This window comes from Dendropsophus ebraccatus, chromosome 10 (genome assembly GCF_027789765.1).
Source record: "Dendropsophus ebraccatus isolate aDenEbr1 chromosome 10, aDenEbr1.pat, whole genome shotgun sequence".
NCBI lineage: Eukaryota > Metazoa > Chordata > Amphibia > Anura > Hylidae > Dendropsophus > Dendropsophus ebraccatus.
The window spans coordinates 47,657,310-47,795,164 of NC_091463.1; the positions used below are offsets into that span (position 1 = coordinate 47,657,310).

A 137,855-nucleotide genomic window follows, 5' to 3' on the forward strand; every position below is an offset into this window, starting at 1 on the left:
GAAAACTGACATGTACCTGACTTACATTGTGTGAACATGGCCTTACAGTGACTCCGAAGTTTCCTAATAAAACTGTCAGCTGTTCCAAACTGCTGACACCGCTAGATGACTGTTAGGTCAGGAAGACACATGAAAGCTTCGATATTTCTGCCTGTGCTGTAGGCCAGGGGTATCAAACTCAAAATTAAACACACCACTTCCTGCAGGACATACAGCAGCTGATAAATACTGGAACAATGGAGATTTTTATTAGAAGTAAATGACAAATCTCTGGCATTTTCTGGCACCAGTTGATTTGAAAGGAAAAAAAATTGCTGACCTACTCCTTTAATAAGATTGAAGTCTTTGCTGAAAAATGATAGAGTTAACTTTTTAATGAAGCTAAATTTCTAAGGCTCACCAACTGAAGTCATAATAATTGCTGTAAACCAAGACTTTCAATGAGCTCTGTAACAAGGAAAGAGAAATGTGACTGCATCTTCTGTGACTTGGTTAAATAGTAATTTATAACTTTGCTTTTCTAACCACCTCCGCTGGACCTGCCATGGGTTAGGCAGAAAATGTACTCACTCTGAAATAAAGAAGAAAGTTTGCTGTTAATACAACAGAATTATATTTTAGCTTTTTAAAGATCTGTTACATCTTACAACACACTTACAAATACTGATCAGTTCACAGCTTCCTCTTTATATTAGTTATATCACTATAAATTTATCTTGTTCCTGCCTGTGTATTGTCTGACTGCTCATGAAAATGCGTTATGTGTTATGCTATTGAAGTTAATGGAAGCTGTGCCGCAGTAGCTCCATATAAAGACAGCACAATGAATAAAGCCAAATGCTTGTGGCCCTTCTATTGTGTAAATGACAGAGAAAAGGCTTTGGCAAACAAGTGATCTGTATAAATGTTGGGGTCAGCACCCTGCCAATCAACCATTGATATTCACAGCATAGGCCATCAATGTAGTGTAGTCTTTGCCTGTTTCTGTAAGGGTATGTTCACACTATGGAATCGGCAAGGAATTTCAAACGGGAATTTGAGACGCAGACTCCTCTTGAAATTATGCCTGTCCCATTGATTCAATGGGATCTCTCAAGTACAATCCACCATCCACCCAAAGAATTGACAATGCCTTGTCTATTCCATAGTGTCAACATACTCTATGGACAGCATCAGTACGTGAATTATGGCTCCATGGAGGTCTAAGGATGCTGTATTACAATAGGTACTATAGTGATTACAGCTTGGGTCCTTTCTTTATTCAGAATCTCAGAATTCAGGCATAAGAGGTTCAAAGAGTGTAATGTGCAATTTCCAGTCATTAAAGTGTCATTGTCTTTATAACTTTTTAAAATCTAAATCAACAGGGGATGTGATATAAAGCAGGTTTGCAATTTACATGTTTTTTTAAAGAAAGCTATACTTACTTGTATCCAGGTCCAGTCTCCTGAAGGCAGCTTTCTGGTGTTGTACTGGTTGAAAAAAAAGAGACAAAACACATGAAGTCTTACTAGTACAAAGTGTCACAGCTCAATGTGTCTGTCCTTCTCTGTGAGCGTGTAGATGACCTGGGAAACACAGGATATTGCAGTCATACAGTCATTGCAGTCTACTGTTATTTTAGATTTTGAAAGTTATGGGTACACTTTAACTGTCTGAATGTGACTTCGACTATTGTCTTACCATGGGTGGATAATCTAGTGAGGGTGGGTGAGAGGAATTTGGCATTGTCACTACCTTCCTGCCCACTAAAACACATTTGGGGCAACTGACACAAACATAAAATATAGTCTAATAGATGAAATGGCAGATGAATTTTTCACTGTATGAATTTCCACTGTATTCTCAGATTTCAATATAAACATGATTGCAGATGTTTTTTGCACTCAAAAATAACATGATTGGAATGACCAATTATAAAAAATGACACATGCACTATAGTAATATGGCCTATATTACAACATGGCCTCCCTGCACACATGGGGAGACATAGAATCAATGGAAGCACTCACCCTGCACAATCCCCTTGTACATTAAATTGCCTCTTAATGTCTAATCAGACCTAACGTTGGCCTATAGAGCAGTCTCTGAAGTAAGTATATGGTAATTGGAATGCATGTGGATATAATAAAAGAGCATTGGGTACATAGCAGAGAGAGATGATGGTTGAGCTGTAGCATTAGAGGTAAATCCAGGCATAGCAATGCAGATGCTTTTATTGGATGGCTGCTCCCCGGGGTGTCTGCTTAGAGGTCGCTGCCAGTGCTGCTGATTGCAGACGACAACTGGCACTGATAGTCTCCTGTATGTGCCTCTACCTTATCCATCATACATCTTCTATATGTCTGTACTGTACCGCGGTTCATCCTTATCATGGCACATGAAAATTATAGGAAAGGCTTCATTTTTCCAGCAGCTGTGTTTAGCTGAATAACAGATTTGGAAAGAGCAGACTTTAATTAATCTGTGTATTCTGCAGGGATTGTAGCACCATCTGATTTACTTCTCATGGCTGAAAAGTGTAATTGTAGTTTTTTTATGTGTTTTTTTTCTCCCCCTACCCTTTGCTGCTAGTTTATCCTCTTCAGAAATGCATTCACTTCCTCTTTCAGTAAAAGGGGAATTCAGACGCACAGCGTGCAATTTTAGAAGATAATACACAAGGTTTAAATAATGGTTGTTACATTTCAGGAAATGAATTGAGCTAAAAAAAAAAAAAAAACTAAAAAACTTGCTTCCATTACATTTTTTTTTTCATTCAGTCAGAGAACCTGAGCCCTGAAATGTAATGGTGTTTCAGTTATTAAAAAAAAAAAAAAAAAAAAAAAGAATAAAAATGTATATCCATTTTTATTCCCCAAAACTCAACTTTAGAAATGTGTCTGTGCCAGTTATCTGTAATACAGGTGATTGGAAGGCTAGAACTTCCCTATAGACCAAGGACACAGGCGCACAACCACATTATTGTACATTATTGTATACATGTATTCCGAGCTGCTGTATCTTCATATAGAGATTTCATAACTCAGTGTAATGCATATTTCATCGGATGTCATACACACGCTGCAGTCTCCCACAGAAGTCAATGATGCATGCAAAAAGGGATCCATAAAGTGGATGCAAATTTTACATTATAACATTTATATTGTGAATTATGAGCTGTATTTTCAATACGGGAGAAAATATTGACAAAAATGTGAATAAAACACAATGTTTAAAAAATAAAAGCGGCAGAAATACAGGGACAAATGTAGGCAAAACCGTTCATCTTTCATGCGTTATTGCACTCTTCAGTTTAGCTTTTATTTCAGAGTAGTTGTGTGCAGGAGGCGTTGGTCCCAGAAACTGAAAAAGGATTTAGACTGGTGGAAAAATTAGAATTTAGACTGGTGCCCAATCCCAGCTGGAAACTTTCATAGTGATTGGCTGAATGACCATTTCCTGTGTCCCAAAACAAAAGTAGGAAGTGCTGCTGGGCACCAGCAGAGTGGGATCAGGGAAAGTGAGTATAAATTTATTTTTATGCCACTCTAAACCCTTCCACAAACATTTCCTAGGGCCCAAAGACCCCTTTAAGTTGAACCAGGAGTAGATCCTAGACAAGCAAAGGCTATGTTCCTACACAGTATTTCCATTAGTCTTTTTTAAACCAAAATCAAGAGTGGATTGAAAACATAGAAACTGTGCATATCTTTCCATTATAATTTTGCCTATGAGTTCCAGTCCTAATTTTGGGGGGGGAAAAAGACTGACGTAAATACTGTTTGTGAACATAAACTAAAGGCCAATTGTTACATTATTTGTAACTCAATCCTGGTTTTCGCTCTAAAACGTACATGTGAAAACCTACATTTTGTCAGCAATGTCTGAAGATAGCCATCCACATATAAGAGAAGTCAGATGATTTCTTTGTATGCAAGTAAAGCATATAGACTCTCCATAAACTCCAAAGTGGAATTGGACATGACTTTTCTGTAGGGGATAAGCCAATGCCAGAGGGGCCTCATTCCTCTCTTTTCATTAAAATAACATGCATGATTAGCCAAGATGGTCATACATGTTCATGGTGGAGTCAGGAGAAATAGCAGTTGGCCAAAGAGTGTTTGGCTGAAAGCTATATTACAAGTGTATGGCCAACTTTACATGATCTTTTCCCCAACATTTGCACCATACTGTATCTCACTAGTTTTCCCTGTGCAACAGGCTTGTCCATAAATCTATAATCAATCTTCCATGTGATTGTAGAGGACCAGTTACTGGATATCTATAATTAGTCTTCCACCGTATCGTAAAGGACTTGTTATGTCTTCTAGACTTATAGACCTGTGATATGATTATAGATGACTATTAATACTTGCTAATAAAATACTTGTTTTATATAGCCTGATATATTATTTAAAGAATCAGCCCAGCGAAAACCTTTTCCCCCCCCCCCCTTATTCTGCACCCCTCCACGGACTGTCTATCAGATTCTGGCTGACTGAATATAATAAAATACCGGAGTGTCTCTTTAATCACCACCTTTAATTATGAACAGTGTATGTATAATTGAACAGTAAAAGATCATTAACCTTGGTTTATGTGCAAAATATTTCAAATATTTGAAAAGAAATGCAAATGTGGTATTTCCATTCAAGTACTCGACATGCAAGACAAGTGCATTAGTTGGAACAAAAACAACCAAGATAGGACGACACCAAAACAATGAATTTGGGTCCTGACCTCCATAGCACCATGTTCTCTCATTCTGACAAAATGCATATTTTTAACGATCGTATCTTCTTCTTTTTTTTTTTTTTTATCAAAGTGAAATACTCGTAGTCGTAACATGAAATACTATGCAGATCCGTCACTTTCCTGATCATGTACACAGCAACTGCAAATTAGCGCAGAGTCCAGCAGTAATTGTGCGGAGTAAAGCTTCTTGTTATCTGTAATTATTTGCTAAAACTTTCAATTGAAAACCAGGCATTGTGCCTGCTTCCAAATGCAAGGCGATATCAATCAATATAACCGAACTGTCACAATTAGACTGAAAAATAAAAGCCAATTAAATGGGTTTAACCCATACAGCATGTAAGAGGAGAAAGCCAGGGACACCAGTTTGCTCAAACGATCAGAACAATGCGCATCTGTTTCATGTTATTATTATTTTTTATATTTTTTTTAGAAAAGTTGGTAGTTGTTTTTTTTTTTTTTTTACATGGAGATAATTGAAAGAATTGTTTGATCCGTGCGTGATGTATGCTTCAGTATCATACTGCTGTTTATTATCAACACGGTGAATCAGTCGAGATGTGTGTCATACTAGAACATAAAGAGCAGACTTGTACATATGGTTGCTAGGTGTAATTGTAGGGTCAAAAATAATCTATTTTCTTGGCACGTAGCATTTTGTTATTTATATAATGTTCTATTCGGAGAATCGTGTTCTGTCTCTTTAAAGGCATACAGCATAAATAAGATAGGGGCACTAGTTACCGAATTTAGCAAATGAAGAAGAGCTGTTGGTGCATCCACTTAGGTTACAAAGGACTTAGGTTTTTGTGCCCCAGGACATCCATTGTTCCCAAGTATGCATATTCGGCCAGCACTCTTATTTATTCTCTATGGGGCATGCTAGCATTGCCGATTGCCGATTTCAGTCCCTTTGGATAGGGGATAACCTTTGACATTTTAAAGTGGAAGGCAATAATTTTAGTTTATGTGTCTGTAATGTGAATGGTCGCCTAATAAACAAAAAGAACATACTTATGAGAGTACCCTCAGATATCCTTTGCAGAATGTCAGACAAGACATTGCTGTTAGTATCATTGTGCAGAGCAGATGTGAGGATGTGTATTCCCGGACAGTCAGAAGAGGTGTATGGCCACCTTTGGGCAACTTTGACCTGTGTTGGTCCTACTATCCTTTTCTCCAGTTTTGCTCCTAGGTTTTCTCTTAGCCCTTTGTTCTGGCCTGACCTTCTTTTGTCTCCCCTTTCTGTTATGGTCTGCTAGTTTTATCATCTAACTACAGTACATTCTCATACTTTGATACATGCCATCACCTAATTTATTATAATACAGGAAATGTACCAGCTTTAAGCATCCACTCTCCATTCTGGATTACTTATCTAGGTGCAGCACTCCCCAATGAAAAAGTGGATGTGGGGTGGCTTACATTTGTTTCAGTTCCTACTTTAGGGAGACTTTGGTGAAAGCCAACAATCTGGTTTTACTCTGCACCCTAATCCTTTAATGACGCAGCCAAGGTCTGTTTTTTGCATTTTAATTTTTTCCTCCTGGCCTCCTACAAGCCATAACGCTTTATATTTCTATTCATAGAGCCATTTTAATTCCATCATTTTACTGTAATATGTCCCATGAATCATGGGAAAATTTTTTTTGCATTCTGTAACTTTCTGGAGGGGGTTGTGTAACTTCTATGCAGGATAAGACATGTTGTATTGTAATCATCTCCGCATGCAGCTATACCAGTTATGCAAATTTTTGTAACATATTAAAAAATTGTATGAAGAAAAGAATTTGAAATTTTCAATTTTTTTTATAATTTTAAAAATGTTGTACTGGATTTTGTCAAAAAGACGGCCATTTTTTGTTAATAACGGCCACATAGTGATGATTACTTGCTGTTGTCATTAACAATAGACAGCTGCAATGAAGGCAATTCCATCATTCCTTTACCTATAAACACCTATAAACCTTCAAGGATTAAAGAGTACATGCTGCAAAAGCGTACAGTAGAGCATTGCTTATCTTTCTACCCCGGTTTGGAAACCACCAAAAATCCATTTGTTTTAGGGGTCTTAGTTATATGTTGTGTGGTTGAGCTACCTAGCAAAGCAGTTACTCAGTGCTACAATTCCCAGAATGCATTGCTTTCCCTCAGCTGTTCATCATAGTCCTCCCACCCTGCCTACTGTGTATATGGTGATAGAGGCTGTTGTGGATTGTCAGAGATGTGTGCGGGAATAGAGATCAGAGACAAGATCCAGCCAAGCCACCTATGACATCAGGGTATGATGTATTGTCTGCAGAGAGGGAGGAGCCGAAGACAATACACATTTTGTAGTTCTTCTGTCTTCACATTCCAGTGGGTGGTGAAACAGCGAAAACCATGCTGCAGCCAGTACTATTATAAGTGATAACACTATATTAGCAAGATATATATCTTAGGGTGTTTAATTTAAATATAATTTTCTGATACTGGATTACCCCTTTAAGTACCATAGTAGGGAATTAACAAACTTTTCCTGATAAATAATGATATTTTATGTGAAGATCTGTCTTTCACTGTTATTATTAGAAGTAAAATACATGTTGAACATTAGCAGATGACTTACACAATGTAAGTGGGCCCAGGAGTCAGACTTCTTCCATATTTCTTTTGTCCTAAATATGGCTTGCCTGTAACTTTATATTATTCTGGTGCTGGAAGTAGTAAGCAGTGTTTGTTAGAACATGATTATTTATGAGGTTTTCTGCACCCTGCTTATCTTTCCCTGTCACTGTAGAAGGCGGCATAACACTTATTTTTGGCATAAAATATTGGCCCGACAACACATACAAAATCTGCACGAAAGAGCTTCTGTAAATTGTATTTGTTTTACGGGCTTTTGTACATTCATATGTAGGTCAAACTGTCTCACAATTGTGGCATGAGTAGAATGTCTTTCATGGGCACACTGCTAAGGCTATCAGTACCCTTCCAACTTGATATTTGTATGGTATTATACATGCTCTACAATGCTACCTCTTTAATCTTTTATGTCTATTAGGACAAAACAGTAAAATATAGGTACATTGTTTCTCCCTATACTGCGTCCATTAAGGTTTGGGAAAAATATTTTTAATGTAGGAAATGTTGCGATTGGACTTAAGTGGTTCACATGTATAAAGATATATGTAAAGTGGAATTTTCTGTCACGTACCGCTGTTTACTGCATTAATATATTTTGGGATATACTCTTACATAGCCTGATAATGAGTCCAAGTGTGGCAGTCATTACAAGCAGCAAGTATAAAGAGGCAGCTAAATATAACAATGTACAAGACAATATATTATATTCTTTTTCATATGTATTACGGCTTTTTTCGTAATAAATATTTAAAATGTTTGGTTCTGTTTTTCTGTAGATTTCTTCTGCTCATTATAAAAATCATAAAGGGAGTCTGTCAGCAGATTTATGCTGCCCGAATTACAGACAGCATCGGATCCCATATAACTGACAATTGAGTTTTACTCTGAATTGCTGCATCCTTGGCACAGGGGGAGTATCCAGGAGGTGGATCCCCCTGGCTTCCCATACCACCCAGCTCAGCTTGATTTACTGGTATCTCCCTATGCACAAATCTTAAGAAGAACATTGCCAGCGGGGACTGGCACCATTGTATGGGGATTGGCAGCAGGTGAGTATAGCTTTTTTTAATGTTATACTGCCACCCTGGGCACTTTTAAATGGAAAATATATCCTCCAGAAAATCCCTTTAAAGAGACTTGGTCAGTAGGTTTATGCTGCTCTAGCTAAGGGTAGCATAAACTAGTGACATAGAAGCTGTTGTTCTGTGCAGCTGATTCGAAGATATCCTCCTAAATAACATGGACTCTCCAGTCCAGTAGTCTTCTCCATTATGTGCATGAGCCCAATAGTCCTGAGTATTCTTAAACAGCAGAAAACTCCTCCCACCAGCTACTGATTGGCAGTTATCTATCCATGCTGTGTATAGTCAATCAGCAGCTGAAGGGCGGGGGGAGGGGTGTAGCAAGAATCCTATTCTCCCGCATATTTGGAGAACGTCTGAACAAAGTGTAAGTAATACACCGATCTGTTCAGCATTTCTGTCACTAGTATATGCTGCCCTCATTTAAGGCATCATGAACCTAGTGACAGATTCCTTTTAACCACACACCTAGATGTACAGCCTTTGGCCTGCTTGATTCTTTTAAGACTAGAGATGCGCAAATTTACAGTAATAATGAAACAAAGCGTTTTGTTATCTCTGAAATCCACTCATGAGCCTGCTTAAATTTAACTGACTGACGCTTTGTGCCGTTGCTCCTTAGGTGCTGGGAAAAGCTAAATCCAGTCCTGGGAAACTGGGAGAGGTTTTCCCAAGACTGGATCTAGCTTTTATCAGCAGCCGGGTGATTTCAGAGATAATATAGCAATAGGCTTTGTTATTACTGTAAATTTGCTGATCTCTATGCAAGGCAATAGGTACTATAATAAGGAGAGCATTGGCTAATTTTAATTATTTAACCGCATTGCTAGAAATGACATTTTTTTACAGTGGCCATGGTTAAAGCTTACCTCTTTAGGAGGCTGTGGTTTTCTCTGAATGACCTGTACTTCAAGCCTTTATTCTAGGCAGAACTTGTAATTGATTTCTTTCCTTTGTTTAACCAACATATAACTTTTTTTTTACTCTTTTCTGTAGAAAATGTCTGTAGTATATCTTCCTTTTTTATCATTCCCCATCTGTTCACAGCTAGGTCCCGGTGGGCACATTTACCCATAGGGGAAAAGGGTCTTGGTAAGCTGAATACCCCTGATATATCACTATATTACCCAGTGGAGTGTGTAGGCTTGGAAATCCAGGTGTCAGTGTGTGGGATGAAATGTAGTACTTTGTAGAAGGGGGTTACATAATAATGTAATATGGAAACGTTATTTTGTATGTAATACATTATGTGGGACAAGCTAATCTGATGCCCAAAGCAAATCTACCCCCTCCTGTCCCCTCAATGCCAGTTTTTCATGTGCATAGTGTGGCTTTATGGACTGGTCCGTTATCTAGGGCAAACCCATTGGTATAAAAGCTACTACCAGTCTACCAGTGTAACATTTTGTGTAAATCCAGCCCTAATGTGGTGTTACCTGGGGCTTCGGTATAAACACAGTTAAGTTTTGCCACTATTGGGAGTAACACAATGTCTTGTCAGGATAAATCATTACCATCTGACTGTTGTTTTCGTTGCCTATTTAGATAACAGAGGCTTTTGTCAATCTTGTGATTAGGCTTAGAGTGTGTTTTCTGCAGATAAATACTGTGAGATTTTGTGTGAGAAATGGATTTTAGACAACAGTTAGTAAAAAAAAATAGGTTCTTTAGAAGATAAAGTGTCATCACAGAAGACTGGTGCTTCTTACTGTCCAGCGTTTATGATTGTGGGAGAACTTTTGGAAAGAAGATTTTTCAGAACAAATAAGCTATAGTAAGGAACATTCCAGACTAAAAGTTAGTAGTGGAGCATGAAAGAAACTGGAGTATTATCCAGGCAATCTGCGATTTAATCAATAATTGTTATCTGATCAATACATTAAATGTTTATGCACATATAGTATACAGAAGACAACATGCAACCATTTCAGCAACTTCATGTGGGAAGAGATCACAAAATCTTCTTGTAACAACTGGAGTTACTGCTAGCGATGGCGTAAGTCGCACCTGGGAGAGGAGTCTAAGGGGCCGCTGGTCTTCACCAGTGGCTGTACTTACTATGGCAGGGCAGGAATCATGGGAGAGGTAGGACCACACACTTATGGGAAGCATGCCGCGGCTCCAACAAGGAAGAGCAGGACAGGTGCACATATTTATAGTGATGAGGTGTTTAGGTGCATTACCAATTAGGGATGTACTGTCCCTTTAAATCCAGAGTAGCCGGCGTGTGAACCCCCCTTAGGAGTCGGGGATGTGTGTGCTATCCGAGGAAGCAGGAGACTGGGGCCGGGACACATAAGGTCTCCGGTGGTCGTGGTGGGGGGGAAGAGATAGCGACGCCAGGCCCTTGCACGTAGGCACTGGTGTTCGCCATGGTTGACCGGCTTGGAGAGCACGCACGAGCGCTGCACTGGCCTGGAACATGGGATACAGCCGTAACAGTTCTCTCATCTAATGTTAATGGTTCTTGTAATGGGGTTTTCCCATCTTGAAATATATGGCATAGCCATTGGATACGCCATAAATGTCTGATTGATATCCCGTTTCCATATCCTGAGAGCTAGGGCCCCCAGCCCCTTGCGGCAGTCAGAGGTGAGAGGTGGTCAAGAGGCTGAAAACAGCCTGGTGTACTTTAACATCAAAGGGCGTAATATAGAATGCATAAAGCAGCCGGCTTGACTGATCTGGCTGCTACAAGCAGGCTGCAGTGGCTTGGGGACCCTGAATCTTGGATTATGTGCAGGTCTCAGCAGTGGGACCTGCATCTATCGGACATTTATGGTGTAAGCGATGGATAATGGCAAAAATGTTCAGATGGGAATACCTTAATTTCAGGCCTATATTTTATTAGGCGGTGGATGTTGTGCTTTCACTTCCACCCACCTAATCTCACAGTGGATTGGAATTGGTATAATGACAATGCTTTTAAAAGTTTATTTGGAAGTTCATTGTTCTTCAAACAACTTATGTTATTCCTCCTAAAGGCTTTGAATACATTGATAACTGGTTGTTACCAATTACAGGTGTCTGAAACTGTCCAGTCAGTGCTGGCAGTGCCGGTCTGGATATGGACAGGAGAACAATACCACCCAGTTGTCAATGTCTTTCAACTTTTTATAGAGTAATGACACAACACGGAGTTCTAATGAAAGATGCCTTAGAATTGTAAACTAAAACAGACATGTCCCTTGCAGAAGGCAGAACGCTGCCACCTTAGAACTTTTCCCCAGCTCAGCCAAAGTCAGAAAAATATATAATCGTACAGTGTCATCTGAACAGTCCCTGCTTTTTCCTCCCTGCGCTGATCTCCATCATTTGGTGACTTAGGTAACAAAAACAAGTCTGATTTAGTGTCCTGTTACATTCCGGACTGTAATGTAGTGAGTAGAGTAAAACCAGTAATGAATGACTAGCCACTTTATTACTATCCACCTCCATACATACTGGCAGTGGATACAAGCAGTTATCCAGGATCAGAAAACAGCTACTTTCCTGCAAAAACAGCAAGTTGTGTGTGGTATTACATTTCACCCCCATTCACTTTAAAGGAGATGAGTAGCAAAGCCACGCCCAAACTGAGTACAAGAGAGGTGCTGTTTCTGGGAGAAGGCAGCCATGTTTTTTTTTTTTTTTTTTTTTTAAGCCTGGATAATTAGATAACTCCTTTAACTCTTTCTATGTTCTAGACCACCAGGAATGCAAACATGAGCATTTTTGGGTCTTGGCATTTGTTTTATGCGCTTGCATTTTTTCTGGATTTTTTTCTGCACTTTCTTCTGCACTTCATTTTTCTCTGTCATCACATGACATAGTTGGTGGACCAAAAGGGTAAAAAAAAATGCCAGAAAAAAACGCCATCCACACGGCACTGGTGTTTTTGAAATCACTAGAACATTTCCCGTGAAGTCTATGGGACAAAAAAACACCACACCCTCACCATGCTGCATTTTAGGAAAAACTGCCAAAGAGCCTCAAAAATGCTAGAAAGGAGAAAAAAAATGCCAATCCAAACAAACGTGTGTAAGGCATATGTTAGACATTCATAGACTTCCAGGTAACATGTAGCTGCTGGAATTTAAAAAAAAAAAAAAAAAAAGGAAAGAAAATGCCATGGCATTTTTATTGGCGTTGTATACATTAATAATTACATATGGTTCTATGAAGGTACTCATGACATAAAGTGTAGTACAGCTGACATAATGACATCATATGTATGTAGTAACAATGACATACTAATGCAATCGTGATGACATACAGATACAACCAAATTTTGAACATCCACTATAGACTTAAATGGGGTTTTTGCATTCACAAAATGTAGAAAAGTATTGCACATTATATATTGCAAAAAGACAGATATTTCCTCCAGTATACCTGTGTGAAAAGCCACCTACATAAGTAGAACCTGTCGACTGCTGACCTAATAATTACTTAGCTTCCTGCTGTCCCCGTCATTATACTGCACTCTTGCCTCTTGTTTGTTGCACCACTTTCCTATTGAAGGCGCTGTTGATTTCCAGCTAATGAGTCAATATACTGACAAATAGGCACTTACAAATACCTCTCTGCATTGTTCTGACATTGTCCAAATAGCACCTTTTCATAGCGAGACCTTGCAATAATTCAATCAAATCACAATAGCTTGCTATTTTTTGTGTATAAAACATAATAAATGGATGGAGAGAGCATAAACATGTTTTAGATCCTCTTTAGTTATTAAAAAAGTACAACTAGGATGATAAAATAATATGATATGTTGCATCCTTGATAAGTCCAGCAACTCCTCTCCAGTCCTCCCCCTGTGTTTGTTTACTTCCTGTACTATACTGATGACGCCCCCAAGGCACCCTGCAGCCAATCACTAGTCAGCTCAAGCCCATAAGGCCGGTGATTGGCTGCAGCATGTTTAGCCGCATCATCACTGTAAACAAAGACAGTGGGGAGGACACCGGACTCATTTTTTTTTAGAATTTGGACAAACCCTTTATTATATCACAAAGAAATTGGTTAGAGTTTTATATTCATATTTATATTCATATTATTATATACTGTATTGATATATCATGCTGTGTATTGCAGCAAGGTCTCCATAGGTTGTTTATACCTTTTTTATCTTTTCAATCAATTAATGTAAATGGCAGAAACTTGGCATCACTGGGAGCCAGTTCCCTTTTCCTGGCCCATACAGCCTCTGAGATGTCACAGGTTCATGTGAAGCCTATAAGCCAAATTTAACATTTTGAACTGGCAGAGGCTTGTGTGCAGCTCATGATGCAGATGGCGGAGATGCTGCGCGCTGATGCAGAGAGACAGAACGGCTTGCATGAATTTGTGCTTTTATTTAGAACTCAGCAGGGGAGGTGGCGGGATCCATAGGGTTACATTGTTAAGTGTTTCCAGTGGAAGGCCACACATGTTGTGCTCTGATTTACATCCGCGCTTGCATTGCATTGTATTTTCAATGGGGAGAGGAGAATAAGCTGCAGCCAGACACCTCTGGGCAACATCTTATTTTCAGGGAGAACAAAAGGACTGTATGTTAATAATTCATCAGAGGGAGTCAAGAGGCTACAATCACGAAAAATAGTCCACAGGTCCTGCTAATATCACTGGGCTCAGCCAGGGTTTCTCTAATGTGTATGGGGACTTTAGCGTTCGCTGTTGTATTTCACATTTCTGTTGCCTTGCTAGGTTGAGATGTTTGCAGGCTTAGATAGAGGAAAAGATGGATTCCCTGATGGGCCCCTGAATAGTGCCAAGACATGTCCCTGCATTGGGCTGCAATTTGAGTTGTTCCAAAAAGAATTGGTTTTGCACAAATCAAAATAAATTTATGGTGTTTTTGCTGCATCCTTATGGACAAAAAAATGTAAGACAGGTAATATTTGCATATACCTTAAGGGTGGGCCCCTAGAGTCACTTCTACTAGTGGACCTGGGGCACTCCAGTCTGATACTAGACTGTATACCAATAATATTGAGATACTCTATTCTGAGCACAGATCATGATACTGAACTACAGTATACTCCAACCTCTTCCTTAGAGTAATGAGTATTGGGCCGTAGTATAGGGCTAACATCCACCTGAAACCCTCCATTCCTTTACGTCTCGGTCTTTGTGTTATGGCTGACACTCCCCTGGTCCCCATTCTCCAGCTGACACTGGCCCTCACGCACAGGGGTCCGGTGCCACTGGCTCCTCACATGACCGCACTCCTGCTCCCAGGCATCCTCTCCATCGGCTTGCGTGCCCCCTGGGGCGTGCCTGCAGCATCTCGGAGGTTTAAAGGAACAGTGCGTTTCTATTTGGTAGTTTGCACCAAGCACCTCCCTATAAATTCCAACCCTGCCGTGTCTCTAGTGTTGGATCCTTGGCATGCTTTCCTTAGTGTGTGTGGTTGCAGCTCCTGTTGTTCCTGCCCGTTGTTCCTGTCCATTGTTCATGCTGTTAGTAGTTCTGCTGTCTGCCTGTGTATCTCAAGCTGCACCTCGCCAGCCACCGTTAGCAAGCCAAGCCAGGGGTAGCGACCTGGGGGTCGCCTGTCGCAGCAAGTCCATCCTGCCTAGCAGCAGGCTTCTGGTGAAGACCAGTGGCCCCTTAGACTCCACTCCCTGGTAAGGCTATGTCATCGCTGACGGTGGTACGGCGGATCCACATCTCCAGTCGTGACTTTGCATAGGCTGTAATTATGCCCAAACACTCACTAGGGTTTAGAAGATATAGATGTAGCAAAGCTGGGTTAGCTAGTTAAGTTTTCACTAGTATAGGATAAATCTAAAGATTTTTTTCAACCAATTGGTTTTTGAATATGTTATCTGATGTCTATTTGAGCTTTACTACATCTGACAAAGCCAGCTCTACTACATGTGTATGATGTCCATGGTTGTAGAAGCAAAACAAGCCTGTGTTTCAATAACAACTCCCCTAGTGCTATTCCCCCGTGGGGGTAATAAGTAACACCTACATTTGGTGCATAGTGTGAGGCATGGGAACAGGTTCAGGTACAGGATTGGCAGCCAAGTATGGTACGTACTGTATAGTAAATGTTCATGTTTAGTGCACAGTTCATTATTAGGTGATAGGCATAAGATATCATCTTATTATCCAAGATCCCCAGTTTTTCTTTGCCCTTGTAACACACTGGGATGTGTGATGTGCTCCAGCGCTGGATCTACTTACAGGATTGAAAGGGTATATCTGCAGCGCACTGGAAAATTAACCTGTTAATGGCTCGGCAGCTCAGTGAGCGCGGCAGAGCCGGCTGCGTTGTTTTGCTTGTGTTTGGTCACATGTAGAATTACTGCAGTGCAGATCTACAGCATCAGGAGTGCTGATTATCACACAGGCGAGACCAAGACCCAGACGGTGCCTCTTAAAGCAATAAATCCTGACTTTTTCATTCAGTCATGGGCTTCCAGTTGTCTTTCCTCTGTTTATTTGTATGATACATAAATGATACATTGTATTCTGTTTCATTCTTTTATTTGCAGGTTTTAATAGTCTCAGCTGAATAATCCTATGTCATGTAACCAAAACTGATGTACCAATTTGGCTTCTGTAGAATAAATGTTTATAGATATATGGGGATATGATATTTCGGAGACCATAAGGACTTCTCTTGAAAGCTTGTCTTAGCCCTAACCTTTTTTAGATACAGCCATGCGGTTATATTCAGCGTAGGCTAGATATACACCACATTTAGAGGCAAATTATTGTGTTCATTTTCATCAACAAATCTTAAAATAGGTATATAGGTATATTTAGATGTCACCTGTTATAATAATTTTTTAAATAGCTTTTTTCCCTTAAAATGAAGAAAGGTATACTGTTTCAACTTTTTTGGGATTCCAGATATACGCTGCCAACTCTATAGAAAATGTGATGTGAATCGAGATGTACCCTGACATCTAAAATATGATGAAAAGCTATTTTAGGTAAAACCCCTTCAAAAGACAAGGGGGTACTGCCTCCGCCTGGAGAAGAAAAGGGTCAGTCTCCGGAGGCGACAAGCCTTCTTTACCATGAGAACAGTAAATCTGAGTCTCCTCAGGAGCTGGTCACAGCAAACACAGGCTTAGACAAGTTCTTAGTATGAAATAAGATTAATGCATTTGTAGAAATATAGAATCACCCCTATCCCTTTATCTATAAATCCACGTCTTGCAATGTAAATAAATTAAAGAAATCTACTTAGTGCCACAGATTACATATACATTACACCAATAACATGAACACTTCTGTGTACAAGGCAATTTTAGTCTAGTGATTGGACAACACTGGGGATAATCATCAGGTCTCGTGCAGTCTTCCTTCTCAGCTCTAACCTATGCAATTCCCTGTTCTTCCCAATGCATTGCAAGTTTGAGCGAACAGACAGAGCAGCAAGTGTTACTCATCTCGCCAGGTGCTGTATCCCATCAGCCTCACCTAGTAGCCCAATGCTTCCACCACTTCTGCTCAGACTCTAGTCCCCCTCCTTGGCCCTGCTCACTCTGTACATATCTTCTGTGATACATAACAATATAAAAAGGCCATTGGTTCCTACAGCACAGCTGCGTTTTCCCTGCCGCCTGTCAAACAATTGGCCCAGCAAGCCTCCTGCCTGCAAGTAGTAGTGCAGACTATCTTAGGAACCTCCAGTCATCTGAACAGTCTACGGTTACTTGAATCGGGACCTTCTGCCACTGCTGCTGCTTCAAGAATCTCTACATCTTACCCTTGTCAATGGGTCAGGGTCCTGTCAGTCATTGCACTTCTCTGGTCTATTATAGAGATGATCGAACAGGGCCGAGGTTCAGGTTCGTACCTAGGCTGTATCCCTGTTTTCCAGGCAGTACTCGGGCTGTCTCCACCTTCCCCACCTAACGGGAAGGCAGCTAGAGCAAATGACGATGGTTCGGGTTTGTACGAACCTGAACCCCTAAGCCCTGTTCGATCATCTTTAGTCTATTACCAAATTGGCGTTTGTAATACCAAAGAAATTTCCTTCCTGGACTTTCAGTATTTCAGTTCACTGTGCTTAACTTAACCTAACAGCGATAAAATAGAATTTTCAGGTACAATAACTGTAATGGGCAGGGGGTGGGGGTTAGAATCAATTTTATTGGAGGGCCCTTGGCACCCTGGTCCACCACTGCCAGTAGTCTTATCTTATTGGGGTTGTCTGATTAGGTAACTGTTAACCAGTCAGATAACTCACAGGGTCCTTCCTTTTTTTGGTTCTGACCCGGTTCACATATATGTTTCTACTCAGTTCAGTTTCTCCTCTAGGCTACCTTCACAATACCAGGGTTCAGAATTCACCAGCAAGAAGTGATTAGAGACATGAAGCCTCATCCCTTTAATTGTGAATGCTGCTGCTTGGAGGCCCTGTACCTCTCAGGGGTAGACAGTATGCCATGTCCAGATACTAAGGTGATGTCACCTTACATTAAGGAAACTTTGGAAAGTGCATTTATTTGTGAATTTCCTTTGCCTACGAGGCCAGATTCTTTTTATGAATAGGAAGAACAGTTCTCTCAGTCATTGTATTGGTTATCATAATCTAAATTAGATTGTCCTCAGAGTAAGTACTCACTCCTGCTGATCTCACAACTGTTTGATTGTGTAAGAGGGTTTCTACTCTACAATTTGATATGCATCAAAGAAGAAGGAGAAAACTGGATACTGCTATTAAAGGAGAAGTCCGGCCAAAATTTATTTTTTATATGTTATTACTTATGGAAAGTTATAAAATTTTCTAATGTACATTAATTATGGAAAATGCTCATATACTGCTATTTCCCTTAATTTAGTGTATCAGGAAGTGTTAGAATTCTCTCAAAAGCAGTGACGTCACGACGAATGGTGTAATTCCTATGGAGTGTTAAGCAAGGGGCGCTCTCTATACAGAAGTCAATGAGTACCATTGACTTCTATTTATAGTGCGCCCCTGCTGGACACTCCATTGGAATTACAATGGATGTGTGTATGTAATGTAATGTTATGTACTGTTCTTTGCGATTGAATACATATATGGAATACTTTGGGGAGCAAGTGTCCTTGCTCCCCAAAGTATCCCATAAATGTATTCAATAAATACATTTGCAGGGCACCGAGCAGAGAGGGAGAGAAGTGCCATCTACCTCCCCCTCCCTCCCTGCTCGGTGCTGAGCACATATACAAAGTACTACTCCCCCATTATCTGCAGATAATGAGGGAGTAGTACCTGTGCTATCTATCGCTGCCTGCGCCGCCGCTCACAGAAGTGCCGGTCTTCATGCCCCCTCTTCCTCCGCTCCCCCTCCTCCTCCCGGCTTCAAACACTATGGCGCCGCTGACTCCCCGCCGCCCGTGCCGCTGACTCCCCGCCGCCCACCCGTGCCGCTGACTCCCCGCCGCCCGTGCCTTTCCTCACACTATCCGGCCGGCCGCCGGCCGCCGCTCTCTGCTCCTGCATGCCGGCCGCGTCAGCCCTCACCCACCCCGGCCGGGAGCACGGCGCTCCCGGTGCTTTTCTGGTGTCCCAGGCCGGGGTGGGTGAGGGCTGACGCTGCCGGCATGCAGGAGCAGAGAGCGGCGGCTGGATAGTGTGAGGAGCGGCACAGGCGGCGGGGAGTCAGCGGCACGGGCGGCGGGGAGTCAGCGGCACGGGCGGCGGGGAGTCAGCGGCGCCATAGTGTTTGAAGCCGGGAGGAGGAGGGGGAGCGGAGGAGGAGGGGGCACAGTGGCGGTGGCGCGGGCGGCGATAGATGGCACAGGTACTACTCACCCATTATCTGCAGATAATGGGGGAGTAGTACTTTGTATATGTGCCCAGCACCCAGCTTGGAGGGGGGAGGTAGATTGCACTTCTCTCCCTCCCTGCTCCGTGCCCTGCAAATGTATTTATTGAATACATTTATGGGATACTTTGGGGAGCAAGGACACTTGCTCCCCAAAGTATTCCATAAATGTATTCAATCGCACATTGAATACATTACATTACATACACACATCCATTGTAATTCCAATGGAGTGTCCAGCAGGGGCGCACTATATATAGAAGTCAATGGTACACTTCCTGATACACTAAATTAAGGGAAATAGCAGTATGTGAGCATTTCCTATAATTAATGTACATTAGAAAATTGTATAACTTTCCACAAGTAATAACATATAAAAAAATAAATTTTGGCCGGACTTCTCCTTTAATACCTGGGATAGGCACTTGCAGTATTCACTGATGAAAGTGGATTTAGACGGTCTCCAAAACAATCGCTTAGTCTTTCAACAATTTTCTAACAGCATCTTCAATGATTGTCTCTATCTATCAATATGTTTAATTGGAGAACATCCAGATTTTCTATCCAGCATATCCTCTCCATCTCAGTGCTGTTGTGATTGCTCTGCGCGCCATAGTAGAAAAGCATCTCTGTGAGGAACAAGAGCGTCCCTCTCTGAGCGTAGCCCAGATCACTTCTGGGGGTGTTCTCACGGATCCGGATAAAACTCTGCAGCTCTGAACTAGATGCAATCTGTGGCCCTCAAGGCTTTTCAAAGATTTCTTGTTTTTTTATATTCCTACAGTCAGTTTATCAAAACTGCTGTTCTCTACTTCTGTGTTGTGTCTCACAGACCAAACCTGAAAGTGAGCGAATAACTGAGCTTGGCCAACCTCCTCTCCTCACGCTTTTCTCATCCCAAGGTCCCACTGTTTCTCTGCTCTAGTCCTCCTTTACTGAGATTGTGAAAGAACTTTTCCTGGTGAATGATGCCTCTTAGAAAATTCTCATTTGTTAATCATGGGTTACTGGGGATGAAGATTGTTTTGGAAGAGTGACATAATCTCTTGGAAGGCGCACGTTCTAAATGACCATCCACACCTAGTACAATAAGCATGTGGTACTACACTGTTTACATAACTCTCACTAAAGTCACAGTTTTTGGCCTCACTACCATCTACAACAGCCGCAATAGGGCAAGAGGGTACTGGGGGGCTCTTGTATTCGAATATGCCACAATTCTCCCAGATTGGAATACCCAATGTCACTCCTGACAGATCACTTAGAGGACCATCCTGTGTATCTCCAGACCTCTGCCGCAAAATGATGTCCTGAAACTATTTATCTCCACTGTCAAGCCATCCAAGTATACCAGGGAACTCCTCTCCATCTTCTATTGATGGCCAGACTGGAAGCAGAAAGTTAAAGGGGTACTCTAGAGGGAAAATATGATGTATATATATATATATATATATATGTATATATATATACAGTGGTGTCTTGGATTACGAGCATAATTCGTTCTGGGGCCGTGCTTGTAATACAAATCCACTCTTAAACCAAAGCTAATCTTCCCATAAGAAATTACTGAAATGTAGACAATTGGTTCCACACCCCCCAAAAAAAGATTTATTATTTTGAATAACATGTAGAACAGATGAAACAAACATTTGGAAACAGCTGAATATTTTATATTATAAGTTACTGTGGAGTTGGGAAACACAAGGGCTGACAGAGACTGCAGGGAGGAATGGGCAGGGCAGATGTGGGCACATACATGCAGCACTTTCTGTCTGGGGAGAGAAGGGTTACAGATATGAAGAGATTACCTCCAGTCCTGTCCCCTGATGCAAGCCCCAGCCTGAAGTGCATCTGCTATGATTTGAAAGGTGAGGGAGACTTTTTGGGTCAAAATACAGGGCTGTAGACCTCACTATGCAGACCATGCCCCTCCCCAAGGCAGGCTCCAGGTTTTTGCAGGCCCTTGGGCGACAGAGCCTCAGCGGGCTCCTCATCCATCTACTATGCACCCATCATCCTTACAGTAGAGGCGCTGACACTTGCCCGGGTAAGCTCTGTGCTGACGCAGGCCCTGCCCCTCCCCCAATCCCAAAGCAATGCTCTTAAGCAAAGTCACAATTTAAAAATAAAAACTGTGAGCTCTTAAACCAAAACAGTCTTAATCCAAGTTACTCTTAAACCAAGGTACCACTGTATGTATATGTGTGTGTGTGTGTGTATATATATATATATATATTTTATTTTATTTTTTTTTTCTTCACAAATGAACTGGTATCAGAAAGTTATACAGATCTGTAAAACGCTTCTGTAAAAAAATCTCAAATCTTTCAGTACTTATCAGGTGCTGACTGCCCTGTAAGAAGTGGTAAGTGGTGTATTATATCTAATCTGATACTGTGCTCTTTGCTGTCGTCTATGTCCCTGTCAGGAACTGTCCAAAGCAGGAGAGGTTCTTCCGTGAAGATTTGCTCTTGCTCTGGACATTTCCTGACATGGACAGAGGTGGCAGCAGAGAGAAATTTGTCACACCTGAAATAATACACCACTTCCTGCAGAATATATAAAAGCTGATAAGTACTGGAAGACTTAATTTTTTTTTTTTTTTTGTAGAAGTAATTTACAGACCTGCATAACTTTCTGACACCAGTTGATTTGAAAACATTTGTATTTTTCCAGATTACCCCTTTAAAGAGTATGTCTCCTCTTGTAGCATATATGTCCATTTAAAGCCATGCATATACTTTTAATCTTCTGTAGCTGACTGTCTATTCTAACCAACTCCTATGGATTTACAGTACCTCCTGCTCAGCGATTCATATCATATGGATAGTAGTGGTTCAAAATGTCACCTGGTTTAGGTCATCCTCAGGCCTTCAAAATGAGATCTTTTACCTTTATGATCTCCTCTTATGTCTTATATTGTCTCTGATCAGGAAGAACACTTTTTCTCCAAGTTTTGGAAGTTATTGTAAAAAGCCTTGAAGACTAGTAAAGACTTCCTCCAAAAACAGAACAAAACCCCCCAAAACAAATGGATTTTTGGTAGTTTTAAAAATGGAATAGACAGGTAAGTAATGCTTTATGCTTTTTTAACCTCTACCTGGAGTTCCCCTTTACACCATATACTCATGTCTAGATGGGAAAAAAAATTGGCATCTTTGTCTTTCCCACCACTTAGATAAGGATTTTATTTCCTATCCGGCCTTTGTTCAACAGCTTGTGTTTTAAGTATTTTTCACACAGATTAGAGACGTGGGGACACAATGGTCTTGATCTTGCTGGTCTCCGCATCTTAGGTGATAATACTCCTGAATACACTTGAAGGTGGCTGTTCATACAGAAGCGTGGTGTGTCCCCTGTTTGAAAATGTCACTTTGTCCCCACCAGTGCTTTAGATGCCCATATTTCTGTTATTCCTTGACTCTACTCTGAAAGCAGTGAGCAGGAAATCAATAATCTTCAGCCTGAGACGAATCAATTCCCTCTCAGATAAGCTTTACTGCAAAATGGATTTCCTTTTTATTGGTCTGAGAAAGAATGTCCCCTTCCAGCGGCAGCAGCATTTCTGTCCTGCACCAGCTGGTCAAGAAAGGGTTAATGAGGTATGAGTGTAAAAATAAAGGAAACTATCCCCGACAATAGTTATAGATAATAGGATGTCCCATGGATGAACTGTGTTCTGGGGGGTAAATTGGCCACCAGCATACATTTTTTCTGCAGTACCACCACAGGGGAAATGAAGCTTTACATGATACCCATTGAAATCAATAGGCTTTCCATGAACAGCACAGGCGTGCCAGGTGCTTTAGGGCAGGGTAGGCTCAAGGCTTATTAACTAAAATTGTTACAAGAAACGAGAATCCATCTTCCATTATTGCTATGATTTGTCTACTGTATTTCCCTTTAGAATATTAAAGTGAGTGTATGTTAATATATAGCAATTATGTATAAATGTAAAATTGTCCAATAAAAAATCCAGCTGTTTCCTTATGTCTCTGGGATAATCTGGTGACAACCAACATAGCTAACATCACAGCAGTTCCCTTATGGCATTTACATTTGACAGTCAAGAGTCTATGAATGTTGGACTATAGTCCTAAATATTTAACATATCTGTGGTTTCCCAGCTTGGATGAGGCCCATCAGTCCCCTGTCTTAGTATACACTTATATTCATATATTGTTATTAAAGAAGCAGTTCACAAAAAAAAAATGTTGACCCCCTCCCCCCGCTAGGCGCTGGGGCGTATACTCACCTGATTGGTATCCCGTGGCGCGGCTTCGTTCAGGTCTCGCGGCGCTGTTCAAATCTGGCGCGCGCTCTCTTCAGCCTCTGCTGTGACTCCTCTTCTGTCTCCTGTGATTGAACGCCAGAAGTCACACGCTTCAATGCATTCTCTATGGAAGCGCATGACTTCCGGGATTCAATCACAGGAGACAGAAGACAAGTCACAGCAGAGGCTGATGTGAGCGCGTGCCAGATTTGATTGGTGCTGCCGGACCGGAACGAAGCCACGCCATGGGACACCGATCAACTGCGGTGAGTATACACACCAGCGCCTAGCAAGGGGGAGGGCAATAATAATTTTTGTGAACTGCTTTTTTAAAAACCCTCTTAAAAGAAGACACCCCTTTGGCATAGGTAGGCATCCCCCTGAAAATAAGGCCCCCTCTACTGTAAACTAGGGAATCCCCCAAAAGTAAGGCAGCCCGTTGCCACCGGCCTTCACCCAGAACTCACATAATCCCCTTGTGAGCCTCCGAAGCCGCCGCCGCCGCAGGCATACTTGTCCATGGCCCCCACGTATAAACAAATAGACAACTGTGTGTTACCAGTCTTTCTCTGAATATATAGTTATAGGGCAGTTATACACTTAGCAGCATTGCCTCATCAGTGTCAGCATGTTTAGGTTACACCCAAGTGACAAAGGTAATCGTATAACCCAATGGTTACTAGTAAGTTTCCAGGAGGAATAACTGAGAGACAAAACAATGTAGAAAAATTGTTTTTCTCATGGGAACTCTACTGTAGGGGAGAAAAAACTTAAAATGCAGTATTTTTTTAAGGAAAGGATAAGGTTATAGAACAAAATCCTTCTCAGACTGAACAATCCATAACATAGACAGGTACACTGCACCCTCTACAACTACTGTATCCTGGAAAATCTGCAGATACGTACGGTAGTGCCATTGATTTTATCACAGCTCTGCAGTCTCTTGTGTAAGAGGCTATTTTTGTGCTAAGAAAACAAGCAAGACTCCTCCTCACCCCCCCCCCCTTCTCGTCCTCACATTTTTCCCAACCTGCACATCACTTATTGTGCTTTCAATTGCAAAACATGAACATCTTACAAATAAGCTGTTATTGTGTCATTAAAGGGAAAATCTAAGGAGAGCTAGCTTCAAATAATATTTATATATTATGAGATATGTCAAGGGTGCGGATAATGTCGACATTAATCAGATATTAGCAGCATTGACTTATACAGTGTAATGGAATCCTGGAGCAGACACAAAATTACTTTTGCCAGGAGAATTGCTACAGGGACGAGTGTTATTATTAAGGCTTCAGGCTAATTGAACCCTGTAAGTGGTTTACATTGCGCACAGTGTAAAATGATATACAAGTGTATATATATACCAGTCAGCCAAGAATGTTGACAATGGCTCCTGTAAAGGGATGGGACATATTAGATAGCAAATGAGGCGTCAGTTCTTAAGAAGGGCTTGTTATAGGCTGAAAATATGGGCAAACATTAGGAACTGATCAACTTTGTCAATCCCCAAATTATATTGGCTACATGAGAGCAGGTTTTGTGGGTTGTCCCTGGTATACAGTGGTTCATACCTACCCAAAGAAGGACAAATGGTGACGTAGAAAGCCAGGGCTCCTAGTCCAGTCCTATAGAATCCATACAGTAGCACAAATTTCTGAAAAACTTGAGAAAGTTGAGAGAAGAGGGTCGGAGAACCCGGCATTACCGCTTGTGTATGTGGTTCCTTGTTGACCCCTGCCGACAGCCGCTACATTGAGCATGTGAGCATCTAGACTGGTCCATGGAATAATAGAAGAAGGTGGCCTGCTCTGATGCTTCTCTTATATCATGTGGACTACTGTGTGCTTGTGCCTTGTGTACCTGGCACCTGGAAGCATCACAAAAAGACAACCCAGCAAAGAAGTATGATGTTGTGGGCAATTTTCTAATCTGCCGGCCTATGGCAGACTCTATAAGCAGAGTAAGGATCTAACAGATCAGTGTAATGCACACTGATCATATAAGCAGTCAAGTGATTGCTTATAATAGTATAATAATTAACCTTCATGAAATAGTCAGCCCAAGAATAAAAACATTATGGGAGTCAGTTATCAAGACTTACGCCAGTCTTAGATAAAGCCCTACCCCAGGTGCTTGCCTTTTAGTAAAGCTGGTCTGGCCTGCGCCCATAAGGGCTTGCACAAAAGCTACACCTGCTTGGGCATTAACCTTGATAAATTAGGTGTGCCCACCACCCATCGGTTGCATGACGGGTACGGCTGCATACACCACAGAGAATATAAGAATCTGTGCTGGCTCCAAAGTGTACACCTCTGGCGCCATGTTAGTTTTATACTAGATTTACAAACAGATGTAGGCTATTCTCCCTTAATGCCCTTTTTTGACTGTTTCACAGACACTTTTTTCTTTGTATGGACGCCATATTGAGACACATATTGAGTAATTTGCATAATATAGACATTATTTTGCTTCAAATTGTTGGTCAGTCAACAAGAAAACTGTGTAATGGCGATAAAAAAGACATTGTGGGGATATAGCTGGGCATCATTAAAGTCATCAATTTGCATGATTTAAGTTAAAAAAATGCACGTAAAAATGTTTGTCTTTACCGTGTGTGCTCAGATTTTTTCTACAGGTTTTAATATAGCTTATCATTGGATAAGAAAAAGTCTGTATTTTTCTTTATTTCACGGATGTATTTTTCTTTTACTGTTTGTGAACCTAGCCTTAGAAGGTGAGGGGGAAGGAAATGGGTAGGCTGTAAAAGGAAAAGAAATATCATTATTGTGCAAGCATTCGGGGTGGAATAGTAGAGTTTGTTAATAAATATGTCACACCACATTGATGCATTTGTGCGATTTTTGCCCTTGAGTGCACTTTAGATGAGCGACACTCAGACCTTTATGAATGAAGATGCGGTGAATTATTAATTGAACGTGCCGCCTCCGCTCATTTTATGCTCACACATCTTCTCCAAGGTTTTCCGTATGCCGGGGTTAGTTGGCTAAAACTGCCCATAGACATTAGCTTTTGTGTGCAGATCCCACCATTTTAGGAGCAGGTAAGATGACTACCTTTTATTTTCCCAGAGATGAGCAGTGCCAATGGTATCATGCAGCTGCTTATCCCTCCTCCCTCCATAGAAACATCCCCTAGTGTGGGAGAATAGCTAGTTGTTTGCGTAACCTCTATGACCAGAGATGATATTACTATGGTCAATCTTAATCCTTTTCCTGTATGGGATTAGAGACAGGCTTCTGATTGAGTAAAATTCTGGCGGAAAAAAATGACCAATAAATCCCCATTCTGTGCCTGGTATAATGTAGTTATTTTACAGGCAGGTCATATTCAGATGGTGTGCGTATGGAGAATGTTTTAGGGCAGAATGTGTAGATGTCTTGCGAGACTGAACATTTTCCAGCACGTGAGTATTACCTGCATCTATTATTACTGTACTGACTCAAAGGGAACTCCAGGTTTTGTGCTGACTGCATAACATCTGAAGATCTGGGGAGCCTGGGCATGAAGTGGATTTCTGCCTGACTATGCCGTTTGATTTTCCTCCTCCCTTCCCCCCAGCCATGAAGCTGTCCTGAATTCCCAATGTACGACGTTCATTAGAGCTCACTGTATGTTGGTTATTACAAATGAGGCTGCTTTTCAGGTTACCCAGGAGTAAATCCTATAATATTGCTGTGATTTTCAGAGGGGACTGTATTATGACACATTGAACTCTCCGTAATACAGATAGGCCAAATTCAAGGCCTCTTGCATTCTGCATGGTTGCATTGATCGAGTGTATTGCATTCATGCATTATGAATTTTTCTCATTTCCTCCTTTAACTGACTTAATACCAAAACGCATCAGGTCGATGTCGCAAAATACAACAGCATGTGCCCGGTCAACCAATAAACGTCTCAATTATACTTTTTGGTCATTTCCAGTATTGTAGCTTTTAAACAGGCTAAATACATATATATATATATATATATATATATATATATATATATATATATATAGTAGTATGTCATTGTAAACATGTTCAATGCCGACAATAATTTACTTTACATGTTTACACTTCTGACCTGCCAAATGCTAAATATAGAATGCTGACATACAGTATACATTGTATGGAACTGTATGGCGGTATTCCTCTAATTGTCGTAATTTTTGTGCAATCACTTCATTGCTCAAAAATTTACATCTTTTGTAAAAACTTTGGTTTGATTAGTTTATTAGTTTGATAAGCTAATGAGTACCTGTCATTAAAAGGCATCAGTACAGAGGCAGAGGCATCAGTACATACAGTATTTGGAAGTAATCTCATTTTTTTAAAAAAATAGTTTTCTATGTGTAATTCAAAATTATTACATTTAAACACTAGGTGTCACTTTTTTGGCTCCACTGCCTGTTGTTAATGAATGCTCGTCAATAATAACAGCACTTTTGATGGTTGACAGATAGTAAGGGTGGGAGACAGCAACAGACAGCAACACCATCATAGTAAGGGTTTTCAACAAGCTTCTGGCTGCCAATAACTGCCCAGTACTCTATGATCCTATCACAGGGGCTTCTTAGATGACAGTTGAAGCTACCATCTGCTGTTTAGCCCCCTAGATGCCACCGTCTCTATTGACTATGGCATCTAGGGAGTTATTGTCTGAGATCTCAGATCCCAGCTGCTGCCAGCAAGTGTCACCTGTACTACACCTTGAGCCTGCTTCATATTCTCTTACATACATGTACAGTGGGGAAAAAAGTCTTTAGTCAGTTACCAATAGTGCAAGTTCCACCACTTAAAAAGATAAGAGAGGCCTGTAATTGACACCATATGTAGACCTCAACTATGGGAGACAAAATGAGAAAACAAATCCCGAAAATCACATTGTCTGATTTTGTAAGAATTTATTTGCAAATTTTGGTGGAAAATAAGTATTTGGTCAGTAACAAAATTTTATCTCAATACTTTATATACTATATATCCTTTGTTGGCAATGACAGAGGTCAAACGTTTTCTGTAAGTTTTCACAAGGTTGGCACACACTGTTGTTGGTATGTTGGCCCATTCCTCCATGCAGATCTCCTCTAGAGCAGTGATGTTTTGGGGCTGTCGCTTGGCAACACGGACTTTCTCCCTCCAAAGGTTTTCTATAGGGTTGAGATCTGGAGACTGGCTAGGCCACTCCAGGACCTTGAAATGCTTCTTACGAAGCCACTCCTTCGTTGCCCTGGTGGTATGCTTTGGATCATTGTCATGTTGAAAGACCCAGCCACGTTTTATCTTCAATGCCCTTGCTGATGGAAGGAGGTTTGCACTCAAAATTTCACGATACATGGCCCCATTCATTCTTTCATGTACCCGGATCAGTCGTCCTGGCCCCTTTCCAGAGAAACAGCCTCAAAGCATGATGTTTACACCCCCATGCTTTACAGTAGGTATGGTGTTTGATGGATGCAACTCAGTATTCTTTTTTCTCCAAACACGACAAGTTGTGTTTCTACCAAACAGTTCCACTTTGGTTTCATCAGACCATAGGACATTGTCTCAATACTCTTCTGGATCATCCAAATGCTCTCTAGCAAACTTCAGACGGGCTCAGACATGTACTGGCTTAAGCAGTGGGACACATCTGGCACTGCAGGATCTGAGTCCCTGGCGGCATAGTGTGTTACTTATGGTAGGCTTTGTTACATTGGTCCCAGCTGTCTGCAGTTCATTCACAAGGTCCCCCCGCGTGGTTCTGGGATTTTTGCTCACCGTTCTTGTGATCATTTTGACCCCACGGGGTGAGATTTTGTGTGGAGCCCCAGATTGAGGGAGATTATCAGTGGTCTTGTATGTCTTCCATTTTCTAATTACTGCTCCCACAGTTGATTTCTTCACTCCAAGCTGGTTGCCTATTGCAGATTCAGTCTTCCCAGCCTGGTGCAGGGCTACAATTTTGTTTCTGGTGTCCTTTGACAGCTCTTTGGTCTTCACCATAGGGGAGTTTGGAGTCTGACTGTTTGAGGGTGTGCACAGGTGTCTTTTTAGGCTGGGTTCACACTACGTATATTTCAGTCAGTATTGTGGTCCTCATATTGCAACCAAAACCAGGAGTGGATTAAAAACACAGAAAGGATCTGTTCACACAATGTTGAAATTGAGTGGATGGCCGCCATTTAATGGCAAATATTTGCTGTTATTTTAAAACAACGGCTGTTATATTGAAATAATGGCCGTTATTTACCGTTATATGGCGGCCATCCACTCAATTTCAACATTGTGTGAACAGATCCTTTCTGTGTTTTTAATCCACTCCTGGTTTTGGTTGCAATATGAGGACCACAATACTGACTGAAATATACGTAGTGTGAACCCAGCCTCATACTGATAACAAGTTTAAACAGGTGCCATTACTACAGGTAATGAGTGGAGGAAAGAGGAGACTCTTAAAGAAGAAGTTACAGGTCTGTGAGAGCCAGAAATCTTGATTTTTTGTAGGTGACCAAATACTTATTTTCCACCATAATTTGCAAATTAATTCTTACAAAATCAGACAATGTGATTTTCAGGACTTGTTTTCTCATTTTGTCTCTCATATTTGAGGTCTACATATGATGTAAATTACAGACACTTCTCATCTTTTTAAGTGGGAGAACTTGCACTATTGGTGACTGACTAAATACTTTTTTTTCCCACTGTATGTCCTATCAGGAGGAGGTTAAGGGTGCGTTCACACCTACAGGATCCGCAGCAGATTCGCAGCAGATTTGATGGTGCAGATTTGATGCTGTGTTCAGTTAATTAAATGAAATCTGCTGCGGATCCGGTAAGTGTGAACGTACCCTAAAAGAGGAAATGTATATATTGTTTTTGGATGGTAAATGAGCCCTCAAAATCATTTCTTCTGGTGGACTCAAGAAACCCCAATCCAACTAAGCTTGCTATACTGGTAAATGTAGTTAGATGTCATGGCTATATGTGTGTTAGCCTTGTACTATCCTCATAGGTAGTTGTACTAAAAGCAGAGCTCCCTCATGTATGGCTGAATTAGACATTGATCCAGTAAGAGAAAACTAAAAGCATTCTGCAAAGTTTTGTCAGCGTTATGTCTTTCTCCTGTGCCAGAACCTTTTCTTGTTAGATTTCCTGGGAGGGAGGTGATAATTGTTCTACAGCTTATCAGCCTGGTCTCTCCTGGCAGGGTGGGGCACTTACCCGAGGTTTTGTTTTTGGACTGTATCCAATGATAGGGGCACAAGGACCCATTCCAAATTTAGGAGCAATTCCATCTTCTCAAGCTCTTCAGTCATTACCTGCTTTCAGAAATGATTCTGCGCTGAACAGTTTGAAGCCAACAAGGGCCAGAGACCCCAGATTTGCACTAATCATGATTAACTATTCTGAGCGGACAAAGTGGCTTCATTACCATGGAAACCAGATATCAGCAAAGTACTGGAGACAAAGTGCAGGTAATACCAACTTAACTCTTGTGCCACCTCCGCTGCAGTCTAAAGACTTTAACATTCTTTTATGTTCCTTTAAATTAATCATCAAAATAGAAAAAAAAATGTTGTAAGTTCTGTAAAACCTATCGATTCCTTTCTGCCCCCAGCACAAGCAGCTACGGTGGTAAAATCTCTGCCTTCTCTGAGCTGATCGGTGGGTTTTCTGCTGCTTTCTTCCTTTGTACATAAATAATTACACAGGGCACAGACCTTTATACGCTGTTAGCATACTGCAGTTGTGTATAGGCGCAGATTGTTCATCTGGGCCGATGTATGCCTGCATGTGGTTTGTAAAATAGTCCATGGTAAGGATAAGTGACTGTAGTACATGAACACCATTTTAAAACATATAATATATAACAGTTATGGGGAACCTTTGACCCTCCAGCTGTGGCAAAACTACAATTCCCATCATGACGGGAATTGTAGTTTTGCCACAGCTGGAGGGCCGAAGGTTTCCTATCCCTGATATATAAAGATGAGGGAATCAATTTGGCATCATTTCTGTCTGAATTTCCGAACCCAATAATTCTTACTTGTTGAAAAATGTACTTTTTGTAGTTGTATGTACAGCAGCTTCCGCTGCAATCCCTACAGGCCATAGGGCAGTCAGGCATCTTCCAAATCTGAAATGGATCTGACTTAAAACGAAACCTGGAAGATTTGGTCATCTCTAGTAATAAACACAATGCTGCATGTGGGATCAGGTTCGAGCACACCATCTGCCCTTGGGATCACATCCTTGCTATTTTGGTCAACTCACATCCCAGAAAAACAGACACAAAGCAATCATAAAGTCGGGCCGCATAAAAAAACTAGCCCTTACACAGGTCCTGCTTGGGTTCTTCTCTGGCAGGTAGTATAAAGGCCCTGTTACACACACACACAGGTTATCTGACATATTTTTGAGACCAAAGCCAGAAATGGATTTGAGAAGAGGAGAAATCTCAGTCTTTCCTTGATGACCAGTTCCCTGTTTATAGTCTGTTCCTGGCTTTGGCTTCAATGATCTGTCAGATATTTGTGTGTGTGTAAAATTCAAAGTCGGTGCTTAGTTAGTGTTAGTTTCAAATGGTCACAAGAAGTTGAGTATTGGCTACATTTTTATTTCTATCTGAAGCTGTGCTGGGTCACATACTATACTTTGTATATAGTGATATACTACAGTCCTTTACACTGTATACAGTAGTAGGTGACCTACCCACACTCTATATAATACTGTGTACAGGAAAGTCACATACCACTATACACAGTGAATAAGGGAGTCACACAGTACTGCTATATGTAGTGTAGCAATGTAGAAGGGTGGCATATATCACAATACAATTATAGTAATTTGTGATCCCCCCTCTATATTACACAGTGTACACGAGTGTCACATATAACTGTGTATACTGTATGTGGTAGTATTTGTCTCTGCTTAATACAGCATGCAAGGAGGGGGGGCATTATTGCTCTATGTAGTGTACAAGAGTGATAACGTGTCACAATATACAGTATATAGCTATATGTAACCCCCCACCACCACCTATCTACCCTTTCTTGTTGGTATTTACAGCCATTGTCTACACCTTTGTTAAAGTTACTGTACATGTGTAGATGTCTGTGTAATTTCCAAAAATAGGTAGCAACTAATCCTTATTGAATAATGGAAACTGAATCAAGCTTATTTTAGGATTTTACATTTCAGAACTTTTTTTAACACTTTGTATCAATTCAGTTTTTATTGCAATTCATTTCAACAGCATTCACAAAGAAAAAAACAGGACATCTGGGATTGTAACATTGCTGTGCTGTGGGCTTGGAACATGGGGGGGTATGGGAATGATTGGCAGCTCAGTCTCTGCTGTGTATTCTGCGTACAAGCTGTTGTGTTTCTTCATAATTGTTCTGAATTTTCCACAACTAATAGGCAGAATTGCAGCTAATTGGTCCATGAGCTGGGAAGGAGGTCAGCAGGAGTTACACTTCTCCCACTAGCTCTGCCAGAGACTGACCCCTGCTGACTTATATTGCTTTTTCACATGGTCTACTGGGAGTGATTTTTGTGTTTTTCTGTTTTTGCAAGCATCTCTTAACTAATAAAAAAAAAACAAGCAAGAAAAATCAAAGTTTTGTCTCGCTGCATGAAAACCTAGAATCGGAATAAAAGTACATTGATTTTATTAAACCTCTATAATCCAATGACTACATTACTGTGATAAACAGTTCTGTAGGGGGAAAGGCTAACTGCATAGTATTACAAAATAGGTTAAATGCAACAAATTGGTGGAAAAGAAAATACCATGTAAATGATGGATTGAGTATGCCACATTGAAGCTGTATTTTACAGCATAAATACATAGGAATATATAGTCAGTTGACATTGATCTTAGACTCATGATGACAGGATATGCCTTTTTTTCTTACAGTGGGCACAACTGTTCATTGCATTTGCGATCACTTAAAGCCCTTTTACATGGCAGATAATCGGCAAGGAACGTTGCTAGAAACTCACCTTTGGCTGATATTAAATTGGTTAAAAAGTGGCAGCGAGGAGCAGGAAAACACTGAACCCTTAGCTGATCGCATCTTTTGCGCTGCTTTAAAATCTATCACTATCGACCATGCATCTCCCTGTGTAAACAGGGAATGTGAGGCCGATAGCAATAAATTTAAATGGGCACATGAACAATGCAGAAATCGTCTGTGCGTCTCGGCCATATGATTACTGCAAACGAGTGACAATCTTGTAAATTGGCACTTACTTGCGTGCTTGTACATCCCTAAAAGGACCTTAAAGGTAATCTGTCAGCTCCCGGGCCCTACCTAAGGTGGTAACAGTGTGCTGTAGCTGGCAGTCCCCTAGTGAGCATGGTGACTTTTGGTAATTTTCCGTACAGTGGATTATGAACAATCTCAGGTCTCCTACTGTAATGAAGAGTCAAAGAGGAGTTGTTTGTACCACACTCTGGCACGCCTCACCACTCCTTCCTCCTCCCTCTTCTTCATGAATAATCAATGCTGCCCGGCCTCCTGCTCGCTCAGCTGTCAGACACTGTCTCTGATTGCAGATCAGCCCTCTGTAGGCAGTTTATGTCTGAAAAAAACACTGGGATATAGTTGAATCTCTAACCCGAAATGTGTAGGGGCTGTGGTCTAGGGGTAACTCACCTGTCTAGTGACCTGCTATTAGTTTGGCCTCTAAATCAAATCCCCTGATAGACATAAAATAGAGGTCTTTGTTTATTTCTCATTATTGTTTCATTGTTAAGGCTATGCTCACACACAGTTTTTGCTCAGTATTTTGCAACCAAAACCAGGAGTGGGTTGAAAACACAGAAAAGCTATGTTCAAACTGTTGAAATTGAGTGGATGGCAGCCACTTAATGGCAAATTTTATTGTTATTTTGAAAGTGTTTCTATAGCCTTTCTATGTTTGCAATCATGTTTGCTCCTGGTTTTGGTTGCAAAATACTGTGCAAAAATACTGTGTGAAAACATAGGCTTAAAAATGATCCAATAAGGAGAAAAAAAGACATCTATTTCATTTCCATCAGGGGATTTGAACCAGAGAATAAACTGCTGGCAGGTCTCTAAACAGGTAAGTTACCTCAAGACCACAGCTCCAACACATTTGGGCTGAGATATTTAACTATATTTGAGCGATTCTTTTAGACATATACTGCCCACAGAGAACTGATCTGCAATCAGAGACACTGGCTGACAGGTAAAGGGAGCAGGAGGCGGAGCAGCATTGATAATTTATGAAGAGGGAGGAGGAAGGAGTGGTGAGGTGTGCCACAGTGTGGCACAAACAACTCATCTTTGCCTCTTTAGTACAGTAGGAGAACTGAGAAGACTGCCATCTAGAGTACACTGTCAGCACCTTCGGTAGGGCCCAGGAGCTGACAGATTCTCTTTAACACTTGGGGTGTTAACATTACCCCTTGGTGTACACCACAAGGAAGGCACAGATTCCTGCCTTCTCCCTGGTGTACACCATCTGTAACCCCCACCCCCTCCACTCTCTTGGTGACCGGGCAGGGTTGAGCACGGCATGGTAGAGAGGAAATGTGGCCTCCCGCACCTAATTTATTAAGGTTTATGCCTGGAAACAGGCAAAAAGCTACACTTGCTCCAGTACAGGTGTACATTTTTGCGCAATGCCTGCGCTAGATGTCCGCCTTTTAGTAAATCCGTCCAAGAGAAAGGGACTGAAAGGAGCGGAAATATTCCAAAGTCAAGTTATTTTTCCCATTGGAAGCACATTGGGCACTTCATAACAGATTTAGTCAAGTTTGTCAAAGATAATAAGACAAATGTGATCACAGATGTTAACATAGATGTGAAGCCATATGGAGAACGCAGAAGCTGTACCTATAGGGGGCAGCAGTGGTATCAGTCACAGCCAGACCCTGTTTTCTCCACACCAACATTATAAATAACACATTGTAGATGATGGGGGATGTATCTAACTGATAGTGAGAGTGGATCCCTTGTTGGCTTGTTGTCTAGTCAATTTTGTCTCAGGGATCCACTTAAATTACAACTACACCAATTTCAGGAACTATCGATTCTGATCAAGTGTCAATATATCTGCTAGCTGTGGCTCCGATCAGTCAGCTTTACTCCTATCATGCAGGAGCAGAGGTTTTCTAGGTCAGGCCACTAAGGAATATTGTCTTGAGTTAAACGTCAGATCAATTGACATGTTGTTTGCGGTTGACTTCCATGGTAAGCTTGTCAGGTCACACTTACCATTTAGATATTCAGATAAAGCACATTCGGCTACATTTCCATCTGAAACACTATCAGGTTCTCCATTTAGCCAGTGTTGATTTTTAATGGTAAAGGCATGTTCACATGATGGTACAGCCTCAGAGCGGTGCTGGGGTCTCTTTTATATTTTTTACAGAATTTTACATAGTTACATAGTTAACTAGGTTAAAAAAAAGACTAAAGTTTATCAAGTTCAACCTATAACCTTACTGTGTTGATCCAGAGAAAGGCAGAGGCAGATCCCCCTCACAGGGAGAAAATTCCTTCCTGTCTCCAAAATGGATCACCATCCTATTACATTTGAGTATAGATCAGCCCCATTCAGTGGTTTATTCCACATCTTGGTTACTTCACTCTGGTTTTTCGCACCAGATCTGTCCGTAAACCATGACAATAACGGACATGTCACTTTTTTTATGTGTAGAATATGTTATGTCAAGATCCATTGTTTAAACACACCCTGTCAGTGCTTATAACCCAAATCATGATCCTCAGAGATTGCTACCACATATCTAATATCTAATGATAGGCATAGTGCTATTGAGCATTTAGACATTTAGCATCGAGAAATAAGGACTCCATATCCCGTGGGTCACAGGTAACACTGTATATATTATTTTATGCACCAGCTAAAGGGAAATGTAAATGTCACTGGACAGAAGTGATAATGTATATACCACTGAACACAATATAGGTGTATGTAGATATCATTCACATAATCTGCAATAAATGCATGATGGATATGGGTCCCACCTCTAAGACCCTCACTCATCTTGAAAAGAGGGCCTCCCTGCCCCTTGTGATCTGGTTGAGGTCAAAAAGATTATTGCAGAAAGTTTTACTCTGTTTCCATAACTCCCATAAAAGCTATTGGGAGTTGCAGAAACAGCATACTGCCATGAGCATCAGAGATGGGACCCACGTCCGTTAGACATTAATTGCATATCCTGTGGGTATTGCATGTTGGAGATAGGGATACCAAATTGAAAATAAATTGAAAAAAAAAACATATAACATATTAGTGAATTCTGTTCAGAACCTCATATATTGGGAAGCACTGAGAGCAGCTACAAAAAACTTTACTACCTCTGGAGGACCTGTCCTGCACTACATAGACAGCCCCTGATTTAAATAGGTCATGTGTAATTCTTTATCTCCCCTGTGGTGGAGCTGCAGGGAAACCCAGCACTCACTGCCAGCGGATTCTAGCCAATCACCGGGAGTCTCAGCAGGGAGACACTTTGGGATCAGATAAATGTCAAAGGACACTTCAAATAAGTAGAAAGAGTCAAAGTGGTCAACCATTAGATATTTAGGTTTGTATCTTGTATGGTACCTGAGCTTTTCCACTTAATACTGAAAAAAAAAAAAGTACTTTAAAGCCCCTACTACACTGGGCTACATAGAGGAGCAAACGAGCGCTGTTAACACTCATTTGCTCCTCGTTTCCCGCTATTACACACGGCGACAGCAAGCGGGTAAGTTCAGGGGCGGCCGCAGAGAGCTGCGGGGGGGGGGGGGGCTGCCCGGGTGATCGCTAAATCGTCTGGACAGCTTATAGAGGATATCGGCGGTCACAGTCGTTTGACTTTTAACATGTTTGAAAGTCATTCACACTTTTGGCCATGTTAATATTGTGGCCATTGTGTACAGAGCTGGGAAACAGAAAGTGACTGTGTTATATAAATTTCTAAAATTTCTAAGATGCTTTTTAAGTTTAGCTGTTTTTAGATTTTTTTTTTTTTTTTTACTAGAAAACAGCTTATAGGGCATGGAATATTTTACATCTGTTGCCGTTATTACATGCATATGTTACACTATTGTCAGTCACTCGCTGACATATGTTAGTTTCAGCATGAAGTTGTAAATGTGTTGATGACTCTTTTATTGGAGTGGGTGACTATATAATGTCAGTTGCTTCTAAAGGAATGGAATACAAATCTAATTTGCTATAAATCTCTTAAAGCAATGGGCAGTTTACACAAGCCTTCTTACTGCTGGAGCAATATAAAAGAATGCAAAGGGGATTATTATTGTTTGACTGTAAATAAGAAATCCAGCGAAATATTAAAATAAAGTTTAGTAGATAATAGAGAATATAAGGCTTAATCTATGCCGAGCCTGGAAAAGTTTTCATCAAAATGTAAATTCCTTTTTATTGGAGAAAAAAAAAGAAACAAATTCGTAAATTCTGTGACAAACAACCAGGCATCAACTTTTATTTCTAATCTGTACTAGCAAAAAAGTATCTTAGGTTAGAAATTGCGAAAAAGTGGGTAGTGTATATACAGTATGGCTAAGTTCACACTATGTAAAAATAACGCCCCTTATTTTGAAATAACGGATGTTATTTGCACAATGACAGATGATATTATGAAAGATTTTACATAGTGGGAACCTAGTCTAACTTAAATTGACATTCTGCATAGTTTGAATCTAGTCTGCAACATAAATTGACATTCTGCGGATTTACACACAGATTTTTTTATTCTCTGCACCACTTTACTGCTGCTGTAAAGAACTAATGGGTTTTCCACTTGCAAATCTAGGTGGAAAGTCTGCAATGTATCCACCTAATGTGAATGTGCTCCGAGGCAGTGGTGCATATATTGGCATTACTTTTGCATATTCAGCTACTATACAGTAAAGTTCATATTAGACAGCTATGGGTTTTATCCAAGAACATGGTAAGGATGGCAGTGATCATCGCCTTTATCCAGGACACTGTGCAAGATAAACAGGAAAAACAAACAGCTAAACACTGGCCCAGCAGAGCTTATTGCAGCTGAAGCCACATGTTCAGTGCTTGGCTTATCTCTCTCCAGTGCTGGTCACAGTTATTGCCAGGGGACCCTTGTTATGCATACTAATGGAGCCTTCAGATCTCTTTTGAACTGTCTGTCTGCATACTGTGTACAAAATGAATTTCATACACAGTATCTGAATCAGTGCCATCTGTGAAATGGGTATTTATGCTCTAAGCAGAGGATGGTTCTTGCATGTTTAAGGAAAAAGAGAATACAAAATATTGCATTCCTTCTGATGAGCCAGTTTGCCTGAAATGTGATTAGGAGACAGACAGTTCTGGAATCAAACTCCTCTGGGTTTGCCCTTTGTATGGGGACTGCTTTGCTCTATGGCGAGGACTCCCACACAACAACAGGGATAGCTTTTGCCTTACAGTATGCAATGCCATCCTATATAGCACATATTCCAGCCTCACTATATACAGTATGTCTAGCCTAGCTTTAGATGACCCAGAATTCCCAGCACCAGACGAAAATTGCTACAAAGAAAATGTAAAGATGCCAAATACAATGTCTAAAAGCAGTGGGGACATTCAAATCTATAACATTTTTTATCTTCCACACTTCTAGGACATTAATAATTGAATATTAATCTAATCATCCTAAAACACCATCTATTCCCTGAATAAGGGTCCTATTTCACGGGCCGAGCAGGGCCCGATTAACGATGTAAACGAGCGCCGATCTGCTAGATCGCCGCTCGTTTACTGGGCCTATTCCACGGCCTGATGATCGTTCAGCGAGGGCTGCAGGGACATCGTTACCGATGTCCTTGCAGTCCTTACAACATACATTACCTGTCAGGTCTTCTCCTCCGCTCTGTCTTCCTCCCTGGGTCCCGCGCGCTCTAGCTTCAGAATGGCCGGTCAGCTGATAGGCCACTCAGCCAATCACAGGCCGCGGCGGTCCCGGCCTGTGATTGGCTGAGCGTTCCGTCAGCTGAAAAGCCATTCTGAAGCTAGAGCGTGTGGGACCCGGGAAGGAAGACAGAGCGGAGGAGAAGCCCTGCAGGTAATGTATTGTGCTTCTCAAATCGTCGGTCACCAGCCGCGCAACGCTATTCCACCGCAGCGATGCGGGGTGGGGGAACGATGATTTTAGGTCTGGCCCTAAATGAACGATCATTCTCTCTATTCCACCGAGCGATAATTGGTCGAATGGGGCCGATTATCGTTCCTGTGGAATAGGGCCCTAAGGTTGTACCCAGGGCTGTGAAGTCGGTAAGCCGCAGCTCCGACTCAAACTCCGACTCCTGCTCCTTCATAAATGGCCGGTCAGATACCAGGGGAGTTATTTATCACACTGGCTCAGCAGCTTCTCCCTAATGTCCTACATGATCCTGGGGCGACTTCTAAATGAATAAAGGAATACTGTATATAAAGCAGTTTCTCCTGTGTGTGCAGTGGATGCAGCCAGTCTCCAGCCTCCATGTCCTGAACTACTCACAACTAGACTAGATGGAGCAGGTGGTCTTTTCCTGCTGAAAGTCTTCTATGTTTCTAACTAAATATTCACCATACTTAAAGAAACACTGCTAACAATGCCAGATACCTGTAATATAAAGGTCAGCTATAGTGATATACAGGTGGTCACACATAGTGATATAGAGAGGGGTCACACATAGTGATATAGAGAGGGGGTCACACATAGTGATATAGAGAGGGGTCACACATAGTGATATAGAGAGGGGCCACACATAGTGATATAGAGAGAGGTCACACATAGTGATATAGAGGTCACACAGTGATATAGAAGGTCACTGTGGGGGCAAGCAATAGCACATACACACACACAGCCTGCTGCAGCCATAGCATACACACATCCACACAGCCTGCTGCAGCCAAAGCACACACACACAGCTTGCTGCAGCCATAGTGCACACCACACACACACACACACTCGGTTTGCTGCGGACATAGCACACATACACACAGCCTGCTGCAGCCATAGCGCACACACACAGCCTGCTGCAGCCATAGTGCGCACACACACACACATACACAGCCTGCTGCAGCCATAGCATACACACAGCCTGCTGCAGCCATAGCACACACAACCTACTGCAGCCATAGCACACACACACACACAGCTGCAGTCATACCACACATACAGCCATAGCGCACGCACACACATACACACCTGCAGCCATAGAACACTAAAGAAAAACACACAATCTTCTCCCACAATCTTCTTCTCCTCCTCTATATTACACAGGATATCTTCATATTACACTGCTGCTCATATACAGTCATCCAGCAAGAGAAGAGCACAGATCTCCCCCCACACAATGGACTCTTCCAGCTCAGAAACAAACTGCCAAATAGTGACAACTTTTCCATGACCACTCTTATGTAATAGGGCCAGTGTCCTATTAGAATGTTACTCATATTATATATTCATGAGCAAAACTTGTAAAATTCATATCAAAATTCAATTCTACATTTTTAAAAGATTTTTTTAAAGCTGGAGTCGGAGTCGGTACATTATTTTCCATTTCCGACTCCGACTCCAGCCAAAACTAGCTCCGGCTCCGGCTCCAGTCAAAACAAGCTCCGACTCCACGACTCCGACTCCACAGTCCTGGCTGTACCCATTACTTGTCAGAAAATTATCCACTGAGTAGACAATGATCATAGAAGAAATGCTCGTGATATTTGATGCAAGTGTTCTTGTGCACAATTTTATTTTGGCATAACGTGTAATCACAGACATAAATTCCGACGTTTCGGTGGTGACACCATTTTCAGGGGTCTGCGTTGATTGATGCAGTGTGTGAATAGCAGGATAGGAAAGGTCTGCTGGCTGGTAACAGGAGGTCCGGGGGAGGCTTTGGCCTGAAAAGAATTGGGGGAGATGAGCGCCGGACAGTGAAACCATGGCGAGACCATGCGGTGACCAGGATCCAGCGGAGCTATGTCGCGCAGTGATGACCTCCGCTGGATCCTGGTCACCGCATGGTCTCGCCGTGGTTTCACTGTCCGGCGCTCATCTCCCCCAATTCTTCTGGGGCCACACAGCCTCCCCCGAACCTCCTGTTACCAGCCAGCAAACCTTTACTATCCTGCTATTCATACACTGCATCAATCAACACCGAAACGTCGGAATTTATGTCTGTGATTACACTTTATGCCAAAATAAAATTGTGCACAAGAGCACTTGCATCAAATATCACAAGCATTTCTTCAATGATCATTGTGTACTCAGTGGATAATTTTCTGACAAGAATTTCTCAACTTTCCACTTGGAATAAAGAAACTGAGTGTTACTCCTTACGCCCACACTTGTACCCAATACTTGTTTCATAGCTGGAGTGATGTATTACGATATGTACATCTAGTATACAGTAAAGCCACTTCTGCTTATCCTATCACCAGTATCCAGTTTTATTATTGAAAAAGTATATTGTTGCCTCCCTGTGCATCAAGAATGTGACTGAGTTTAATTTTCTATAACATGTAACCTTATATATAATGTCTATAGTTATATAACATGAAACAATGTGTGCATGCAACATACAGATCTGTTAAGGATGGAGTAGGAAATGTGTGCATAAAACATTGGGAGTATGTATGTTACCATGTGACACAAGTCTGAGTTCTGGTTGATGGCCCAGTTTCCTCTCCGCTTTCCAGCAGACGTCGATACTAACATGCAATAGACATAAAATGAGTTAACTGGAACTGATTTAGTTTAATTGATTCCCAATAAGTTTTTTTCCTCCCTGCAAATTGCTGTGGAAAATATGTGTATAGCCATGTTCCCTCATATACACTTGTATGCAGTGGTGCAGATAACTTTATGTCTGTACAGCCCTACACATCTATCTATATATATACTGGAGCATATATTTAAAATTTCTATAATGTGTATTTACATGATTGACATAATGTATAGATATTACTTTTTCGCTTTGTCTCTTTGGGTGGGACTGAATATATTCTAGATGTGTGCCTTATGGCTAAATCATGACATTTTCTAGATAAAAAAGCTGTCATCCCGCTGACAGCTCTGAACTGCACTATTTACCTATGATTACCTGCTGCTTATATAGCACCAACATATTCTGCAGTACTATGCGCAGACTGCGATCAGTCACATCAGTCCCCAATGCAGAATCTAATTTCCCTATGTCAATTTCCTAGGAAGACAATTTATTTATCAGTACATTTTTAAAGAGTAGTAGGAAACCAGAGGGAAACTCATACAAGCATAGGAGAATATACAAAAGGACAAAGATCTCCCGCCCCCCTAGTAAATAGAATCTTTTCAGTTGGCTACCTATGGCAAATTGTTAAAAACTTTATTTATGGTTTTTTTTTGCCAGTTCTGTTTGTTTCTGGGAAACCTGGTTAGGGTGTGTTCACACGTCCAGGATCCGCAGCAGATTTGATTATGCAGACTTGAAGCTGTGTTCAGTTATTTAGATCAAATCTGCTGCAGATGCGCTGGGGATCCGCACCATCAAATCTGCTGTGGATTTGCTGCGGATCGGCACCGTCAAATCCACTGCGATACAGTATGTGTGAAGCTATCCTTAGCTCCCAAAAGACTGCCTGCCTGAAACATTTACTGTTCTAAGATTGTGATCTGCTGTTAGAGCCGTATCTGTAGACACCCAGCTTTCCTAGGCACAGAACAACCAGGATCTTTACTACTGATTACAATGTTACATTTCATTGTAAATACACTGTAGACATAACAAAAACAGAGGCACTGATGCTAACAAACCTGTTACCTTGTTTCTTTATAGGTGTTAAAGAATGCAGGATGCCAATACGACGTGCCCAACAAGCAGCCTACAGATTCCTCTCGGAGGGCCAGAGATAAGACGGGAATGCACTCTTCAAGGTGAAAAATATCTGGCCAGACTGCTATTATAATGCTACTGCTGCTTTATTTGTGCAGTGCAGAGTATGTTTTAGTGCATATATATACTATTTTATTGCTTAAGTGTGAGAGTCAGGCCAATGAGTGGCGCTGTTTAAATTTTCCTGCTCTTAGACAAACTCTTTGGGTTTGGGTTCACATAAGTTGGTCCAATTCAATAGAGATGCATTTAAGAACTGCATTGCTCTTGTAGAATGGAAGGTTGAAAAAAAAATCTAGTTTAGAAAGCTAACATGATCCCAGTGCTACCCTGCCCCCCCTACAAAGAAATCGCATATATGCAGCCATTCTTTATGCTAGACACTGCTCATCATTGAAGTCAATAGGAAAGATCATCACCAAAAGCTCTTCATGTAGTATACACTGTGATTCACAAAAACCCAGCATGCTCTTAAATTACTGCAGCATTGCCTCATGAGGGAAGTCAATAGGATCTGAAAATGTATCAGTAATACAGATGTATCATTTCTTTTTCCTCTGTATTATGGATCATTATTTGAACTGCCAATGTGGGGGAAATATCGATGAATATATGGATGAAAAATACTTCTTTTTTCTGTTTTGGTATTTTATACTGTGTGTATTTTTTGCTTTAATCTTAAATGTTCAAATATTTGAATACATGAATATTTGCCTTCCTGGAACTCTTTTTCAGTATACATATTGTATGGAAATTGTAACTGTGTAGATTTATTGCTGACTATATATTAATACTGAGATATTCCCTGTATTATACACTAGCCCCATACTTACAATTATGCAGGATCTGTACAGATCCTCATCTAGTGTTCTGTAATAAGGGAAGTACACCTGGTACCATACAGGCATCTTAAAGGGGTTATCCAGCGCTACAAATACATGGCCACTTTTCCCCTTCTCTTGTCTCCAGATTGGGTGGGGTTTCAAACTCGGTTCCATTGAAGTAAATGGAGCTAAATTGCAAACCGCACCTGAACTGGAGACAAGAGAGGGGAAAAGTGGCCATGTTTTTGTAGTGCTGGATAACCCCTTTAAGGCGTAAGGTGACAGCCCTCCCTGATGTCAGCTGAGCTGTAAGAGTTGTCAACAAACCTGTTGACTTTTTCCAGTGAAAGCAGTAAATGCAGTTGTGGACTATACAGAATCCCTGCCAGGTACCCAATGCCAGGTACTTAAATGTATAAAGTTACTCATCTCTTTATGAATAATTCTATACACAAACTGTAAAGTGAAATCCAAATGTAGATTCTAACTTTGATCTTTAATTTAGAATTCTGTTCCGTTTAAGATCCTCTCCTGGGTTAGTTAGAATACAATCAATCAGTTATAAAAGATTGATGGCCGTGAGTGGTATCATCCATAACATGATCCGCTATTAATAAACTGGATGCATATTCTTACCTGATAAAATGATTGGAGTGTAAGTAATAGTAATAATTTACTGATTCTTAGAACTGTAAAATTTCTCTTTCACTTGACCTACTGTAAAGACGTAACCCCAGATCTCCACATCCAATGTCTGGAGAAATAGTCAGCTGAGCACTATTCACCAGAACATATTAGAACAGGATAATAAAATGATGAAGATGGTGATGGCCCTAGAAGCGTTTATGATGTCATTTATAAGTCTGGTTCAGAGGCAGCAGCTGACATTAGTCAATGGTCACTGTTTACTATGGCGGTGAAGCATGGTAAATTGTTTGAGTGTGCAGGGGCAGAATGGTGGGCTTGATAAAGCCTATCATTACAGTAGCTAATGCAGAAATAGATGGCTTGTCACTGCACACAAATGCTGTGTGTTTTCCCTTTAACCCGCTTCTTTCGTATGGTTACTCAGAAGGGAACATTTAGAAAATTCCGCCCCATTTCACCGTCATTAGGCCGATAGGCTATTATATGTAACAGATAATTTAGCATTACACATAAAACCATTTATTTCATTACCATTGGTCTTCCACTGGAATTAAGTGTTCAACTGAAAATGCTACTTAGCGCTTTATAGTGCGTCTGGGTCGGGGGTCATCGAAGGTCATGAAACAAGAAGATACAAACAAACAGTCTTAAACTGTGCATCCGCTACCTACAGGGGAGTCGGCCATGGGTTCCAGGCTGCTGCCGTGTATCATATTACATCTATGTTCCTGCACATGTAAGTGACATGTCACTATGTTTCAGCTCTCCAGTGCTATAGAGAGTACAGCAAAAGACATTATAGTCGTGAGCTTGTCTTGTACAAATGCACGGCTGCCGCCTGCTTACCTCCGTACACATATAATGTTCAGTCTTCAGTATTGATTTTCATCACTGGATGACTGGTGAGCGGCTGAGCTCGTCACATGCTAAAAGGTTTTCAAGGACAAACATGGTTTATTGTGTGGCCTTTGAGAGCACGCTTCCTGACTGCTGAGAACATGCCTTCTCTCCCAGGCAACCCTACAAAGAGATGAAGCCTGCTTACGCATTGAGATACCTTGTGCGGAAGTTGAGTTTCTATTATCAGACCATATCAACTGGAATGTTCTGAAATTTTAACCGAGGATGAAATATTTAACATTTCCTGTCAGGGACCCTCTAAGTTGGTATGAAGGAAGCTCCACCCTGGAGGTAAGCAGGTGCGCCAAACATGTGCTCCACACCTAGCGAGCTGTAAGCCTGTATAGTTGTCTGCTGATGACTCTTATTATACAAGAGTATAATGTTATACAAAAGATAGTAATATAGAATAAACATTGCTGACTACACTTTCTATGTAGTTGAAGAAATTCTAATGTATACCTTCCTAACGTATGATAAAAGGAATACTGCATATTTCTGACCAGATAGGTTACATAGTGATGTTTTGAGTTGCGTTAATGCTCCGCTAAATGCACACTGCAAGCCCTAGAAGCAGACGTTCCCCGCGTAAGTCACGCTTGTTTTACGTTTAAGCAACTCAGTGCTTTGCCACTACCTTCCATTCAGTGTTTTGTTGCATGCATGGGAGCGTAATAGCACAAAGCCACGGCTGTGAGCACCAGGACCAGCTGACGTACAGAATGAGGCATAATGAAGAGGTGAAAGGCTGCTGTTAGAACTGCTTATAGGGCCAAGCTCAAACAGATGCCTTTCCTTGAAAACAATGGAAGCACCAGCCCTACAGAGGCAGCCAACACACACTGCCAAAATGACTGCAGCCATACAGTGTGACTCTATTCCTTGCACATATGCAGGTGAATTTGTAGTAAATGGTTCAGATATGACAGGTCATGTTGTAGAGGTGGCTTACATATAGGAGAGTGCAGGTACTAGTTTAGGACTGAGAAACTATATATCAACCATGTGCCTAACCGCACTGTGTAGATGCAGTCCTGTACCAAGCCGCTTGAACTTGGAAATCACAGCATACAGGAAATAACCAGGACGCAATAGCTTCTTCACAAAAATTCTTTTCTTTGTTAATTTTTCTCATGCAATACAAGTTTTCACATTATATAATGTACAAACAAGACATCACCACAGTGCTCGGGAATCAGAAGGATCCAATGACTACGCCACAGCGCTGGTAAGCTCCATTCCTGTGGCGAAGTCATTGGATCCTTCTGATTCCCGAGCACTGTGGTGATGTCTTGTTTGTACATTATATAATGTGTAAACTTGTATTGCATAAGAAAAACTAACAAAGAAAAGAATTTTTGTGAAGAAGCTATTGTGTCCTGGTTGTATCCTGTATACTTAGTTAGGACTGGACATCTGTAAATGCACTGGTCTCATTTAATACTGTAATAGTTGGAATTGGCTGTTATACACAGATCATGGTTAATACCTTTCTTGCTCTTGGTAAATGGTGGCCACTCTTAAATTACAGGTTATAGAAGTCCCACAAAAAGTTATACAGATTTGTTCAAAGCAGCAAAGGTTTTCTATTGGGATTTGCTACTGTGTTAGACAGTTCCCTTCAGGGGCAGCAGAGAGCACCTTACCAGACTGGAAAGAAAACATCATTTTCTGCAGGGCATACAGCAGCTAATAAGTACTGGACAACTTGATATTGTATAACTTTCTAATACCAGTTGATTTGAATTTTTTTTTTCACCAGAGTACCCTTTTAATTTTGCATTACTGACTGTCATCCTTGTCCTCTTACCTCCATGCTGCCTGTTTTATATGATGATTGCACTGTTCATATAACTATATACCTAGAATTACTTTACAGCATGACAAGAGTCTTGTCTGCTAATGTCTGCTAATGTGCAATACTAGGGAAGCCTGGTTCTTATGATTATCTCTTAGATACTGCCTCTGCACAGGTCCACCTTAACATTGGAGAGGGCACCTTTACTATTCTCTGACAGAAAGACTGGTGCATCACCAGACAATAGGTTTCCACCTAATCATGCTGATGGTCTTACATTTCTGAAATAAAATTTATGAGTATTAATACTGGCACATAGCACTGCAGGGCTTAATTTAATGTACTGTAATAAAGTGTACTGTGCTATATATGTACGGTATAATCATTCTATGGTGTGATCAGAATAGGCCAGTTATAAGCTAGGGTTATCCGAAAAGGAAAATTAACCACCAAAAAAAAAAGGAACACAAAGTTAACCTTAGTTATCTTATTAAAGCATTTCTTCCATTTTTATTGCTTTTGATGCCCCTTCCCGTATCTCTTACCTTCATGTTATGCTGATGGTTCTAGGCTTGGGTCCCCAACCTCTTTCTATTTGCAGCATGGTCACACACATTGGAGAACCACAGGTATGTATGACTTAGTCCACCCTGAAGGACCATAGACACATTGAAATCATGTATATCCATAAATTTCAATGAGTAGCCTTCAACAATCCTTTGCTTTCACAAAATTAGAAAGGACAAAGCTGATAGCAGCCATTGGTGTGGAGTCTCAGTTTATCTCTGAGGGAACTGCAGTCTGAAATAGGGTTATCCAACCTGGGCATCCCCTTTAATAAGGGTGCCTCATCCTTCACATCATTCTTCCTACTTCAGAGACAGACTTCTTACAGTGATGGTGACCTGCTTAGCCAATCACTGACAGTGACTGATCAGGCCATCACCCCTGAGAAGAAGATCTCAGAAGTAGGAAGAAGAGTGATGAGTGGGGGACTGCAGAGGTCACATCAGGAGATGCAGGGGTAGGTGAGTATGCTTTATATAGTGGCCCAAGCAAATCATACCAAACCCAAACAAGCCATGTGATCTCAATGTAAGATAGATACTTCTACCCATATTAGGACATAATGCCAAACACATTTATGGCCTAGATTAGGAGTCAAAGATTTCTGGCTGATTAAAGAACGTTATAGCCATTAAAATTATATAACATGAAAATTATATAGCAGTCAGACTACTGCTCATTCTGTATTATTACATTTAGAAATGTGAATGACAAGTATGAGTTAAATAGCTTAGAGAAATAAGGGGATGATGAATTATGTCTTGAAAATGCTTCAGGTTTGTTGTTTTCAAACCTCTCATTACATTGCTTTCTATTGTGCACAAATGAGCTTTGTGTGCGCGTGAATGCACATATGACTTACTAGGGAGAATGGATATCACACCTCCTTGGAAGCAGGTCGCAACTTACTAACATCTCTGTGCCCCTATGGTAGGAATACAGTTTTACTTTCATCACCAAATTTAGTGACACATACTGGTGACCATTCCATTTATATGTTATTCATACAGACAAAGGCTGCCAGTAATTCTTCTCAGATATATTGTTATGTAACAAAGAGGGTGTTAAAGTAATCTTATAGGAATGTCAGCAGTCTAAGATTTCCCGACTAATTCCTTCTTCCATCCATTATCCACCCAAAACAGGCCTACAGATTGTACCCTTTCCCCATAAATTTCTTTTTTCTTTTTTTTTTTTTAATTCTCATTTCATTAAAGTTACACTACAGGATAGTTACAGTACTCCCCAGACATTGTGATGCATAAATAACAGATGAAACAGTGATCCTAGTGAGAGCATCAAGAGCAGGTAACCAATCATATAACCAAAAGAGGCAGGGGTAGTGTCAGGAATGTGACTTTGCGCTCCTCGGTCCGTGCTGGGCGACCGAGGAAGCGCTGAGCCTCTGGTTGTTTTTTGTTTGCAGTTCTGTCTGAATGCTGTCTTAGTTTCCCAGCCACACCCGCATTGCCTGTTACACTCTGGCAGTGCAGGGGTTACTCCTTATAGACCTGTCCAGCTGAGCTGGGTGCTGGGATCAGGGCTGATCCAATCAAGTGCTGGACCCAGTCCCTGATTCCAGATAAAAAAGCAGCAGGCTCTTCATTTCCCTGCTGGCTATTGAGTGTTACTCAGCTAAGCGCTTCAGCTCTCCTGGTTCTGTTACTTCTGTTGCCTGACCTATTGCTTGATCTTCCAACCTGCTTTGTCTGCTGCCTGCCCGGACCTCCTTGCCTGTCTCTGACTCTTCTTCTGCCTTACGTTTTTGTACCTCGCTGACCGCCGTTGCTGACCCGGACCGTAGACTTTGCATTATTCTGTTTGTTTCGTCTGTCTTGTTTTGCGTATCACCTGGTGTAAGACAGGGACTGACACCGTGGTTGTCCACGGCCGTTTAGGGCCGTTGAGGCAAGTAGGTAGTGTCAGAAGGTGGGTTCTAGTGGTTAGAGCTCACTGTCTCGTTCTGTTCCCTACCTACGTCCGGCGCAATTTGTGACAGGTAGGAAGAAGGAGGAGGGCTTTATTGATGATCTAAGGCATGGGTACTCAACAACTTTTAGTGAAGGTCCACTTATCGAGGTCATGTGAAACTCCGAGCTGAGCATCAGTAGTAAACATGTTTTGTTACTTTTCACAAATGTTGTTGAACTATTTACATACAGAAGTGATGCTTATTAGTGGGAAAACTGGCGTTTTTTCTCTCTCACTTGAAATTAGGTACAAAGGGGGTGACTGCCCCAGTAGTATATAGCCTTCCTGTGCGCTCTCCCCCAGTAGTATATAGCCCCCCTGTGCGCTCTCCCCCTGTAGTATATAGCTTCCCTGTGTGCTCTCCTCCTCCCATATAGCTTATAGCCACCCTGTGCACTCTCCCCCTTCCATATAGCCCCCCGTGCGCTCTCCCCCTCCCATATAGCATATAGCCCCCCGTGCGCTCTCCCCCTCCCATATAGACCCCCTGTGTGCTCTCCCCCTCCCATATAGCCCCCTGTGTCCTCTCTCCCTCCCATATAGCCCCCTGTGCGCTCTCCCCCTCCCATATAGCCCCCTGTGTCCTCTCTCCCTCCCATATAGCCACCTGTGCGCTCTCCCCCTCCCATATAGCCCCCTTTGTCCTCTCCCCCTCCCATATAGACCCCCTGTGCGCTCTCCTCCTCCCATATAGCCCCCCTGTGTGCTTTCCCCCTCCCATATAGCCCCCCTGTGTGCTCTCCCCCTCCCATATAGCCCCTTGTTCGCTCTCCCCCTCCCATATAACATAAAAAAACAAACACTTATACTCACCTGGGTCTGGCGTGTCCTATTCTCTTCCCCTCTTGTGGCCGCACTGCATCCCCTTTATCTCCCCTTGTCCTGTCGTTGGCGCTCCAGTGACGTCACTCGTGCCCCGAAACCAGAGGCAGAGAGCAGCCTTTTGTGACCACTGCGGCCACAATAGTGACTGACAGGGAGGGAGCCAATAATTCCCTCTCTCATAGTTACTGTCAATAACTCCCCCAATAACTCCCGAGCGCTCATAGATACTGTGCAGAGCGCAGCTCAGTATACAGGTATACTGAGCTGTAGCAGGGGTCCAGACAGCTGGCCTCCACGGTCTGGGTTCGGACCGCGGTCCGCCAGTTGAGATCCCCTGATCTAATGCATTGTTTCTCTACCTTTTCCAGCCGAGTACCCCCAAGGATGCAATCGGTTATAAACATCCACTAATTAGGGCTAAGATCACACTGCCGCCATAGGCACTGTATAAAGTCTATGATCGCAGTTTAATGGGTCAAAAATGCACATATAAACCAACTAATAGTACAAACTTCGACTAGACAGGTCTGGTGCATTCTTAAACTGTTCATGATTCTTCCTTTAAAGGACAACTCCCGCGGGACCCCCCCCCCCCCAAAAAAAAAAAAAACACAGACACACACAGACACCATACTCACCATCCCTCCGGTGACGATCGCCACTCCATTCGCCCGCCGTCCGCCTCACCGTCGCCGCCGTCCGCCGTCCAGCGATGTCTCTGATTTCCGGGTCCTGGGGATAGAAAAGGCTGCCAGTGCGCTTGCGCACTGGCAGCCTTTTCATTGGCTGGAGCGCATCACATGGCTTCCAGCAACCTCAGCCAATCAGGGCTGACAAAGCTGGAAGCCATGTGATGCGCTTCAGCCAATGAAAAGGCTGCTGGTGCGCATGTGCACCAGCAGCCTTTTCCGTCCCATTCACTCTCTATGAAGACGCCGAGGAGGAAGAAAACCCGGACCGCCGCCCGGCTCTGACGTCGTCGTCACCAGATGCCGCCCGGGAGAAGAGGACCGTGACGATCGTAATAGGTAATGTATATATTCTTTAACTTCCGGGCGGGGGGTCGGGGGTCCGAAAGTGGGGGAAGGGGGCCACACCGGGTATTTAACCACATTACAAAGTTATATAACTTTGTAATGTGTGTTAAATAAGCTAAAAAAAAATTTCGTGGGAGTTGTCCTTTAATGATCAGATTTCTGAACAGAGTATATGGACAGAGGTTGTCGTGAGCAGACAGTCCCTTTGTAGACTTTGTATATTTGTATCTGGCTCAGCATTGCATTTTTTTCTGTTCCCTTTGCTTCACTTGGATATTGTCATATTCCAAATTAAAAAAAAAAGTTTTTGCACTAGTCTGAGTCCTCTTGATTAGATTATTAGTGGATTATTGATTTAGATTTTTGCCAAAATGAAAAATATCATGAAAAGTCGAGAAGCTCTTCAGGGAATATGGGTTCTGCATGCCAGTCCGAAGCATAGTGGTGAAGTGCTGAAGTTTGATCACAAATGTTACTGGAGGTGTATGACCTGGAATCATATTCAATTTGTCCTGGATGTGCAGTGATTACCCAGTGAGAACAGAGTGCATAGAACAATGGAGGAGTGACAGGCTGACGGCTGGGAAGGGGCTGCTGTAGAATTTGTGTGTACTTTTCTCCCCTGGAATTATTTTAAAGCCACTCTCAGTAAACACGATCAAAATGCTCTTTGGGTGTGAGGATGTCATGTTTGTGCTGACACCGTCTTTATTACATCCTGGTTGTATGATGGAAATGAAGAGAGCCCTTTTGAAATACAAAGCAATGATATGCCTGTAAATATAAAAGATGCCTCCGCTTGATTGATTGATGCAGACCTTGGAGACACCAAGTTCCTTCTAGGCTGGAAAGTGCTTATTTATTCTTTCACAAGCCATTTGGATTTGTTTTTCTTTTTTTTCTTTTTTTTTTAATTGTTTGATTCACTCATATTTCTGTCACCCTCTCTGTGAGCGGACCAGCATCTACATGATGATGAAGTTAATATAACATATATGTTCACGGAGAAAGAGATGACCAAGGAATTACGCATTTTTTATTAGTATTTTTGTGATTCTAGCAGGTTTATATCTGTTAGCTTCCTGGCTGTACTTACTGGAATATAATAGTTTGAGACAGTATAGCAATAATCAAAATAGAGCACACTACTACAGATTAAAAAAAAAAGCTGATGCCAGAAAGATATGCACATATATATATATATATATATATATATATATATATATATATATAAACTGCTAGGGCTGGGTTGCAAAAAACGGATGTATTTGTGTGCATTAGTTTTGATCCAATTTTCTATTGACTTCCATTATTAAAAAAAAAAAAACGGATCAAAAGGCATCGTTTTTTTTTTTAACGTACAGAAAAATGTAGCTGACCTTATTTTTATGTACGTTAAAAGAACAGATGCAGTTTGATCTTTTTTTTATAATGGAAATCAATGGAAAAACTGACCAAAACGGATGCAAACAATTGTATTAATTTTTTCCATCCGTTTTTTCATCTGTTTTTTTTCAAAAATTTATGAAAAAATTGAATTGCAAAAATGCAGTGTGAACCCAGCCTTACTGAAAAAATTCAAGCTATCCAGAATTTATTAGCTGCTGCATGTCCTGCAGAAAGTCATGTTGTTCTTTTCAATTCAGTGCTCGCTGCTGCCATCTCTGTCTGTGTTTGGAAGAGCAGGAGAGGTTTGCTCTATGAGTTTGTTCCTGCTCTGGGCAGTTCCTAACACAGGAAGAGGTGGCAACAGGGAGCACTGTGTCAGATTGGCAAGAATGACACAACTTCCTCCGGGGCATACAGACAGCTGCTGATAAGTAATGGAAAGCTTAATTTTTAAATAGATGTAATTTATTAATCTGTATAACTTTCTAGAACCAGATGATTTGAGCCTAATTTTGTTTTCCTCCAGAGAACTCTAGAGGAAAGACAGTGTTTGTTTGCCCCCTCCTTTGCCTTGTAGCAAAGAACAGCTGTTTTTCCCCTATCTATCAACCCTGTCATTAGTTTGCTAATATTTTACCAGATGACCTGATGAAGTGTAAAGCATTGTACGAAACACATTGTCCTTTTCCAATAAATGTGTGAATACATCCTGTGTCCAGATCGTGGTACTTCGAATAAACCCCCATTTCCGATACAGAGGTCAGTGCCCACATCTAATCTTCATCCCAGAAAGAAGAAGAGGCAATTCCAATATCCAATAAACTGTTTATAATAGAACCAAGACAAACCCTGATACTTAGGAGACCAGATTATTGATTGATATAATGCATGCCCATCTGCACATCTTAGGATAGTGAGCATTACCCTTATTCATACACAAGCCCTTTATCATAGGGTACTCACACATAGTTCTAGATTTACTAGACACAATGCTGACACTTTCTGTATGGATATTTTAATTTCTTTATGTCAGATTTTTCTTGATTTTGACCTTCAAAAAAGCTCCGGAACTCTAAAAAAGTGTGTTCATTGTTCAGATGTCAGGACATATTTACCAAGGGTTTTTCTTACAGTATTTGGTGCATCTACATCTTTGCACTTAGCTGACCAACATTAGTGATGTGATTGGTGCAGATTGGGCCAAAATCACACAAAACAATTGCAAAGAAAAGCTAAGGATAATCAGACAAGTCTAGAGGGACGAGAAAGAAAAACCCTAGTTTGTTGACATTTTAGAGACCTGACAGTCTTAATAAATCTGGGCCATATCATGATTTTCTATCTTATATACTGTGTGCAATACTGTATATGAAGGAGGCACAGGTTCTTGTTAGACACTAGTAAGAGCGGATATAGGTAACTTATGGTGCATTTACACAGAGAGATTTATCTGACAGATTTTTGAAGCCAAAGCCAGGAACAGACTATAAACAGGGTGCAGGTCATACAGGAAAGACTGAGATTCCCTGTCTTTTGAAGTCCATTCCTGACTTTGGCTTCCAAAATTGGTCAGATAAATCTGCCTGTGTAAACGCACCATTACCCGTCTGTGGCTCCTCATCTGCAAGGGCCACATAATAGCAGCAGTGGCCACCTCTATGTATAAATGCCATTGGATAGCCAGCTACTCCTTACAAGTGGTATGTAAAAGCATTGGTTATTCTGTATGCGACCATTGGATTACCCAATGCTTATTTAGACATGGGGTTCTTTAATAGAATTTCTTAAAAAGTATAATACAAGTTAGAAGCACAAATGTGACCAGCTGATCCTGTGTCTGTTCAGTTTTTTTTATAAGGCGGAACAAAATACAGCAAGTAAGTATCATGTACTTTACATAAAAGAAAATATTAATTTTGACATTGTCACTACCCACAATTCCCCAATACTGCCATTGTCTATTATCCAGAACGCGGTTCAGGGAAGAAACAAAGTGCTGCACCTCACACCTATGGCTGATACTAGTGCCGCTTGGCTAAATAAAAAACACATCAGAATTTTGTGTATGAATTGATCAAGCCATACTGCCCCATGTACCTCGTGCCGGTATCTGATACACATGGGTCCCTACACTAAGTCCACACCGTGCCAGTCAGTGGCCACCAACCCCGCAGGCGCGCACAGCCAGGGAACGGGGGCCATGGGACGGCCCTGCGACCCCCATGCCACAGGACCAGACCCAAAAACACCACACCAGAACCCGGCCAGCACCACCGGCGGAGAAGGTCGCCCCCAAGCAGCACAAGTCTGGATAAGGTATTGCGCTCACCATAGCTGCAGCAAACAGAATGGGAAAAAACAGGAGGGATTAAAACCATGTGCACTCAGGTGTCTCCTGCTAATTGCTGTCATGTGGGTCTCACCAGGAGGAGTGCAATACACGGAGAAAAGAGAGAAACAAAATGCGGTTCAGGGAAGAAACAGAGTGCTGCACCTCACACCTATGGCTGATACTAGTGCCGCTTGGCTAAATAAAAAACACATCAGAATTTTGTGTATGAATTGATCAAGCCATACTGCCCCATGTACCTCGTGCCGGTATCTGATACACATGGGTCCCTACACTAAGTCCACACCGTGCCAGTCAGTGGCCACCAACCCCGCAGGCGCGCACAGCCAGGGAACGGGGGCCATGGGACGGCCCTGCGACCCCCATGCCACAGGACCAGACCCAAAAACACCACACCAGAACCCGGCCAGCACCGCCGGCGGAGAAGGTCGCCCCCAAGCAGCACAAGTCTGGATAAGGTATTGCGCTCACCATAGCTGCAGCAAACAGAATGGGAAAAAACAGGAGGGATTAAAACCATGTGCACTCAGGTGTCTCCTGCTAATTGCGGTCATGTGGGTCTCACCAGGAGGAGTGCAATACACGGAGAAAAGAGAGAAACAAAATGCGGTATCAGCCATAGGTGTGAGGTGCAGCACTCTGTTTCTTCCCTGAACCGTATTATCCAGAACAGCTTAGTAATTCTTCGTTTTCTGTCAGTGCTACACTGGAGCCCACAGGATATACTTCACATGGGGCATTTCTTTACAGTTTTTGGATTTTACAAGAAATATACATTAATAGGTTGAGATGTGACAAATTTAAATGGTGTCCTAAACATTTCACATTGATTTCCTATGACGTCAGCTAGATAGTTATGTATAATTTATAGCAGATAGCTAGAAATAAATCAACTGCAAAAAAGGACTGAAAAAAACAATATGTTAGCTGGATAGGGATCATGGGAGATGTAGTCCTGTAACAGCTGGAAGGCCAAAGGTGGTCAGTCTATAGTCAACTCGGCATGGTCCGCGGGGCTTGAATAGATCTCATTATGAAATGAATGGGCCATGAAACATGCATGGTAATGGGAAGCTCCACACTGCATGTTTGACCATCGACTGAAAACCTCAATGAGAAGCAGAATAATAGAAAACCTTAACAGCAGTCAGGACGGCTCAACAGTGACAAAGCAGCAGTCTTGCTCTGTGACAAGCCTTTCCAGCTCCGGAGGGCCCCTAGCCGGCTGACATCAGCTGTGCTGCCGAACACCACTTCACACTGGAAAAACAAGAGTTCTTGCAGTTCTTCCTCCGCCTGCTGATGGATTTCTGTGCAATACTAGATGCAGAAACACAGATACTTGAGGGCATACTTCAATCCAATCCTGATAGAGCTTGGGGTGAGTGCAATGGTAGCATTACTTTATATTCTCAACAGTCCCTAAGTGCAATCACGTCAGTCTTTCTTACAGTAAGCTGCAAAACCTTTGGCATGGTTTTTTGGATTCTCATGTTGTTGCCTCTTAGAGGTACACATTCATGCTGGGTTCACACTACGTATATTTCAGTCAGTATTGTGGTCCTCATATTGCAACCAAAACCTGGAGTGGATTAAAACACGGAAAGGATTTGTTCACACAATGTTGAAATTGAGTGGATGGCCGCCATTTAATGGCAAATATTTGTTGTTATTTTAAAACAACGGCTGTTGTATTGAAATAATGGCCGTTGTTTACTGTTATATGGCGGCCATCCACTCAATTTCACCATTGTGTGAACAGATCCTTTCTGGGTTTTTAATCCACTCCAGGTTTTGGTTGCAATATGAGGACCACAATACTGACTGAAATATACGTAGTGTGAACCCAGCTTCAGCATGTATCTACATAGAGTAGATGTGCCACGCTGGCTGGGCCTGGATATCCTTTGTGTTTGGCCTAAATCCTTCTGCTCCAGGGAAATCAAGAAGGTAATTCTGGAAGTGTCCACGAAGCCTTATAGCACTTATTTTATGATACGGTTTGTGTTTTATTTTCCATCTACAACAACCAGTTTTTTATCTTAGCCAATTCTCAGGAGTGAGGAACATTTAGAACTGATGTATGGATGGTTAAATGAAATATCTTATAAATACTACTCATATGTAATTCATGGCACTGTGACGCATGATATAGTAACGCTCAATGCACGACTGCTTTCTGATGGTTTTAATTGTAGGGTGTTTGTATATTTCACTTTTAGATGGGACTAAAATATAAGGGAGAAGCTACCTTTTTCTCCAAGGAATCCTATTACCTCCTTGTATTAGTTTGATGCTACATGTCTTTGAAGATCTGCACTCTTCCTATAATAAGAGTGGATAGGACTCGGACCTCCTGGCCTACTATGCACAATTTCTAATACTAAAAGCCCCAGGGACAGTTGTGACCGCTACCTGTGCAGGCCCTATAGCTACACCCCTGAGTAGGAATATACAAATAACATTTGTGCAGATATAGTAGTGAGTTGTTTAAATAGCAAATTCAAAATGTATTTCTTTTATCAGAATATCTTCCATTACAAGTGGTAGCCATTATATCATAATTCTGCAGGACACTCTGGTATCCAGCTGCCTGGTATTGCTCTGTAGTAGACTGTATTCTGTGTATATGGCGCAGATTACAGGTTGTCATGAAACATCTTCTTGTTTGTTAAAGGTTTGATATGAAAGCTGCTATAAAATATAGCCTCTCTTTACATAACATTTCCTGACTACATATAATAACGTTGTCCCTTTGGCATACTGTACATTGAGCTGGTTTATGTCTGTTTTTTTTTAACTGTACTGTAAAGCATAGCTTAAACCAAGCTTTGCAGCTAGGGGGGCCCGCTAATGCAGGGGTCTGCAGGCTGCAATACTCTCCTATTCTGGTGTATTAGTAATCACTGATACAACTAAATAGCTGGTTTCTTGCAGGAGACAGAGTGCCCTGTGCTCCCTCTCCTGCTCTCAGCACTTCTGTTCTGTGTAAGAGGAGCAGAGCAATTAGCTCCGCCCCTATACACAGCAGCCAGACCTGACCAGAGGAGACCAGAGCCCCAGAGAAAAGTAGGAACCTGGAGAGGTGAGGTTATCTTTAGAACTACAACCCCAATTATGTCCTGCTGACAGTTAATGATGGGAGTTGTAGTTTTGTAGCCTTTGGCTCTCCAGGTTGCAGATCTACAACCCTCATCATGTCCTGCTGACAGGTCATGATGGGAGTTGTAGTTTAGCAGCATGTGGCCATCCAGGTTGCAGAACTACAATCCCTTACATGTTGTTGTGACAGTTAATGATAAAAGTTGTAGGTTTGCAGCACATGGCTCTCCAGGTTGCAGAACTACAACCCCCATCATGCCCTGCTGACATTTCATGATGGGAGTCGTAGTTTTACAGTCTCTGTCTCTCCAGGTTGCAGCACTACAATTTCCACGATGTCCTATTGGCACCTCATGATGGGAATTGTAGTTTTGTTGTCTGTGTCTCTCCAGGCAAAACCTTATGCCCTTCTGAGTTCATAATGGGAGTCTTAGTTTTTCATCTGTAGAATCAAAGATTGGAAAACAGTTATTAGAGAATGACACATTACAGTACATTAAATATAGGGGGCAGTGGCACAGTACATGAGGGGGACAGTGACAGTTTATTAGAATTGTGACATATTAGGGGGCGTCACCTTAAACTCATTGGATACAATATTTTTTTTGGCAACTGCGCCTGATCTGGTTAGGGGGGGTTGCTAAATTTTTGCACCAGGGTCCATCAGCATTTAGCTACGCCCCTGCCTTTCCTATACACAGCAATACACTGTTGAAATTGATCTATACAGAACAGGAAATGTCAGCTTAGTGTTAGGCTTAGTGCCAGAATGAAAACTGCAGGATTTCAGGATTTCTTTTCTAATATGTAGATAGTAAAATGGAAAATCTGAAAAAAACATCAACAAAAATTCTTTTATAATAGGTTTAACATAAAAAAAAATTAAACAAAGGGTCATTTTATGATAAGACTTTGAATGTATATGAGGGTTTGGCTTTTCTGAGTTCATAATGCCAGAGACACCATTATACAAACCATTTTCCTGTGATGGTGAGGCTTTATTTGCATGTGCAGGGAGGGAGGCACACAATGGCATAATAGCATTACATGAAAATAAAAACAATTAATGGAATGATGGTAATCTGACTATAATTGAGAAGGCATGCTGGGCCCGGTTTGTTGGGGGCTGCGTTGATTACAATTGCAGGATCCTTGTTCCTTTGGATTGAATGACAGGAATGTGTTATTTTATCCTGAGCTGTAGCAATATACAGTGTATAGGTTACTTGGATTCGGAATCTATTTCTGTAATAATAATATGCAATAAAGATGTCAATGATAAACTCCAGGGAGCATCAGATATACAGAGGAGAACAAAGTCTATTACCTAGAATACTTGGGACATTAACCCCTATTTTCTGGAGCACTAATATTCCCCAGTCATTAACATGGTAATTATATAGGAGAGACCCCCTGCTGCAAATTATAAGAATATTAAATATATCCAAGGAGTTCTGTGGACATATTAAGGCACAACGCTTGCCATTTATTTTTAGGACTCCTTCGCAGTGTTCATTTCTGGTGTTTTACAGTGCATGAAAAAATGCAAATGTAGCTTACATGTTTATGGCTTTTAAGTGGCAATTTTTAATTAGTGTTTTTTTATACATGCGTTTTCCTTGTGTTTTTCATATTCCGTAGAGAGGCCACACCCAGGATGCTGAACCAAAAAGTCAGTGATTTGTTTGTTGTGCTCTCGTACATGTATTGATTGGCCAAGCGCTTATACTATAACACACACATCAGCTGCTGCACAACCTCTTTTTATGTCAGCCACTGCAAATATGTATTCATGAATTAACCACCATTGGCCAAAAATAGGTAATTATTATATAAATGAAATGATACTAGGGCGCAGGAGAGTCACATACTCCAACATCATGTATGATGTAGAGGAGCCAGGCTCTCATAAGCCCTGGTATAATTCCACTTACATTATCCTCACCTATCTTTGACCAGTGGTGCAGCTATCATGGTCTTTATACAGCTTTGTGTTGTTTGCCTGTTGTTTTCATGTTTCTTATTCCATGATTTTGTCCCCTAATAACTCTGTATCTTATGAGGGAACCATTGGGACCAATGTTTGTGTGTTGTTTTATCATTGTTGAGTATTGTTGAGTATAAGGTCTATGTTTGTAGTATTGCCTATTATACTTTAAAGGATAAATCATATTGCCCATTGTTGGATTCATAAAGCAGAGTGTACATTTCATATATATTGAGTTTGTACCCATTACACTTTCGCTTTACCGTTCAGATCTCTGTGTTTTCAGCTAAATGTTTTATTAACGTCTTAATGCCTATCAAAATAAATGTTATATTTTAAGTGTATGTTTATGAAGCTATGTATTATTTATATATATATATATATATATATATATATATATATATTTAATGATGACTAAGAACAGGTAGGTCACATTTTTATATAGATTCTTTTTTGTGTGTGTAGGGGGTTGTTGATTGGCACTTTATGTTATAGTGCAGCTTTTGGTGTAATGAAAGTAGATGCAGAGATGGTGGTGAAAGATGAAGGGCGATGCAGTAGGGCAAGTGGTTATATGGAGGCAAATACTGCTAGATGGTTAAGATTGAAAGGCAGTGTAAGAATTTGGGATATTTTACATGGAAAAGCTCCTCTTAATGCATGTGTGTATGAATATGATATTATATACAATGCTTTGTGGAGTCCACGTTGCGATTTTAGCCACATTGGAATACCTATAGACAAACATTAGCTAAAGAACTGGTTGTACTGTAGAAATTAATGAATGATATAAGCAAATGGTGTTGGAATGTTTATGCAGAGAGAGAAAGATATTGGGGGTGTCCTATGTAAAACATCAATTGCTAAACATTTCTAGAACTGGAATAACAAGGTGGAATCTTAATATGCCTGCAATGTGTAGCATGCCGGTCTGTGCTAACACTTACAAGGAACATGACTAGATGTTCATTGCTCTTCTAGAATGTGGTACAAATTGATGGAGCTTCATGAATAGAGAGCTGCAGGTAACACCTCCAGTCCTTTACCCCCTATAATCACAGTGCACATTGTCTTCTAATGATAAACAGCCATCATTAGCACAATGAGAACTGATTGTCAAGTTCTTCCTGGCTTATTAGTAGAGCACGCTGTAGTCTTAAAATGGAAAATGTGTATTTTTAAGAGTTTTCTTTATGTTTTGTTGCACTTAAGATTTAAAGCAATATTACATTCAACAAATAATGTTGCCATAGATAGTATTATACAATTTAAGACTTTATGCCATTGCCTTAGTTTTGTACAGAGCTACCGTAGAGCTCCTATCCTAGTGCTTGGGGCCTCTACTCAGGGCCATATCTGCCACTAGGCACCCGTGGTCCGGTGCCTAGGGTGGCGCCCTGCGGGGGGCGGCACCTCCTGCAGGACGCTTTTTTTTTTCTTAACCCCCTCTGCCGCCCGCCGCGGGGGGGGGGGGGGGAGTTGGTGATGGGTCGGCCAGGGAGGCAGCCGGGTGACAGGGACGGAGGCAGGCTTGGAAGTTCCCCCTAATGGAGCGCCAGGGTGAGCTTCCGGCACAGGCAGCCTCTGTATCACACACGCCGGAAGCTCAAAGCTGCGGGCCCGCACTGCCCGAACTCCTGCTCGGCAGCCACTGGGCCGCAACTGTGAGCTTCCAGCGTGTGTGATACAGAGGCTGCCTGTGCCGGAAGCTCACCCCGGCACTGCATTAGGGGGGAACTTCCAAGCCTGCCTCCGTCCCTGTCGCCCGGCTGATCCCCCTACCCCCCTGCCTGTCACCTCAGCTGCCCCTCACATCTTCTCCCTCCTGCCCCCCATATTCTCCCCCTGCCACCCTCCCATCTTCCTCCCTCCTGCCCTCCCAGCTGCCCCCCTCATCTTCTCCCTCCTGGCCCCCCATATTCTCCCTCTGCCACCCTCCCATCTTCCCCCCCCCCCTCCTGCCCCCCCAGCTGCCCCCTCATCTTCTCCCCCTGCCACCCCAGCTGCCCCCATTTTCTACCCCTGCCATCCCAGCTGCCCCCCCCCATCTTCTCCCCCTGCCCCCACCCCGCCCCGATTTTCTCCCCTGCCATCCCAGCTGCCCCCCAATCTTCTTGCCTAGGGCAGCATGAACTCTAAATACAGGCCTGCCTTTACTGTAACTCTCTAAGCCTTTGGCATGAAAGTATTATCATCTGGTTAGATGCTTGGATCTCCAGTCCATGTACTGTTGCGGAAAGCTTTTTTCAATTAATTTTGGAACCTGCACATTTACCTTCTTTTAGTAAAAAATACAGTGCAGGAAGACTGGCTGCAACTGGGGCAAAACTAAGGATGGACTGCCTGGAAAACATACTGTACATATAGTCATAAGCAGCCATGGGCTGTATCCATGTGTTCCAGGCAATCCTCAAGCTGTAACCACCTTTACCAGGAAGCAGGATTCAAATGCTGATCGTTAAGTTTCATGCAAACCCAAATTTCTAGCCAGAACCCTTAAGACTTCTGGAGTTGTGGACCTTGTTTTACATTGCCATAATTATTTCGGACCCTCCAGTTTTATTTAAAGTGCTTTAGGTAGACGCACTGTTTAAACAGTGACATAAACATATATGTGACATAAACATGTATATATTATTATTGTATATCCAAATGCCTGGAACTCCCCTCTGAGCCGGTCAGGGTAGAAGTCCAGTTAAAGAGTATGTTCACACAGTGCTGATATGTGCTCTTCCACAGCAGAAAATCTGCAGTCTTTCAACACCCTTGCTAGTACTCCCTAGTGGCAGATGTTAAAATAAAGGATTTGATCATGTTACACTGTAAATTTATGAAGGTATCCAGAGGATTTTGATCCCTTTTTTCCCATAAGAATATTTAAGAATTCTAGACCTAAATATTAGAAAATTGTCAATTTAAGGGATTTATCAAATTTCATCAGGAGTATTTTATTACCACCTTTAAGGGCACCAAGGTACATGGAAATCACCCTTTAAAAATCCTGCCCCACATGTAACAACATTAAAGGGGTTGTCCAGGCCTAGAAAAACATAGACGCTTTCTTCGAGAAACAGCACCTCTCCTTTCCTCATTTTGGGGGTGGTTTTGGAGCTCCGTTCCATTAAAGTGAATAGAGCTGGATTGTAATACCACACAACACACACAGGGGTGGTGCTGTTTTTGCAAGAAACTAGTTGTGTTTTTGTAATCCTGCACGACCAATTTAAGTCTAGGCCACAAAGTGTCATGCATCTCCCCAACCCATAACACCATTTAAGTTGAGTCGCTGTCACATGACACGCCAGCTTCCATACAATTATATGGGATGCTGTTGTTGCATAAAAGTTTTGGATACCACATAAAATTTCTGAGTATCTGATTAAGAATTTATTTGCTATTTTGTAGCTTTGTAGTTGTGATGGTGTAAATAATAAGTGATTGATGGCAGACACTTATGTGACAAGCCTCCTGCTAAACGAAAAGTAGCAGAAATGGGTTTCATTAAAAATTGTAACGCTTCAAGTCTGGAGTTAAAATAGCAGTTTCTGAATTTATGATAACATTATGTAGTTTCCTATTGTTGCTTTGGGAGAACATGTCACAGCTAACTGTGAAAGTAACTGCAACTCACTAGAAATGTTGCTTATAGGTGCCATAAAGCGACCCCATCTCTCACTGCCATGCCATGCCCTGCCTGGTGGATGGTACCCAGTGTGGATATGAAATATTGGTACATTATGTCTCGAATCTCCAGCAGTCACAGTACTGTTATGTTGTTTAGACCCATGTAGGTGTTTGTTATAGCACGTATCTTCAATTTTACTGTAACCCTTTGCAGCTATTAAGTTACAACCTATGGTGTCAGCTATTCACTAATAACTTACGTGACAAGTATTGCTGAACATGTTGTTAAAGGACTTTTGGTGTTGACCCATACTGTAAATCTCCCACGGTTGATGGATGAGTCGATTCATTGCTTTTATTGTCTGTACTAGGAAAGTTTTAGCACTTTGTGCGCTATATCCAAAGCTCTAAATAGCTTTAACACTGTACTGTCATAGTCAATGATACACCATGTGTGTCTAAGCAAAGAGATCTCCAGTGATGAAATGCATGGTAAAAACATGTTACATTCATGGTTTATTCATACTTATATTGCCGTAATGTGCCAAATAGACATAAAAAGTAAAAAGGAAGCAGAAAAAGGAGGATTAATAGGTTGATTATATATTTATAAATTGTCATACCATACTTTCCATATGGGATTTATTAGATATTCCAAGCATATGAGACAATAGCGATAGTTTCATTTGGTATTTCTGGTTTACCTCCTAGAAGTCATTACCTACAGCCTCTCCTTTCTTCATATATATATATATATATATATATATATATATATATATAGTCACTAAAGCAGTAGATTTCATCTAGCACCTCTGCAGATTAGGGAATCACACTTTGTAGCTTACGATGAAGCCCCCTTATTTGGGGTTGTCCACTATACTTCTGTTCCCCTTTGGAATTAACCACTAGGGAGTTGTTTGGTGTAATAAATAGAGATGAGGAACCTCAAGCATGCTCGGGTTATTGGTCGATTATTGGCCGTGCTTGACCGTTACCGACCATTCCGACTGGTGTAATAGGCCATAGGCCATATCCATGTTTTCCAGGACTCCCTGGTGGCTAGTAGGTCTTGTGGCGATTCCTTTTTAATAAGCCATAGAAATACAAAGAATACTTTTTGCTATGGCAAGTAACTGCAGACTTTATGTTGAATGGGTCGGTCAATCCCAGGTAACTCACATTGACCACATACACCCGCCTATCTTTGGCGGTAGGTAAGAAATAGGTAGGGGATGGTGCCAAAAAAGGTGATTTGAGTAAACATTGTCCCTGGATCCTTTTATTTATCCATACCTGTAGACCTGAGAGTTATGGGTAGAGGTAATTTTCGATCTTACCACTCTCCTTACAATACAGGCATCATTACAATGGAGCCAATATTTTCTATAGGGAACTAATTAATAAAGTGATGCGCCACTTGCAGAAACTTGTGTGTCAGTTTTAATGTCATTGTACAATCCGCTATAAAGCAGAGTGTCATCCCCCTATACTCCATTTATCTACTCTCCCCAGAGACAGATTTATATCCCTTCTCTAGCAGACTTATTTTTCCCCATGAGCTAAAGGATTTAGGGATCACATATAATGCGTCTAACACACATCCTTGTATTTATCTGCGGTGAAGTGAATTAGCTCCTCCAAGATTTATTGCCTGTGATGGCAGAGAACAGGACATGGCTGAAGACTGTATCTCCTCTCTGTATGTAATGAGCAGTTCATCTTGATGAAGTGACCGCTGACATTCAGCATTTCCCGTCTGTGGCTGAAATAGAAAAATCTGCAGCTCTGGCTTTAGTAACCCTTATTGCACAGTCTCCAATCGCCCAGTGCTAATGCCCTCACCCTCTACCCCTGCCCATTACTAAACCACCAGAATGGTATACACCCAGGAATCCACACAGCCCTAGTAATGAATACTGACAGTACCGTCATTTACTGGTGTCATCTGCCAGCCATGTCCTTTATTAGCAAGAAGCTGTTTTACTGGAGTTTTACTTAAGGGGAGTCTAGTCTAGCATGAGTCTGGGTCACACTAACCTGCTTCTAATCCTGAAGACCCTGATTACGATGATACTTTTAATTTTTAATCTGTTAATTTTTTTAAAGATGTTGCGATAAAATGGAAGATGCAATTTAGTGCATTGGCGTTGTCCCTTGTCCCTAAGGGCACTGCAATATGCAGCAATGTGCACTAAAAGCCTGCACTTACACAGTGACACTGCTAGCACATTGGACCTACCATGTTACAGTACATGCACAGCTATGTCATGCATTGACTTTATCTTTAAATTCATTAGTCAGTTCATCCTGTTCATCATGACCACTCCAGTCCCCCAGCACTGGTTGCAGCATTTATACAATTATAGCCTTCTGAATCTGATCCCAGTTTTGGAGAGAATAAAAATATAGTAGGTGGACACCATGTGACAGTACCCTTTCCATAGGGAGAACTGAGCCTTGTCCTTTATGATTACTAATACGTGTCAATATATATAAATGCACCACCATTGGAGTGACTGGATATATAAGAAATACCTTATATTCTATAAAATGAGACATTTTAGGGCTCTAATACAGTATATTCCGTAATTCAATATATCTCAGTACTTTAATGCATACAGAGCTTTAAGGCCACTTCTTCGGGAGGACAGTGGATAGAGTGATTATCGGATTGTTCCTGCTTGTCAATGGAGTGTTTCCAATAATAACAATAGACTTACCCAAATATAGCTTAAAGTGGCTTCACTCAAGGATTCACCTATGAAACACTGGTAAATCGTAACCGAGATGAAGGATTAACATTGGGGCAGGGGATGTAAGTCCACAATGTTGTTATAAATGTGATTATGATCAGGTATAGTAGATTTGTTGCAGAATCTGCAGCTATGAATTAAACATGTGAAAAACCTTTTGACACGTAGTGAAGACTTAGGCTATGTATTTTGCTGGCATGCTGCAGATTTTCCATATCACATCATGCCTATTATGTTGCAGATTTGCATAGCATTGTAATAGCATTAGGAGTTGCAGCTGATAGTACTGTGGTGCTGCTTCTAGTGGAAAGATAACAGTTAAATATATAATATGTAGTGATGATGAGAAAACACATTGCACTGCTTGTCTTTGTCCTTGGTGTCTTGATCAGGTTGTCTTGCAGCATTTTCCTGGACAATGTTTTTAATCTGTCTTCTCCCCTGTCACAAGTACCTTTAACCTCGGACAATATTGCCTGTTTTTTCTCTATACATTATCTAGTATACCTAAACATCTTGTTGATAGCAGCACCTGCACAGAGACATGGACCCCTATCACTGCATATATTACTGGGGTCAGTGGACACATTGAGGGTTTGACACTTTGTCAGCCCTTGACAGATGTCTAAGAAGGACATATGCATGTACCTTAACTCCCGAGGGGCGCGCAGGCTGTCTTCTAATACATGCGCTGACACAAAGGCTACAGCAGACAATTAGAGTGGCAGCTTATGTCTGTACGGATACAATTCTTATGGATGGACAGCACTGCGTAATGACCAGGAACATCTCGCTTTTTAGTGTAAGATTAAAGAAACATCTTGTTCTGTTTCGGAAGGAGATAACATTCATGATAAAATGAGGTATGGTGTGAAATAAGGAAACACAAGCCACATTACATTGTATGGAAATAGATGTTGGTTGTAAAGCGACACTTAGAAAACTATTCAGGATTTCATAGTTGATGGTTAATTTAATAAAAAAAAAAAAAAACAACTCCCAAATATCTGTGTATATTTAGCAGTCTCTGCAGGGCTCCATGTATCCTGATATATTATGTGTAAAAATCTTGTGGGCCGGCCATTTACAGGAAAAATTTTAATAACATTATTGGAAAAGCTATGTAGTCAGATCTCTAATAATTATACATTGATTTTTAGCTAATATTTACTGCACAATTCGTCTACATAGCAAATCATCTTCCACCATATCATACTATGCTTAGATATATAGCGGGTAGTAGGTAGATACACTTGTAAGTGGAGCAGATGTCATTATAGTAGCTACTTCATTGGTAGAGACACTAATGTGAGAGATTCTTCCTAATTCCCACACTACAGTTATATTGCCAAGATCAAATTTTTATTCATTATTACAAAGTTTCATTCACTGCTTACCATATGCATGCCACAGACCTGTGCTAACACTGGTGTCTACAGATGAACACAACTCAAGCATGCTGCAGTCAGATCGGTCAGCATTTGCCTATGGCTGTATTCATGTTTTCCCAGACTCCCATCCAGTTTCTTCAGTCACCAATATTCAAATATCGAATGATCGGACTCAAGCATGTTCCAGTTGCACTCATCTCTACGGGTGACCTCTTTGGGACACCCGCATGTTGTTATACTATTGGAAAAAGGATATGCATCGCAGCTCTGTGATATCACCCTTTGGAGGTTACAGTGTCTAACCCCTTAAAGAAGCCTTAGAACATGACTGAGAATTTCATAAGCTAAGCCTAAAATTACCTAGAATGAGAAGATGCCCATCTGTAGACAGAGTCAGGGTTGTTACCAGGGTTCCTTTCATTATGGGACCAAAGGGGTAATGTTTCTCCTTAAAGTGAACATCATACAGATATGTGGATAGGTTAATTATGCTCCCTTGCAGTATATATATATATATATATATATATATATATATCTATATCTGAATGCTGCTGAAGGTTGGTGTTATTATGTAAAAGCTGACAGATAAATACCTGGATTACCCTGAGTGTTTCTGTCTCTTTATTCCAGGACACCTTGGTAGACAAATGCACAGTGATAGTCACAGTGATCCTCTTAATAATAATTAAAACGTAAATATTATTAAAATAAAAGAAGAAGTAGAGAGAAGTGTGTCACCTAAGCCTGATTGAGAATGTAACAGCCCCAGCGTAATATTTAGTGATAAAAGCAGCAAGAAAAACGAGTGGTATGAGACTGACACATGTACTTTCTTAATGGAACACCTAGGGAATGTTTCATTAGGTCAGAGTTACCCTTTAATTCTTGGTTACCCAGTAGAGCTGATTTGCAGGCATTAGTGTAGGTTGCATGACACATGTATTCCTTAAGTGCTCCTCTTTTCTATATTCAGGTTAAGTACAGCTTTGTTTTCACTTTCATCCCTAACAAGCTGCTCTGGGACATGTCATATCTGTAGTCCAGTTACTTCCCTGCAATACAAAGTTTTCTGAGGGGTCATTTATGTGCAGAACATCTCATCTCTGTAGATAACAGACTAGCTGACGATAATGATTTTCACTGGCAATTCTCCATCAGCTTCTTCTACTAATAGTCGCACAGACACAACAGTTATAAAGGGTTTGATCTTCTCTTTGGTTTTTGGCCTGATAATGATACATGGATTTGATAATAAACTAAGAATGTGATATATGAAATGATTATATGTAACTATGTAATTACATAGTGTGTAAAATATTGTGTTTCCTCTAAAATAAGGCATCCTTCTAAAATAAGACACCCCAACTAGTCTACCAAGTAGCCCAAACTAAGGCGTTCCCCCGAAAACAAGGCACCCCCACCCCAAAAGTAAGGCTCCCCCCAAAGTAAGGCCGTCCACAGCCACTCACCCCCTCCCTCCCTGTGATTGTTCCATGCCACTCGCCTCCCTCCCCCTGACGCTCACATGCCTTCCCATGCTGCTCACATAAATCCCTCACTCCTGGTACCCCTCACATGCCTCCGTGATGCTTACCTCTCCCTCCCTGTGCCGCTCACTAATCTCCCTCCCCGTGCCACTCACCTCTCTTCCTTCCTGTGTCGCTCACCTCTCTTCCTCCCCATGTCCCTCACTAACTTCCCTCACAGTGTCACTCACAAATCTCCCTCACAATGCCCCTCACCTCTCTCCCTCCTGGTGCCGCTCACCAATCTCCCTCCCCGTGCCGCTGACCAATCTCCCTCCCCGCGCCGCTAACCAATCTTCCTCCCCTTGCTGCTCACCAATATCCCTCCCCGTGCTGCTCACCAATATCCCTCCCCCTGCAGCTCATCAATCTCCCTGTTCTTGTCTGGTGCCGCTCCCTAGAAGAAAGACATCCCCCGAAAATAAGACAGTGCCTCTTTGGGTACGAAAATTAATATAAGGCATTGTCTTATTTTCGGGGAAACATGGTAGTAATACAGCCTTAGAATAGTATGGAAGTAAATTTTAAGGAACAGTGCTCTGTCTATCAGGTATGTCGTTGACTGCGTGAAGAAAGCAACTGCTACCAGAAATAACTTAAAACCTCCTGGACCCCAGTGGAAAATATATAACAGTGTCTCACATATTACCTTACAATTTATAATACTTGTGGCTTGATATTTGGAAGAGTAGCCTGGACTTGTGTGCATCTAATGAGTAGAATATTTCAATGGTTGTAGGAATCCACTACAATATTCAGAAAGAGGTTTTTTTATGTTTAGTTCTTGTCTGTTCTTTCTACTTTGTGATTTTTTTTATTTCCATAATCAATGCAGTCATTTACTACATAAGGGAATGGATCTCAATCCAAAGCAGTAGCTGTCTACATTACCGCAAGTACAGTTAATTTTAAAAATATGGTGGGCTGTGGTAGAAAAAGAGGTCAATGACTTTTACTATACTTTTGCACAGTCTATCATTGGTCCATACTTATCTTTTTATGAAAAAGCAAAAACCTCAGCGTCCTCGATAAAATAAAAAAGAATTCTAAAGAATTGATCAGAAATTATTTCTGCAGGGTGACAGCTCAATTAGCCAGACAGATATTATAATAATAAGTGCCTGGTCCTTGTCTAACCTGAGACGTCTCATTGTATACCTCTAATTATTAAAGTACAGTTCTTGATTCTACAATTTGGAAATTTGTGAATTTTGACTGCTACTCAAGACGTGGAGTCCACATGCTTTACAGTATCTATAAAACAGACAATTGTGTAAGGTGTCACAACACTCTGTCTGGGCACTTGTGCTGATTGTGGCCTACTTGCTGGAGCCAGTGATATGCCTGAGCGTTTTACTGCATAATAACAGGAGTGGCAGGGAGCACACACACATATTATGACAGCTATTGATTATACTACGCGTCTCATTTATTTTTTGCCATTTTCTGTGCGTCAATTAAGCTGCCAACTTTGAGCTAACTTTAACCTTGTTGCCTGAGAAACTTGAGCGGATTCTGTGTTTCTTGAAAGTATTGCTTTTTTCAACTGAAAGATATGACAAGATGGAACAGAGAAGGGCCGACCTGCAGCTTAGCCCTCAAATTTACAGCTCTTTGCTATAAAAAAATAACACTCCTGGAATCTTCTCTTCCTAGTTGATATTCTTAGCACAAAATCAACTACTAATCTTTAGACGTATATCTAAAAGATAAGAAAAAATCTATTGGTAATGCTATAGCTTGTTTAATTCATTTTTTTCCAGTTTTTTTTTTGCATGATGTATCCTATTCACAGATTTTATTGTTATTTTTTCTATAATATTGCACATATAAAATAGATATTAAAGGGAATCGGGGCACAATTGTTAACCCTAATATGCTTGGAGGTTTCATAAAAAACTGGTTTCAAAAACCACCGAGAACAGGGTGATTAGTAATCAGGGTGGTCCTCGGTGACTGCTCCCCTCCCTGCCAGCCTTAAGTGACATGTCTCTACCTATGTGTGTATATAAAGGGACTTGTCAATTAAGCCAGACAGGGACAGGGCAAAGAGCAGCTGTGGAGCCCCCCTGTGACTAGTTCCCTATCATTTTTCTAAAGCATGTGCATGTTCTCTTAAAGGAGCCTGCTTTTCTTTTATGCTGCCATGGTTCAGGTTCCCTTTAAGTTCATAACAAAGGACAAAAAACATGAGCCCAATTAATGACTGACTATTACAGAAAGAGAGGTGATTCTGCCCAAGAGGGCTTACAGTCAAGAAAATTGGGAAGAAGGTAGTAGGTAAGGGTAGAATGTACTCATATAGTAGTGTAATGCTAATGTGTAACTTGGACATGTCAATAAAGCTTTTTTTAATTTGTGTAGTGGCAGCAGAATTATTGTATTTCAGAATGCTTTTGAAGGTTTTCCAGTGAGTGGGCGATTCCATTAGGTAGATAACCCCAGTTTATTTTTCCACTTCCCCTTTAATTTAGTAGAGAAGTAGAGTAGGTTTGCTATCCCCCTATTAGATAAATTTCCTCATCTAGGTAGATAATATTCCCCATTAGATAGATGCCTCAGTAGGTAGGTAACCTTACCAATTAGGTAGGTGCCTACAGTAGTTATATAATCCCCTGCCCATGATTTAGTAGATGCCCCCAGTTGATAGATTGTTCCCACCTTTATTAGGTAAACACCTTATTAGATGGTTACTCTCCCTCTCCCGAAGGTCAATTCCCCTAGTGGGTAAGGAACCCTCCCCCCCACCCCAATTAGGTAGATGCTCCAATAAAGTAGATTCCCCTGATGAGTAGCTAAACCCCATCAATTAGGTAGATGCCCCAGTAGGTAGAAAATTCTCCCATTAGGTACATAATCCCCCCCCCTCCCCCTGTATTAGGTAGAAGACCCCAGTTGATAGTTAATACCCCCTTAACTAGTTAGGTTCCCCCCAGTAGGTAGAGAATCTCCCCTCATTAAGTTGATGTCTCGATTAAATAGGTAATCCCCCCATTAGGTGAATGCATCCAGAAGGTAGATAGTCCTTTCATTAGGTAGATAACCTTTATTAGTTAGATACCAAAGTAGGTAGATAATTCCTTTATTAAGTAAATGCCCTAGTAGGCAAGTAATTTCTCCCATTAGGTAGAAACCCTCAATAAAACATTTTCCCCCCAATTTGGTAAATGTTTCCTGTAGGTAAGTAATGCCCTTCCCTATTATAAAGACGGCCCCAATAGGTATAGAGTAGATAGGTGTTTTCTCCCTGCCTTGATGCCCCTAGTAGGAAGGTAATTTCTCTAAATAGGTCCTCACTCAAATAGGAAATAATTCCACTCACTTCTGTCCTCTGCATCGCTGAGGCAGGACCCTCTTCCTTTTCTGACCCGTGCCCCTAAGAATTTTGCGACCGGGGCAACCAAACTCCATAGCTAATATGTACGGATTTCACAAAGCAACAGCTAGTGGGCTGCATTTTTTTAAGGTTAATGAAGAATATTTAAAAATAAAATCACTTAAAATCGCCAAAATGTTTCAATAAAAAAGTTGACAATTTAATAAATCTGTCCTTTTCTTACAGTGACACAGTGTCACCTTTTCTCAGAGTCTCAGAAATCTGCCTGGCATGCGCCACAGATCTGCCCAATTGCAATGAACTACTTAGACCTTTTTCATTATGGTCTATTTTGGGACAAAAAAAAACCCAGAATTGAGCTTTTGTTGGATGGTAAATGTGGTGTCTTAAACATTTACGCCAGCATGCCCCCTTTTCAGTCAGGAACTGAAAACTGTCTACCATATCATATAGAGGCATTCTTTCTAGCATAAATTGTCAAAAATATATGTCTTGCACGTCTTGTGTCGGAAGTTTCCTGCAGTGAATGCCTAGAATGTGTGGTAAGCTGATTGATAAATTACCCCCATTGACTTTGTAGAATTGTTAGCTACTGCTGTTTACTTTTTAATGGGGACTTTTGGGGACAAAGTTTAGGCACTTTACGCACCTAATAGAAATTACCAGTAAGCATGATTTAAGCCCGACATATTTTGCAGCATTAGCAGCTTCATCAGTGTGTAGCCCTTATGAGTAACCACCCTTAAATATTTATATATTTTTTTTTAACCATCGAAAGACAAATAATCATCACTACCTGCTACCTGCTCCATGCAACTAACACAGTCCATACCAAGAAGGATAAGCTTGGTCGGTTTGTAATCTAACCTAGGGATTGATATGCAACAAACAAGTCAAACATCCTCAAGCAGTGCAATAGATTCATCTGTTGGTATTCATATAATGATGTCTGGACTCCTAGTGGTTTTATTATTACTGTTCTGTGCTCCGACATGCACCATCCATGCCAGGCAGCTCCTCTGACTCCACCTTATCTGTATGACCTCTTACGCTATCACTGATATATGCCTCCCTTGTGTACATTGGTGAATTATTTAGCACACTCTGAATGTTTGCAGTCTATCCAAAGCAGACATATTAATGAATGGCTAAAAATTAGCACTGAGCGCTAGAAGCATAAATAATTCAGCACTGCCATTGACGTAATAGAGTGCAGTTTGTAATTTAGCCACGCTTGGTGTATTATTGTGATAGATGCTATGAAAAAGCATATTACCTCTCGCACTAAGGCATCTCATATAATCACTGTTATTACATGATGTATTGAAGGGCATGTATTAAGTAACCTGGTACATGTACATGCGAGTCCTTAATTAAAGCAACATACATATGTGCTTTTTAACCCATTGGCATTCTAAAGCTAGTGCAAGTGCAGCAATGCTTTGGAGGATTTCTATACCATCACCACTTCAGAAGATTTCTATTGAAATTTCTGAGGTATCTAAGCAGGGACTGACATAAGCAGTCAAAACACAAAGCACATTGATTAAGGCTGAATATAACAGGAGCTGATCTAACATTTCAGATTTAAAGGGGCTATTTCTGCCGTGCTGTATATTCATAAATTATACCCTATGGCTAATAGCCTGGAATTGTCTCAGTAATGAAAATAGATCTTATAGCTTGCCAAATTAAAGTCTCTTTAGTGCACCATAGACTGGAGGAGGGAATGTGGAAAAGATATTGGGTGCTGGATGAGAGTACAGGTTAGGTGGGGCAGGTTCGTTGACAAAAAAAAAATAGAGAAAAAATTGAAAAAAAAAATGTTCATGAGATGAATGTGAAAAGACTGAGCCAGAAGGCCTCCATAGATTGCATTTACAGAAGTAGCTTTGCTGGCTGATGATAATCACATTTTATGTAAAACATGTATATTCAGCTATTTAGCCTAAATTTTCCATTCCCTTTTTTCTATTCCCCCCACATAATTCACTAATGCACTGCTTCTCTCTTCGATCTGGACGTGGCCTATAGCACTGAAGATCCTGAGCTTGCCGCTTCATTAATTAGTTACCAGAAATACAGAACTGCCAAAACTACTATGGGCATGGAGTTAGAGCAGTTAGGGAGAGGGAGCAGGTGGATATAATAATGTTACAATGTGGATTTATATTTGCATATATTATGTGGAATGCAGCTAGAGATAACAAAGCAAGAGAAAGACTTGCAAGTAGGTATGGGGCAATACTCAGTGCCAAGGAGTAGCCATAAAGCGGGTTCATACAAACAGTTATATATCTGGGATTTATGTTACCACACTCTGTTTACTATATACTGTAGGCGTTATAAGGGTATTTCCTTTTGCGAGATAAGTGTCCAATGAATAAAAACTACATTTCCTTGCACTGTTTGTTATCATATGGCCTGCTGTCAGGTGTTCTAACTGAGCTACTGAGCACGTGTGTCCACTGACACTGGACCCAATAGGTTCAGTGCTAGAGCTTTTCATGAAAAGTTATGTTTTTACTGATCGAATGGAAACATTAATCAATAGGCAACCTCTTTAAAGTGTCACTGTTGAAACTTTTGGAATGAGCCGGAAAAGACCACTCTAAGAGCTATCCTCTTCCGGCTCTGTGTCACGTGATGACTTGGCCTCCTAATGTAAGTCTATGGAGCATGACTCTTTTACTGACACTCTCCCCACTTATTCTCTCAGACCAAGACCAATCAAAACTTTTGACAAGTTTTTTATGTTTTTTGGAAAGCGAGGTATGTAGGGCAACTGAGGTGGCATGGTAGTGGAAGCGATCCTGCTCATCAGCACTGGGATGGCATATATGGGCGACTGCTGGGATTTGCTGCCCGCAGCTTTGGGAGTTCACACTTGAATGCAGTTTATGGCTATGTTCACACAACGTATAACCACGGCCATGATTATTACGAAAATATACGTTACCTTGCTGTCTATGGGATCCCGGCCAGAGCGTATACACATAGTATCTGACCTGGATCCCTAGCGGTGCCGCAAACAACTGACATGTTAGTTTTCTGCGGCTGCTATTAAATGAATAGTGGCCGCAGAAAACCCTGTCAGTGCACATATGTTGTGTAAACATAGCCTATGGCTGTATTTCACCTGTGGGTATTTTGGACCGTTTATATGTGTTTAACCCGCAACTGTCCAGTGCCCGACGTATTATTGTAATTGTATATTTATTTGATCATATATGTAATTTAATATATGGAGTACCCCCCCCCCAGTGGTCACTGTTGCATTTCTTCTCCCCACATATTATTTATTGATTTTATATTGTGTGTCATTAATAATGGTTTGTATATTTTTTCTCTAATCATTTTGTCATTTGAGTATTTTTTCAATTTTTTTTTTTTTTGTCATTTTTTTCTTGATTTATTACATATGTCCAGCATTGTTTTGTTTTTTGTTTTGTATTTCATTGGTGCGTTGAGGACACTTAAGATTTTGGATTTTTTTTTATCTGTGGTCTATGTTTCATGTCAAAAGTTTTTCCAAATGACAGTGACGCTTTAAGTTATTCCACTTTAAGCTTTAGGTTTAGGTTTGTTTGTTGTGCATTGATCCTTGATTTTCTTTTGGCAGTGTACCTTGTGCTCCTTAGCATTTTTTGGCGTATGATGTGCACAAACCTTCATCAGATTTACTAAACAGTTAGCTCGGTGTATGTGTGAATATGACAGCTTGCGCCTGTTTTTTTTTCCTTCTTGACTTATGTGGGCGTGGTTATTCCTAAGAATTTTCTTAGCTTTGATTTATTGCGCATTTTGAAATATTCGCACATTTGTTCGCATCTGTACTCCAGTCCAAGGGTAGCGGAACTTTCCTAACTAAGGTCAATTCATGAATACCTGCAGTAAAATGCACAGCACCAGGGAAGCTATGGCAGGTGATTTATGAACCAACATGGGAATATTCATAAATACTTCACTAGGCTGCAAACATATAAGCCAGTGCATAGTGATAAAAATATTTGCAAAAAAAGGTGCAAATGATAAATGTCCCCCAAAATGTTTAATACTTAAAATCTTTTAATATAATAAAAGTATAAAGTGGAGAAGAATAGAACTAGTTGGCGAAATAGAAGTGACTAAACTCCTTTCTCATAGGTGATGTCACTAGGACAGAGTGGATGTCTTGGGAGGACTCAACAATCATGGTAGAATTAAAGACAGAAAGAAAAGACAAAAATATCTAAATAATAATGAAAATTATGCACAGAAGACATTGGGTGAAGAGTAAATTAGAGAAAAAGGCTTTTATGAACACTGAAGTGAAGAGGGTCACCGTGGCATATAAACTATGCATGGGTGACAAGAAGACAAAGATCTGTGGAGAAAAGGGTCAAACACTGCATAAAAGGAGAAACAATAGGATGATCAGCCTAAGAAAGCCGTGGGGACATTGTTAGATGGTTATGGAGAAAACTATGAAGCTGAGTTTGAGTGATAGACACTAAGACGGAGGGGATCACAGAGGGCATGACTGTGATGATATAGAAGATAGATGTACTTTAGGCTAACTGTGAACCAGGAAACCATGACTGGGACACAAGAGACCATGAAGATGTCAGATGGACAGAAGTATTCATAAGGATGGGCATTACGTGTCTGCTACTAAAAGAAATGTAGAAAATATTTCTCTAGCAAAGCTTTCCAAATCCACTGCCATATTGGCTTGACACAATGTGTAGTGTAGCCTCAGAGACTGTAGAAGAATATATAAGGCAACTCTACTTCTTTGTGGGTCCATGAGAAGGTTACAGGTTTCCATATATGAAATATTAGAGTTGGTAGGCTCAAGAGTTCAAGCTTACATCACAGAAAGTCATGGCATGCTATTATGAGGACATGACACCATTTTTTCATAGGTCTGGGTGTGACTACTGAACCCTTACTTATCCCGAGAATAAAGGGGCTTTAGCACTGTGGCTCTTTTACCAGCTGTTCAGAGAACTGCAATGCTTTCCTCAAATATATTAGACATCAGAATACCACTTTAAAACATGGGATCAGTAGCGGATTATAATAGGGGCGTTCCGGCGGCAGCCCGGGCCCTGAGCTCCTGGGGGGCCCATGACCACCCAAAAAGACTTATACTTTCAGTGGGGTACTGTCTCCTGGCTACACTTCCGCCATGATTTGCAAAAAATCACAGTTTTTTTATGGCAATTTTGCACAAATCAGGACATCATGACATTATCTATACTGTACTATGAACGCCAGGCTAGTGCTGCCATAGTTACAGTGAGGGGGGGGGGGGGGGGGGGCGAGGCTTGGTGAACAGCCCGGGGCCTATGGTAAAGTTAATCCACCCCTGCATGGGATATTTGAAGATTACACCATAGTGTTTGATTATACTTGAACAACAGCTATGTTTTCCATTAATGCCCTAATGAAAGGGAATACTTAATTGAAAAGCCATGCGCTTGTTCCATAGTGCATGCAGTCAATACAGTCCCTGTAAATGTAACCTCAAAAACCATTTATTAGTACTAGTCCGAATGAGAATGAGAGCAGCTGATTGTTTTGCTGCAGTGACCAATATCTAACCTTGTGCTTCCTGCCACTTACTTTTCTATCAATTGTAAAATAATATATAAGGGCCTAATGTACTTATCCTCATAAGGGCTTCTCAAAAGTTGTTTATCTAGTTTACAAAGGAGGGCATTGAGTCTAATACAATATGTCAAACTGCCCTGTGTATAGTTAGTGTTTTTTTAGCAGAATCGTTGATATGTCCTGGTTATTTGCAATATCTGTAGAATTTTCATCAGTGCTTTTATGTCCACTGTTTGTTGCCTCTGAAGTAAAAATTCCGAACTGTTTATAGTATATGGAAAAAAGAAACATTTGATCTAATTTGTTTTATAGTTGAAGAGGTATAGAAAATACTCTTTTATCTACTGTTCAGGTTCTGGCAGGAATCAGGCTCCATCAACCTCTGTAAATTAACTATATACTTTTGTCCCTTACTTCCCCTAGATGTAGGCAATAAGGGATACAGAATACTGAAGGCGTATTCTCTATGTCTTGACATCCATAGTATGCACTTCCATAGAAACCAATGATGATAAAATAAATTGGGGGATTGGGTGGCATGTACAAGGTTATTTGATACTCGAAACAAAGTATCAAATAACGGCCATAGTGGGAACATGGCCATTGACTGAAAATTCCCTATGTTTATCCGAATGTGGTTGTTTCTCCCACATGTACATTGTTTTTTAAAGGGAACCTGTCACCCCCCGTGCCGGGGTGACAGGCTCCCGACCCCCCGTTAGAGCCCCCTATACTCACCTAATCCCGCCGGGTCCCGCTTCTGGATGCGGTCGGGGGATGAAGATCTCAGCCGCTGCAGCCCGGCGCGCGCACTGAGAGATGAGTCCAACGCTCATAGAGAATGACGGAGCGCTGGACTCTCCTGTCATTCTCTATGGGTGTTGGACTCATCTCTCAGCGCGCGCGCCGGGCTGCAGCGGCTGAGATCTTCATCACCCGACCGCATCCAGAAGCGGGCGGGATTAGGTGAGTATAGGGGGCTCTAACGGGGGGTCGGGAGCCTGTCACCCCGTCACGGGGGGTGACAGGTTCCCTTTAAAGCCAGATGTGCATGAATGTGGATGAAGTCAGATGATACACATAAATGTCTACAACAAATTTGTTGTCTGTGAATTCACTCAAAGGTGACAGACATAGAAGTCAGTTGCAGGTCTGTGGCAGAAATTTGATTCATACCACTCATACCCCTTGCACAATTTTGTACAACCCAGCTGGGCCCTGCTTGTGTTATGGGGGGAAGGGAGATTCAAGGCACAGAGGGGTGTGGTATATCTTCAACGAAAAATGACATACTGGGGATACCAAATCTGTGTGCAGGTCAATTTCTGAACTGATTTTTTATTTTTTTTTGCAGACTGTGGAAGATATTTGTGATGAAAAATCTGTGATTTATCTGCCTTATGTAAACATATCCATAAGGGGGGGTTTGCCTGACAGTATTACCTAATAGTTAAAAACAAAACTATACTTACTCCTTGCAAGTTCATGTGGTCATTGATCAGTTGCTGTGTCACCGTGTTAGGGTACTATTACACAGGCCGACTACAGCCTGATCATTTTAGATCAGCACTCGTTTGCTGGACCTATTAGACGGCCCGATAATGGGGCAGTAAGGGTTGCATTGACATTGTTAGCGATGTCCATGTAGTCCTTGCCCAAATACCTGAGGTAAGGTATCAGCTGTTTGGGCAATTGTTTGGGCCTGACGATTTTAGGTCCAAACCTAAACCAACGATCAGCCGATGATCGTTGTTTCTATTACATGGACCGATAATCAGCTGAATCGGCCCTTAGTGTACAGGAATATCATTGGGTCACTTCTGGCATGGGGAGTTGTTGCTACTCCCTGCCACTTTTAAAGCCTTAAAAATCCCTTTAAGGCTAGATTGCCATCAGCTATTTTTACAGGCTCCTATAATTTTCTCCCATACAATTGTGCAGTATTCAGCTCATTAAAGAGGCATCTGATAAAGAGAATTTCATGGCAAAATGAACAGTTAAAATGCAGTTGCAGTGAAATAGCAGGCTTGACAAGTGTGAACAGACCCTAAATGAGATAATACCACCCAGATCAGCATTATGTTGTGTTATGCTGAGGTTTTGCTTTTCTTTCTTCTTACGGTTTATTGTGAAAGATGATTTGTTTAATAAAGAACAGAACATGCCTGTGCGGTCCCTGTCATCATCCAGTTACATAAGCGGCAATAACCCAGCATCCTATATTTTATATGGCCCATAGTTAAAAGAAGGCAGCATGTTTCTATAATCCAGAACAATAAATGCCGCCTCTCACTCCATAAATGTACCTTTTATTATATGTAACGTATTGTAACAGGCTAATGAATAAGAATAATCCATAATGTTACATTTATGGAGTGAGGAGTGTGGAGATCCAGCATTTATTGTGTCATTTCTTAGTTTGGCGGATACACAGACTTCTGAACTCAACAATCTCACTATTTCTTACTCAGTGAACAGTGATCTGCCCACTATTCTGTTTAATATACAGAATTCTCCTGTGTTCTTCATGATCGGCTTACACGATTAAAGTGAATGTAAAATACTAGACAGATTAAGACAGTGGAAAGTGTGGGAGGTTTTCTGCTTTACAGCATAGAACTATTACCTCCATGTGTATGCTGCTGATTCCTTCTTCTGTATATTAATTGGCTGACAATACACTAGTATATATATGTGTAGTATAAAGTAGAAGCTTGGTGAATAGCACCCTCTATAGGACCAGAGCAGGCAGCGGCTACCAGCTCTAGCAAACAATCCTTGACCCACCATAATATGCAGTAAGGTTTCTAGTTCCAGAATTGCAATAGGAATTATAAATTGTAGCCTTGGCATACCGCATGTATAAGGGCAGGCAGAGATGTTCAGGAAGCATAGAAAGAGTTAATTCCATGCTTGTCCTTAATAAATCAGAAATGAATCATTTCATCAGTCTCTCTTGTACTATAAATATCTATTTTTCCCTCTTTGCAAATCTCAATAAATCCTAATTTAACAGCACGGTTTGCTTCACTGTGTGACGAAGCTGCCTCTCAGCAGTGCTCTGGAATCCGTACATCTCGAATAGCTGAAGCAATAATCCAGCGTGCTTCTGATGGCCTGATCGTGTCATTTGTCATGACTGCTCAATCTGCCTGGGCTCATTACTCCTATAATGGCTGCCCACAGGCAGAATGTTGCCTTTCTGTGGGAGTAGGAGGTTGCAGTGACCTCTGTGGATTGAGGCCCTGGACCTTGCCACTGTGGCTCGTCCCTGAACAGCACACCACTGCTCTTCCTATATGATACAAGGGCTAATTTAGATTTTGGAGGTTGATGTTATTGGTCAGGGGAGTGGATTTTGTAAGGAGATAAAGTGGACCTATGCAGGTTTTCCTGATCTGCGTGCAGTAGCTCCTGCTACGGAAGATTGGGTAATCATGGATAGTCAAGTTCCATGGACAAGCCCTAATGAATCAGAATAGGACTCGTCCACAGGACTCACCCAGCGTGGATGTATCCATGGAGAAAGTACACAGCTTTTGGGAAAAAATGCATGACAAGGTAGCTTGAGGCTATGTTTAAACAATCTAAAAATATAGGACAAATAACAGCTAAATTTTGATAATGACAGGCATAAACAATGATCATGATCATTATTAACGGCCGTCATTGTCAAAAGACAGTCATTATTTGCCCTTATCTTTACATAGTGTAAACGTAGTCTTAAAGCGTCATATTTTTTTTAATTGCAGAAATCAGTAGTATAAGCGATTTTAAGAAACTCTGTAATAGGTTTCATCAGCCAAAAAAGCCTCCTTCTGTACTCAAGAAGCAATCTCCCAGCCTCCCCCCCCCTGACTTCTTATCTGTGCATTATCAGGCAAACACGTCTTCATTACAGAGAAGCCAGTGAAGACGGGCTCTGCTCTCTCCATTCTATCCTTATGGAGGGGGGAGGGGCTGAGGGAGATGAGGGAGCAGGAAGAGGTGATATGAAGGTCAGCTGTTTGTAGACTGTCTGGGCACCTAAACCGCAGGATTCTGGGGTCAGAAAGGTCAGTGCTTATCTATGAACTTACTGAGAGAAGATTGCAGGGTGTTGTGCTTTGAAAATCCTGCTTCATTTGATGTGAGGGGGGGAGGCTGGGAGATTGCTTTTTCAGTACAGAAGGAAACTCTTTTAGTACATAAAACCTATTACAGAGTTTCTTAAAATCGCTTGTACTGTTGATATTTAATGTTTTCAGAAAAATGACCCTGAAATGACAGTTACGCTTTAATCTTCTTAAAGCTTCTTGTAAAGGGTTAATCTGAGCCTCTTACACACACAGCCAGTCCGTAGCCGCCTCAGCACACTAAGGGTACTATTACACGGAACGATAATCGGACGAATTGGCCCAATTCAGCCGATTATCGCTCCGTGTAATAAATGCAACGATCAGCCGATGACAACAATCATCGGCTGATCGTTGATATAGGTTAGAACTTATTTTTGTCGGGCACCGACCGCGCACCGCTGCGTGTAATAGTGGTACACAGGCGGCGACTAACGATATACATTACCCATCCACGTTCCAGGGCTGCTCCTATGGTCCGCTTCTCCCGGGGTCCCGCGCGCGCTCTAGCTTCACAGTGGCCTGTCAGCTGATCCCGGCGGTCCCAGCCTGTGATTGGCTGAGCGGCCTATCAGCTGACAGGCTGCTGTGAAGCTAGAGAGCACGCGGGACCCGGGTGAAGCGGACGGCAGGAGCAGCCCTGGAACGTGGATGGATAATGTATGCCAGTTTAGCAAGGGCTGCAAGGACATCGGTAACGATGTCCTTGCAGCTCTTGTTAAACGATTATCGGGCTGTGTAATAGGCCCAGTAAACGAGCAACGATCTAGCAGATTGGCGCTCGTTTACAGGTATTATCGGGCCCTGCTCGGCCCGTGTAATACCACCCTAAGGAGACAGATCACACTGAAAAAAGAGCTTTCTGTTGTTGTTACTACTGCTCCATAATACAAAGTACTTCTCCACCTTAGGGTGTGTTCACACTACAGAAAACAGGCTGAAATTCTGAGTGAAATGCCTGCTATGAACTCCGCTCGGAATCCTGCCTGCCTCACTGTCTCAACGTTATGTATAGGACGCATCCGCTCTCCACAGCTCTTTGTCAATTCTTTGAGGGGAGAGCAGAGGCACCCTATATATAACATTGGGACAGTGAGGCAGGCAGGCGGGATTCTGAGCAGAGTCTGTGGTGGGGATTCCGCTCTAAACTTTTGCCTGTTTTACGCAGTGTAAACTCACCCATACATGGTTCACGTAATAACATCCAGCATGAAGCAAAGGAGCAGAACCGATCTCCACTTTTCAGGCTCCCCTCATACAATGGATTCCTCCAGTTTCAAAGCAGTAAGTCTGTCAGAGCTGTCATGATAGGGATCCTTCACTGCAGCCCACTCTAGCACTATATATGAGAGAAAGTCAAGTATGCTAATCCGATCATTCAGGTCTGTATTCAACTTCTCCAGCCACTGGTAATCAAATACCAAATGATCGGACTCTAGCATGCTCGATTTGCATTCATCTCTAGTAGTTTCTTTATTAAATGGCCAGTGCTTTATTACTAAATTACATGGAAATATTTTCCTAATTAAATATATTTGAGAAAGTTGTTATATTTGAGCCTCCCATTAATGTGTCAGGATTCTCAGAAGATGAGCAGGATGTAATAATTCCTCAATAACTTTGTGTTGTGCTGCTCCTTTGATATGGCCCCTGGAAATGTATGAATGAATTTATAACATGGTGAAAGGGTGTGCTTCCACGTTCAGATGGAGGACATGTAGTAAGGAAAGGCCAACACTTCTATGGTTTTTTTTATTCATTTTGTGCTTTGGATTCAAAAGCTATAACTAAAAAAACCTGTATGTGTGAACACATCTTTACCCTGTCAACACTATCAGCGGTAATTGGACAGTGCAGACTGTGCAGAAATACGTCTCACTGACAAGAGAATGGTTAACACAGAGTTTTCACTGCATTCATACTCTACCAGGAATGATAATAGGGCTATGACACAATGCAGAGTTCCAAGAAAAGTATTTCCTAAAACTAGAAATCTGGCAGTTCCTTTCCTCATTGTAGCTCACCCCGTAGCATTTGGGATAGGGACATCTTGTTGCAATGTTCCCGCAGTGTGAAAATAAGAGCAAATAAAGGCCATTGTTTCTTATGATCATCATAATTATTATTATTGTTAACGGCCGCTATTTATTCTTTATTTTAACTTTGTGCAAACATAACCTGTAGCTGCACATTCCTCTACTTTTTTTTGTTATTCTTAGCTAAGTAACAGATGGAAGCTATGTGCACACACATACACCCAGCATGCCAAAGACTGTTCTTCATGATTCCTTTGACATTTTAGTCATAAGGTTTGGGCTCATGTGTCTCTCCTCCTTGTTCCTGGTGGACGTCCATTAGTGTTTTATTTGTTGTTTAGGTTTTGTAAATCTCGTATTATTTGTACATAGTAAGTAAAATGAATGTGCAAAACCATAGATTCAGTACAGATCTAGTAAATATTAGGCTTATATCTTCTGGCATCAGTGTTAGGCCTGTCTCTCTACGTGAATTAGCAAATCATTGAAGCCACTGGTAAAAAACATTGCCATGTTCATAAAGCCAAGCATTCTAATGTCCTCATCGCCTCGCTAACCATTGTGCATAGTAACGTGCCCAGGATGATTAGAGCTGACAGACTCTTGCCTGGAATATTAAGTCTCAATCTCTGAGCTTTAACAGGTGCACTTGTCAGAAACCCAAATCTGGGCAATCTGCTTGTGCCTGACGTCCCAACTACTCTCAGCACTGCAATCAATCTTCTCATGCCCCTGCACATGCCTGAAACTATGCCTCATAGTAGTCCAACTGCCAGGCCTTTCCTACTCATATGGAAAATCAGACATTATTACGGCAAGGCTGACCTTTACTCTTCTGAAGTAAATTTCTGAGATCTGTCTGCAATGTTATTCATCTTTCTTGAGCCACGATTCCTTCTAAACAACCCACAATTCAGTGCAGCTTAAGGTTAGGGCAGCTGCACAGGTACCCAAGATTCAGATGGGGCCGAGAACTGCATTGATATGATGATTGGCACATTTTTCAGATTGGCTGATAATGGGTGCACCATTTACTAGGTAAGATCACCTAAAATAATTGTACAGCTATTTAAAAAAATCTGGTTGCTAGGGTCATCGAGTTCTGTGCACAAGCCCTGATTATCCTAAAAGGATTTATCTCTTATGTTGAAGGGGTATTCTCATCTCAACTAATATAGTTTTTCTTGTAGGCCTCATTAGGGTAAATATTTTTGCAAATACATTTATTTAGCAAATTATCTCCTGATATGCTGCTCTTTCCCTTCCATTGTCGACAGCTCATTGTCTAGGTTACCGACCACCACTCTAAAAGCAGTGGTCTTGCTAATGTATATGTTGCAGTGAATTGATAGAATCCAGGGATTTGATCAAATCCCAGGAAATGATGAAATGATCACGCCGTTCCATCATTTCCCTAAAGAAAGTCAGGAATTTGATCAAATCCCTGACCCCTTTCAGAGCAATGATGGAATGAGCTAGTCAGGAGTTGCCAGGCTCTGTGTTTGGCGGCGGAAGGGGAGCAGAGTGACACACCTCCCAGCAGGCATAAGGCGGCTGGGCGGACGGGACCTTTCAGCAGGCATATGGCGGCGGAGGCGGACGGAGGAGCAGAGCGGCACACCTATTGGCAGGCATATGGCGGCAGGATGGACGGTACCAGAGGCGGACGGGGGGAGCAGAAGTGCACACCTCCTGGCAGGCATATGGCGGCAGGGCGGACGGGACCGGAGGTGGACGTGGGGAGCAGAGCAGCACACCTCCCAGCAGGCATATGGAGGCGGGGCGGACGGGTAACAGAGCGGACAGGCTGGGGGAGCAGGAGGCATGTCGCATGGGAAATGAGCGGAACGGGGAGCATAAAGGTGGCGGAGGAGGCGGACGGGGAGCAGAGCGGACAGGCCGGGTGGAGCAGAGAGGGAATACAGTAAGCAAATTCTATGTTGCAGGGGAAATGATAGAATTCATTCCATCATTTCCCTGAAAGGGGTCAGGGATTTGATCAAATCCCTCACTTCCTTCAGGGAAATGATGGAAAGGCATGGTCATTTCATCATTTCCCGGGATTTGATCAAATCCCTGATTCTATCATTTCACTGCAAGATATATATTGGTAAAGTATACATTTTTATGTATATTTTACAGTAAATATAAACTATATCTTTATACATGTAGTTTATGGTTATATATTCACCAGACAGACCACTGCTTTTAGAACACAGTGGTGGCTGGTAACCTAGACAAGCCAAGACTAGCTATGGGAGAGAAAAGCAGCTTATCAGGAGATGGAGGCAAAATTAATGTATTTTAAAAAAATAGTTGATGTGCACAAAAAATTTAAAAGACAACTCCGGCGCTAGAAAAAAACACAAAAAAAACACTGAAAGACACAGATCTTATAAGGGACATAATCTTTAAGGGACAAGCATCTGATAGGAGTATAATTGCATGAACCCCCACTAGTCACAAGAACAGAGGTCCAAAAATGAGTGAGCAGAGCAGTGGTCAGGCTTGTGTGCTGGCACTCCATTTACTCTGCACACAAAGGACCCACATTCTCTTGAATGGAATCTCAGATATTCATCACCAATCCTGTGGATAGGTGATAAGTTTCAATCTTAGGATAACCGTCTATAAGGCTCTTTTCTTTTTTTCATCAATGGCTGCAATAATTTGTGTGACAAAATTACAGCCATTAACAATTTATTTAAAAGCCCCACTGAACAGCATATGCCATGACCACAGGGCATTTGCTTAATGTGGTCTTACATTGGTTAGAATTGTGGACCTCTACAGGTGGTGTTTATTCTTGGGAGCGATTTACAAATGCCTGAGATTCCCACTATCATCTGTTCAAATGATAATACGCATGTTCGTACACTATGGGACCACACAGATATCGTACTGTTCTGGAGGGAGATGCGTTCACTTTTGTGCAAAAAATGCAATTCAAGAACAACTGCAAAAGCTCTTGTGAAGATGCTGAAGGAAATGAGTACGAAAAGCCACTCAGCAAGGAAGAAGCCAATGTTCCAAAACCACCATAAAAATGGTGTTATCAACCACAATGTATGTAAACTTCTGAACCAGTGGGAATGTGAAGAAACAAAAGCTGAAATAAATCCTTGTCTCCCACAATTTGCATTCTTGTAATATTGTAGCGATCCTATGTGACCTAAGAGAGGAAATGTGTACTAGGATTAAATGTCAGGAATTGTGAAAAATCCAGTATTAATGAATGTGGATAAGATGTATGGAAACTTAAGTGTACAACTGTATGATATTATGGGTTGGATAAAACTGTCACCCTGCTAACGGTAATAGCATATTAAATTAAAAGACGGAAGGCACCCAAAGCCTATGACATCTTGTGTTGTATGCATAAATAATGCCTATGAACAGGTAGAGCTTCATTTATTAGATAAGCTCTGAATGAGTTACTTTCATTTGTGCAGGAAAGGGGAATTCTAGCCAGCAGTGAAACTGATAGTCAGTGCAACGTTTACAAGGAAATCTTTGAAGAAGGATTTCCAAAGCCAGCTGGCACTGCTCAGTTATTCTCAGCCAGCTCTGACCTGCAGCCCCACCTGCCGACTGGAACAGCAGGGCTCTCCTTAGCTGGGCCAGCTAATCATGATAGATTGCACTTGGCTCCAAGAATGTCAGCTCCAAGCCGCCTATCATGTGCCGCACGCAGGAAACAAGACCACATACTAATGGCAAATGGACCCGCTAAAGACAAAAGCTGTTTGGTATTTCTAGCTGTCATTGTGATATTTGAATACATCTAAAAAAGAAAGCTAGATTTTGGATTCTGTTATATTATTATAATGTATATAAAAGTTATGTACATTAAGTACTTGTGTATTGTCGGAAGCAAAAAAAAAAGAAAAAAAAAAGAAATTCTTTTCTGCCTACTTTTGCCATAGCGCCCCCACAAGAGAGAGGAATATTGGGGATAACTGCAGTCACACCTGAATTTTTAGATATTGTACAGATGTAAGACTTTTGGATATTCAAGAACATACAAAGGTTTTGTGTTTTTACATTGATCAAATTAAAAAACGATCTCTACAAAGTGATCAGCATTGCATCCTTGTATTCAAGGCATTGCAAAGCATTGCATCCTTGTATCATTGTAAGTCATTGAACTTTTGAATATATGACCACTCCAGGAAATAAGCATTGATGTCAGTAATTCCACTATAGTAGTCCTGCTACAAACCGCATCAGGTTTTCCTCCAGGATTGCCCTATGTTATTTTATATTCAGAAATATTTTCCTACGAATAACAGGGATCATCTTGTGGTTTTATCTCCTATCTATTTGTGTGGGGCTCTGCCTTACAGCGGAATCAGCTGACCACGGCCGCAGGAACTTCTTATTAATCTCTTAAAGATGCCAGACTGGGTTAGACCATGTAATAACCCAGTTTTGTTCCCAGACATTCCAACTGGTTGTTGGTTCATTCTAATGTCTGTATGTTGAAATAAAAGTGCTGTTGTTTATCCCTCTTTATCTTGATGCTCCTGGTTTATTACTCAGACCTGTATTTGTCCTAGCGTCCATCTGTTGTTGTTTTTTTATCAGGGTGCAAATTGTGGTATTTATTAGAGATATTTGTAGCTACAGTGTGGGCAGTCTGGTGTTAGGGTCAATGTTCAGGGATAAATCTAGGTAAAGATTCAGTGATCATTTTCTAAGTCTTTGGCCATTTATCATCCATCTACTTCAGTTCCTGACTGTCATATTTATCTTTCCTTAGTGCCATCATCCTTCCAATCATCATGTGGTTTCTATTATCTAATGGTGAGCTCCTGTTCTTATTTGTTACCTGTTGCATTGATATTTACAGAAAAGGCATACACAAGTGCATTTAAAGGGGAACTATCAGCAGGTTAGACAAGTCGCAAGAGGTACTGAGGATGAAGGTATGTTCCTGTAGTTCACACAGTGTATAATATTATTAAACACGGCTGTTATTTAATGAAATTGTAGATTGCTTTAATTACTATGGAATCCCGGTCGGAGTGTATACACTTCGGCTGGGATTCCTTGCGGCCGCACCGAAAACTGACATGTCAGTTTTGTGCGTCCGCTATTTATTGAATAGCAGCCATACAAAACTGACAGTGCAGACAATGGAGAGTGCGGCTCCAGTCACACTTTATGTTCTCGGCTATAGTGAATTGGAAAGTGGGCACACCCATATGCGCCTGCATCCCAGTTCAAAAGTAATGAAGTTCATCCATCCGGTACTGCAGTACCGGCCCGGATGAACTTCACTAACACCAGCTGTTCTGTGACACGGCTATGTCACAAAATGGCCGGTGTCATACATAGTGTGAACCCAGCGTTAATGTAATCCTGTGACCAGTAAGGCTGCCCCTCTCTCAGAGTTGAACCGCCGCTGGCTGGCCCACCCCTTCTAATGATTGTCAGTGGAGCGGGCCAGCATTGGCAAATTGGCGCTCTGGGGGTGGGGCATTGCTCCAAACAGCCTTAACGGACATAGGATTACATTAAAAACTGTACAGGACTGGTGTTGAGGACGAAAAAAAGAGACATGCCTTCATCCTCAATGCACCTATGCTCAGTAGGGGGCTATCGGCAGGTTATATTTGTGTAACCTGCTGATAGTTCCTTTTTAACAAGATTCCTAAACACAAGAACAAGGCGGTATGCTCTGAGGTTAGTTGAGGAAAAGATTAGAAGCAATGTCAGAATATATTACTGAAAAAGTAGTACTAGATGGACCAGGCTTTTTTTCCAGCAATCAGGAGGTTTTCCAGATCAGTGTAGTGGATGCCCCCTAAAAGTTTTGTTTTTTAAATCTGCAATAAAAATGCCATGTTTGACGCACGCCATTTTTTAAATAGAAATTGCTGCAGCCAGTTTTTAGCTAGCAGTAGTAGTGGTGAAATCTGAAATAATATACCCACAATATAAAAAGTAATTCAAAAACTTTACATTTTAACAACATAATTGTAAATGATTCATCAACATTAGCAATATCAGCAAAAATTCTTATAATTCTTTGTGTAAATTATATGTAATCATAACAGTCCTTGAAAGAGTATAGCAAAAGCAGCTATGTGTGAAGTAAAAAGACTTAATAAGAATATAGATAATAAGAATATGAGGAACATTATAACTTGTAAGGCCATGTTCCCACTACAGGATTTTAGCGCAAAATGATATTGATAATGACGGCTGCAAATAATGATTATGAACATTATATGCAGCCGTCATTATGAAAAGATGGCCATGTTTTGTCGTTAAATGGTGGTCCAAAATGAGAGTCTAACACTGATGTTATGGTCACAATGAAGGCTATTTTATGCTGCTAAATAATTCTCATTATCTCATTTCAACCTGTGATGCCCCCTGTGATCATACTAATCTAACCTACAGAGCAAGGGAAGAGTCAGGTCCATTACTTGTCCAGACATGTCAATTGTTTTAGCAGAGAGCAGAGGCGAGTGAGGCATTGCATTGACACACTGAGGCAGGCGGGATTCCGAGCGGAGTCTGCAGGGGGGCTCCATGCAGAATTCTGCCGCTTTTGCATAGTGTGAACATACCCTTACTAAGGCTACGTTCACATCAGCGTTTGACCATCCGGCACGATTCCGTCTACCTTTTCCGTTTTGGAGTAAGCAAAACGGAAACTGTCGGATCCGTTAAAATCCCCATAGACTCCCATGATATTTTAGTGTGCTCCGTTTGCCCTAATTGTACTCCGTTTGCATGCAATCCGTTCAAGATCCGTTTTTTTGAACGGAAGAAAAAATAGTGTTTGCAGTATTTTTTCTTTCCGCTTAAAAAAACGGATCATGAACGGAAAGTGCACTGCACTTCCTTTTTTTTTTTACATTGTAGTCAATGAGGACGGATCTAAAACGGAAGGTATTTCCGTTCACATCCGTTTTTTTGCACTGAGCATGCGCAAAAGCAGCAAGAAACCAAAGAAGAAAAATAAACGGATAGAAAAACGGATGCTGACTGATGCAAACGGATGCAAACTGATGTACAAAAGTCAGTTTTTTTAAGCCAAAATACAAACGGACCATTAAAAAAAGAGGAACATTTTGCAATCAGTTTGCTCATCCGTTTATGCTCATCCGTTTAATTAATATAGACGGATCCGGTAGAAACAAAGAAAACGCTAGTGTGGCTGAGCCCTAAGATGTTTTGTGCCCCTTATTAGTTTACTTTTGTACCTTTTCCAGAAAGACAACCAAATGAATGGTATTGTCGAGATGTTGCTGCACCAAAGCTTTATTAAGCAGTAATATTATGTCCATGTCCCATGAGTCTTTTTTTACATGACAATATCCTGCTGGCTTTAGAAGCAGCGGCTTGACATAGCAATCTATAGTCTATTATCTACAAGTACACCCAAGTCTTTCTCTACCAGTGGGACCCCAAACAGTCACTTTTATCACCTATCCTGAAATAGCTAATAACTGGGAAATTTATAAAAAAAAAGATGCCTAACAATGTTCAGTGTTTAGACTGGGTTTATACCATTGGTGTATTTTTCATATGTCTAGTGTCTAGCACTTTCCTACCCAGTTAAAATGCAGGTCTATCAGATACATTTTCTGTTATTTCAGTTTCTCCATCCACAAGTATAGGCCATGTTCCCACTACAGCAAAGTGCCATCATTTAGCGGGGAAAGGGAGTCATCATTATCAATAGACGTCTGCCTTTCCCCGCTAAATGATTCCAGGTTCTCATAGTGAGATTGTAGCCCCAATTTATAAAGACATGCGTTCCCCCATCAGCTGCACTATTTGATTAACTATGTTTGATGGATTCTGTGAAGGAGGCACCAAACAGTAAAGCCTCTAGCATAGGTGTGAACACAGCCTAGGGCCATGTTCACACAACGTATGTTTAGCATAAATCGTGGCCGTTGTTGCAATTTGCTTATTACTTATGCTAAACATACGGTGTATTTGAATAAATGGAATCCCAGCCAGAGCGTATACACATAGTATATGCTCTGGCCGGGATTCCAACAGAAATGAAGATCAATAGAAATGAAGATCATCAGGCGGGTACTGCAGTACCGGCCGGGATGATCTTCCTGAACACCGGCCGGGTCACAGAACGGCTGGTGTTTCACGATGTGTGAACATGGCCTAAGGTAGTATACAGCTCCTTCCTTTTGAGTCTCTGAAAACTTATCTAACAACCAGTTGCTGGTGTGTATAAAACTTATATAATGAGAACTCTCCATGAACTTAGTGTTGGTCTGGCTTTCTTCGGTGTGAAATCCTTTTGTGACTGGAGCTTGTTTTATGATGCACTGGATTGTACTCTGCATAATGTAATGTGTATATGTACAGCGAGTTGCAGAATATGATAAAAAGGCAAAAGTCTTCTAGTAGACCGGACAAGCACTGTATTCCTCCTGTCCTTGTTCTCATGGCAGACTCGCACATGCAGATGTTCTTCCCTCGTCTGTTGTCACACCATTGAAGCACTAGACTCTCAGCAAGGCTAAATGATATGCAATGGTATTGTCTGGAGTGCTCCATACTATATGACTATAAACAATACACTTCTACATATAACCTTGTCTTAAACTTATAATTACAGCCCATTCTCTGTAATAATTAAATCATTTCATTTTACAGCATTTTTTCAGACAAAACTCCTGCACTTAACTCTAGTGTATGGCTACATTACAGGAGCACAATCGGCCAACCATATAGACTATGTATTGACACTAAACAATGCATTCTGCTTCATGTGTGGTTTGAACATAGCCTATAGACACTCACACACTCATGACCACACTCTCAAGTCTCGTTTCCATGAAAGGGGTTTTCTGAGACTCACTTTTATTTCATTGAATGTCACTGAATGTTTCATATGCAAAGTAGCTTTCCTCCAAAAGAAAAGAAATTACTCTACTTTGCCACCTGCTGGATAAAGTTTTCCATCAAATCAACTTTCCACCTTTAAGGGGTCTTGACCCATGATTGGTCATTTTTTGCCATGACAGAAACTCTCCTAGTGGGAACAATTGTCCATCTGCAGACACCCTTCTCCCCCAGTCCTATGTTAAAAGACTCTCACTGACCAGCCAACACCCTGCTCTGTACTGATGAGGGGCAAGAAATCCAATTTTTTCCTCCTTGGAAAGTTTAACATATTCAATGTCTTCACAGGCCCCAGACCATGTCTGTCTCACATCTCTGCTTCCAGTTCCCAAAATGACTCCAATTTGGATTATTTTTACACAACCATTGCATCTCCCAGATCTACAGACCCAGTCCTACAAGTGGTTCCATGCTTGCCCATTCTCAGTGCTCAGTAATACAAGACTTTAATTGCTTGTGTGTCTCCTGTCAAACCTTCCATGATTACTCAGTCTAAGCTGACTCATTCAAGTTTCCTAGAGGCATGGCCCAGGGTCTACTGTGCCCCAGGACTGCAATGTCTATGTGGCGCTAAACCTGCCCTCCCCTTCACTGCCAGACAGACAGGGATCGGTCCACAGCCCCAAGCCTGCTTAAAGAGGTTGTCTAAGAATTTTTTCGTAATGGAAAAGGAAATAATATGTAATCTGTCCCTTTCCCTTAGTTCTTTTCTCTAACCTTTTTTTTTTTACCTCTGTGTCCCTGGCCTCCTCCTCTGTTGCTGCTTTTTAGATTTGTGTTTGTTTACATAAAGAACTTCCAGGTCACAGGGGTCAGCAGTGACATCACAGCTCTTCAAGCCTATAGCTCCACCTCCTCCTCTCTGAATCTAGCTCCGCCTACTCTACCCATAGGCAGGAAATGTCTGTCTTACTACTAGTGTCTAGTTTCTGCCAATTACTTATATTATCAAATAAACTAGTTTTCTAGAGTTCCGAATCTCTTATCTATTTTAGGACTATTTTAGCACAACCCCTAGCATGTTAGGAGTTGTAGTGCTTGAATACATATACACTACAGTTGCCACTCACAGGTGGGTGTGGCTTCAGCAGGGCGGGGCTTAAATGAGCCAGGATTGTGATGCAAGTTTATGTCAGCAATAAATAGAATGGTGACTTACATGAGGTGAAGCAGCATCTCTCCTCTCCATATAACTCTGCCCTAACACTGTACATCTTTACAGTACAATAATAACAATATAGTTCCATTATTTATATAGCTCCAACTTATTCTGCAGCACTGTACAAAGATTGTAGTCACTCATATTGGTCCCTGTCCCCATTGGGGCCCACAATGTTTTGGAGTGTGTTTAAAAATCCATGCAAACACTGGGGGGTCATAGATGCAGCTGTTATCCCAGAACTCCAACACTACAAAGCAACATAGCTAACCTTTGTGCCACACACAACATTAGCTAACCTCTGGGCCACCCACAGCATGGCTAAATGGCGGAATGCCATGTTCATTCTTTAGCGCTGAGAGATGCAGCACGCGAGCCTCCCATAAAGTGTCATTATGACATGGAGACTGGCGGCATTCCGCTGCGGACAATTCTGACGCTCTTGCTCTTTTTACATGGAGCCTAAATCAGTGTGGATGTATAACCCCACCCACCTGATGACTCATTGTTCCCTCACTGGCAGGAACAGGAAATAGAAGGGGAATCGCAGGAAGTAGAGAAAACACAGGCAAAGTGGTCATGTGACTGAGGCTGAAAACACAATGAGCACCTTAAATAAAAAATTAAAGTGCATATAGAACATACAACACCCAAAAAAGTCAATGCAATGCTACAATCCTGGACAACCCCTTAAGGTCCTACACATATTGCGGCCTCTTGCACAAAGAAACTGGTGCAGTTGCCCTTACTTGTCAGACTCATTGCACATGTCCCGCCAATGTCCTTACTTTTCAGACTGACCACGCTTGTGCCAATGTGCACATGTGCAGGACCTCAGGCTGCCTCGGCATTATAAGCCTATTCCTGCCTGTCTGTCAGTGAGTGGATAGGCATGATAAGAACGGCAGAGTAAAGCCACTAAGGCCACACTTCTATCACACTTAGGCTGGGTTCTTACTACGTATATTTCAGTCAGTATTGTGGTCCACATATTGCAACCAAAACCAGGAGTGGATTGAAAACACAGAAAGGCTCTGTTCACACAATGTTGAAATTGAGTGGATGGCCGCCATTTAATGGCAAATATTTGCTGTTATTTTAAAACAACGGCTGTTATATTGAAATAATGGCAGTTATTTACTGTTATATGGCGGCCATCCACTCAATTTCAACATTGTGTGAACAGATCCTTTCTGTGTTTTTAATTCACTCCTGGTTTTGGTTGCAATATGAGGACCACAATACTGACTGAAATATACGTAGTGTGAACCCAGCCTTAAACAGCCCAGACAAGAGAATTCCCCTATAAAGCCATGCAGACCACTTACAAAGGGGTATACTGTATTCTTTACTTACAATGTATGTAACAGGGCCTCTGATTTAAAAGCATTTTCTAGGTGAAGGATTTGCTTTTAAATGCTAACTGTATTTGTGAAAAATTCAGGAATATTCCTCACAATTCTTATCATTTATTTATGAAAGCTATATCTAGTGGTAAATATGCATGAAATACCAGAGCAAAAGCAGCTATATTTATAGGAAAAGGAGACACAATAAGAGGTATAGGAGAAACATCATAATAACATCTGTATACTGTAAGTTTTTACTAACATATATGTTCTAAAAATTGGGGACCAGCTCGGCAGCCATCTTATGCTGGTGAACTCCCATCTTATAGACAAGGTTGTTTTCTCCTTTAGTTGTGTATTGTAATATACATATATATAAAACCCACACTTGTATGAGGCTTAGCTCTGGTTGGCCAGGCATTGTCTGTGTCCATACTGTCACTAGAACATACCCCGTGTAGTCACTATAGTGCAGTCTATTTGAATTGTAGAATATTTGGGATGTAAAATGCCTCTTTTCCTGTGACAGCTTTGATGAATAGTGCATTATGAATTAAGATTTTCCTGTAACCTTGTCTTTTCTAGGGGCCAGCCATGCTGTCATAATATTATGCTATGTTATTGTGTCTGACAGCGACAAATAGGATCAAGTGACATTATATGACATTGTTTCTTACTTGGCTTCCATAATCTTATGCTGTAAATTGTTGCTGTAGTATGTAGATAAATCCAATGAGGGCATTAAAATGCGCTTTAATGTTATAGTGATGGTTCTTTATTGATGCAACCTTTCTGTTTTGTTGAAAATAAGCGTCATAAAGATTCTGCTGCATCCCTACAGGATCCTGATTACAAAGCCGAGCACGTTTACATTGATGATATTTCCTAGCCTAATGCAGGGAGAGGTGGGGGTGGAAAAGACCCGAAAACATCTTCCTCACTACAGATGATGAGGAATGACTGCCACATTCTTCAGATTTTCACCACCACAAGCACAGAGTACAGATACATATAGAACATACAGACTAAGGCTATGTTCACACTACGTAAGTTTCCGGCCGTAGCGCGTTCCGTGAATAAGCGGCCGGAGACTTGCGTAGTTTGCGTATAATGGAAAGTATACGATGTACGGCTGCACAGTTCACACTACGTACGAACTTACGCCCGGATTGTACGCGGCGGCGTAAAAAATGAACCAGACAATTGTTTGCGGACGAAAATACCGTAACTTACGCCCGTAGCGTTGCATGCGGTCCCGTACGTAGTGGTGATTTCTTCATTTTTGCAGCTTTTTGTGCCGATCCAAAAGGTTCTGTGGGGTGTCTAGGCCTAGGCGAAGATTTCCAAGTAAAAGACCGCTGTCAGATCGCTACGTAGGGCGCTCGGGAAGCGTAAGTAGACTTCGGGCGTAAATTCGCGGTCCGTACGTAGCCGGCCACAAGTAGCGTAAATCTCCGGCCGGAGTTTACCGCGTATATGTCCAGCCACGAAAATATGCGGCCAGACATATACGCAGTGTGAACATATACGTAGTGTGAACACAGCCTTAGGCTATTTCATTCAGTATATTTCAGTCAGTATTGCAACCAAAACCAGGAGTGGATTGAAAACACAGAAAGGCTCTGTTCACACAATGTTGAAATTGAGTGGATGGCCGCCATTTAATGGCAAATATTTGCTGTTATTTTAAAACAACGGCTGTTGTATTGAAATAATGGCAGTTACTTACTGTTATATGGCGGCCATCCACTCAATTTCAACATTTCGTGACAGAGCCTTTTTGTGTTTTTAATCCACTCCTGGTTTTGGTTGCAATATGAGGACCACAATACTGACTGAAATATACGTAGTATGAACCCAGCCTAAGGCTACCGTCCGGCCGCACGAAAGACCGACAAACTGACAAAAATGAATAGCGGCCACACAGACATGTCAGTTCACACAATGGAGAATGCAGCTCCAACCGCACTCTACATTGTGTGCAATGTTAATTGGCATGTGGGCGCAGGCGGATGCGCCCGCATCCGAATTCAACAGAAGTGAAGAACATCCGGCCGGTACTGTAGTACCAGCCGGGATGATCTTTCACCAACAGAAACGGCCGGTGACAGAACGGCCGCTGTTATACACTGTGGGTTCCCGGCCCTACGGTCCAAGGTTCATTTGCAACCAAGAACCTCATCTGCATCAACTTTATGTGTTCTCTATATGTTTGTGCAGGTTTTTACTATGCACTTCCACACCCCGAGAGGTTAGCTGGTTTCTTATTAACTTGGCCCTTAAAAGGCTGAGATAGGGAAATTAAATTGTGAGGACTATTGGTAAGGACCTATGTGACTGGTGACAGTATCAGGAAAGGGCACTGAAATATGTTGGCACAATGAACATAAAACATGAGAGTACCATGGACTTTATAAATCAACTGAATTGCAGATGTAATGTATAAACTAGAATTTTTCAGGTGTCTAATGGAAAAACAACCTAATGGAAAAAGTCAATGTATAGTCTAAAATTGACCTGTGGTAGACATCTCTGTATGTTTTTACCCCAAAGGATCTATTTCTTCCTGAAAATGTAATAATCCAGCACTTCTGTGTGTCCATTGTGGTTGCTTCCCATGAGTGATACTGACTAATACTTAATAAAGACATAAAAAGCAATAGCATTGGGATAGAACGTGCCATGTTACAAGGGTACTTGAGATCTTGGAGACTTCGGGTGAACAGATTTGTGAGTTTATACATGTGCAGAGTCTAGGGAATGTATAGACTTCAGTGTATATGTCCTTAGACATATAGCTGTGATCACTAGGGAATAAACTGTTATAAAGGAGAGAGTCTGCAGCAAATCTGATGTCTCTTTCCTATTAGCTGATCTACTTCTGACTGTAAACTTAGATATTTCAGTAATCTGTGTATGTAAGGGGATTTCACCTAGGATTGTGTATACAAAAATAACAGTATAAAACCAAATGTTTACATAGATGCACCTTTCTTTAATACTTTCATACTTTCCTTCCTACATTTAATTATACTTATGCATAAAAGACAACCAGATTTTGTGCTGTTAAGATTGTTAAGGGAATAAATTATATTTAGTAAATATATAATAAAATGGTTTTGCATTTAAAGGGGTATTCCTATATAAACATTTATGGCATATACATAGGGACCCACACCTGTCTCAAGATCAAGGGCCATGCTGTCCTCTCCAGCTCACTAGTGGTAGTTAAGGTAGTTGGAAGTTGAAACAGCCAAGTAGGCAGTTTTACACATTTTTTTGCATAAATCCCATTTACTTTACAGCATACCTGGCTGTTTTGGGATTGCCAACCAATTCCTCCTACTGCAAGCAGACTCGAGGGGGCTGAGTGGCCTTTTCAAGATGGACATTAGTCCCACAGGAAACATTTTTGCCATATCCTGTGTATGTGCCTCAAATATCATAATGGGAATACCTCTTTAAATGCTTAAGATTTTTAACAGTGTACGCAAATAAATAATTACGTAACACCATTTGCTGACTTCGTACATGGAACATTAATAATTGATAGCAAGTGTATTCAACTTAACAGAATATAGGAGGATTGAAGTGCTTGCCATCTTGATCTAGTTGTCTGAAAGTTAAACTTTGCCTGTACAGTTACAGTGGTGCCTCGGTACTCGAACTTAATTGATTCCGGAAGGCAGTTTGAGAACCGAGCAGTTTGAGTACCCAGCAGTGTTTTCCCATAGGAAATAATGTAAATGTGTTTAATTGGTTCCAGCAGCCACTAATAATTACCTACAGTACCCATATATTACATTGTATAGTGCCCAGTTTAATTTATACAGTACATTACAGAACAGCACTATATTATACAGTACACTATACACAAGAAACATTCAACAAAACTAGAAATTAAAGTACAGTAGTCACTAACTCCTCACTCATCCTTTACTGTATCGAGTCCCCCCAATCCCAGCACTGTAACAGATGGGAGATGGCGGTGCACTGACTGTACTACTACTGTACTGTATATGCACTCCAGCAGTATTATACAGTACTGTACTGTATGTGAAGCCTCACCAGTGCTAAACTCACCAGGTACAACCCACCATCCACGCTCGCAAAAATGTTGCGTAATAAGATTACTGAGTACTTCAAGACTGGGGGCCCGAAAAGTGTTTGAGAACCGAGCAAGAGTTTGAGAACCAAAGCAAACTTTCCTTGAAAATACAATTTGAGTTCCAAGCAGTTTGAGAAACGAGGTACCACTGGTACTTGTAGATTTTTGACCACTTCTTATATCAGGAAGCAAGGTTATGTGTATGTTATTTAGCCTACTGTGTATGTCCTGACAATGTTTTATTAAATGTTCTTGGTAACAAAATCACCCTGAATATCTTTAGGGGGTACAACTGACAACAATTTATTTTAAACTATGACAACATTATGGAGTTAGGACCTGATCGTAAAAAGTAGGTGGCTACATAGTTGTTTAAAAAAAAAAATGGATTAGAAATGTACATTGTCAACCATTACTTAAAGGTAAACCTTTTTTTTACAGGTTGGACGCGAGTGCAGAGATATGGAGTGAGCACCAGAACGATAAATTGATGGACGGCCAGGACGAGAGAGAGTCTGCCACCCAAGCAGCAACCACACTTCTGATTAATGGGATTAGAGGAAATGGTAAGATTAATTATAGATAATGTGTAAAGGATGGGTGGGAAATCACTTTTCTAAATAAAATGTACATAGCTTCTGTGGAAAGAACATTCACATCTATACTAGGTTAAACTTTATGAGAGCTTACATGTTCTATATTGAAAGGGTTCTTACTAGATTAAAACTCATCCACAGGAAAGGGATAATTTATCAGTGTGGGTCTCACTGCTGGGACTACATTCATTAAGACAAGGGGGGGGGGCATTGTGCAAATAATAGCACAGGCTTGGTTACCACTTTATCCTCTTAAAACAGCCAAGTCCCAGCAGTTGGGCCTGCAGTGATCAGAAACTTTTCCCTCCTGTGGGTGAGGGATAATTGTGAATCTTTACAACTGTGTAGATCATAAAGAGTATATGTAGTTGTGTGAAAAGTCTTTATTTGCAAATCAATCATGTTTTCATATAACAGGGCATAATAACTGTTTGTGGTCCTTTCCTCCACTAGTGCTTGAATCTAGACATGGTACACAGTTTGTTGCAATTCACAGTCTACTCTTTGTTGCAGTATTCTTCTGCAAAGATGCAGTTGAAATAGGTGGCATGTGTGTTCAGACAATTCCTACCTCGACAGAGGCTCCGCTGAAAAACAGGGCTAAGGTCAAGTTAGGTAACACCTGAACACATCAGCCACTTATACCTACCTTAATGGCGTCTCTGCAGAAGAACAGTGCTGCAAAGAGAAGACTATGAACTGAAAAAAATTGCTGCATGCAGTGATTATATGGCAAAAACTTTTTTGCACATAAATAGTTAGTACTGTTGGAAAAAGACCAACTTGGATAAATGGCGACACTACAACAAATTGTGTACCCCTGCTGTAAATTCATGGCTATATGAAAGTGTTAATATTTGGCAGCTACACTGTATTATTTCAATGCACAATATCATGCATGTTATTCAAAAGTAAATGTAAAGGCACTTAAATGGCCCCCACTTTTTCTCTGTAAAATAAATGCCATCTATAATGTTAGGGCAACATTTAATCTATAACGTTAATAAAACACTTATAATTAAGTTCTTATTCTGCTTCAAACAAAAGGTAAATGGGACTGGAGTTTAATTTGAAGAACATGCCCACACATAAGTAATGTCATTATGTGTGTTTGTATACTTATGTCAGATAATTATTGATCAGATCTATATTGGAATATAATTAGTTGACATACCTAGGGGTCCGTTCTCTGCAGTGTCGAGGCTATTAACAATCGTTACCATTCATTCACTTCAATGGCTCTTAACGATCGTTAATAGCTTTTGCATTTTAGTGACTGCATCCTACTGTGTATTGATGTTTATATACATTTATACATGGAACAGCTTGATGAACAAAACAGCTAAAACATTGTATCTTTCCTCCCTCTGCAGAGCCGCATGATCCTGCGGATGATGTGAAGTCCTTTGATGCTGCAGATGCTCCTGTCACATTTCCAGCCTTAAATCAAAAAGAAATCCATGCCTGTCACAGAGCATTGCCACCCATCATTTCCAAAGAGCCTTGCATGCTGGGTCCTCCTTCTCCACTACGTTTGTCTGATACAGCAGAACATGTCAGCAGTGACCCATCAGCTCAGGCCATATCCTTGACAACCTGTGTCACCAAAGACCTCAGTTCTTGGTCTTTGCCCAGCGATAGTGAGAAAACACCTTTTACCATTATGGAGCCTGGGACTATGTCAACCTTGACTGGAGACTGCCTGATGCAGCAGAGTCGGACTTGCTTGGGTTGTTTTATAGAAACGAAGGATGGAGTAGAACCAGAGCCTGGTGTCAGTTTGAAAATTGGAGATATAAGTAGAGACTTTGACGCGTGTCCAGTTTCTGACATGGGGATTCACTGCATGAGTACAGCCGACAGTCTAAAGTATGGTGATCAACTGTTGTCTGACCAGCTCTTAAGCTTCCCTGTCCATAAATCACAAGAGTCTGACAAAAGGGACCAAGACAAATCTGACAGTGATTCAGAGGACCCCACTCAAAAGAACTATTATGATGGTTTACTACTGGACAAGTGCAATGGAGACGAGGCACTGCTGGCTAACCCTAACCAGGAATGGGGCTACTTTGAGTCATTTATTAGCGAAAGCAAAATTGAACTACTTGACTTGTGCTCGAAAAATGAGCTATCTGTTAATTTGTTTTCAGAAGAAGATGTGGATAATTACATGTTTGACGATGATGATTCTACACTTGGCAGCGATGTGTGCTCCTTGAAAATCAGGTATGAATCATTTCAGGACAATGTGAGGGAGAAGACAAATGCCCTACAAGAAGATGCTCAATTTAATTTCTTCCCAAGTGTCTTCACTAACTGCCCCAAGAGAGAAAGTAAAGGGTCAAAAAAGAGATTAGTTGACCCTTCACAATTCAAACTGGAAGAAGGTGGGATATGGGAAGAAGATGATGAAGAAGAGGATGACGAGGAAGAGGTTGATGGTGTAAAATCTGGCTTAAATAAGACCTGTGGAAGTATGGACGTGGTGCAGTATATAAGCACCAAAAGAAGTCATTTTCTGGATTCTGTTAACTCAGCCGAAGACTCGGGCGAGTACAGTGATGATAGCTCATGCAGTGAATCTTCATATGATGTGTTAGGAGACATTAAAGACTGTACAAGATACCTATCACGTGAACACTCTCATTCCCTGATACAACCAAATTATGGTCTGAGAGTGAAAAGGAAAGTCAGGTACAGCGACGACTACTTGTACGACATGGATTCACTTGAGAATGAAAAGGTGGTTGAGAAAAAGGAAGGAGCACCAGATGGACCCAAAGAAGAAGATGATGACGACTGGTGCCCTAAGAAACGTCGGAAAGTTTGCAGGAAGGAGCCACCTGTAATCATCAAGTACATCATCATCAATAGGTTCAAAGGTGAGAAGCACATGCTGATCAAGCTGGGAAAGCTTGACGCAAATGAGACAACAGTCACTTTGAGTGATGATCAGCTGGGAAAATACCAAAAGCTTGCTCCGCTTAAAGATTATTGGGAAGAAAAAAGGAGGAACAATTCAGCCATCAATGCGCAGAGATGTCTTAATGGAAGCGAGAATGCCCCACCTCCAAGGAAGAGAAAAGGTCAGCTAGCAAACCGACACAGGTTACAGAGGATACAAACTATAGAACAACCAGTGAGCAGGGAGATGCTTTCTTCTTATGACCACAGACAGGGATGCAGTAGCAAAGATGAGGCTAGCCTTAATGAATTGCATTCTATAACTCTGGAAACCCCAGGATGCGTGAATGGATTACACTTGAGTGACATAGCAGAGGTCGCCCCAGTAAAATGTAGATCTTTAGAAAGGGAATTGAAATGTGCCGACAGGAAAGTAATAAGGAGGATAAAGTTTAAAAGTGAAGCCAGGTTAAAATGTAAACAGCTCAAGCTGCAGCAAGCGAGTGAAATTAGTACAGCAGATCCAATAGAAAACTTCCCCGCCATTGAGAACCAGGATTCAGCAGTGCTGTTGAAAGAAGAAACCATTCACAGTGCATCAGACAGTGCCCATCCATCTCAGTGCCATGCTGACAACGAAGCTAAAAATTCTCCATTTCTGCAAGCCACCTGCTCTCCTGACAAGCCATTACCATCTGCTCACATCACTACCAATGTACCAGTTATCCCTGGAGGGTATCTACAGACTTTGTTAGATGCGTCAGATTCATCTAGTGGCACTGGTATAACATACTTTGCCCCTCATCCCTTGGGGCAGCACTCAGTTAACATCATGCAGACAGATAAACAGTTCAGTTCCCTTCAACTTGCACAGAGTTGTGTGCTTTCCCCCCCTTCAGAGTCTGAGCTGCAGCAGTCACCCCATCACTTAGATATGGAGCAGAGCTTCCCAGACATGTGGCATGGCAAGCCCCCTAGCAGTCAGGCTGAGTTCATATCCAACCTTAGGGAAGTGTCCATCATATCAGGAGATTTTGGCGGTTCTGCTGCTGTATCAGATACAGACATGACAGCCTCTGGATATAGTCAAGTTCAACCGAACAGCAGCAAACAGCTGTACCACAAAACATATTTGCAAGAAGGCCAGATTCAGCAGGATGACTCTTATCAGTCCTGTCATTATAACAGTGGAGATGGGCACTTTGTTTTGCAGAGAGGCACACTCAGTACAGACAATGGAAGGCTTATTAGTTTTGACTCAGTGGGCTCATTGTCAGTTAGTTCTAGTAATTACAGCTCTTTAAGCATGAAATCTTGTGAAAAGGATGGAGAAGATGAAATAAGTGATGATTTCTTAGCTCACTGCAGCCCCAAACTTATAATCCAACAAAGCATTGATGAAATCACCCCGCTGAAGGAATCGACTGACCTTCTGGACATCTCCAACTTTACCCCTGACAAATTCCGCCACTCATCCCTGTCAGAGATGTCACCACCAGACACCCCCAACCTCTCCCCTCAAATTACAGCCACAGATGCAAAGTCAGTAGGAAATATAAAGGCCTTTCAAAATGGTTCACAGGGAGGGCTTAATGGACCAGAGAAGCCTAACTGGAACTGTACTGTTCTTCCTCCCCAGGAGCAGACCAATAGTGGCTTTGCACTCAATAACCATCAGTTTCAGTTTCATATGTTTAATGATGAAGATTCTGTCAGCGTTCTGGAGAAAGGCCCATGTTTGCCCCCATTTGATGAATCTGCCGTTCCTGTCCATGCCAATGGCAAAGCCTCAAAGTCAAAAAAGAAACTGTCTAAAAACACAGGTGCCAACCAAAGTTCTTCTCCAAAAAGTAGCAAGAAGAAAACCCCTAAAGCCTGCAAGGGGGCAGATAAAACACAAACAAAGACTCCTCGACAAACAGCCCCCAAAAACCCCAAGAAAGGAAAAAATGCCAACAGTGATAAAACCCAAAGTGCAGGCAATCGATCAGGTCTATTGAATAATGCAAACCCTACAAAGCAGACTTTATCTGACTGCATGCAGCTTTACGAGCCTGGCTCATCCAAGACAGGGAAGCACATAGCTGGGGTCAATGAATGGACGCTTGACAAAGGTAACAAGACTCCTTGGACTGAACCTAATGTAGGGAATGGAAACAGTCTCCTTGATGATGATCAGAGGGAATTTGAGGAACCTTCTAACATTCTTTCCAATATTGCATCTGGAATGGCTGATGTTCAGAGGTTTATGATGGCATCAATGGAGCCTTTTTACAACCCAGTGGGGCCCAGCGACATCCCTGATATACTACTGTCTCCAGAATCAAACAGCCTAAAATTGAAAACATTGAAAATCTTGGCTGGGACACCACAAGAATTCAAGAAAAAGGTAAATGGCAGCTCAGTGGGGGGCTCCAAGAAGTCAACCAACAAGGGCTCAGGTAAGAACAATGCTAAGTTTGGAGTGTTTGATCCAAGCTGTACACTAGGTTATGGAGCCAACCTTCATGCAGCCTTCTTTGATAAGAACTTTGGAAACCTCAGTATTTTAACCAATAATGTACCAACACACAAAAAATTGTATCGTCATAAATCCACATCTAAGTCTCTGCGAGATGAAAACTGTAAAGGGAAAAGAATAGACCAAGCACACAAGGACCCCATGGTCACAGCTGCATTTGAAAAACTGAGGTAATGTTGCACCAAAAGCTCTAAAGCGCATTTTGTTTTCTTTTCTTCGCATTTGCTAAGCCTGCTGGTCCTTGTTTAGTTCTCTTTTAAAACCAATCTTAAAAAGCCTAAAGCTGCATGATAGTCATTGCCTTGCAAATAAAAGAAGAGGCTGCGCATGACAAATGCTAACAAGCTACCTAAAAATCACTGGTCCCTGACTTGGCTGGGTTTTACAATGACTGAAGGCTAACAAGAACTTCTATTCTCTGCTCTTTGGCTTCTTTATTTACATTTTGTGCTTCTTTGTTTCTAACGCAAAGATTTACTCTTTTTTGTTGTTTTTTTTTTTTTCCAAAAACCTTGTAAAAATAAACAAAAAGGTACAAAAAGGAAAATTATGCATTGAAACGCCACAATGTGGAGTCTATAGGATTTGAAACACATATGTTGGTTAGGTTCATGTGGTCCCATGATGTGTTCTTCAGCTCCCCCTGCTGCACACTTACAAGATCTGCATAGGAGATTCCAAATACGTGAAACTCTTTATCGTCCCACCTACTGCAATGAGCTGACGCCAAGCATTTTCCTCTGCAGGAATTGGGTAATGCATTCAAAGCAGAAAAAAACTAAAACATTTTGAATTAAAAAAAAAATAGACTTTCCTTTTTTTTCTAGAAAAAAAAAAATACATTGATGTTTGTTTTGTTTCTTTGGAAAAATATATGCCTTGTGGTTTGTTGATCTGTTAAGTGCTGAAATCCAGGGTTTACATTGTGACGACTTGTTTGAAGGGCAGCTTAATCTGGTATTCTCTGTGAAAGACTGTTTAAAGTCATACTGTTGTACAGTAGTTAATGCACTATTACAACCCACAAAAGAAATGAAAATTGTGCCAAACTCTGATCTGTGACTGTACATATTTTTATTAAATATATATATATATATATATAATATATATATACATATAGACACAAATATATATTACTGCATTTCATTGGTGGGTATTCTCAGTCTGGATCTGAGCCTTTTGCTTTACTGCAAACATTCCAGTTACATATATGAAGTCACCTGACAATGAAAGCACCTGAGAAACCTAAAGTGACCATTATGCGGAGATATACTGGTTCATGAAACTGAACATAGTGAATATAGTGCCATATTCTCTTACCTCATATCATAGTCTGATTGCTAGGTACGTGGTATATTGACGAACTATCAGTTTGATTACATCTAGGAACCCACAGAAGACCAAAGGTGACAAAGAATCTTAATCCCTTGTCTTCATCTCATTCTTAAACCTTTTCAGCACTAAAGTGCGGAGCAATATGCTGCAGGGCCCCATTATATGAAAGAATGGGGACATAGCTAAGTCTTAAGTACTGCACAGATTTTGATTCCTAATGCCAGTATTTTCTATAAAGCAATGCTTCCTAAAAGCAACTACTGTAAAGCCTTTCCTTTAGAATAGACTGAAAGGTTTCCTGTACTCCGACAGGTTTGTCTTTCTAGACTGAGCCAATGACTGACGTACTTCTATACAAGCAGCACGCCCTTGACGTCTTCTCCCCAGAGAAATCAGCAGCCTTTCTTTTTGAACAATCATAGAGCGAGACTATGAGCAGAAAAGGAACTACTTGTTAATAAGAAACCATTGGATCATTTTTACTTTGCCTAATGTTAATTTATTATTCACTTTTATGTCATTGCATGTTTGGCCATGCCATTATATGAAGGGAATTTACTCCACAATATGATAGATATGAAATTGTGATGTTGGTTATACAGCTGCATGTCTTGTAAAAACAATTGTGGATCTATGTATCCAAGCTTGTGGTTTACACAAGATATGCACATTGTACATATCACTATTACAAATATGGCAAATTCTAGCACAAAAGCCATAAAAACCTGGAAACGATGCTCACACCCTATAAGATGACACAGATATTCAGGTCTTTCTGTTATGGAGGAGCTTTCTTACTACATATATCCTCGGATTTCCTACCAGCTATTTACATGCCATGGCTCCTGTCTACTACCAGTCATAGAAATCAATAGCAATGAATATATATTCTACAAAGACATACATCTTCTTGGACAGATTTCTGGTTTACTTTTAAAGGGATCCCTATGTAGTTTTGCACCTTTAAAGCAGCTGACAGTTCCGTATAGGACAGAAAGAGGAGTTAACAATAATCTAAACCTCCGGTCATACAATCTTTTAGCCCCCTGAGTACTGCTGTCATAAATGCCCAGGAAGTGGACTTTATATTCTGCACTGATCACTTCCCTGGCCCCTCCTTTCAGTTCTGATTGACAGCTCTAGCTTCCATTTAGGAAGCCAGTAGAGCGGTCACTCAGAGGTAAAAGGAGAGGCCAGGGCCAGAACTAGACCCAGATCTCTGGGCACTTAGCATGAAATGTAAAGGGGTTGTCCAGCAGAAAAACTATTATTAGACTCTCTACTAGATAAGCTATCAATATTTAATCAATGGGATGACGACACTTGGCTCCTATTCACCAATTCACTAACTGGCTCCTATTCACTTCAATAGAAGCTGTGGGCTGTAGTAATGTGGCACCACTGCTATACTGAGTACTGAGCCAACTGCTTCCAGGTTTTCTGGACCCCTCAGAGCATTTATTAAAAGCATATCCTGTGGAAAGGCTAGCAATGTTTTTATCTTGGTCAACCCCTTCAACAATTGCAATGGCAGTGTCCGAGAGCAATAAAAGGCCTTTTGTTCACGCAGAAGGTTAGTGATATTTTAACATATTTCCCCATGTTCTATATTTAAGTGTCAGCAGTTAGGAGGCATTAATTTGCTGAAAGAATCTCTTAAAGAGGGTCCTTTGGTTCTTTTTTATTCACTTAAAGAAGCCTTAGTGTTCTAATATACAAATGTGAACAAACTGCTATGTATGTGCCAACTCATTAGCTATTTTTTACAGGTTTCCCATGAATTGACATGTTTGCCTTGTACCTTCTTTGCTTATCTTTTTTAATGGGACGTTATATAGATTCTGACCTCCATTCACATTTATGAACTCATTCTAATGTATACTGTTTACCTGGAATGTGCAGATTGATGTGGGTCCAGACAGGAAGTGCTGTCATGGAAGTTCTTCTCATGGGGAATTCTATAACTTCAAATGCTGAACGCAATTATGGGAGTTTTTTCCCCATTTTCTGAACCATATCAAAGGTATTCTTGTGCAGAACTCCCAGATGGTTTCCTTTACAGTAACCAGTATTATCAACCATTTGTGTGGCAGCAATTTAATGGAATTGGGCGAGAAGGAGATGTTGACAATTTGCTGGTCTGTGCTGGTACACCTTGTACAAACATTAATCGGGCAAGACATAAATAGCCATTCTGTTATTATTTTTTCGTATGAAAGATCATGTCCATGTTGAATAGTGAAGCATTATCCACAGGTTAAAAAAATAATTGTTCATCACCTCACAGCACCTTGTGTAATAGGGGATGTGTGGCCAATGAATGATGAAAGCAAAGGGTAACACAAATGATTCAGTGATTGTTTGTCTGGTCCTGCCTGCTCAATAACCATGTAATAGGCATTGTTAAAGGGATTCTCCAAAGGATTACAAAAGTTTTCAGATCAACTGGTATAAGAGAGTTATATTGATTCTTAAATTAACTCTATTAAAAAAAGCCATGCTTTCCATGCTTTTTAACTGCTGCTGGATGCCCCCGACTAAGTCTTTTACTTCTTTCAAACCAGACACAGTGTTTCAAACCAGCTCTGCCATGTTATAAACTGTTCCAAGCAGAAGCGAAAACCACAGAGCAAACCACTTCTTTTCCGGACAGTTCCTGACACAGACAGAGGAGGCAGCAGAGAGCATTATGTAAGATTAGAAAGAAGTGCAGAACGGAGTATACAGATGCCGAAAAGTTAATTTAATAGAAGTAACACATTTACACATCTGTATAAGTTTCTTGATTTGAAAACTTTTTTTCCCCCAGAAAACTCCTTTTTAAGCTGAATCTAGAGATTTGGGCAACTGGTCACAACCATTCGATGACTCTTTAATTCTCATGGATTTATAGGGTTCAAAGTTTCACCAGGTATTAATGCATTTTATTATATATCTAATTATTAGATGGATTTGAGTCCCCCATTTAGACAGAAGACAGGTATATGGCATACAGTCATCCCTCAACTTTTATCCCTCAATATTTTCAACATACAATGTTCCTTTCTGGACCATCGTAACTTAAGACCAGACTCAACATACAATGTTACAGACAGTCAGGATCTGCAGCACATCTGAATAACTAGATGATCAACCAATGAAAGTGGCCATTTTACTGGTAAAACCCCAGTATTAGTGAAATGAATGCACTGGTTGGCTGTCTAGTAGTGATTCTCCAGATTATAGTGTGATACTACATGTCCTGTGCTGCTCTTTACCTGGGACAGTTTTCCATAGAATTTTGGTCTCAACATACAACGATTTCAACATACAATGGTCGTCCTGGAACCAATTAATATTGTATATTGAGGGACCACTGTATACATATATGCACATTACCTTGTTTGTCTTAATTTTAAATTCTCTGAATCATGTATAGAGTATGTTCACTGAGCCATGGGCAGCACTGGGGGGGGATCAATGGGGGCTTTAACACCTAACCGTGCTTAAAGGGATTATCCAGTGCTACAAAAACATAACCACTTTTGTCCTACTCTTGTCTCCAGTTCAGGTGTGGTTTGCAATTATGCTCCATTTACTGCAATGAAACCCCACCCAATCTGGAGACAAGAGTGGTGCAAAAGTGGCCATGTTTTTGTAGCACTGGATTACCCTTTTAAAAGAAGTGATGTGTCATTTTTTTAGCATGTTTCCCATTGAAGTCAATAGCAGCAAGGCTTTGGGCAGTTGTAAGGGGCAGTAATATAGAATTTTATGGGGTTCTATAGGATAATTCCCTGTGTGCATGACATTTCCATGATAAGACAGTCATATCCCTAATAGGTTATCACACTGTTTGGAGCCATGTAAGAAATGATGCCTTCATTTAGATTATTAATGCCTATTGACTTCAAATACTATTCCAGTTAGTTATATCTGTTAAGTATACATTTTTGGGAAGTTGCCAAAGTGAGGACTCGGTGGAGAAACTCTAAAAGTGTATAAAAGGCTTGCATGTTAGAAAAACACATTTATCCTCCTCACTATGAAGATATACATATACTATTATCTTTCAATGCAATATATACATACCAGGGCATTTGTGCAATGTGGAAAGGATGTCCTTCTATGTAGATCTTCTGTACACAGCAATGGTTTACATGTATGTTATTTGTATTGTCGGCTCCTAATACAAGATGTTTATGCCGCTATACCTACATATCTTTAGATGATGTTTGCACCAGTGAAAGCTCATATTATATATAATTGCACAGTGCCAATGTTCAGCATCTAGTAGTCCCAGCTAGATGGGTAAGACAAAATGGTTTTATATTCTATCATCAATATAGGAACAAAGACGTGAAATCATGTTGCACCTGAAGACCAAACCATATGTGTCTACATATCATTGAAAATGCACTCTTACCTCCATGTCTGACATGATCCAAAGATGGCTGGCCAACCAGCATCCGCCTTTACTCTTTTTCCATTATTCTCTATGAACCCTAATGCTAGTGCCATGTGCAGGAATAAAGTGGGAACCTTCCAAGTGAACCACAGTATCTTCAGAATATGGCATTTCTTTTCCTTCTTTTTATATTTAGGCTATAAACTTTTTAAAAATATTCTATGTAGAAAAAATGATCTTGAAAACTATTTTCTCATGGACACTTTTATCCGCCTTTCTCAGCAAACTTTCTTTTTTCCATAGGCATTCTGTATTCAGACTATTTGGGCTCATCCTGGACCATAAATTGATGGCCTATATGTGTTGGTATAATTTCAAAAGACTATTGACGTGTCACAGAGATGCGTCAAAAGTTTTGATCAGTAGTAGTATTTAGACCCCACCAATCGCTAGAACGAGCTGAGATCTGCAGTAGACAGGCTCCATAGAATTACTATAGAATCTGTTTTCTGAAGTGGCATGGGAACCAGAGACCAGGTTGCTGAGGAGAGAAGCGCTCAATTTAGTATTCTCCCTGCTTGTTTTAGCAATCCGTGGGGGTCTGACCTAAATGTTTGTTGAAATAATAGAACACAGAACTTCTGCTGATCAGCTGCTGCAGGGGCTGTGTCCTCTTCATTGGTTAATGGCACACCTTTGTAGTTTTAGTAGCGGCTATACCAGATATTCCAGCTCTGCGCTACAGCATTATTCCATCAAGGCTGGGGCTACACAGAAACTTTTCATAGTGCTACTGGTTTTAATTATTGAGTGAAAACTGCAGTCCACAAGATTGTACAGACATCGATGTGTTGCTTTATACCATGTGTACCGCCAGCTTGACTGTCTAATCCTTGGCAGGGTGCACAGTACGTTTCAGAAGCAGCTAAGGTTATGTCCACAATGCAGAGACACACATGTAATATGGCACTGGGATAAACTATTTCTTTATTACCGTTCCATGTTGGTACCACCAACACATTTCAGTCATGGTCCATGATTAGGAGTACCTACTACTAGCAGTAGTGAGACTATCCTTACCTTTATTGTAGTTTTCTGAGGCTACGAGGCTACAATCATCTCTTAAAATATGTAATTTATTGTAAAGTGTCATGGAGGTGTGGCCAGGGCTCATCAGCATACTTTAGTGCCCTGGCCACACCTCTATGACACTTCAGAGCAGCAATAAAAAGGAATTTGTAACATTGAGACTGTCTACAGTCTCAGACAACTACAATAAAGTTAGGGATAGTCTCAATGCTTACATGTAGCCATGTAAGTAGTTAGGGACCTTTTTCGGGAGTAAAATTAATTTGTAGCACTACAAAAAGTCACAGTGTAGCCCTGGGCATTGAACTAACACAGCTGCTACTTAAAGTACAGAGCTTTGCCTGTAAGGCCGCTATTATGGTATGTTCACACTGAGTAAAATAGGCGTCTGCCTCAGTGTGTTATATCATCTTAATGGGAGAGCGTGCGCTCCTCTGCTGCCACTGTCCGTTTAAAGAAGTGACATGTCACTTACCTTGTGCAGAGAGCGGCGGCAGCGGAGGAGCACGCACCCTCTCATTCACTCACAGCGGGAATCCCACCATGGAATTCTGCCGTATTTGCTCAGTGGGAACATACCCTTATACAGTGCTGGCTTGGTGCAGCTTTTGCAGCCAAAATCAGGTGTACAGCATAAAGAAAAGATGTGACTTCTACACTTTTAGACAAAAAAAGATAAAGGGGTGCCTTCTGGTGTAGTGTATAAACAACCAACAAGAAGTTCTAGAGTGCAGTGAACATATGTACGCACACCTGGAAAGGTTGTACTAGTGATAGGCACAACAGTATCTCAAACTCATCTCACACCTCTGCCAGCTTCCAGTCACTCACGGACAGGCCGAGAGTAGAGGAATGCAGATGCACTACAGTACCCAGCAAGAGCCTGTGGGCTCACTAGAGGTTATCCCTGTCCCAGACGGCTCCTGCTGGGTACTGTAGTGCATCTGCATTCCACCCTTTTTAAGGTAAAACAGTTAGGTTGCATTACAATTTCCAATACTGCTGTGAAATTTGTTGATTTCTTAATATTGGAGACTGACGTAATGCAGTTACAAACAGTGATGCAGGGTGCTTTCACGCTGAATCCACTAGTGTGGAGTGGATTCAAAAAAGAATAGAAGTGACATTTGTTCTTTGTGTTAGCTCATTTGTAATGATCCACACCTGGTTTTGGCCTTAAAACTGCATCACAAACCCTGATCAAACCCTGAACGTGTTCAAGAGAGAGGACTCTAAACTGCTGACTGCAAGGCTGCCACAAGACAGACTGTAGATCTGATATTAACCTAATATTATTCCTAAGGATAGCACATCAATTTTAAATGGAAACTGTCAGCTGGAAAAGACATCCCAAACTGCTTACATGGCTACATAGCACTCTACGTAGTGACCATACCTTTATTGTAGTTGTCCAACGCAGCAATCACCTTAAACAATGCTTTTTATTACTGCTCTGAAGTGTCATAGAGGCGTGACTAGTACAATGAATTGTTCTGGCCACACATCTATGACACTTCAAAACAGTAATAAAAATTATTTTTTAGGTAATTGCAGCCTCAAACAATAGCAATGAAGGTATGGTCAGTCTCACTGTTAGAGATAAGCGAATTTACAGTACAAACAAAGCAAATCGCTTAGTTAGCTATGCAATCTGCTTATCAGCCTGCTGCTATTTAAGTCCATTCGGGTGCCTGGAAAAGCTGAATCCAGTCTTCGGAAACTTCTCCCAGGACTGATTCCAGCCACCCAGGGCAGAGCGTCACAGACTTCAAAGGCAACCAGCTCATAAGAAGATTGCCGAGCTAACTTTGCTTTGTCTGTACTGTAATTTTGGGATGTTATAGATAACCCCTTTATCCTCCATGCTGCAATGATCAGCACATTGTTTTCAGGTGTGCAATAAAGGTACAAGATTAGAAATCTAGAGTGTTATTGGTAAGCATGCAGTAGAGTAGCACTATAGGGCCTCTGCTGTACGTTACCATGGTGTTTGCACAGAATAACGGTAGTGTTTCCACTGTTTTCTATAGAGATTGCACTAGTGACACCTACAGGGCAAAAAGTGGTACTACAGTAGTATAAGGCTGATGAAACTAAGTACACATTTGCATTACATTTTATTTAATATAGACACAAATGAAAAATGAACACATACACCTTTAGATTTTAAAAACATATGTGTATACCTTATTAATTTTTGCCTGGTTTTCAACACTCCTCATATGAAACTACCATGATTTTCATGTGTTTTTTTTTTTTTTAAACAGACATGTTTTTTTAAACAACCATCTTTTTAACATTTAGGCAATTTTTAACAAATAACACACATTAACATGTCGGCTACAGCATGTCAACTTTATATCCCCCCCTATATCTCATTCATTCATGGACGCCAAAATAATGATCATAACAATTATTCGCAGACGTCTTTTACAAATAATGGTTAAATTTTTTAGTTGTTCACACAAAATTTCTTTTTTTTCACCGTCCTTTACTATTAAAGGAGAAGTTGAGCCAGACCCATTTTTTTTAGCAATTGCAGCCGTTGAAACATGCAAAACCACGGACGTTATTTTATACTCAAAGCAACGGACGTTGTTTTTAGTTTCAAACAGCCAGTAAAAAACGTCATGTGAACATACCCCCAAAGAGAATTTGTCACAAGGTAGCTTAGGCCCTGATCTTAGTGCTGATCTCAGTTTCTTGCAGCACCACTAGTGTAGGCTGAAAGCTGTCAGTCAAGATGGAATCAGGGTGTCTGTTACTAGTTTAAACTGCCCTATAAACTGAAATAGTTCACATTAAGGCCATGTTCACACAAAGTATCTTTTGCATAAATGATGGCCGTTGTTGCAATTTGCAACAACGGGCGTGATTTATGCAGAAGATATGTTGTATGTGCATGAATGGAATGCCGGAGTGTATACACATAGCATACGCTCCGGACATGATTCCAACCGGCCACACAAAAAACTGACATGTCAGTTTTTTGCGGCCGCTATTCATTGAATAGTGGCCGCACAGACATGTCAGTTCCCACACAAATGTGCCCGCATCCCAAATCAACAGAAATGAAGATCATCTGGCCGGTACTGCAGTATCGGCCAGAATGATCTTCTCTGAGACCGGTCGTTCTGTGATCCGTCTGGGTCACAGAACGGCCAGTCAGATACGCCGTGTGAACATGGCCTTACTATGCAAGATGCAGTCCTCCTCTCCCAATTCCAGCAGGATTAACAGGCGCAACTACTCCCAACAGATGAAGTATAAAAAACATACTCATAATAGTGAACCATGTCGCACTTACTGCAGGAGATTAGCTGCTCATTGTCACTGTTATGTCATATGGATTTTAGACAACATAAGAAATGTGTTTATTGGTAGTAAACTGCAGGCAGTATTTGATGCACAGTTTCCAGCTTACCACTTTTATGGGTGCCCTAATGTGACTTGTACTAACACTAATAGATTGCAATGTAGGATTTTTGCACAAGTTCATGTAGAGCATCTTGCACAGTTAAAGGTGTGTTTAAAAAATTTTCATTTATTTTTATTTTTTTGCCAATACACCCATGCTGGCTGCAGCCATATCCCGCCTCTGCCATTGATTGGCTGAGCAGCAACATCTTATACTGACCCTAGCACCAGCAAGTAAAGTGCAGTGGAGACCGGGCACCTTTTGTCAGCCATTCTGGGCATATTAGTACATACAACACGTTTTGCTGAACCACTCCTTTAAAATCAAACATTTTGCATTATAACAAGAAAAGCAATTCAAATCAAAGTTTGTGAATATGAGGTATAGGCATTAGCCTACAGGCATAGCCATGGTAGTCTATGGGGCTCTACTGTGTCTCTCAATGCCTCTGATAATATGAATGAATACAGCTTATTCCACTGGATGCCATATCATGGAGATAATTCTCCCATTGAAGCAGTGTTTCTAGAATATATTTTCACTGTATATAGGAATCATGTGGTGGAACGTAGAATCCCTATGGCTCTGAAATATGCTATGTGCCACTGTGAGACTTCAAGAACACAGCTTTGTCTTGTGTGAGAGGCATTAACATTAGTTATACAATTGTGTGAATTAAACAGTTTCACCTAAAGAGGTTATCCCACCAAAAATATTCTGCATTTCAGTGTAAGAAAATAAATATTTTATCTACAGCATTTGATTCAAAATGACGTTTCTATGATGAGATAGCTTACATTCATGTCAGTACCAGTGCCCCCTGCTGTCCCATATTCTGCTGATTTCCGGATCTAACCGTATAACTGTGTACATTTATATATCAAATACTTTATGCACTTTCATAAGCCTGTATATGTAAAGAGACAGAATACAGTACTAGATAGGAATTCATAGAAATATAGCTCTTTCATAGAGAGAATGGATCTGTGTGTAGTACCAGGAAGGATATAAAGCATTGCTATGAAGAGAAGGATGAATTAGTGGGACAATGGACAAGAAAAATCAGGGAAATGAGATCCCATAGTATTGTGTATTAGTGAGGTCTTTGGAGCTGAGTGTGAGGGACAACTTTCTGTACAGGTGAGTGGAGGAAGACCTGAGAAGTGTCTAGGGAGTTAATCATGGCTAAACTGCAATGCACTCCAAGTAAAAACAATGCGTCATGGTCACACCGGGGGAACCCACAGAAAGTGAGGAGAACAGAATAGAACTGCAGTCAGGCAAATAAATAGATTAAAAAGGTGAAAATGATACTGGAGATCGTCCGTTTCTGTATTTTATATTTTTTCCAGAAAAATGGTGTTACTCCAGGGCTTTGTTTTACTTAGTTTTTTTTCTATTCTATGGGATTACGCTTTAGAAAAAATGTTAAAGGCATAGATACATACAGCATAAGATCTTTTATGGCTTTCTTTACTAAAGTATATATTACACCTCATTGTGGATGAAAAAAAGGTCCCTATAAAACCCAAAATTTAGATCTCTTTATAAATCTTTTTTTTTTTTTTATTTCAGTAGTACATGCTGAATACAGCTACAAGCACCTTAAAAGCCTTTTAACACTGATGCCAATGTTGGGCACCATAAGAGCCTATCAGGGGTTAACAATCCAGTGAGCAAAACTAATGTCTGCTTTTCTCTAGCTCTGTAGATTTTTATAGGAAGGTTGTGGGGAAAGATTAAAGACACTTGAGCTTATTCATTTAGGGTCTGGCTGTGTAGAACTAATACATTTACAGAAAAAAAACACAAAACATAAATTGAGAAACACTATTACCTGTAGTATTGTTTTTGCCATGTAGTATAATATCTGACCATGTGTGTTTTAAAATGCTTAGCTATTGCAAGGCTTATAGATAATTCTCTGTTCACTCTGTTACATTCTCTGTCTTAACATGTCCATTACAGCTATCTCTTTTTAATTTGTAAGTTGGACCCCATTGACTTTAAATTGATTGTCAGCTCTATGTCATAAGAGCTGCAGACATGGCCAGATAGTTAATAGAGACATAAAACATATAATACTTGTCCCTTAGCTGATTGCTTCTTGCAAAGTTATACAATCATGTTTTCCTGCTAAGCTCAACTGTCAATGAGGCCATGCCGAGCTGCAGCATGCATGCCTTCTCTCTTCCCCACCCATTCCAGCCCTGCATGGTTGATGTATAGTGCTCAGTGCTGAAAGCCAAGCAGGGAGGGGTTGGGGAGGGAGGTGGTATATATGTTACAGCTCAGCACAGCCATCAGCTAAAAGACAGATATAATTAGTTTGGTTTCCCTATAATCTATCTGCCAATGTCTATAGTTTATAGAATGATATAGAGCTGACAGTCAGGGGTAACTGTATTTTTAAACCATGTGAATAGGGCTGTGGACTAAGATAGATACACCAATGGAGGCTGTGAATACAGAAGTGATAAAACACATTGAATTGGGTAACAGTATCATAATAAACAAGATCTCAGGTGTGTCTATGAAATTGAAGTGGCACTGTTAGGTGGGGTCATACCACTATACAACAAAGGTATAAATGTGTGTAGTATGGAATTTATTGAACACTTGTTTCTTCTGTATTGTGCTTTACCTGGGTCAGAGACATGAGTAAATCAATGGATCAGATTATTGCACGTGTACTCTTATGTTTTACAAGGTATGAAATGGAATTTGGTTTGGGAATACAGTATATTTTATAGCTAAATGTAAAAAGACAACAGACAGAAATATAATTTATTCCTGCCAGCTGGTAGAATCAGATGACAGATGAGCCACATGACCAAATCTGACATTTTATTGGCACCTTTAGTAACCACCTACTGATATCTTACAACTAACTAACCCTGTAAGTCAGAATTCCCAAACCCACGGATTTATTATATATACATATAAGGCAATCTTCTTTTTTTTTTTTTTTTTTTTTAAGACAGAAACCTATATAGTTTTATTGATTTATTATTCTCTCCTATACAAAAAATACTATGGCCAGCAGTGTGACTTACAATAAATAATGCAAATGTACCCCAAAATAAAATTAAAAAAAAACAAACACAAATACCATAGAAACCTCTATGCCATATTCGATATCTCATTGACCTTCTATAGTCTGCTTCTTTTGACTACAGAAATTTGAATGTATTCCTTCTCACTTTTGTTTCCTACCATTGCATGCACCTTTAAGAGTTGTTACTGTTATTGTTTAAGCTGTGCAGTCCTGGCGAGGTTTGTACTACATTATTTCTCACAACCTCCCGGCAAAAAATATAAAAATAAAAAAAATAATAAAATAAAATAAGGGGTTTCAAGGTGCTAATGATGACATTTGGTTTGCAGTACTCTCCTTCAGTATTACATAAACTAATGCAGGCCCCAATATATGAATGTAACAACAGATGTTTTGTTTGAAGATGAACTTCTGCAATGTTAATGTTTTTGGTTTGCCTTTCTTTTAGAATAAGCTTTATAAATATCTGTAGAATCAATCGAAGTATAATTCTTTAAGGGATCACTCGAAGACGCCTACAAAAAAAAACTTGTATATTTTTAAGTGTGCCAATTTGTAATATATTTTGTAAGTGTATATTTTTCTTAGAGAAGTGCTGTGAAGTGTCTGTATGTGTGGGTATTCCTTTTCTGGCACCCTGGGGTGTTGCTAAAAGGATGTATATTTAAAGGTTCCTGGTTTTAAAAACCAAAATACAAAGAAAAAAAGTAAATTTTGTTGGAAATTTTGTAATAAAACAAATATTGTGAAAGAGTGTAGTGATTTCGTGTAAAGATTCATTGAGAATTTTGTGAGCTCTTTGCTGTTTTATAGATTCCCTTGTAAATTATTCTTGTAAGATTTGAGGTTTTGTTGTTCTTGTTGCAAAGTTTTTTCAATATTTGTGATTGATCCTGTATGGTGAAAACGTCACATTGTTAACATGCTGAGTTTTGGTATATTGTTTATGGAATAAATAAAAACAAACTGTTCTTAATTTGAAATTCTCGTTTCTTTCTGTTTCTCATTTTATTTGTGCAAAATTGGATCATATATTGAAGTTGTGTTCACACGTTCTGGTTAAATAGCAATTATTGAATTCAAAGCCAGGAAAGGTTTTGAAAAAAGGGATACATCTTCTTTCCTTTATAAGTGTTTTCCATTTTTTTTAATATGTTCCTGGCTTTGTATTCAATAGTTGCAATTAAAAACTTGAACATGCAAACACAGTCTGGTATACCTTCATATCTATTACCAGCCATTTAGCCCTGTTCAATATCTGTCGATTAAGCACAGTCCTTAAAGGGGTACTCCAGAGACAAAAAAAAATCTTTTAAATCAACTGGTGTCAAAACCTTATATAGATTTGTAATTTACTTCTATTTAAAAATCTCAAGTCTTCCAGTACTTATAAGCTGCTGTATGTCCTACAGGAAGTGGTGTGTTCTCTCCAGTCTGACACAATGCTCTCTGCTGCCACCTCAGTCATTGACAGGAACTTTCCAGAGCAGAAAAGGTTTTCTATAGCGATTTGCTACTGATCTGAACAGTTCCTGACATGGACAGAGTTGGCTGCAGAAAGCACTGTGTCTAACTGAAGTGAATACACCACTTCCTTCAGTACATACAGCAGCTGATAAGTACTGGAAGATTTGAGATTTTTAAATAGAAGTGATTACAAATCTATATAACTTTCTGACACCAGTTGATTTGAAATTTTTAAAAAATTGCCGGAGTTCCCCTTTAAAGGGAACCTGTCACATAAGTTATATTGCCTTTGCTGATGGCAGCATAACATAGTTTTTAGCAGTCTTAGGATACACACGGTAGTTTTTAAAACCTCACGTCATAATGTAGGCAGCCCATGTCTGGAACTGCAGGATAAGGAGTTATATATATATATATTTTCATGAACCTAGGCCCTGCCCGTTGGGCTGCTAGCCCTACCTACCCAATAATGATTGGCAGGTTACTCCCTATACTCAGTAATATGCGCTCAGACTCCTTATGCTGCAGCTCTGGGCACATGCTAATATTCCAGAAGGTGTGTTGTCCAAAACTACTGTTTGTATTTCAGGTGACACACTGCTGGAAACAACTTATCTGTAACTTCCATAACTTATGTGATGGTAGAATTCATCGTGCTGTCACACATTGTACTGGCTTCAGCAAGGTTTGGCTTGAATTACCCCTGACAGGAAGCTGTGTAATTCTTTTACTGTCAGTGTGTATTGTCTTCAGCTCCCTGGCTCCCACTCTCTCCTGAGACAACACATCACCTTCTGTCTCAGAAGACTTGGCTGGATTGACTCTCTGAGCTCTAGGCAGGAGTGCTTAGGGAGGGCTGTAGGCAAGGTAGGAGGGCTGTGAGCTGAAGGTAAAGCAGTGCATTATAGGAATTGTAGTACTGTGCAGCCAGAAAGTGGTAAATAGTGATATCGGCTAAAAAGAGGTACATATCCACAAATCTGATTTTCTTTGATTTTAGAACTAGGGCAGCCAGGTAAGCAATGTTATTTTGATTATTTTTTACCTGATGTTGGAGTACCCCTTGAGGCAGTTACAGTGGTAGTAACATTCTGTTTTTAGCCAGGATTTTCCTTGTGGTAGAATTACTGCATTCTTGCAGTGATTTTGGAAACCCGCCAGACAACCGCATCATGTAAACACAGCCTAAAATTTGTGCACACTTACACACATGCAGTATTCATCTCATTGTCTCACGTCTTATCATGTTCTCATAATTTCTTTTATTTCTGGAAATGTGGATGTTATGCTTTCCTTATTGACCGGACACTTTTTTCTTTTAGATATATTACATCTAAGGCAAGATTTACACCTCTGTGATATATCGATGATATACAGTCCATAAGCTGGATACATATCACGGACTGACATTTCACCTCTTACAAGACTCCCTGCGTTATAACTCATTATTATACAGTGGGTTCCGACACTGAGTGTAGGGAGTAACCTGACAATGATAAGTGTGTAGGTAGGGGGTTCATGAATATCTATGACTCCTTATCCTTCAGTTTCAGGCATATACTTGTACCATAACTTTGCTCCTGACTTGTTTGGTTTTCATGGTGTTCTTTTGGTTAATGGTGCATTTTGCTTAAAGGAGAAGTCTGGTAAAAATCATAATTTTTCAGAGGACACGGGCAGGGGGAACAAGCGCTACTTATATCTCCTTGTGCCTCTGCACAGGCTCCGGGACCCCCACTGGAACTAATTTTCCTACGAGTTGTCATGATTCAGGAAAATACCTGACTCAGCTCATTGATTGCCCGCTTAGCCAATCAGTGACTGCAGTGGTGTCCCGCCCCAGTCACTGACTGGTTAAGGGGGTTATCCATCAGCTAAGTCATGGCAGCAGTGAAGGGGGTCCAGAAGCCCAGTGGGAGTCCCAGAGCGGTAATGTGACTCTGTGGAGGCTTGGGGAGAATTAGCATTTTTAGGGGACTTCTACTTTAATGGTGTTGTGGTCTCTTGGGCCTTTCAGAAAGGGGTGTATATACTGACAGATCATGTGACATTTAGGCTACATTGACACGTTCAGTAGTTTTTCAGGACCGTATATGTCTGCAATCATCCGCAATCTTTATCCACAATCCGCAACAAATTAATCTGTCAGAATATAGCCATACAAAGCTAGCAATTATTGTACTTATACTTAATATTTTACTTATTTCTTTACTTATTATTTATTAATAATTCCAAAAAGATATATATTACATTGCTATTCTTACATTATACCACATATTTTAACCCCAGTACCCCCTATAAACCATCCCATATCCCCCTATATGCAAAATACCATAATATTAATCATTATATAATATAACAATTATTTTTTTTTACATTATATAACCCCATGCAGTACCACATCCTACAAAAAGAATCTAAATTCAGGATTAAAATCACAAAACAACCCCAAGAGGAGGGAGAGAAAAAATGTTTAAAAGGTTTTCTGCACAGGGTTCCTAGCGTTTTCTAACACTTTGAATTATCTCTCATCCCTGTTCTGTTCAGTAACTCCGGAGTGTAAGACAACCAATGCAAAAATGGTAAATTAAATAGTTTATATTCATTATGAATTGAGACTCTATCAAGGCTGCTGCCAAGTCTCGTACATTTCATGCAACATTGGATCAAAATCAGCCTCCTGTCTGGACCTAGCTTAACAATAAAGAAAATCACACTTAAGGAGGTGCTCTGGGCTGGGGTCATTTTTAGGGTATGGCCGGGGAAGGGGTGGAAATAGAGGCTGCCGGTCACTTACTCCGCTTCGACCGCTGAATGGCTGAGCTAACATGAGACGTCACGTCTTAAGCCGCAGCTCAGACCAGGAAGCGGCTGCGGGACAGAAGAATGGTGCAGTGCGATCCAGGACCCAGCGATGTAACCGGGGAGGTAAGTGACTAGCGGCCTCTATTTCCACCCCTTCCCTGGCCATACCCTTGCAAATTAACTTGCAAATATTTGACAAACCAAAGTGAACCATTCTAACAACAATTGATAACAAAATTTTCATTAACTCTGGTAGCTGTACCTTATTCCCTAATGGTATAGATGCCAACCTACACTTTATAGATAGTGCTATTTTAAAGTAATCCCATATAACTGTGTGCAAAATTGACATTTCCTGAATCCCTCCACTCCCAACCTCCCAGTTCAAGAAGAGCAAAAGGATCCTCCTCTACTGGAGACGGGAAATGTGGAAAGATTTAATAATGTCACAACCCCTTCATTTATTTTTCTTTTTTTTTTCTTTAAATAGGCATTATGTTAGCTTCCCTCATAGACCTGGGGAGACACTTCTCTATCAACGGGATTTATTAAAAACTTAATAAAATTGGAAGCAAGACCTTGGATTTATTTTTTATTTTTTTTTGTAAATTTCAAAAAGAAGGCCATTGGAGCAAATAATGCCTAAGTAGGCGTCATGATGGAGATGGAGCTGTGACTGGTCACGGCTCTCTGCCTGTAATTACTTTCTGCATGCATGATGGACAGTCAAAGAGGATTCTACGACACATGCTGCCGGGATATAGACGCCTCTTTGCCTGTCAATCACACCTTCAGATCATGATTACAGGCAGAGAGCTGGGGTTAGTCATGGCTTGTTCTTCTGATACATACTTAGGCGTTATTTGCATACCCTGAATGCTGCACTAAAAATGTTATTTGAAGAGTTTAGACTTTTCAGCTCAAGGAACAGAGCCAGGGTAGGAAAAGGTATTAGGGCACCTGTTGTGCACTGAACTTACTGTTAAGGGCAAAATGCTGACTGTTCCCTTTAGGGTACAAACACACTGCAGATACGCAGCAGATACGCAGCAGATTTAATGCTGTGTTCAGTTATTTAGATCTAATCTGCTGCGTATCTGCTGCGTATCTGCTGCGTATCGCAGCAGTAAATACGCAGCATATATGCCGTGTGTGTTTGTACCCTTAAGGCTATATGCACACCGAGGATTACAGACGGAACCTCCGTCGCGTAATCCTCAGCTTGCGCCCCCTCGCGGAGTGCAGCGGGCGCGCGCGTTTCCGCCCGTGTTATAGACTCCATTCTATGCACGGGCGGATTCCTTCCTCCCTCCAAAGAATGATCAAGCGGGCGCGAGCTGAGGATTACGCGACAGAGGTTCCGTCTGTAATCCTCAGTGTGCACATACCCTAACTCCAGATTAATTTTCCTGTGAATTAATACTGAAAAACCTAAGGAATATGAAGAGAGACAAGAATGGAAATCAAGAACAGCCCACCATAAGCAGGGCCGTTTTAATACATTGGTGGGCCCAGTGCACAGCCCTCAAGAGTGGGCCCCCCCTTCCCTTTCGGCACATTGTATAATGTACTGAATTTGCCCCCACACTGTATCAAGAGCCCCAATACATACAGTAGTTACCTTATAACACTATTTCCACCATACAGTGATTACATATTACATAAAAACTGCACTAAACAAAACAGAAAGATATCACCAATGATACCATTACATAATACCGCCACATCATGACCCCTAACACTACAACCCTATAACAGAGTGCAGTTACATCCAGTGACTCACCGGGGGCGTCTTCTCCGATCAGAGTCTGTCACCTTTTCTTTTTCTCTCCATCCAGCCTGGGCCACCTTGAAGTCTTCTCCTGGCTGTGAATCTTCTCTCCAGAATCTGCCAGACAAATATTTTAGGCTCCAACACATCCAGTAGTTAGGTCCCTTATACCCCTATACAGTAGTAACACCCCTCTGTACCCCTACATAAGTACACCCCTCTGTGCCTCCATAGTTTTAAGGTGTCCCTGTAGTATATAGACCCTCATGTGCTCCTCTAGTTATATACAGTCCTGCTGTGCGCTCCCCCATTAGTATATAGCCCCCCTGTGCACTCTCCCCAGTAGTATATAGCCCCCCCTGTGCTCTCCCACAATAGTATATAGCCCCCCTGTGCTCTCCCACAATAGTATATAGCCCCCCTGTGCTCTCCCCCAATAGTATATAGCCCCCCTGTGCTCTCCAATAGTATATAGACCCCTGTGCTCCCCCCCAATAGTATATAGCCCCCTGTGCTCTCCCCAATAGTATATAGCCCCCCTGTGCTCTCCATAATATATAGCCCCCCTGTGCTCTCCCCCATAGTATATAGACCCCTGTGCTCCCCAATAGTATATAGTTCCCTGTGCTCCCCAATAGTATATAGCTCCCCTGTGCTCCCCAATAGTATATAGCCCCCTGTGCTCCCCAATAGTATATAGCTCCCCTGTGCTCCCCCATAGTATATAGCCCCCTGTGCTCCCCCATAGTATATAGCCCCCTGTGCTCCCCCATAGTATATAGCCCCCTGTGCTGCCCAGTAGTATATAGCCCCCTGTGCTCCCCAGTAGTATATAGCTCCCCTGTGCTCCCCAGTAGTATATAGCTCCCCTGTGCTCCCCCATAGTATATAGCTTCCCTGTGCTCCCCATAGTATATAGACCCCTGTGCTCCCCAGTAGTATATAGTCCCCTGTGCTCCCCCATAGTATATAGCTCCCCTGTGCTCCCCCATAGTATATAGACCCCTGTGCTCCCCATAGTATATAGACCCATGTGCTCCCCAGTAGTATATAGTCCCCTGTGCTTCCCCATAGTATATAGCTCCCCTGTGCTCCCCCATAGTATATAGCCCCCTGTGCTCCCCCATAGTATATAACTTCCCTGTGCTCCCCCATAGTATATAGCTCCCTGTGCTCCCCCATAGTATATAGCTCCTCTGTGCTCCCCCATAGTATATAGCCCCCTGTGCTCCCCAATAGTATATAGCCCCCTGTGCTCCCCCATAGTATATAGCCCCCCTGTGCTCCCCATAATATATAGCTCCCCTGTGCTCCCCCATAGTATATAGCTCCCCCATAGTATATAGCTCCCCTGTGCTCCCCGATAGTATATAGCTCCCCTGTGCTCCCCGATAGTATATAGCTCCCCTGTGCTCCCCCATAGTATATAGCTCCCCTGTGCTCCCCCATAGTATATAGCTCCCCTGTGCTCCCCCATAGTATATAGCTCCCCTGTGCTCCCCCATAGTATATAGCTCCCCTGTGCTCCCCCATAGTATATAGCTCCCCTGTGCTCCCCAGTAGTATATAGCCCCCTGTGCTCCCCCATAGTATATAGCTCCCCTGTGCTCCCCAGCAGTATATAGCCCCCTGTGCTCCCCCATAGTATATAGCTCCCCTGTGCTCCCCCATAGTATATAGCTCCCCTGTGCTCCCCAGTAGTATATAGCTCCCCTGTGCTCCCCCATAGTATATAGCCCCCTGTGCTCCCCCATAGTATATAGCTCCCCTGTGCTCCCCCATAGTATATAGCCCCCTGTGCTCCCTCATTGTATATAGCTCCCTGTGCTCCCCAGTAGTATATAGCCCCCTGTGCTCCCCAGTAGTATATAGCCCCCTGTGCTCCCCCATAGTATATAGCCCCCTGTGCTCCCCCATAGTATATAGCCCCCTGTGCTCCCCCATAGTATATAGCCCCCTGTGCTCCCCAGTAGTATATAGCCCCCTGTGCTCCCCCATAGTATATAGCTCCCCTGTGCTCCCCCATAGTATATAGCTCCCCTGTGCTCCCCAGTAGTATATAGCCCCCTGTGCTCCCCCATAGTATATAGCCCCCTGTGCTCCCCCATAGTGTATATAGCCCCCTGTGCTCCCCAATAGTATATAGCCCCCTGTGCTCCCCAATAGTATATAGCCCCCTGTGCTCCCCCATAGTATATAGCCCCCTGTCCTCCCCCATAGTATATAGCCCCCTGTGCCCCCCCATAGTATATAGCCCCCTGTGCTCCCCAATAGTATATAGCTCTTCCTGCGGTCACAAGAGGCTGCACTCCCCTTACCCTTGCGCCGACGCTCCAGTGACGTCGGGCGCTAGAGGGAGAGTGCGGCCTCTTGTGACCGCAGGAAGTGCGGCCACAAGAGTGACTGACAGGGAGGGAGCCAATGGCTCTCTCTCTGTCAGTGTCGCTGCTGCTGCAGCGCTGAAGCGCCGCAGCAGCAGCGGGCGGGGGCAGTGGCGGACGGGGGGGCCCTGCAGGGGGCGCCATGGAGGGGTAAGTAGATTACCCATCCATGGTGCTCCCCCCTGACAGGCTGGTGGCCGGATCCCTGTGCGACCGCATTGGTCGCACATAGCAACGGCCGGCCTGCTCGGGGGGGCCCCTTTAACCAGTGGGCCCGGTGCACGTGCACCATGTGCCCTCTGGTTAAAGCGGCCCTGACCATAAGAGTATTAATGAATCCTTTGTTAGATAACAGCTGAAGAATATCTTGCTAGAAAAAAACGATGACCCATCTTTTAAGTCTCTCCCCATACCCTGGATATTTCATGTCACTATTCTAATAGACGAAAAAAGTGGGCCTTCTCCTCCCTCCCCTCAAATCTCCCCCACCGCCAGTGATTTGCTTGTGCCTAAACATCACAACCCTCTTTACTACATCCCCTCCAGTAACCTGATTACAGTCCCTCTCTAAAACCACGTAGCAGCATCTTTAGCATTCCCAAAGAAAGGACATTTTTTTTTATATATATGACTCTCAATTAGTCTGAGAACAGTAATAAAGAAGATAAATTGGCTGGATGCAATGTTTTTCTTTTACATGCAAAAAGCTAATCTTTTACATTTGACAAGTCTACTGTATTTAGTGCTCTATTATAGCCCTAATATAGGGCAGGTCTTGCATCGTCCTTGTCTTCAAGGCAGTCATATTCCAATCCTTAGAGCAAATAATATCATTGTTCCCCCCAGAACTCTTAGAGGGGGCTTTTCTCCCATATTTGAAGTACCCTCCCCAGTCCACACAGGGCACAGTGGGATATGATACCAATAACTTTCAACAACCATTTTTGCCAATCTTCTGTGTCTCCCCATTCTGAACCTTCAAAGAAACTGATAAATCTGATATTAGATCTGTGAGACCTTAAAACAATGGAGCTTCTCTCAATCAATTTGTTATCTTTTTTTCGGGCTGTCTATGGTTTTGACTATTTTTGTCATACTAGCTTCAATACAAGTACTGTAATAATTTACACCCTATCTTTTAATTTATAGAGGTGATAATAAATGAGCATAACATCAGATGAAATTGACCCTATGGGTAAAGTTTACTTGTCTATGATTTATTGTTTTTTTGCTAATATTTTAAGAAGAACAGGGGAACAAATAGTCTACTCCACTCCCTCCCTCAATTCCCAATTTTCTTAGGGCCGTATCACATGACCCGATTAATGCAGTAAGCGAGCGATGATCTGCTGTTTTAGGCTAGGTTCACACTGCGTTTTCAGCATCCGTTTAACGCATCCGTTTTTTGCAAAAAACGCATGAAAAACGGATTGCAAAAAACGGATTCATTTGTGTGCATCCGTTTTTCCATTGACTTCCATTATAAAAAAAAAACGGATCCGTTTTTTTGGCGGACCAAAACGGACCAAAAAACGTTGCTGACCCTATTTTTCTGGACGTTAAAAAAAACGGATCCGTTAAACGGATGCTGAAAACGCAGTGTGAACCTAGCCTAAGGGGCTGAATGTGACATCACAGGAAGTAACCTGAGAACAAAAAAAAAAATGAAAATGTATATAGAATACACAACACCAATATAAGTCCAATGCTAGTTTATCGAAAAGTGCTGAACAACCTGTTTATGTCAGGAGCCGTCGCGTCCCAGCACCACCAGACTGTGCGGCCGGCCTCCTGCTACTCCTGACAACGTCCCGGAAAGTGCACCGACGGCGTCCCTGACAAATGGCTGGCTGACAGGAACGCAGCGGCAGCTTCCCTTGTGGATGCGGTGGCTGGGGCTTCACTGCCCCCGGCCGATCAGCACAAGTGTACTCTATAGCAATGACTTACTGGCGTCTGGCTCCGCCAGTCAGCTCTGTGTGTTGTTTGGAGCTGGAGTCTCCAGTCTCCATAAATATACTCCTCTCAGTATCCTCCTTGCCTGCAATAGAGCCTCTTTAAGTGTGACTAAGCTAGCATTGTATCCTGACTGTTATTCCCTTGTTTTCCTGATTTTGGCTTGAATATCCGACTTCTGATTTTGTACCGTGCCGACTGATACATTCTGACCCGGCTAGGTGACCCTGCAAATATTGTGTTTGTTCGTCTTGTCTCTGTTTATTGTTTCACTTGTACCAGCGTAGTACCAGTCTTCAGGTTGGGGCCAGCCTACTAAGGAGCCGATCACTCCAAGAGAAAGGGACAGCGGGGCGGGTGCCAGCATTAGGGCTTCACCCTCATGGGTCTCTGAGTCCCCGCCTAACACTTAAATTCTGTGGGACTGAATGGTGTAGCAGACCAAGCTATTGAGTCTCACAACATTAATGGGTATGCTCATAAAAAGAACTGAACACAGTAACTAGTTAACTTAGCTGGTCTATTAAAGTCTATGGGTCCTATGGGCTATCAGGAAAATACTGCAGTATATGCTGGCAAGCTTTTCATCGTATGCTGTAGGAATAGCCTGAAAACATGATGGGAACATAGCCTTATCATTGTTACCAAATGTGGTTCATGAATTTTTTTCTTTAAACGTAGGATTTTGTTTTGTAAATTAGCAGATTATTACTTTAATATATAAAAAAAACATAAAGAACATGGTTATTATTTTATTGTTTAGTCACTTTCACACCAACATTTAAATGTAGAGAAAAAGCTGCAGATGCCACGTCTAAAATAAATTGATTAGTTTATTAATTAAACAAGTAAACCTTTTATCCTCCTCATGTAGAAAGCTTAATGAGTATCTCTGTTCTGGAAGGCATTCTAGTGATCCTGCCGGAGAAGTGTGCATCAGCTGGGTGGCTTCTATTAAGCTGTCTTCATAATCTACAATGAGATATAATGAAAAACTAAGCCCTGCTTTTCAATATGTGCTGATTAAATGTCACGCAAATTAAAAATAAAACCTGCACATCATTGGCAAACCTGGCAAACTGAGCAGATATCTGCAGACCAGCACAGAGGAGCTTTATACATACCCTTAACTTTAAGGCAATGGACTTTTTGGGGAAATAAATGTATTACTTTTCTATGTGACTCACAGAATAGAGTTTACCTATGGCACAGGACTGCATTGGGTACAAATAGTATCTACTTTGGCTATCAACCAGGTCAAGGGAGGGTACCCTCTTCACATCCAACGCTTAGTGTATCTGGACCCTGGAAATGTGTCTGGCATGCTATTTGCAATTTTTTTTTCTGCTAGCTAATGAGATGTTGTTGGAAAGCGCTCATTACCCGCAGTTACTTCCCTGCCAATTAACTGCTTTTAGATAAACAATACATATTCATGATTACAATGATAGGGAGACATAGACAAGACGTAACTGTTCACAATTTGATTTTGACTATTTAAAATATCAGACATTATCACAATTATACTTATCGGCTTCAAATGGATGACTAACTACAGCCCCTTGCCAAAATGATGGAATATGCATACTTAAGAGTATGCATCCAGCTTCTCTTACCTTGTGGGCCTCTAGTATAAGAGTAAAAAAAAAGTGTCATTATTAATAAAAAAAAACCTCCCCTAATAAAAGTGTGAATCACACCCCTTTTCCCATGTTATAAATAAAAATAAAAAAATAAATAAACATGTTTGGTATCACCGCGTGCGTAATCGCCCGAACTATTAATTTATCACATTCCTGATCTCGCACGATAAACTGTGTAAGCACAAAAAAATCCCAAAGTGCAAAATTGCGCATTTTTGGTCTCATCAATACCAGAAAAATTGTAATAAAAAGCGATCAAAAAGTTGTATATGTGCAATCAAGGTACCAATAGAAAGAAAACATCATGGCGCAAAAAATGACACCTCACACCTCAGCCCCATAGACCAAAGAATAAAAGCGTTATAAGCATGGGAATGGAGCGATTTTAAGGAACATATATTTGTTAAAAATGGTTTTAATTTTTTACAAGCCATCGCATAATATAAAAGTTATACATGTTACATATCGTTGTAATCGATACAACATGAGGAATATAACAAGACAGTTTTTTTTTTTTTCAATTTCACCACACATTTAATTTTTTTCTGGTTTTGCAGTGTCCTTTATGAAAAAATTCCGCCTGTCATTGCAAAGTACAATTAGTAGCACAAAAAATAAGGGCTCATGTGGGTTTCTAGGTGAAAAAAATGCAACTGCTATGGCCTTTTAAACACAAGGAGGAAAAAACGAAAAAATTGAAATTGACCCGGTCCTCTAAGGGTTAAAGCACTCAATGCAGTGAAATCCTGGGTTCATTGCTCCCTGGGAAACCTAAATATGCAAAAAAAGAGCCCATGGAGCCTCATTTAGGAGTCTTGAAACACAGGACTAGCCAGATATCCCTCTGGGTTTTTCCCTTGTCATTACATTGACTTATAGGGCCACTTAAATGGGAATTCCGGATAAGAAAATCTTGTTTTCTATTAAAAGTACATTAAAAGTTATATAGATGTGTCTATACAATGTATTATCTGTACGGTTCTGCCACACTGGTAGCTGATAGAAATCCAGGAAGTGAAAAAATGGCCCCTGTGCCAATCCACATTGTCTCCTGCTCCTGCTGCTCTCCCCCCTTAGTAGACAAATCTTACATGCCTCTGTCTCACATTGTGTGTGTTTGCTGATGATGCAGACAGGGGGCAGGGCGAGATGTCACAGGAGGCTTGGCTGGATCCCCCAATCCCCTGACTGATTCACCATCTCTAACCGGCCAGAAGCAGCTGCTGCACTAATTTTACTGATTGTAACGGGTGGGGGCTGTAATGATCACATGAGGGAAAGCATTGCATTCTGGGAAATGCCAAACCAGGAAGAGCTGAAACACAAAACAGAGCAACCCCCCCCCCCCCCCAAACAAATGGATTTTTGGTAGTTTCAAAACTGGGATAGACAGGTAAGTAATGTGTTATGCTTTTTATTTTTTTTTTAACCTCTACCTGGAGTTCCCCTTTTATATGGTGGTTTCCCTACAGGAGCCACTTCTTGGCTGGGACCTTCCCCAGGATATCTGGCTAGTCCTGTGTTTTGAGACTCTTAAATGAGGCTCTACGGACTCTTTTTTTTGCACTGACTCGGGATGACATAGATAGTTAATTATAACAGGTCAAGATCCTTAATCAGGGCCCAAACTATAAGTAGATGGCAAATGAACAGAACAACTTTAGAAATAAGAAAGGAGTTAAAACATTGCTGATAGACTAAAGGCTGCTGTGATTTTCCTCACCTCTGAAATTCTGTGGTTCATTTGCTATCTAGTAGAGCACATTACAGGTGCCCTGCATCTAGGTTCACTGAGCCAAAATGGGCCACATTTCAAAAACTGTAAGAGAACATGATGTCATGCGCAGGATCACCAGATAACCAGTAAATCACCAGCAAATGTTGACCTTTTTAAACATTAGAATGAGAGGTTGAAAGATGACAAGAAGACAAGTCAAGTCAAATCAAGTTCAACCTACAGCAACCCTACTGTGCTGACCCAGAAGAAATCAAAAACCCCAGATGCCAATTGCACCATCACAGGGAGAACATTCCTTCCTGACTCCAAAGGCAATGAGAATAATCCCTGTATCGGTGTCCTATTACATAAAAATCTAGTACCCAAAACTTGTAATATTATATTTTTTAAGTAAAGCATCCAGGCCTCCCTTGAACGTGTTAGTAAATCAGCTAAGACATCATGTGGCAGAGAGTTCCACAGTAAAGAATCCCTGTCTGTGCTGGTGGTGAAACCTTCTTTACCCCTAGAAATAGAGGATGCCCCTTGTCTGTACTGTCCAAGTTATGGGCATTGTGACTTTCAACATGTTGAAACAACATAATCATATACATGCAATAGGAGTGGCAGCAGCACACAGCCACTAACTTCAATGGGCAGCCTGAATTATCTAAGGATTATCTAGGTAGCCCTTAATGCAGAATGATAACTGATAATATGTCTGAGCACTCAAACCGGGGCGTACCAGTTGAAACAGATATCAAAAGTAGAATAATATCAACTTTTCACCATTTGTCAAGTTGCCATAAATTTTTGTGTTTTATTTATGCAAAAAAAAATTTTCCTCCGGCTGCCGTCATCTACACATGGAAAGTAATCCCTTACAGAACGAAATACAACGGACCCTTACCACACAGTGATAGGAGTACAATTGACATGAAAATGACCAACTACCTCACCAAGGACTTTCCTGATACACCCGTCATATATGTATTTCCCAAAGTACACAAGACACTTAGCAACCCACCAGGGAGACCCATAGTGGCATCTATAGATTCCATACTCAGCCCCCTCTCTATTTGCCTTGAAAAAGCCCTCACACCACCTTTTGATAGATCTACCCCCTCCTTCCTATTGGACACATCCCACATCTAGTATCTAGAGACACTAATGTACATAAAGAGACATTGTTGGTCAGCCTATATACTTCTATTGAAAACAAGTGCTTAGAGGCCACCCAATGGATCCTGTCTAGCACTGACTATTCTCCGGCCCAACAGGATTTCTTCATGGACTTCATGGATTTCTTCAAAATTGTACTTTTTGAGAACTATTTAATGTTTAATGATTAATACTACTGCAGTGCCCTGGCTCGCCATTGGCGCTAACGTGGTACCACCCTATGCGCACATATCTTTCTTTGAACTTAATTTTGTTTACAACGATGTGCATTTTTGTAAAAATGTCAAAATGTGACAGTGTTTTATAGATGATATATTCTGTGTATGGGATGGTCTCAAGGAGTCTCTAGATGCCTTTGTCTTTGCTATTAACTCTGTCTGGCCCAAGCTCAAATTCACCATGAGCTGTAGTTTGGATTCTGTTATCTACCTCGACACTAGGGTGAGCGAAGACGAGATGGGTAGAAATACCACTGACCTCTACTGCAAAATAACCAACAGAAATAGCCTCCTCCACTTTGAGAGTGCCCATCCCCTGAGCATCAAAAAAGCAATACCTAAGTCTCAGTTCCAAAGGGTGAGGTGCATAGTGGCAGACCCTGATACCAGGAACACGAGACTGGATGAGATGGAACACAAATTTCTGGAGAGAGACTACCCGAGACACATACTGTCACAAGCCAGACAGGATTTGACACATAGGAGGCACACTTCTGACATGACTAAACGCATACCTTTTTTTGGGTGAATATCACTCACTTACTCTCTGGATGGATAATATTATCCAGACCATACTGTGTGAGTCGTACCCAGGGATTGAGGAGTTCAACACTCCCCCCTAAGTGTAGGCCCTATTATACTAAATGATTATAGGCTGTATTCAGCCGATATCGGCCGTTACAACCGATAATCGTCTGATGTAATAGAAGACAACGTTTAGCTGACATGAACGATGTTGGCTGATCGTTGCTGTTGTTTCTCTTTCAACATGTTGAAAGACAAACAACCAGGATAGCACCGATTTGCTGGTGTCGCACTGTGGAATAGGAGCAGCGGCAGCAGACTGCCCCCACAGCTCCCCGCGGCCCCCACCCTGCACCTCTTCATGCCCCCCCCCCCCCCCCGTCTCTCACCTGCTCACTGCCGACGCGTGTAATAGTGCCGGCAGCGAGCGAGGAACGAGGAGCAAACGAGCGCTGGTTTGCTCCTCAACATCGCCTCGTGTAATAGTGGCTTGTAACAAAAAAGCCCCCAACCTGTATTATAGTCTGGTGAGAGCAGAGCCCCCACTCACCCCCTGCAACACTTGGGGACAGAGAGTTTTTTTCTCAACAAAACAAGGAACATTCCCCTGCTTGCACAGTGCAGTAATGTCCTGAAGGGCAATGAGGTTCACCATCCCTGCACGGGCAAAGCATTTAAAATCAGGGTTTACTACCTCTGCGCCACCGAGAAAGATATATACTGCATCAAATTTCCCTGTGGGTTGTTATATATCTGTGAAATGATGCAGCCAGTGTGAGATTGCATTAGCAAGCATAAGTCTACCATTAGATGCAAAAACCTCCTACTCCCCCTCCCCCACTTCCAAGAAAGGGGACACTTGGTAGCACAACTCAAATTCAAGTACTGAAACAGGTTCAAATACCTAGAAGAGGTGGTGACCTAAAAAAGTTGCTCCACAGGAGAGAGGCATACTGGATACACACACTCCAAATTGTCTATTGTGACGTGCTCCATTCATGTTTTGTTGTACTGTTTACACTATGACGTCATCACGCTGGCACCCCCACGTGTATTACATGCTTGGCCGAAACGTGTCCTGTATGTACCTGATGTTTCATGCACTTTAATAAAATATCAGAACTAACTAGGTGAGTGTCAGGTCTTCTCTAATACATATCTATGCAAAAGAGGAGCCCGTGGAGCCTCATTGAAGAGTCTCAAAACACAGGACTAGCCAGATATCCCTCCAGGAAGGACCCAGCCAAGGGGCAACTCCTATTAGGAAACCACCAAATCCACCATATTAAGTGGCCCTATAAGTCAATGTAATGACAAGGGATAAACCAAGGCTAGGTAACCATCCACATACAGCTGTTTCGGGGTGTTGCCCCTCATCAGTGTGGAGCATTATTCTGGCTAGGTGGGAGCAATGCCTAGTAGAGCCATAAGAGAAACAGATCGCTGAACTCAGGGAGACCAGCCAAACGACAACACTGCCGGCTGCTAGTGAAAGCGCTCAATACAGTGAAGTCCTAGGTGCATTGCCCCCTGGGAAACATAAATATGCAAAAGAGGAGCCCATGGAGCCTCATTGAAGAGTCTCAAAGCACAGGACTAGCCAGATATCCCTCTGGGAAAGACCCAGCCAAGGGGCAGCTCCTGTTAGGAAACCACCAAAACCACCATATTAAGTGGCCCTATAAGTCAATGTAATGACAAGGGATAAACCAAGGCTAGGTAACCATCCACATACAGCTGTTTCGGGGTGTTGCCCCTCATTAATGTGAAGCAGGATTCTGGCTAGGTGGGAGCAATGCCTAGTAGAGCCATAAGAAAAACAGATATTAAGTGGCCCTTTAAGTCAATGTAATGACAAGGGATAAACCAAGGCTAGGCTAAACCACACTGATGAGGGGCAACATCCCGAAACAGCTGTATGTGGATGGTTACCTAGCCTTGGTTTATCCCTTGTCCTCTTTTGCATATTCATGTTTCCCAGGGGGCAATGCACCTAGGACTTCACTGTATTGAGCACTTTCACTAGCATCTGGCAGTGTTGTCGTTTGGCTGGTCTCCCTGAGATCAGCAATCTGTTTCTCTTATGGCTACTACATATCTGGCTTTCCCACCTCGAGCACCACCAACTCACAGAAGTGCCGTCCTCTCCACATCCACTCATTATATGGTCTACTAAAACTCATACTGAATCTCCATTACTCATGTGAGAAACTGGGAAAGATGTTTTAAATTGCATAAATAAA

General features: G+C 41.3%; 1 protein-coding gene and 1 long non-coding RNA gene across 2 annotated transcripts; one reads left to right on the forward strand and one right to left on the reverse strand.

Annotated features, from left to right (window-relative positions):
• Positions 1-291: 291 nt before the first annotated feature.
• Positions 292-24,444, reverse strand: LOC138766324 (uncharacterized). Its single transcript, XR_011358718.1, has 3 exons — positions 24,387-24,444; positions 1,428-1,472; positions 292-571 (listed from the first exon to the last, which is right to left on the reverse strand). It is a non-coding gene; the product is annotated as an uncharacterized lncRNA (long non-coding RNA).
• An 18,867-nt stretch (positions 24,445-43,311) lies between these two features.
• Positions 43,312-106,890, forward strand: NEXMIF (neurite extension and migration factor). Its single transcript, XM_069986768.1, has 3 exons — positions 43,312-43,391; positions 101,081-101,205; positions 102,609-106,890. Exons 1-3 carry the CDS (start codon positions 43,378-43,380, stop codon positions 106,832-106,834), a joined length of 4,365 nt encoding a protein of 1,454 aa, XP_069842869.1. The 5' UTR covers positions 43,312-43,377; the 3' UTR covers positions 106,835-106,890.
• The last annotated feature ends 30,965 nt before the right edge of the window (positions 106,891-137,855 follow it).

What these genes read in the sequence shown, in the direction of transcription:
- NEXMIF (XM_069986768.1), top strand. An exon ending in TAATGGGATTAGAGGAAATG is followed by an intron (nt 101,206 to 102,608) that starts GTAAGATTAATT and finishes CTCCCTCTGCAG; the next exon opens with AGCCGCATGATCCTGCGGAT.